This window comes from Xenopus laevis, chromosome 8L, assembly GCF_017654675.1.
Source record: "Xenopus laevis strain J_2021 chromosome 8L, Xenopus_laevis_v10.1, whole genome shotgun sequence".
Taxonomy (NCBI): domain Eukaryota; kingdom Metazoa; phylum Chordata; class Amphibia; order Anura; family Pipidae; genus Xenopus; species Xenopus laevis.
Window position 1 is genome coordinate 118,809,124 of NC_054385.1, and position 131,075 is coordinate 118,940,198.

General features: G+C 40.2%; 3 protein-coding genes across 6 annotated transcripts; 1 reads left to right on the forward strand and 2 right to left on the reverse strand.

The window, feature by feature from the left end:
• Positions 1–4,244: 4,244 nt before the first annotated feature.
• rprd2.L (regulation of nuclear pre-mRNA domain containing 2 L homeolog) lies at positions 4,245–61,535 on the reverse strand. Of its 2 annotated transcripts, XR_001932762.2 has the most exons (14): positions 61,025–61,535; positions 43,643–43,772; positions 40,864–40,964; positions 38,586–38,648; positions 38,410–38,472; positions 35,544–35,599; positions 32,930–33,056; positions 30,084–30,259; positions 28,690–28,978; positions 28,251–28,568; positions 27,568–27,756; positions 24,059–27,078; positions 5,804–5,893; positions 4,245–5,064 (listed from the first exon to the last, which is right to left on the reverse strand). XR_001932762.2 is itself a non-coding variant. In XM_018231353.2 (12 exons), exons 1-12 carry the CDS (start codon positions 61,209–61,211, stop codon positions 24,479–24,481), a joined length of 4,299 nt encoding a protein of 1,432 aa, XP_018086842.1. In that variant the 5' UTR covers positions 61,212–61,535; the 3' UTR covers positions 20,383–24,478. The 2 variants fall into 2 exon arrangements, 1 of the variants encoding a protein (XP_018086842.1); XM_018231353.2 differs by lacking the exons at positions 4,245–5,064; positions 5,804–5,893 and having other exon boundaries at positions 20,383–27,078.
• A 9,244-nt stretch (positions 61,536–70,779) lies between these two features.
• On the reverse strand, positions 70,780–72,393 carry LOC108699352 (protein FAM135A-like). Its single transcript, XM_018231367.2, has 4 exons — positions 72,110–72,393; positions 71,705–71,818; positions 71,055–71,351; positions 70,780–70,946 (listed from the first exon to the last, which is right to left on the reverse strand). The coding sequence occupies exons 1-3, from the start codon at positions 72,240–72,242 to the stop codon at positions 71,146–71,148; spliced, it is 453 nt and encodes a 150-aa protein (XP_018086856.1). The 5' UTR covers positions 72,243–72,393; the 3' UTR covers positions 70,780–70,946; positions 71,055–71,145.
• A 23,346-nt stretch (positions 72,394–95,739) lies between these two features.
• Positions 95,740–107,008, forward strand: LOC121397183. 3 transcript variants are annotated; one of them, XM_041573468.1, is made up of 4 exons: positions 95,740–95,875; positions 103,513–103,842; positions 105,416–105,550; positions 105,666–106,095. In XM_041573468.1, the coding sequence occupies exons 1-4, from the start codon at positions 95,857–95,859 to the stop codon at positions 105,782–105,784; spliced, it is 603 nt and encodes a 200-aa protein (XP_041429402.1). In that variant the 5' UTR covers positions 95,740–95,856; the 3' UTR covers positions 105,785–106,095. The 3 variants fall into 3 exon arrangements, 2 of the variants coding, with proteins under 2 accessions (XP_041429402.1, XP_041429401.1); XR_005963569.1 differs by adding an exon at positions 106,514–107,008 and having other exon boundaries at positions 95,749–95,875; positions 105,416–106,006; XM_041573467.1 differs by having other exon boundaries at positions 95,749–95,875; positions 105,416–106,094.
• The last annotated feature ends 24,067 nt before the right edge of the window (positions 107,009–131,075 follow it).

A 131,075-nucleotide genomic window follows, 5' to 3' on the forward strand; every position in this document is an offset into this window, starting at 1 on the left:
TGAAAACTCAATTCGAGCCATTCGGGGGATTTTTTTTCCAATCAATTTGAGTATTCGAGTTTTTTTGTCTTCTGCCTTTTGTAAAATAAAAAGTAAAAATAAAACTTACATATCTAGATGGAAATTTAGAAAATGGAAAATTGTTTTGTTTCTCTCTGAACTCTATACTCTCTCCTCTCTTGTAAACGGTGATTTGTTCAAATGTTGATAAGCTCTGTATAAACAAACCCCTCCCTTTTATTGTTGCCGTCTTCTAAGGTTTTATATAAGTAGCAGCTGGTTTGTGAACAGGGATAGGTTTTAACCCATGGTGATTATATTCTTGCTTTTTCATTGCTCTACTGGTGAGTGAAAAAAAAAAATAACGAATCACCGATAATTCCTCTCAATAATTCCACTAGAAAACCCTTTGACAGTCATATAGGCTGGGCCACAGTTTGCATTTGTCCTATGGCCTAGAAAGACTTGCTTTGCTTCCCCATGCCCAATGTCAACCTTATAACTGCTCTGCTTGAAGCTGTGAGAATTTCCAACACAGGTCAGGAGGCGAGGTCTGGGTGGAGGAAGGAGGACAGTAACAGCAATTTGCGGTTGTCGTTTTTTATAGACAATTTCATGTTCCTGTTAAAACCTTATTCATGCCTATCCCTTTGATTCTAAGCCACAAATTAGTGTTTATGAGGTTACATTTATATACTGCAATCAGTGGCGTAATTATATGTCACTGGGCCCCACAGCAGATTCAATTTAGGGCCCCAAAATATTGATAAGGTGGCCTGTTCTACCCAGACATTAAAATTGGCCATTAATTAGGGCCTCACTGGGCCCCCTATTCTACTGAGTCTGCTTCCTCTGTAGTTACGCCCCTGACTGAAGTAGAATTAAGGTGGCAATACACAGAGAGATCCACTCGTTTGGCAATGTCGCCAAAAGAGCGGATCTCTCCCCGATATGCCCACCTTGAGGTGGGCAATATCGGGCTGATCCGATCGTGGGCCCTAGGGGGATGCGCCATTCGGAAGCAATAGGACATCGCAGGAAGGAGATGTATTTTGCTGCCGGATGCCCTAAAATGCATTCTGTATTGCGGCCGTGTCTCTCTCTCTCCTCCCCAAGCAAGCCACAGCCACTGAGGAGAGGGTGCGAAGACGTGGGCGGCCCAATTCGCTGACGACATTTTGGCGACATCACGCTGTGGTCCTGCAAGACGTGTCCTTCTCAGTGGCTGCTGTTACGGAACGCATTTAAGGACATCCTGCGGCGAAATACATGTCCTTCATGCAATGTCCTATGTCTTTGGAATGGCGCATCGGTAGCTTTTACCGTCACTCATCGTCCAAATCTGCAGTCACACCTCCGTCCTATACCCTCCCTTCTCAGCCGTCAGTCATACGAACTCCACCCTCTTCCTTTTAGTCCTGGTCCCTCAGCCCTCCTCCCTCTTTCCTCAGCACTCCACCCTCAGATCTCTCTTTTCAGCCGACAGTCTTATACATGAGTTTCTAAAGTGGTGAGCGAGGGCGGAAGGAAGAGGACTGAAGGAAGAGGACTGAGGGCAGAAGGCAGAGGACTGAGGGCAAAAGGCTGAGGGCTGAGTTCGTATGACTGACGGCTGAATAGGGAGGGTAGAGGACAGAGGTGTGACTGCAGATTTGGACGATGGCCGACGCGCCATTCCGAAGGCATAGGCCATCGCAGGAAGGACAGGTATTTTGCTGCAGGATGTCCTAAAATGCGTTACGTATGCTGCACTAATCCCCGCCCATCTTCTCAAGCATGAGCGCAGAGTGCGCACCATTCAAGCTCCTGCCTCCTTTCCCTGCACTAATCTCAGCGATCCTGCACTGTCCACCAATGATATAAGCAAAATCAAACAAATAACGTTTTTAAAACTTAAATGGTTTGTTGCTGATTTTTTTTAGATTGTATTGTGGTTATCAATAACTTTAGCAGCAATACCAATATACCGCTAAACACCATTCATCACAATATTTTATTCAACAACCCCCCCCCAACCAGCAGCATCAAGTAGTCAACTCCCTGCACCCAATCATATTAGTGTTCCTGCACTTCCATATCCTGTTACACAATTCCACAACAGCAGCTGTCGATTTTTTTAATAAATGAGACCAATTGCAATATTTTTAGGTGAGTTTCAGAAAAGTCATAAAACCGCTGCCTTTAGCGTCGCGTTGCACTTGGGTAGTTTGGAGTAGAAAGACATAACCATTTTGGATTCGTGAGAATGTGCACTTAGCAAAATTATTTTTTTAAAAATGAGACCAATTGCAATATTTTTAGGTGATTTACTGAAATGTCACAAAAACCGCTGCCTTAGCGTAGCGTTGCACTAGAGTCGTTTGGAGTAGAAAGACATAACCATTTAGGATTAGTCAGAATGTGTACTTTGCAAAAATATTTTTCTTTTTGTTAAAAATGAGACCAATTGCAATATTTTTAGGTGATTTTCAGAAATGTCATAAAAACCACTGCCTTTAGTGTAGCGTTGCACTTGGGTTGTTTGGAGTAGAAAGACATAACCATTTTGGATTCGTCAGAATGTGCACTTTGCAAAAATATATGTTTTCTAATATGGTTTTTAGGGGTGACCCTAACTCTTTGTAGCTTTTATCCCACTTAAAACTGGCAATGTTTATTAATTATTGTAAATCATCAAATAAGTATGCACAATGTAGATTTGTGGAAGATATTTGCATGGCAAGTGTAATCTGCTATGGATGATATGGTGCAAAAAAACTCCTTTGTACAGTAAGTGATCCACAATCCACAGCTGTGAAAAAGCGAGATTAGGCAGCAGCTAAGACAGCTATGTGCAGCCGCAACAGACACAGGCAGTGTGGGAGGGGAGGGGTTTTTTCTTGATACAGCAGAGTTCAGCCTGTCAATCAGTGTCGGGACCATTTCCTGTGAGAGAATGAACAGACACACCCACACAGCATTTCAGCTTAGACTCTCAGCAGTAAGGATCTCTCTGCTATAGTGACAGTTTTAGCAGGTAAATTGCTTTTTCTGCATCATTACACGTTTTGGAGATGGATGATTACTATATATGAATATGAAGATTATAGGAAATGTCCCCTTTAACCAAAAATGTTATTTGCTCTACTAAACTGTGCAAAGAATTGCATCTATTTTAGATAACAACAGAACAATGGGAAGGTAACCAGATAACAGCTCCCTAACACAAGATAACAGCTGCCTGGTAGATCTAAGAACAACACTCAATAGTAATGGTCAGTTCACACGAGCAGATTCGGGGAGATTTAGTCGCCTGGCCACTAATCGCCTCTTCTTCTGGGCGACAATCTACCCGAACTGCCTTTGCTTGTCTTCCCGTCTGCTCTAAATGAAAAGTCACCTGCGCCAAAGCACACGCGGCGCTTCATTTTCCGAAGTCGCCCAAAGTTGCCTCACAAGGAAACTTCGGGCGACTTCGGAAAACGAAGCGACGCGCGTGCTTTAGAGCAGACTATTTAATTTTAGCTGGCGGAGGGCAGTTCGGGCGATTAATCTCCCCGAATCTGCCTGTGTGGACTGACCCTTAGTAGGAGAAATAACAGTATGCCAGAAAGTAGTTCCATCCTAAAGTGCAGGCACAAGTTACATGACTCGAGGCAGCTGGGAAACTGACAATATGTCTAGCCCCATGTCAGATTTCAAAATTGAATATAAAAAGCTCAAGAGCTCCACTGTCCTCTTTGGATTAAATCCTTTGTAGCCAGAATCTCCCATTCTATCCAGCATGGGCATAACATGTAAGGATCTGCTCAATTGGGGAGATTATCAGATGTACAACAAAGGGATTTTACGTAGACAAAAAAATACATTTTAGATTTCATACACAGACAAGTTAAAGCCAAAAGGTCCCTTCTTCTTTAGAGATAGAGTGTCAACAAGTATTTTCCATTGCATTATACGCTTCTAAAAATGCAAAGCGCACTTAAAATATACCTTATGTGCTATTTAAATAAAATTTCCCCTGAAAACCCTATTAGAACCACCATTCATCCACCTAGATTGGCTGCTTTCCCAGGCTGTTGGCGATAGCCAGGCACACTCATCAATTTGTAGCCCCGCTACTATGTTCCCTAGCTGCCATTGGCATGGCAGGCCTGAAAGAGAACTCTAGTATAACTCTCTTTTGTGACACAGACTCTGACCAAAGAAGATTTTTGGAGAGCTGCATTACAGGTGATCACGGTTTTAAAAGAAATGACACAACGTCTGCATAAAATATTTACTGTGAGTGCATGAAGACCAAGACAATGGCTGCACCTTATGAAATGCTGCTCTGCAAAGTTATTCCCAACTGCGGTTTGCAGAACTCTTCATGGGATTTGGATTACTATTGTTTTAGGTTACTATCTTGCTAGAATATTCATGATCTGTGATGAGATCCAGCTTTCTGACATTTAGGAGTCTCGAGGCACACTGTTCTGAACCCAGAAACACCAGCAGGCCTCATTCATGTTTGACTATAGCGATGGTGTTCTTTTCCATGAAGAATTCTTTGCGTTACAAAAGAACTCTGATTTCCTATTTCCCAGGACATAGTTCCAAAAGGATTCTGGCTTGTTTGAATTTAGCCAAACACAAGTTGGGCTTTCTTATGTTTCTCTGCCAGCAGTTGGGTCTCCCACTGCCATTTGATCAATACTTCTCTGCAATGCTTGATCAATTTTTTCTCAAATCCACATCCAGGGGGACTAGCTACAGAGCCATGGGCCTCAAACTTCTTGATAAAGTTGTGCACGGTGGACAATTAAGGTCTCTATAGATGGACTTGTATCCTTGACATTGTCCGTTCTTTCAATTGTATCTCTCTTCTGCTTTTCCTTTTTCCTCCATGTTCAGTGTGGTGCACGCAGACAATTCAAACTAGTTCAATGTGTTTTCATTACATTGCAGGCACCTGCATATCATGACAGATGAGTTTACTAACAAAATCACCTGCCTGAAATCCAAATATTTCTTTAAATATTTCGAAAAAATAAAAATTCTTTACAATATCCAGTCCATTTTATCTTTTTGGGGGTTGTTCCACTGCAAACAAAAGAAATACACAAGTGAATACCACAGCATTGTTATATTCAAAAGTTTTCTGGCAGCATTATTTGGAAAAGTTGCCATGCACTCTACTTTTCCGCTCCTATCCAGGCTCTCGTTTGTGGTTTTTAAATTCTGCCACCATACAAGCCTTGAGGCCTAAAGGTGGCCATAGACGCAAAGATCCGCTCGTTTGGCGACATCGCGAGCATGGCTATATCGGGGGCAATCTGAACATTCGGCCGTATGGCCGAACATTCCGATTACGATGTGCAATGGGCTCCGGCGGGATCGGCACACACAATCCGAAAATCGTACGAATCCTCGATTCGTACGATAGGATCTGTGCGTCTATGGCCAGCTTAACACTAAACAGCTTTGAGACAAATAATGGACACAATAAAGCATGATAGGACTGCTCTTCTATAAAAGAGAACCTACAGTAGATGAAAACACCAGCATATGCACGTCTTCTAAATCTTCTTTTCCCACCAAAACTTTACTTGTTCATTCCATAATAAACAAAAAATTGTATTAGTTTATTGTATTTATATTTTGACAGTGTTACTAGCAATTTGCTTTGATCACTCCACATAGAATCATTACAACAAATCTCTGATGCATTATTTCATTGGACTGCAAATCCAAGTTTTAATAAATGTAAACAGTAATCTTATTAGTAATTTATAGCATGATAAGACAATCTATTCTAATTTACAATGGGGTTTACACTTACTTCATTTTCTTTTAAAAGTTCAGTAAAACACTGGCATGACAGCAACTGGCAACCAGTCAAAACTGCAGGCCCTTGGCTTCCAGGGCAGACCTTAAATGAAGCACATGCAGGAAATTGTGTTAAGATTCTGAAAATTTGCGGCTGACTGGATTATACTTATATAACATCCTTAGTTGCATCTGTGCTTTGCCACTCCTATTAACTATAAGAATAGACTTGGCGGCAGCTAGAATCACCGCACTTCCTAGTGAACACTGGTCTGTAGAAGAAACAACCTATACTCAATATTTATATTTAAAGCTAATTAATTCAATTCACAAAAAGCACATACATCTGAAATTTACATTATTTTCTTTTAATGGCTGATTTTCCATTAAAATAGAAGTTGCTTAACTAACATAGGGCCCTGGCACAGCTTCCACTACCCAATGGCACAAATCAGACTCCCTAGAATGGTCCTACTCACCTGTAGGGCCAAGCTGAGAAACAGAAATGGAAGCCACTATGTTTGGTTGCATCGTTTCTGGTCCCTGGCTCCCTAAGCACTGGATGTCAATTCATTCCTAGTTTACCGTTTGCATATTTCTAGTGAGACAGAGAGCCATGGAATGGATGTTAAATGGCCAGTTATGGTCGCTTCCAACCCTGCTGCAAAGAAGCAGCACTTCTCTCAGGAGTCTGGTTTGTGAGGTTCAAGTTTGTTGCAATTAAGAAATATCTTTTTTTTATACTGAGAAATATAAAATTTAAAGGTATACTGTCATGGGAAAAAATGTTTTTTTCAAAAGGAATTAATTAATTAATTAATAGTGCTGCTCCAGCAGAATTCTGCACTGGAATCCATTTCTCAAAAGAACAAACAGATTTTTTAAAATTCAATTTTGAAATCTGACATGGGGCTAGACATATTGTCAATTTCCCAGCTGCCCCAAGTCATGTGACTTGTGCTCTGATAAACTTCAATCACTCCTTACTGCTGTACTGCAAGTTGGAGTGATATCACCCCCCTCCCTTTTCCCCCCCAGCAGCCTAATAAAAGAACAATGGGAAGGTAACCAGATAGCAGCTCCCTAACACAAGGTAACAGCTGCCTGGTAGATCTAAGAACAACACTCAATAGTAAAAACCCATATCCCACAGAGACACATTCAGTTACATTGAGAAGGAAAAACAGCAGCCTGCCAGAAAGCATTTCTCTCCTAAAGTGCAGGCACAAGTCACATGACCAGGGGCAGCTGGGAAATTGACAATATGTCTAGCCCCATGTCAGATTTCAAAATTGAATATAAAAAAATCTGTTTGCTCTTTTGAGAAATGGATTTCAGGGCAGAATTCTGCTGGAGTATCACTATTAACTGATGCATTTTGAAAAAAACATGTTTTCCCATGACAGGATCCCTTTAAGGTGCTTTGTTTTTCCAAAACCTTGGTTCTTTAAAGAAATTGAGGAAGAGATTAATCAGAGCACAGATAAACCCATATATACTTAACTCCTGCTTATCAGTAATTCCAGGACAACATATCAAAGGGAGAGGAAGGGGTTGTTTATACAGAGCTCATTATTTCTGTATATTTAGAGAAAACATGCTTTGTTAGTACTTTAGAATAAAAAGTGTATAAAAATAAAATTAAAAAGGTGTCGTTTGTCTGCATATGTTCCTTTGCTGATCTACAGAAAACAGCCAACCCTACACTGTATAATTATATTGTTTACATGGAAAGATTAGTATTGTCCAACACAGAAACAAATTACAACCACCAGAATGTTATGGACTGATCTCCAAGAAATATCAAAGACAGTGCTGCATGGTACTATTACTGCTTTTATCACGTATATAACATTCCAATAGTGGCCAACATAAGGGGGCTAACATATTGGGTTAAAATTATGCAAGAATATCTTTGGCCTTTATGGTAGAAACCCCCCATTATACGTTTTTCAGGGGACCAGAAAAAAATGGTATAAAATCCAGGAAAATGTAAAATCTGGGAAATGTATTATTCATAATTTATAGGTGGGACCACAAAGCAACAATGTAAAATGAGGGAAAACTTAAAATCAGGGGATGTAAAATGGGGGTTTTACTGTATATTTGTCTGATTAATGCGGCAACTCTTCCTATCTACAAGTCTTGTTCATCTTCACAGAAGGCCTAGCTAATACTTTAGGGAGCAATTTCAGCTTAGCTTTGCTGGTCATCTGTCCATGGGGAAGAAATAAATTAAATCATAGGCTTTACAAAAAACATATTGCTCTGGGCCACCAAGTCCTTGCACACCTACACATAAATAATCATATGGCTGTCACCAAAAGGACAGAAGTCAAGATTTTTTTTTTCACTGCAGACACCCAACATTGTAGGCCCCTTTTAGTTCAGCAGATGTCTGTTGTAGCACATTTGAAAAGGAATGTGGGCAGTAACACAACTTACAGCACACCCAAAGTGAAAGTTTTGGCAGTTGTATTTAAAGAAATTGCTGCGTAAGTAAAGAAAGGGAATGATGGTGGTTTCATTAGATACATTACAGTTTCTTAAATTGAAGACCAAATCCTATCAGAGTAAAGGTTGCCATAGATGCAAAGATCCGCTCGTTTGGCAATATGCTATTAACGAGTATAGCTATATCGGGGGTAATCTGAACGTACGGCCGAACGATCGATTACGATGCGCAATGGGCTCCGTCAGGATTGCTTGGGTCGAAATCAAACCTGTCCGATCGGCCAAATGACCGCTCTCCGCCGGACGAAAGATGTCGGTACTCTCCACACACGATCCGAAAATCGTACGAATCCTCGATTCGTACGATAGGATCTGTGCGCCTATGGCCATCTTTATAGTTGGGTTGAAAAATACCAAAGACCATGAAGGTCAACCCCTCCAAATAAAACCCAGAGCACACATATTTATATATATACGCACACATCACAACATCACCCAGCAGTGCATTCCCCAACCTCGTCGTGAAAAACCACTTACACTGCTTCACATGAAGTTCTGTTCCTCTAGTCTAAAGGGATGGCCTCTGGTGCGGTGATCCTCTTTATAGGAAAAAAGATCCCTGCAATCAAATTATAATGCCCTCTAATAATAGTGTAATCACGTCCTCTGGCAAGCATATATTTTTTTTTTCCCAGAGAGAACCCCAACCGTGAGTCTACCCTCAAAATTAAATCTTCCATCCCTCTAACCAGTTGCACATCTGCATGGGGAACTTAGTGGCTTGGACCTACTTTAGATACTTGGGCGGTAATACGAACAAAAATTTGTGTTGAAAAAAAAAATCTCATCCCCAGAAAAATCAGGTCTTGTACTTGGTATTACCGATTCTGTCTCACAATCAGGCGCTGATCCAAGAGAGGAAACTGGTATTAATATCAAAAGCGCTTTATTATAAGCACACAAGTACAGTTACAGCAGTGGGGTGCAAACTAACCCGTTTCATGCCCTTGTCTCTGCACTTCTTCGAGGGCACGAAACGCGTTAGTTTGCACCCCACTGCTGTAACTGTACTTGTTTGCTTATAATAAAGCGCTTTTGATATTACTAGAAGTTTCCTCTCGTGGATCAGCGCCTGATTGCGAGACAGAAGCAGTATAGCATAAGCCGGCTGTGAAGGTGCCGGGATCTTGCGTGAGCTGCGACCAGAGAGGAGCTACGGGTAAGGGCAAGCTCCACCATCAACACGCTAACATTTTATTATCTTGTACTTGGCAAGACAAGGATTCTATGAATGTGTTGGTTTCTTTTTAATACTTTGCTGTGTTGTAGAATATGTAAAAAAAATAAACATTTAAAATGTTGTGTACAAAGCCCAAGAGTTTAGATACACATATTCAGAAAATCCCTTAATATCAAGTGAATCATTTTTATTCACAGAATTCTTTACGGAGATAAGATTTAGGCTTTCATGCCCTCATTAACGTGACAATATTTCCAAAATGGTCTACTTGGAAAAAATATATACATGGAGAAAATACTGTTATCCCCGGACCTGGTTTTCTTCTTCTTCTTTAGCTAAAGCTCCCAGCAGAGAATTTATTTTTATTAGATTTTCAAGATTTGAGATTTTTCAAACTTTTGAAATTTAGACTATTCCCTAGTCAAATTACACTAAAATAAATTTGAAATTCTAATTTTCAATTCAACCCTTAATAAATCTGTGCCATAATGTGTGAAGGATTTGCTACTTGCCAAATCCAGGTTTTGTGCAGTATCTTTTGGCCTTCCAATCATTCAGTTGCACATTTCTACTAAGCAAAAAATGAACGGTTTTCGGAGTTAATACATTTTACAGAAGCAATGTCAAGATGCACATTGGTATCGTACCAATGCCAGGACACTAAATAAACAAACACAACTAAAGAGTACATGAAGTCCACTCTTTGATTAGGAGCATCAAAGCAAACATGTTTAAGGTTTGGTTTTTGGCTATTGATTATTATATAGGGTGGCACTAATCTGTGATATATATATATATAAATAAAAAATAAGCCAGCACCAAGGGTCTTAATGTGGAAAAAAATAGATGTATTAATATGTATTAATTACATGGTATGCATAACCGACGTTTCGTTTTTGGGACCTTTTTCATTTATATTCATATATATATATATATATATAAATGAAAAGGTTTCTTGTTCATATATTGCTTCTACATATACTCCTATGTGTGTGTTTGAGCAAGCATTGTCTTTATGAAAACTTGCATTCCTCCATTGGTAAAAGCATATGGCACAATACTGCCTTTGCATGCTATCTTTAAAGGGATTATGCCACAGGAAAACTTATTTTCACAAATGCATCAGTTAATAGCCCTCTTCCAGCAGAATCCTGCAGTTAAATCCATTTTTGAAAAGAGCAAGCAGATTTTTTCTATATTTAACTGAAATTTGATGAATGGCTAGACATATTGTTAGTTTCGCAGGTGCCCTCAGCCATGTGACTCAGTCACTCTTTACTGCTGCACAGCAAGTTGGAATAACCCCCCCCCCAATCAGGCTTTCAATAGAACATTGGGACGGTAATAATAGCTCTCAGACACCCGCATTGCTAAAAATGCTCCCTAGAGGTAGATTTGATAATAGCCTCAATAGTAAAACGCCCAAGCCTGACTGCAACTACTTCAATTACATTGAGTAGGAGAAACAATTGCTTATCTAAAAGCTGTTCCTTTATTAGTTGCTTGCTCTTCTGGAAGCACAGGACCAAGCACAATGACCTAAGATGTCTGTCCTACACAACTAAATTACAGCTAAAAATACTATTGTTGGTTCAAAAATACAATTTTAAATGGTAGATTGAATTACTCGCCAATGTACATAGTGTAATTTAGTGGTAAACACTACACCATAAAAATCATGACAGAATCCCTTTAAGCATTACAGGAGACCGTCCAGACATCCTGATCTATTTTGGAGTCTACTACACTTGCAGATTATTCTCCAGATACAGTTGAACCTTATAGTAGCATATCAATAGATACTCTAACGTTGACCCCTGCTTGTTAGGGTTTCCTATAGTAAAGTGATGAAGCTTATTAAATCCTCTATATTTCAATGGAGATAAAAGTCAAATCCAAATATCTTGCATTGTGCATGGGAATAGCCTTCTCCAAACTATTGCACATAGTAGAAAGAATAGAATTGACAATAATGTCATTGGACACTGTAGCCTTAGGGTTTGTTTTCACTTTTCCTGGCATCCTGCCAAACTTAAGCTGGCCATACACACGCAGATATAATCATACAAAACAACGTTTCGTACAATCGTCGAACCGCGTGGGCTTTGGATAATCGTCCGGACAATTTTCATACCATCGCGATTGGCCGATCGGAAAGGTGAAAATTTCTGTTGGATAACGATATCTTTGCATGTGTTGTGTATCTGACAATATTCATGGGTGACGGTCATGGAGACATAACTTTAAAAAGATTGTCTTCTATCAATTAAATGGCTATAATATCGTCTGATTTATTTTTCCTACTTTAATCCTGCAGTTTAAATCTGAATGTTAGTTTTAGATCATGGCATTAAAACCTATGAAACATTTGCCGTATGACAAATAAGATCTGGACGTGTATGGTCACCTTTAGATTCTGTCAGACAGATTTATTACTCCAGAGGATGCATTCCCACTGCTCCAAAGTCCAATGGAGGTAACATTTACACTTTTTCACCAACACTTGGGATTGCACATGGTTGGCGTGATTCTGATCAGCCATAAAAATCTCACACTCCCTATGAATAACTCTTGTGAGACCCTGCTTTCAGAGACAATTTCGAACTCAGCAAGAGGCCTTTTACGAATTCGAGGTCAAGAAAAATAAAAAACGCAAAACAAAATTTGTGCAATTATTTATCTGGAACACTAGCTTATTTAAGAAAAATTGTGACGATCAGGGATTTTTGCAGGGAAAAAGTTGCATCCCTGCAAGGATCAATTGCTCCATTCATCTTCAATGAGGCTAAAAATTTGAATGTTTGAATGAACTGGGAAAATAACCTCGCAAGCTTTTACTTGCCAGGTTTTTTCCGACTACTTTTCGTGATTTTATTTTTTAATAAATCCAGACTATTTGTGGTCCCAAACTATATTCATGTTTTTCCAAGAATTGTGAAAAAAAACTAAAACCTGATTTTCTATAAAACAGCCCCTAAGGGGCATATTTATCATAGGTCAAAGTTAAAAAAATGTCGAATTCAATGGTGGTCTGTTTTTTGGGGTCGAAGTGGGCCCACTTCGATTCGAAGTTTTTTAACTTCGACCTTCGATCTCCCAAACTCCCCCAATTGCCTCCATACAGGTTCTAGGAGGTCCCCCATAGGCTAAAACAGCACTTTGGCAGCTTTTAGGTGGCGAATGGTCGAAGTTTTAAAGAGACAGTACTTCAAAAAAATCCAACCTTCTAAGTTTTTTTCAACTTCGAATTGAAGTTGGACTATTCGATGGTCAAAGTACCCAAAAATTACTTCGAAACCTTCACTTCGATCTTTGATAAATCTGCCCCTAAATGTTGCAACTGAAGACTTTTAGATATTTTTGACCATATAGTGCCCTTCATTCAAGATGGCAGTGAGTACTGGTTATCTGTTTACAACACAGCCCTCTTACTGCTGTGGAGGGACAAATTTTCAATAACACAGCATGATCTTTTACGAAGCACTTAAAGGGGACCCGTCACCCAAAAAATATATTCAAAATCCTATATTATTACATTAGCCAAGCAAAATTAAATTTAATTACACTGTATAAATTATTTGAATCTTGCTTCCTTCAGTTTGCAATTTCAAAATTATAACTAGAGGGCAGCAGCCATTTTGTGGACACTGTTATTAAGGCAAGCGTTGCATCATGTCAGAATCTTGTTTGTGCACCAGAATGGGGGACCTGATGTCCATCCCCATGCCCTGGCTACACAATTAAATGGTAAAGAGAACAGGGGAATATGTTGAGAGCAGTGACATCTAGGAAGTGCTGAATGGAAAGTGAAAGTAATTGTCTGCCCCGCCTCTATGCCCATGGCATAGAGGAGTGGCAGACAATATTTGATTGACAGCTGAGATTTTTAAATGAGTTTACAACAGCTATGAATGCTTTAATCAAAAATAGAAATTGGATTTCATGTTTAATTTGAAAAGGACTTTTCTTATACAGATTTGGGTGACAGGTCCACTTTAACCTTGAACCAGTGTTCCCAAAGAAGCAGAACAAGATTCGGATTGGATTCCACTATCTAATCCAAATGTAAATTTTGGACCAATATGAACCTTTGAATGTTCAAGATGTGCTGTAGTAGTAAATACTTGAAAGGGATCCACTTGAAATGAAGCATAGTCAACGCTTGCACAATGGGTAGTGGTGATAAAGACGCAAACAGTGGAAAGGATTCAAGTAATCATGCAGAGATCAAGGGACCTGTGCTAGAAAAAAATTCAGGAACACCTTTTGTCTCCTTTAAGCTCTTACCACAAGAGCAAGAAAACTTCATAAGAAACTGGAAGAAGTTATGTGCAGCACAGATTCTATAAAACCATAGAGAAAAAAGACAAACCTGAACTACATAACTGAAGTTTTAATTTCCCTCAGCCACTGGGTATAGCAGCAACAGAAAGGAAGAGCAAATATGATCACATTGTGTTGATCTGAATTCTTATAACTATATCCAAATGGGAATATGCTCCACAGATATGACCTGTAGCTTTTGCTTGGGTTTAACAAACAGTTAATATCGGAGCAAAATAAAACAAGGTAATATTTGAACCCAATTTATCTAAAGGTAGAACAAAATAAAAGTGGCCAGTTTTTAATGAATACATTAAATTCAGAAAGGAAGCATATTTGAAGTCACACCTGAATTTTCTACCGCTATGCATTACGTTTCCTGAAGAGAGCAATTAAAATTAATTAAATTTAATCAGTGGGGGCCAGTATATGATGACAACCACACTGTGTGTCAGATTAAATAATACAGAATTTCAGTAGGTGCTCTATCAATGGCAGCAAAACGGGCCCAAAGTTGCATATGTCAAAGATGTGCCCTGGAGCTCAACAGTAGTTTTCATATTAAGATTTTTCTTTTCATTTACGGCTGCTGTCTCTCCAGCATTTTTGCTTACATACTTACTTGAATGGGTCTTCGAATATTAAATTGAAAATGTACACACCTAAAGGTTGTAAAAATGTAGCAAAGTATTTTAACACATGGAAGTGTAAATTGTTTGGGGTGGATATAAATGATTTAGTAAGCTGGTGTTTGAAAAACAAGGAAGGTATGTGATGAGGGCCACATATAGACAAAGTTGAGCAGTATTGCCCTCTCCTAGAGCCCTACAATGCCAGATTCATTCTACAACCCTTGTTTAGCATTAGTTCCTTGTTATAATATGACGGTTCTACATAAGTTTATGTTGCTATATAAATTATTTGCATTAAATACATGCACTTGGGAAGAAGTTCTCAAAAGATGCGTCTGGGGCAAAAGATGTTGGCACACAGAATATCTACCAGAAAGGAAATATTGGTTAATTAACCTTAGGGTAAGCAAACAATATGAATAATTTCCATTGCTGTGCTGCCCTTGGTTATTTGACTATGCAACCCTTGGAAAACCAGTGCTTACCATTAACAACTTGGCTTCTAGCTTACAATGCAAGTGTGATGAGAACCTTATTTTTAAATATTTACACTACCCTGTTCCAAAGATTTTGATGGTGGTGGAGGTTGGAGATGCAATTGGTATTATAGATATGCAAGTTTGGAATATGTAGTGATAAAGTTATCAGAGGACTTGTTACAAGATCCCATCTGGTATGGTGTTACTACATTGAATTACTAAACTTTAACCCCAGGTACACGAGCCTCTTCCATAACAATATAAGCAGCCCAGTGCACTTTAAAGGGGAGTGCAATAGTTTCATTTCTCTTCCGTTTAAAAATCTACTAAGAGGGAAATCTGGGAGGAACAATTTTAGTGTTGTGCTTCTCAGTATTTATTTGGGTACTTTTTACATGCATTTACGATTTAACTTTATTTTTAAGAGTAAAAAGTAGCATTTTTACACGTTACACAGGCGCTCGACTTAAATGGAAGTCAGCAATGATAGGGTTAACTGAATCCAGGAAGTGCACAGACAGAGTCACTGACACTCTTGGTCTTCAAAGAGAGCTGTTGTCTAAGCCTTCCTCGCAGTAAAACACATCTAAAACTGCAAATATTTCAGAACCTAAAACTGTAAATTGTAAAATAGCACAGAGGACCAATCTGAATATGTTTGCACCAAGTCATATTTTGGGGTTTAGATCCCCTTTAAGTGTCCATTAAGACAATATAGGGTACTAAATCAAATATCCACAATTAATGTACACAGGCTGCATCCAAAGATAAAATATCAACATTTATCTCTAGCAGGGTCCTCTTCACGCTTATGTTTTTTGACCTTGATAGAACTATAGGTACATAAGGGATAAATATTGGAATTTATTACGGCATCCAGTGATTGCACATTGTGTATATCTGGGGTGGATTTTTGCATCCCTGCCATACACTGGATTACTAAGAACATGTGGCAATGAGTGAATTTTATTTGTGGCTGCATTATTTATAAAGAGATACCTCAGTAAAGCTGCAGTTTCTGAACTTTGGATCTGGCCTCTCCAGTAAGGCCAATAAAGAGAATGGGGAAGGCCTGATAACATATTTGCTAATATGGAGGCAAGGCTCAAAACTAGGCATGCACCGAATTCACTATTGGATTTGGCTGAATCTCCTAATCCTTTGTGAAAGATTCAGACAAAAACCGAACCCCTAATTTGCATATGCAAATCAGAAAGGGGGAGGGAAAATGAGAGCAGCGCATGGCTAAACATTTTTTTACTTTCTTGTTTAGCGACAGTCACGTTTTCAAGGATTCGGCCAGGCACAAGGATTTGGCAGATTCCGAATCATGCTGAAATAGGCCGATTCCTGAACGAATCCCAAACCGAATTTGGTGCATCCATACTTAAAATTACGTCTAGTTAGAAAGCAGGAAATCAGTACAGATTCATCTAGAGTATGCAGAGCAAATTTTGTCTCCAGTAAACATTTATGGTTATGGGAATATGTTTTGTTGAGGTTACATAAAACGGTTGGTCAAAACAGGATTGCTATATATATGTCCTGGTTTCTGAAGGCAGGGCCTAATTTTGGAACTACGTTTGCAATAAAATGTTGTTCCATTTTATTGTTGCATTGAAACTGTACTCTCAAAAAAAAATAACACGTGATGGGGCTTTAATAGAACTCCTCTTTGTATATATACATAAGGGACTTTATTAACAAACAGATAATTATTACAAGACAAGAACATCTTAGAAGGAGGCTTCATCTAAATGTGGGAATATTTTGTAGTTATCCAGTTTTTGATGCCTATTTTTAGTAAATACAGTGTTACAGATAAGAACTGCATTACTGATCCTGGAAAAAAAAAATTCTGGAGGTTTTTTTTTCCAGTCCTGATGTGTTTTGGGCCATCTTCCTTTGCAGCAACTAGCCACTAAACAGGGATTATTTCAGGGAAGGTTTGAAATTAATGAATGTGCCTCAATTAGTTTTAAATTATTGATCTTATTTGTAAACTGCAGCCATGAACACTTCTACTTATCATGTATTGCTGTCAGGCTCCCACAGCCCTCACAAAATTAAATTACACATTTAATGTTTTTAATATCTAAGGGGCCAAGCGGCAGAATGAAAGCAGTGTATATCACTAAACCCCTCCTCTGTGACAACATGCATTGGTAAAACTGAAATTTGACCTTCACGTCAAGGGTTCCTCTAAACACAGGAGTTTCAGCTATGGTGTAGGAACCCTTCTACTCTATTCAAATATTAATCATGATTATTGTGGAATAAAATAAAACATTTCCCTTCCAAAAAGTTCTTGCCCTATCTCATGAAGAAAAGAACTTGATAAATATTTCAGCTGTTTTTTTTTTTTTTAATTTACTCCCACTGTATGAACGTGAATCTGCTACACCAACTACAATAATTTGCCTCATTTTGTGATTCAGACAAGCAAGTATGTTGTATTCACAGTGCATGGTGCACCATTACATCTGCTATTCTTTTTCACTCAATTTATAATCCGTTTTTTATGTGATCCAATGCTCAGTCACAAAATCTTTGACAACTATAATACAGAACTTTATCCTCAATTTGCATATTAAAATTTAAAAAAAAAAATGCCATCATCCTTAATCAAAAGGTGTTTGCCTTTAGTGCAGTGGTTGAAAGGTACATTATGGTTTGGCTGAACGAAACCCTAGAACTGGTGCATCCTTCATGTATGAGCCAAGGTGCATAACAGATGCCATTTTTAAATTTCACCCATGTGACTATAAAAAATATGAAAAGTTTATTAACAGGGTGATTAAAATGAAGAACCATCAGAAAATTATATTTGAGTGAGAGTGGAAACCTGTAGTAGCCTAATCACTAGATTTATAAAGGGTCTCATACTGATTAAATGAGGAAAGCGTGTCAATACACATTACACCACAACGCATTGATATTCCAAGGTGCTATAGCAGATGAATAGAGCTCTGCCGATCTCCCTTCAATAGGGTATATTCATTAGAATATATTAAAAAGTTTATTTTCTCCTAAAAAAAATATATACAGGTGTGGGACCCCGTCTAATAAAAAATCATTTAGATATAAAATGAACCCAGTAGGATTATTTTGCTTCCAGTAATGATTAATTGTATCTTTGTTGGGATCAAGTATAAGTATTATTATTACTACAGAGAAAAATAAGAAATATTTTTAAAATGTGAAGTATGTAAAGAAAATAGTGTCGATGGGAGATGGCTTTCGCATAATTTGAAGCTTTCTTGTAAACAGGTTTCCTTATAATCCAATATGATCATGGAGGATTGGGGAAATTTTTTTATACTGGTCTACTTTTTTTTATATTGGAGTTACAATCTATTTCCTAGCAATCATGTAACTATTTCTTTTGTTTGTTTTTTTTTTTGTTTGTGATTCTAGACTGGGGAATCCCCAATCATTTTTACCTGTAACCAAGATTCAGATTTATATAAAAAAAAAAAAGTTGGCGAGCATGAAAAATGTTCCTGGGTGATGTAAAAAAAGTGCTGTGATCTCTGATTTGGAAGCCCCTAAGTCAACAAGAGGCTGTGTTTGGCAGTACACCTAGTTTTTACGCAACTAAAACTTGCCTCCAGAAATTCAAAAATGAACACCGGCTTGGAGGCCACTGGGAGCAACATCCAAGTAGCTGGGGATCACTGATCTAGCTATACATTCGGGATCTGTCCAACAAGATAGAGCAGGAACGCAATGGTGGAAACCCACTGACGAACAAAATAGATTTGGCCATGTTCATAAAGCATGTTTTTTCTGTCCTGTATGAAGAGTAATCAGCTGATTCACCCTCTTAGCAATGTGCTCACACATCTGGGGGAAAATGGGCTATATCTGCAGTTTTTTCTGTTTAAAAAAAGTGCCATGGAGCTGTAGTGTTCTTAGTATTCTCATAACTCCAATTAGGTTCTACTGCACAGCATCTCCTTGAACAGCTCAAGGTGTTATTTGATATGAAAAGCCATTAGGCAGCTTGTATGAAATTTTAGTTCTCCCAATTACAGGTGAACTTTTTTTATATTGTTTTAGCACTTTTTATGTATCCCGAAAATAATAAATAGATCTGCCTAGCTTTAGGGACGCTGTGCTGACAATGATGCCAGGGCAGAAGGCTGCAGATTAGTAATTTCTGCACACAAAAAAAACTGTGTGTGCCATAGGCCTAGTCTGGTGCGATATTTTCAATCAGACCTGCTTTAAAGAAGCATACTCATCATGCCTCGCCCCATTCGGTTAAATCTTTAAGACCTTGAGATGGAAGGGGGAAAAAAAAAATGCATTTTTTATCCTCAAAATACACCTCATTTGCTGGCAGAATGCAATAAAGAAAGTTCTTATAATTCTATTGTTAACTGCTTTCCATCGCAGCAGTGATGATTAAATACAACGGCACAATTCCACACGGAGGATGCAAGGAAATTATGGACAATAATTGTGCCAGAATATTGGCAATTCTTGAAGAGTATCAAAAACAGCAACGACAACCTATACAGTGTTATATTACCACATAGAACAGCAGCTCCATTGCCTGGATGTTGTCATTTAACAATCGCATATTAAAGGGGTGGTTCACCTTTAAGGTAACTTTTAGTATGTTATAGAGTGGCCAATTCAATTGGTTCTCATTATTTATTTTATATAATTATTTGCCTTTTTCTTCTGACTCTTTGCAGATGTCAAATGGGCAATCGCTCTGTAAGCCAACAAATGTATTGTTATTACTCCTCTTTATATTCAGGCCCACTCCTATTCATATTCCAGTCTCTTATGCAAATCAATGCATAGTTGCTAGGGTAATTTGGACCCTAGCTACTAGATTGCTTAACATGCAAATTAAAGAGCTGCTGAATAAAAAGCTAAATAACTCAAAAACCATCAATAATAAAAAAATGAAAGCTACCGTACATACTCGAGTATAAGCCGAGGTACCTAATTTTACCTCCAAAAACTGGGAAAGCTTATTGACTCGAGTATAAGCCTAGGGTGAGAAATGCAGCAGCTTCTGGTAAGTTTCAATCAAAAAATTGAGGGTTTCTGCTCCCATTGGAGGTGCCGGCGACCATTCTTGGACACTTGCGAATATTCTTGGAGACTATTCTTGGACGCCGGCGACTATTCTTGGATGCATGCGACTATTCTTAGACGCCGGCGACCGTTTTTGCGCTTGACCCGAGTATAAGCAGAGGTAGAGTTTTTCAGCATATTTTGGGGGCTGAAAAACTCGGCTTATACTCGAGTATATACGGTAATTGCAAATAGTCTTAGAATATCACTCTACATAATACTAAGTTATCTGAAGGGTGAAAACCCCCTATAAAATATATTTTATTTTACACCACCTCGCTCACAAAGTTCTACCTGCTCATATAGTTTACGATTAAAATATGTATAGTGGGTGAGATCGTCTAAATTAATTTTTAATACATTAATACACATCAGACGGCCTTATTTTTATTAGTTCTGCCTGCAATGCAAGAATAATTTTTCCCCACATGATCACATGAAAGTTATTAACAGGCACAAGGAAGAAAAAAAAAAAAAGTCAACATTTACAGCATTTTCTTTCAACAAGGCTGTATGTTTGGATATTATAAGTTTAGTGCTACTTTTAGAAATCAGTAACACATAGTGATTTACTAGGATCTAATGGATATAGGACCCGTTTTAAAGCCTGTATGCCACAAAAAAAGGCCTGGAAGATATAACTTTCAAAGTAGCTCTAATTTTAAGAATATCGGCTGTCTTGAGAAAGCAGCACATTGAACATTTAATTATGCAGTTAAAGCCGGTTAAAAATATTGTGCCCAAAATGAGGGTAGCGATATTTTAGAAAATTTCTTGGGAGAGGCGAAGGACGTTCCATTGAATATAATTACGTTTTAGAGTTTCAAAATGTTTCTTCCTTTACTGAATACAAATTTGAACATTAATATCTTAACAGTACAGCCTGGGACCCTAGATCAGAATGTGTGTCGTGACAAAATTACTGAATTCTTTTGTAATATATAATGCACAAAACAACACAAAAATGCTGTTTCAGAAGAACTAAAGCTCAAAGAATTAGGTTAGAAATACCACATTTTTATGTTTTGGGGCTTGAGACCACCATAGCCCTAGCAGTGAATATCTGTGCCTCTGAAGATGCCCCTAGTAGCTCCCCATTAGCTCTGGTCTAACGGCAGTTAGGAACGGACACACAATAACATTCAATTTTAAATTCATGAAATAAGGCCAATTAGTAATTTAGATTGGCATCACATTCTCCAGAATAGAAACTGGTGCGTAATGGATCGGAACAGAATCATCAACCCTGTAGCATCAGCTTTGACAAGAAATGTATAGTTGTAAGTTATTTTCTGCGGTCTAGAAAGTTTCCAACAAGTGCTAAGCTTAGCTTCTGAACAGCAGCCCAGAGCATACTGAGCATGTGCACGGACACGTAACAGATGGTTTAACAAAATCTAATATGGGAAGCTGCTGTGGACAACTTTAAAGGCCTGGCTCATAACTAGATATAGGGTTGTCACACCTCTAAACTGGTAGAGCAAGTTCAGTATATATAACACAGCATAACTAGCTTTTTAGGGTTCTGTTGTCCTTTAATGGCTGGGCTACTTATCCAAAACATTTACTGTACTCTGTTAACAGGTAAAGGAGGATATAGTATGATTAAACGGAATACAATCCATGGAATCTTCATTTATACTTTTCACAGATGGAAAACAAAGGCAATGTTTACATTTAATGTTTCTGCTAGTCCCTTTTGTATGCAATGTGGAGTTAAATATTTGTGTTCAGCTTTGAGCAATGCAATGTGGTCAGTAGCTGCAACTGCCATGAGCAATGGACAAGTTTCCATTTCTCCTTCACTACAACTCCTACATATGCAACCTTTCCACTATTAATATTCATATGGTAGGAAACATTTCATGCATAATTTACATTTTAAGATGCAACATGTGAGTGAACCGCTTTCTGCCTTGGTAGAAGTAAAATGACCATTTAGATATTCTACGGTGTGTTATTGTAAATTGCTTCTAAGCTCAATTTTCTGTCTGTCAAGCAGTTCTAAATAAATTAAGATTGCGGGGGTTATTTATCAAAAGGCGAGTTTTAGAGGTTTGTGAGCTTTTGTAGACCTCAAATTAACTCAACACTTGAATGGTTTCTAATTTAAGAAAAGACTCAAATGGAAATAACTTGAACCAGTGAATTTGTGGTGAGAAACTAGAAAATTGAAATTAATCGATTTGTCTAGCAAAACCCACCGAAAAAAAATCATGAAGGCTACAAGGGATCTCTGCAACTTACTACATGACCTCGAGAGGTTTTAGATGGTGTATTTTTGAATTCAAGCTATTTCCAGGTTCGAGTTAATTTTTTTTTAACCCAAAAAATTCGATTTATGACTAAAAGGATACCCTTGAAAACTCAAATTTTTCATCAACCTTTGATAAATAATCCCCTCTGTGGCATCGTCTCACTAACAAACTTGCAGCTCGTACCAACAGTTGGTTTGGTAGAGGTTCAGCCCCTTACAAAATGTGAATATTTCACATAATAAATGTAAGAGATGCAGTCATTTAAATGCATAGAGAAAATCTAAAATGTCAGTTCCTTAAATCGATACCGACACGTTACTGTAAAAATCATAGGAAAGTCTCCATATCTAGGAGGTGCTCCGCGACTAATAGTTTCGACTAGCCCCCCAGCCTACGAACCTTTGTGAAGCCTTTGTGTAGCACCTGATGAAGGACATGTCTGTCCGAAACATGTTGTGATTAAATAAAATACACTGAATCGAATGTGGTTCTCCAGAGTGCACTTTACTTTTACCTTGGATATATTGTGGCTTGGACGGTGCCACTGACTATGTTGTGCAGAACCTTGATACACTTGGATTGAGGGACCACCCGACAACCAAAAGAATTACCTGTGAACCCGACCCTCCGACACTGCTAAAGGATCTTCTGCATTGCTTCTGTGACACTGGGCTGGGGGCAGAGCGATCCTTTTATAGACTTAAGTTCTGTTTTCATTTGTAATAAGCCTATGGAAGGAATGCTCCACCCCCAGCCCAGCGTTACTGAAACAACACAGATCATTTAGCAGTGTCGAGGGGTTGGCTTAAAAAAGGTTCGCAGGACTGAGGACCGCTTTGGGGGGCTTTTAGACAAAACGATTCGGCACAAAGCACCACATAGATATGGACACGTTCTTATGATTTTTATAGGAACTGGTCGGTATCGATTTAAGTAATGTGAGAATGCCATCAACACCTCCGTGCCCGGGGTCTCCCAATAAATCTGTGCTGCAAAGCAAAGGCATTTTCTTTTTTTTTTTTTTTTTTAAATAAAAGTTTCTCCTGTATGGTCAGAACAATAATAACTCTGACCAACATATATGCTCCCAAACACTAAATAAAAAAAACCATTACATTTGTGTTAGATCTCACCCCGCAAAACTTTTGTAAAGAATGGTTACTAGAAAAGGGCATTAGCAATCAATGGGAACAATGTTGGAGTGCTAAACATTAGCTCAGAACAGATCTCTTGCCTTTTTCTAGGCATGAATAAAATGTAAGCACTTGTGAAAAAGCCATGCTGAGAACATGAAATTAAATTCACTGGTCTTTAGAACACAAGTTTAAAGTGTATACATTTCACATACTGAAGTATGCATGGATAAAGTTATGTTGGTCATTTAGAATTGTGTTGTAGACTGATACATAAAACTGTGTATTCAAACTTGTATCACTCGAAACCTTCGTTTGCTACAAAGAACATCTAACCTCGCAACTGGCAAAAACACAGAAAGCATAATGTACAACTTGGAGTTTTATTAACACCACCAAGTCTTCATACTCTGCTCCTCAAGCTCCGAGAAGTATAGACAGGAACAATTCTTAGCCGGCACAAGTCCTGAGTGGTGGAATAATGCAGGTTAATTGCATCTGAAGACTTTTTTTTTTTTTCGATGCACTGGGGGTGAAGAGAAAGGGGGTTGTGGCAACAATAATAAAGAGGAAATGTTAACACTTAGCAAAACAAACTCATTTATCGGACCTCTGATAAACTAGCGTCCCTATAACTGCCCCTGTGACTCACCTATCTGGATATAACAAAGCAATGGGTTGATTCAGGATAGGCTTCAGAGGCGTTGAGAACTGAGCAGACGAAAAAGTTCACTGGCTCCATTTTGTGGCTCAGGCATGAATATTTAGGCGTCAGATTTCACTTCAGGACAACTGAAATATTCACCCAGCTGCTGACTGGTTGATGGAGTTGACATCAGAATGGTATAGTGGGCAAATGGATGGGAGTTGCATACAAAAAAAAAAAATCCTCCACTAAAAAGTCAACCTTTTTGTAAAGTGACTTTATATCTGTGGCCTTACACCAGGAAAAACAAATACTTGTAGTCTGCTTTCCAGGTTTAAGCTATGTTTAACTAACACACAACTCCCTCACCAGATAACAGCAAATGTGGACCAGTACCAATGCACACTTATGACTTTACATTTTGAATCAGTACCTTGGGGGATAGAAGGGACGTTTTGGGGCGAAAAACTGCGGACCTCGTGCAAAGGGTGGCCTTGGCCTTTTTAAGCTTTGATATTGTTCCCTGGGCCTAAATTGTGGCCTATGCGATCTGAGGCCACCAACATTGTCTCTAAGATGTGGTGCATTAAAATGATGTGGAGGACCACTAAAGTTTCCAAGATGGTCTCTAGAATGGGGAGCTGGTATTTCATTATATCTACCAAGCATTGGGCCATTGTGATCATGAATTAAAGCTCCAAGGTCTCTCTGTAGTCCTGGGCCCAAACCAAAATGATCTTTCATTGTTCCTTGATGAATGTTTCCATGGTCCGGTGAAAAAGGATTCCGCATCTCTAAAGATGGCGGAGGGGAAAATGGCATGCCAATTTGGTCTCGAGGAGGATGATGCCCAGAAAAAGGATTTGCCCCATGTTCTGGAGGAGGGGGTCCAGAAAAAGGATTTGCTCCATGTTCTGAAGGTGGAGGTCCAGAGAAGGGATTGCCTCCATGTTCCGTGGGTGGAGGGTGAGTACCATGAGATAATATAGGCTCTACAGAGGGCATATGTGAAGGAACAGGTACGTCTCTAGTAAAACGATCAGGTGGTAAACCAGGTGGTGGCACAGACGGAGGGCCAGCTGGCTCATTTTGAAATGGTCCTCCTCGATCTAAAGGAGGTACCAGGGATGGTGGTAATGGAGGCGGTGGTAAGCGATGCTCAAACGCCTGCATAGTTTTTGATCTAAAGTCACTGACAGTGTCTTGAAACGGTGGTAAGTGCTCATCATAACGCGTTTCAAACCCCCCTACCCCACTGCTGCCGCCACTAACTGATGGTTCATCATCAGCACTGGATGGGCCGTCATTAAAAGGGCTACCTCTGCTACCCATTTCAAACCAACCCCCTCTACCTCCATCTATACCAAGTCCTCTGTTCCCCTTTACTCCAACTCTTACAGACTCTACAGTTTTTATAGGTTCCCCTGAAATCCTCATTTTACCAGAATTATGATATCCCAGGGTCTCAATTGGAGCACCTTTTTCTTCTGAGCCGTCAGGCAAGTCAACACAAGAGGACACCCTTGTTTCTATGCGATAGTGCTCCTCCTGAAGCTGTCTCTCTTCAGAGGTCATACCAGTATGACCAAGGCCAGAAATGTTTACATCTTCATTAAAATTGCTTTTGCCTGATTGGGTGAATTGGTTCTCATCAGAAGGCCTGCGAGATGCATTTTTAAGCATGTTTTTAAATTCCATAGTTGAAGTAGCGGACACATCAGTGTCCATTTGTTCCATGTTTGACATTGGTGCTCTACAAATTGAAGGTGGAATAGTAGTCTTATTTGTAAAAGCATGGGATCTTTTTTGAAGAGTTAGTGGAGAATCTGTAAATTGAGTTTGTGACATGCCAGAATGCAAATTATTGCCGTCAGAGGAGAAAAATTGGCCATCCTTTGGGGTTGATGGAGATTTAGGAGCCTCAAGTTTACTTAAGCAGTTATATGTTTCATACATTTGTGTAGATGGGGACAATTGGGCATTGCTTTCACTAGTGCTGAAAGTAGATCGTAAAGGAGGAAAGGATTGCCTGCCAAAATCTTGGGACTGACTGAAAATAGGTGTTATTGGCTGGTAATCTATAGAATCTGAGAGCATATTCGATTTTAAAATGGATTTTGAGGGTCTTTTATCAAGATTACCTACTGCAGAAGGCGGAGGACCAGAATATTCAAAGTCGCGATAGTCTTCATCCTCTTGAAAAGAAGCATCAGGATAATTTTTTTTCAGAGAAGAATCCATAAATGGAGGATTACCTCTGCTATCTGGTGGCTGCAAATATGCATTTGGTGAATTTTCTCCAACAACAAAAGATCGATAAGGAGGCATACTGCCAAGCTTTTGAAAGTCTGTATCCTTATTTAGAAGTGGGGATCTCGTGCTACTAGGGGTAGATGAACCTGAACTTATTATTTTTGATAACAAGGAAACAGTATCAACACTGCTTGCAGCTGGTTTATCCATCATCTCATCCTGCGTTGGAGTTCCACATCTTTCATCGCGAACTGGAGTTCCATCTACATTCTCAAGGGTAGTGCTAGAAGGACCACGTTGAAATTCAGAGACTGGTTCAGAAACTGTATTGGGACCTATACCACTAAGAATGGGGATATTCAGATCTAGTCCACTAAAGCCTGGATTACCCTTTAAAAAATTGTGAATTTTCATTTCCAGACTAGACGGTTCAGCCTCGCTAGCAGGCTTGGGTAGTTCTGTTGGCTGACTTGAGCTTTTATCTGTCGATAAAGGGGTTTGAAGTGCAAACCCATGAGTATTAGATGGCTGCTTTAAATTTGAACTATGTCCTGCAGATGTCTTGGACAGAGATGAGGAAGACATTTCTGATTTTTTGAGAGTAGGAGACAAATCAACATTTTTAGACACAAAAGGAGGAGTAACAGATGGAGCATTACGATCTTTCATGGTTGGAACAGTACTGTTGATTGGCGCTGTTGAAGTACTGTGAGATAAGGTTCCACTTGACTGAGCAGTGCTTACAGCAACACTTTGAATCAAAGATGACAAACCTGTAAAATACAGTTTAAGAAGAATAATAAACTTCCCCATGTAGTCATTTTATACTTTTAATAAACTAAAACAAAAGGACATTCTGAAACATTTAAGGTATAGGGACTATAGAATGTCAAATTTGGAGGGTTTTTTTTTTAAACTTTTATTTCTATTTCACTTTCCAATTTTAATCGTGTGGTTGATACTATAAGGAAGATCCTAGCAATTCAATAAATAACTCAAAAGCTGCAAATAATTAAAAAAAACAAACAAGGCTAATTGGAACTTATTTAAAATAGTTCCCACATCATGTCAAGCTGTAGTAAAGTGCACTACCCATTTAAAAGTATATACAATCTTTGCTTTTTTCACTTAATGCTTTAATATTATATAGTTGCGGAATTTCAATACCTAATATGTTGCTCAACTCCCTTGTTCTTTTTTTTAACAGGCCCATCCATACATTTGTTTTTCAAATTAAAACCGGGAGAATTTAACAGATTTACCTTGTAACGATGATGTGGAAGGACCTTGAGATTTGGACAGCACAGAAAGTATACTTTCTGGCGTTATCTCAACTTTAGACAAAATATTAGCCAAAGGATTTTGTGGGATATGCACAGGGTTCTTCAGTCCAGAACTGGAAGTAGGTGTTGTTGGTGTTCCAGGCGATGGTTTGGCTGCTGGGCTCACTCCTGAATAGAAGAAGCTTATTTAATGGTTACAATTAATACAAAGGTACACTTACCATGCTTAAGAGAGGCTCACAATACTAGTAAGATATTTGCAAAATTATTCTATACTGAGTTAAAAAGTGAAAAGCTGTAAACTGTTAAAAAACTTGTATATATGATGTATGATCTTACACTTCTATGTATGATCTGAATAGCATGTTACAACATTGGCAGGTTACGGTACCATTCATTATGCCAAGGTAAAATGAAACACATTCTATCTCTAAAACCCAAATTATCTATAAAAACTGCAGAATGTTACTTGGATTTAATAAGCACTGGCTCTATAGCTACCCAGCTCTTAATGACTGGGCAATACTGGTTTACCTCTGCAAGAAAAAAAACACTGTCATGGCTTCAAATCCACAATAAGTTATATACACAAATGTGAGCACCTGTGTTTCTACTAACAACAAACACCACACCAGATCAACCAAATTAGCAGTGACACTCACCTGTGCTCTTCATAACAGAAGTTAAGCTACTTAAGATGGAACTAATCTTCCCCAGATCTACATTGGCCAGATTTGGCAATGCCAGGGGAACTGGTTGGGCAATGGTGGGAGTGGTTACTATTTTTGCAGATGCTGAAACAACAGGAGCTGGTGCAGAAACAGGTGTGCTAACAGCAGTAGGTGTCGGAAGACTAGCCGGAATAGATGTTGGGGTTGATGCAGCTGCAGTGATGTTGGTCATTTCTGTGGAAGACGTAGTTGCATCATCTGCGACAGAGGCCAAACTAGATGGAGCTTGGACCTCTTTTCTTTCTTCAACTTAACAGAAAAAAATACAAATTACAGATGTAATGTCAATTATATGCTAAAGAGAACAAGCAATGCAAAAGTTGCACTGATTACACTTCCACTACTGGTAACACCATAGTTTTCAACATACCGATAATCTTAGGTACTTCTTCATCTGCATCTACATCAGATAACTCCATGTCCTCTACCATGCGATTATCTTTTGGAGGCTCTGGCGAGATAGGTGGGATGGGTTCTATCTCAGGTGACAAAGGGCTTACATCACCCATGCCTTGGAATGGAGACTCTGAGCCTGTTGGAGATGGAGCATCTATGGTGGGAGATGGCACTGGAGATTCCTCAGGATCTGGTAGTGTAGCTTTCAGCTGATCCAGCTTTTTCTTTAAATTGCTAACTCTGTTAGCAAATGTCTTGTAAGCCTGTAAAATAAATAAAAAGGTTACAGAGGTAGGTGCTTGTGTAAGGTTCAATATTTGGCAAAGGATAGCAAGGTAGACAACATAGGTTGCAAAATTATGGCTGGTATCAGGACATCATCCATTCCATAGTTTCTTAGCATGAAAAATACTTAAAGGAAAACTATACCCCCAAAATGAGCAACAGATAGTTTATATCATATTAAGTGGCATATTAAAGAATCTTACCAAACTGGTCTATATATTTAAGTAAATATTGTCCTTTTACATCTCTTGCCTTGAACCACTATTTCGTGATGTCTGTGTGCTGCCTCAGAGATCACCTGACCAGAAATACTGCAGCTTTAACTGTAACAGGAAGAAATGTGGAAGCAAAAGACACAACTCTGTCTGTTAATTGGCTCATGTGACCTAATATGTATGGTTTGTTTGTGTGCACCGTGAATAGTATGATCCTAGGGGGCTGCCCTTGTTTTTTAAGATGGCAATTTTCTATTTATGATTACCCAATGGCACATACTACTAGAAAAGTATATTATGAAAATGGTTTCTCCACCTTGACATGAATCGCCTCTTTCACGCCTCGTTCAAACCAGCAGTCTTCTTTATCCAATATTAGGACCTTGCTATCTGCAAAGGAGTGTCCCTTGTCTTTTAAGTGTAGAAAGACAGCTGAGTTTTATTGACTGGGCAGCTGACTTTGCAGCTATGGCCAGTTCAGAGGAAACCCTTCATGAATGCAGAGGTCAATACAGATTGCCACTGCAAAGAACTCTGTGCTTACTCACATCAGTTAAGGACATTAAAATATTTTATGCAAAAAGCAAGATAGAAATGCCCCTCCCTCCAACCAAAACAAATGTCACCAGAGAGAAACCACAAAACAGGAAGACCAAATATTCCCATACAATGCAACAATACAACATGGAAAAAGACATTCCCCCCCCCCAAAAACTAAAAACATCACAGAGCTATTTTTAAATAAACATCTTAACATATGAAACCAGTAGTACTGGAGCACTTCTAAAATGAATATACATTTGCTACCACAAGCACCTCACAGCACTTATAAAACTAAAATAGCAGACAAGACTTGAGAAATACTTACATTTACCACCACCTTGACCTCTCTGTACTGTGCTTCGTAGAATATGCCAGCATTTTCCAATGCTTCTGTTAAAGGAGGCCCATTTTTCACCTGCTTTTCCAGAAGACCTACAAACTCTTCCAGCTTTGCACTTGCTTCTTCAAAATCTTTAGAGAACCTTTTCCCTCCAGCTTTATCTAAAATGAATAAAAACAATGCAAGGCAGATGGTTACTGTTGAATTTTTTTTCAGCCACCCAGCAAAAACTACTGTAGTGCATAATGAAGGAACATCACAAAATTAATTAGTTCCATCTCATGACCATCGCTGGTACAGGTATGGGACCAGTTACCCAGAATGCACGAGACCTGGGGTTTTCCGGTTAACAGGCCTTTCTGCATCTCTGCAACATATTAAGTGGGAAATGCTTTTCACAGGGTTAAACACATAACAAAAATGGGAAGTCTTTAAAATGCTGCTTAATAAATATACTTGTCAGTATATTCCACTTGTAAGCAAGGAACGTCGTTGCAAAGCAAAACCTTTTTGGTTCAATAGAAGCGTTGGTGTTGAGGTGGGTAAGAAAAGACGTGCTTTTAAGGCTTTCAAGTTAGCTGGTACAGCCGAAACATTTATAAGGTACAAGGAGGCCAATAAATCATGCAAAGAAGCTATAAGGCAAGCTAAAATTGCTATAGAAAAGGATATTGCAGCAAGCAGTAAAAAAAATCCAAAATTATTTTTTAAATATGTCAATAGTAAAAAAATGAAGCAGGAAGGGGTGGGACCCTTACTATCAGAGGGGGGTCAGCTGGTTGATGAAAACAAAATAAAAGCACAGATTCTGAACTCGTATTTTTCATCTGTGTACACAAATGAAGAACCAGTAAGTGAAGGTTTCCTTCTTAACACTCCCAATTCTAGTAATACAACTAATGATGCATGGTTCACACATGAAGAAATTCAAAAGAGACTTGAACATGTTAAGATTAACAAAGGTCCAGGGCCAGATGGTATTCATCCCAGGGTAATTAGCGAGCTTAGCTCTGTGATTGCCAAACCTCTTTACTTAATTTTTCAGGATTCATTGAGATCTGGCATTGTGCCGAGAGACTGGCGAATTGCTAATGTGGTGCCTCTATTCAAAAAAGGATCCCGTTCTCAGCCTCAAAACTATAGGCCAGTTAGTCTGACGTCAGTATTAGGAAAGCTTTTCGAAGGGTTAATAAAGGATAAGATACTGGACTTCATAGCAAATCATAATACTATGAGTTTGTGCCAGCATGGTTTTATGCGTAATAGATCTTGCCAGACTAACTTAATTTCTTTTTACGAGAATGTAAGTAGAGACCTCGATTCTGGGATGGCAGTGGATGTGATTTACTTAGACTTTGCTAAAGCATTTGATACAGTGCCACACAAAAGGTTACTGGTTAAATTAAGGAATGTTGGCCTGGAACATAGTATTTGTACCTGGATAGAGAACTGGCTAAAAGATAGACTACAAAGAGTGGTGGTAAATGGAACATTTTCTAATTGGACCAGTGTTGTTAGTGGAGTACCGCAGGGCTCTGTACTAGGTCCCTTGCTTTTCAACTTGTTTATTAATGACCTGGAGGTGGGCATTGAAAGTACCGTTTCTATTTTTGCAGATGATACTAAATTGTGCAGAACTATAGGTTCCATGCAGGATGCTGCCACTTTGCAAAGTGATCTGTCTAAACTGGAAAACTGGGCAGCAAACTGGAAAATGAGGTTCAATGTTGATAAATGCAGGTTATGCACTTTGGCAAAAATAATATAAATGCAAGTTATACACTAAATGGCAGTGTGTTGGGAGTTTCCTTAAATGAAAAGGATCTAGGGGTCTTTGTAGATAACACGTTGTCTAATTCTGGGCAGTGTCATTCTGTGACTACTAAAGCAAATAAAGTTCTGTCTTGCATAAAAAAGGGCATTACCTCAAGGGATGAAAACATAATTATGCCTCTTTATAGGTCCTTGGTGAGGCCTCATCTGGAGTATGCAGTTCAGTTTTGGACTCCAGTCCTTAAGAGGGATATAAATGAGCTGGAGAGAGTGCAGAGACGTGCAACTAAATTGGTTAGAGGGACGGAAGACTTAAATTATGAGGGTAGACTGTCAAGGTTGGGGTTGTTTTCTCTGGAAAAAAGGCGCTTGCGAGGGGACATGATTACACTTTACAAGTACATTAGAGGACATTATAGACAAATGGCAGGGGACCTTTTTACCCATAAAGTGGATCACCGTACCAGAGGCCACCCCTTTAGACTAGAAGAAAAGAACTTTCATTTGAAGCAACGTAGAGGGTTCTTCACAGTCAGGACAGTGAGGTTGTGGAATGCACTGCCGGGTGATGTTGTGATGGCTGATTCAGTTAATGCCTTTAAGAATGGCTTGGATGATTTTTTGGACAGACATAATATCCAAGGCTATTGTGATACTAAACTCTATAGTTAGTATAGGTATGGGTATATAGAATTTTAATTAAAAGTAGGGAGGGGTGTGTGTATGGATGATGGGTTTTCATTTGGAGGGGTTGAACTTGATGGACTTTGTCTTTTTTCAACCCAATTTAACTATGTAACTATGTAACTATGTAAACATTAAATAAACCCAATAGGCTGGTTTTGCTTCCAATAAGGATTAATTATATCTTAGTTGGGATCAAGCACAAGCTACTGTCTTATTATTATAGAGAAAAAGGAAACAATTTATAAAAATTTGGATTATTTGAATAAAATTGAGTCTATGGTAGACGGCCTTCCTGTAATTCTAATCTTTCTGGATAACGGGTTTCTGGATTATGAATCCTAGAACAGTATAAATCTGTTAGCAGGCAATACCTTTTAAGCGTTTCAGGGTCTCCGTGCTGCAGACGTCAACTCTCATGTTCGAAAGCTGCTGTTCTTGAAGATCAACATTATCTACTGAACGCTTATATACCTGCAGATCGTCAATCAGTTTCTGGGGCTGTAGAAAATAAATGAAGACATAATTGGTATACGGCACAAATCTTATGTGCCAAGTAAAATTAAAAATCGGAATTGCTTAGGTCCCAACCCAAATATGCTTTGTTAAATTGCCACACATTATTTGTGATAGTGTGCGGATACTACTTGGGCAGTACGGAGCCTGCCCAAGACATCAGCATTCCCGTTGCAGGTGATATTTATTAACATTGACCATATTCCAGTTGCCTAAACACTACTGGAGTGAAGAATGCTCTCCACTAAGGCAAACTTAAATCAGACAGTAGGGGTCATTTACAATAGCAAGTGCAGCGAGCAAAGCGCAATTGTGAGCACAACCGCCATATTTTATTCCAATAATTCAGCATTCTCCTCAAAGTTCCTGTATCGTTGAGCTCACCAGGGACAGTTGCACCTAAAGCAATTGTGACTGATGCTTCAAGATTAGTGCAATTGCACCAGCACTTTTTCACTAATCTTACACAATTAGCGATGCAACCCATGAGTCTCTATTATTTCTGTGTAACTGGTCTGCAGCAATTGACGCAGGCAGCTGTAGGAACCCTAGAGCTAACGCCTTGTTCGGAGGTGGTATTCAGAGCCCTGCACAAACAAACTGGTGCAGCAGGCAGGGACTGTGAGTACAGCTATATAGTATTGAAAGGAGATCCTTCTGACTCTCCTATTCATATTCCAGTCTCTTATTCAAATCAATGCATGGTTGCTAAGGTAATTTGGACTCTAGTTACCAGATTGCTTAAAATGCAAATTGAAGAGCAGCTTAATAAAAAGCTAAATAACTCAAAAACCTTAAATAATAATAAGTTGCAACTTGTCTCAGAATATCACTCTCTACATCATACTTAATGTTATCTCAAAGGTGAACAACCCCTTTAATGAATGGGCTTTTACGTGCATTTGACTGTGGGAAAACCTGCACAACCATAACTGCGGTTAAAGGAACAATAGCACCAAAAAAAGAAAGTGTTTTAAAGGGGACCTTTCACCTGAAAATAATATTCCAAATCCTATTTTTTTTCAAGTTACTTAAGAAAAATAAACTTTAATTACACTATATAAATTATTTGAATCTTGTTTCCTTCGGTCTGGGAATTCATAATTACAGCAAGCAGGCAGGAGCCATGTTGTGGACACTTATTAAGACAAGCCTTGTATCATCTCAGAATCTTGTTTGTGTCTCAGAATGGGGGACCTGATGTCCATCCCCATGCCCTGGCTACACAATTAGGGTTAGTTCACACGAGGAGATTCGGGGAGATTTTGTCACCTGGTGACTAATCGCCTCGACTTCTGGGCGGCAATCTTCACGAACTGCCTCCTCATGTCTTCCCATCCGCTATAATGAAAAGTCGCCTGCGCTAAAGCACATGCAGCGCTGCGTTTTCCGTACGAGGCAACTTCTGAAAACGAAGCGCCACGTGTGCTTTAGCGCAGGCGACTTTTCATTATAGCGGATGGGAAGACACGAGGAGGCAGTTCGGGGAGATTTTCACCCAGAAGACGAGGTGATTAGTCGCCAGGCGACAAAATCTCCCTGAATCTCCTTGTGTGAACTAATCCTTAAATGGTAACAAGAGAGGGGGGGAATGTGGGGAGAAAAGTGACATCTAGTAAGTGCTGAATGGAAAGTGATTACCTGCCCCGCCTCTATGCCTAAAGCATAGAGGAGGGGCAGGCAATATTTGATTGACAGCCGAGATTTTTTAAGTGTGTTAACAATAGCTATGAATTGTTTAATAAAAAAAAGAATTTGGATTTCATGTTTAATTTGAAAAGGACTTTTATTATACAATTTTTTATGTCTGGGTGAGAGGTCCACTTTAAAGGAATGACAATATATTGTAGTGTTGCCCTGCACTGGTACAACTCATGTGTTTGCTTCAGAAACTCTACTATTCATGCAGAGGATATATAATAGATAACAGATAAGTTCTGATGAATCTTATTGTATACTATAGAGCTTATCGGTCATCTGCTGTGTATCCTGTGCTTGAATGGCTGCCCCCATGGCTACACAGCAGCTTGTTTATATAAACTATAGTAGTGCCGGTACTTATCTGTTATCTACTGTGTATCCTGTGCTTGAATGGCTGCCCCCATGGCTACACAGCAGCTTGTTTATATAAACTATAGTAGCATTTCTGAAGCAGTTTTACCAGTGCAGCGCAACAGTACATGATATTTTCATTACTTTAACACTAATTTTCTGGTCTTCCTGTTCCTTTAAATGACCCCTAAAGTCACGCTTGGCACCTTAGTGACCCACAGGACCAAAATTACCACCCGAAAAAGAAAAATTCAAGCATTTTTTTTTTTAATTTGAAAAATTTAAGCCAGGCTTCTGAAGCTTTAAATATTCTAACTCAAAACATTCACTTTTGAGGTGTTAAATGTACGGGATACATCTGCTTCATTTCTACTGGGTTAAAATTCCCTAAAGTACACAGTACATTATAGCCTAACTTACCCTAAATTCAGCCACAATCTTCGATTTTAATTCAGCTTTTGGAGTTACGGGAGGAGCTGGAAAACAGAAAACATTACAATATATGTAAATATTTCTAACATGTTTTCAATAAAAAAAAAAATGTAAACCTCCTTTGAATGGACCCTTCTGTGTCGGGACACAGCAACATAAGAAAATCGCAAGCGTCAATGTCATTAGATCTGCCATTGGAGAAACCCGATGTGTAATGAGAAAAGTTTTATCAATGGTGGCTCCGGGTAATACTTTGATAGAAATGTCTTGTATGAGGCAGCTTTGTAGGAAAAGAACTATTAAACTCAATTACTCAATGACCTAATTTGTTTTTGGCTCCTTTTAGTTCCTAATAGGATTAAGACTCCTAGAAGTTTTCATGAGAACTTCCTTTATTATAGCAGGGGCAGAATATGTACTCAAATACGAATATCCGATAAGATCTCTGCTTTGGGTGTGCTTGTTGGAAGCTCAGCCAGCTCCTGATGAGTGTTTGAGAAGCAATATCTGTGGTTGACCAAGTGGTTTAATGTAGGAACTCATTTCTTATTACAGCATATAAAACTGGGGGTTCCCATTTTGTTGGTTGAGATCTCTCATGCGGAGTAAACGAGAGTACTGTCCAGGGCCCTAGGTTCACGCTTGAGACCTCTCTGCCAAACTAAAAGGGATCTCCCAGTCGCTTGGTGCAGATGATGATGCTGACTCAAACAGTGATGCATTCTTGATTTTTTACTAACTTAATCTGTAATAACATTTTGTCTATATACTTGGCATACTAGGTATGGTGTGAAAATTATTTTCAAGAGACTCATAATCTGGTCTCCTGAATGAGATGTTTCTAATATAGTTAGGCAAAAATATAATGTATAAAGGCTGAAGTGACTGGATGTCTAACATAATAGCCAGAACACTACTTTTCAGCTCTCTAACTCTGAGTTAGTCAGTGACTATAAGGGGGCCCACACGGGACTTAACTGTTCAGTGAGTTTGCAATTGATCCTCAGCATTTAGCTCAGATTCAAAAGCAACAGTTATGCCCCTCCTCAAGTCACTGATTGGTTACAGGCTGGTAACCAGTGGAAACCAAGAGGGCTGCAAAGCAGGAAGTAGTGTTCAGGCTATTATGTTACACATCCAGTCACTCCAGCCTTTATACATTACATTTTTGGCTAACTAACTATATTAGAAACATTGTTTATTTTGCACAGCCTATCTATTTACACAGTTTTTATTTTTTACCCTGAACAATTCCTTTAAGAGTTATGGCCTTCTAGAAAGGACAAGGATAATGGGCAGTGAGCAATAATGTAAGTTATAGTCTACATACAAGAAAACAAGATTGGTAGAACAACATTTAGATTTCGCAGTCAGCACCCTTCACCACCAAATCACTTTAATCTGATGCACGTCCAACGGTTTCCACCGTCAATCTGTTCAATCAGACCACATTAGTTATTGACGGCACCAGTCAATGGTTTCTTTTGTTAAAATGCCTTTATTAGGACATGGGCTCTGACCCCAAACAATTGGCAACGTTTCAGACCATACGGTCTTTTCTCAAGCCACTTGGTTTGGGGTCAGAGCCCATGTCCTAATAAAGGCATTTTAACAAAAGAAACCATTGACTGGTGCCGTCAATAACTAATGAGAACAACATTTAGGGCCCAAAGAAAAAGTAATAAACTCCCTAATGATAACAGCACTCCATGTCATAATAAACTCCTCGATTATAACTCCAATCTGGGTGCCTCCAGCCCGAGTTCAATATACCAGTGAGCAAAGACACCCTTATTCCAGGAATGTGTTAAATATTATAAATTCCTTTCATAAATAAAATCAGCAAAATTGCACAAAGCATTTTGGGACTCCCACACCTATCACACGTTCAAGGTAAATTTGCACAGAGTTTGAACAAAGTATGCATACGCAGACACTCCCCGTCAAGGCAGTGTCCATGCATCAGTCCTAAGTGAAAAGAGATAATATTATCATTGGGGGGGAAAAGACCATAGCTGCTTTTCTCTTTGTTTGCCATTATCACTTCCTAAGAAACCATTACGCGCGGGAGAGCAAGCATTGAGGAGAGAGTCACCTTCCCATAATACAGAAACGTAGGTGTGGCTTGTAATACATACTACACACTAAACCCCAGCACTCCAATATATAGCCCCCTGGAAAACCAATTTTTTTGCACAACTTAAAGGAATTGTTCAATGTAAAAATAAAAACTGGGTAAATAGATAGGCTGTGCAAAATAAAAAATGTTTCTAATATAGTTAGTTAGCCAAAAATGTAATTTACAATGGCTGGAGTGGTTTGATGTATAACATGTCAGTCAGAACACTACTTCCTGCTTTTCAGCTCTCTTGGTTTACACTGACTGGTTACCCTGGCTACCAGGCAGTAACCAATCAGAGACTTGAGGGGGGGCCACATGGGTCATATCTGTTGCTTTTGAATCTGAGCTGAATGCTGAGGATCAATTACAAACTCACTGAACAGAAATGTACCATGTGGCCCCCCTTCAAGTCGCTGACTAACTCAGAGTTAGAGAGCTGAAAAGCAGGAAGTTGGATTCTGGCTGTTTTATTAGACTGTTTATTAGTCTAGCTGTTCACTCCAGCCTTTATATATTACATTTTTGGCTAACTAACTATATTAGAAACATTTTTTATTTTGCACAGCCTATCTATTTACACAGTTTTTATTTTCACACTGAACTGTTCCTTTAAAGGTAACATTTAGTAAAATGTTACCTTCAAGTTGAGCAAAAATATCACACATATAACTTAATATTTATAGCTCAAATACTGCATGTGAAAATGGCAAAGAAATGCATTTTAGTTCTCACCTTCTTGTACTTTTTCTGGTTTAGGACGAGAGCTTCTACTTCGCTTCTCCGAATTTCCATCTCCTATAGAAAACACCCAGCAAAATATGAGGATGTGTGTGTGTGTGTGTCTCAAACCAATTAACAGCTCAAATACTGTATGTGAAAATGACAAAGAAATGCATTTAAGTTCTCACCTTCTTGTACCTTTTCTGGTTTAGGGCGGGAGCTTCTACTTCGCTTCCCTGAATTTCCATCTCCTATAGAAAACACCCAGCAATCTGTTAGTATGCAATCTTTATACAAAGCCAATTTTATTTATTTTCATGAGAAAAAGTAGAAGACCTTTTATGCTAATGTCACACTTGGTGCTTTCTTCACCGGCAGATGCCTAATAATGTGCAGATGTCAGCATGAAACGGCAAATGCTCACATAAGACATGGTGCCGCAATGATCTCTTTGATGCAAGATCCCAAGAACTCTGAGAAATGTCCCTCTGAACATGGCTTATGCTATGACAATCTCTCAAACAAACAAAACAAAACACACACCATACTACCCTTGCACATTCTTCCAGTTTGGCTTATAGTTAATTTGTATTACAAACAACATGTTGTGCCCTTTAAACCTAGGACACTGATTTAGCCTCCAAAAACGTTTTTTTCAGTTCAGTTGGTTTCAGATTGTTCATTAGAAATAAAGACTTTTTCCAATTACTTTCTATTTGCTATTTGTGACCATTTTTCTATTATTGAAGTGTAAATCTTCATTTTTCACTTTCTAAAGCAGCCCTGGGAGGGGGGGGGGGGGGTTGCTGACTCTTTAACTGTTCTAAATTGATAAATTTGTTATCTTTAGCCCTGAGGAGCCAAACCCGAGTTACAAGGCAGCTGTTGGAATTGATGTAATAGTTGCTAATATTCCACAGATACTGCTGAGAAATGTATCAACTAAATGTAGCAAAGTGTAACAGTTCAGATGCTCCTGAATTACGGGGCTGCCAGACTGGAACACTAGGCGGGAACTTTAAACTTAAAGTTTGGGAAACCATTAAAAAAATAAAAGGTGGAAAGCAAATGAAAAAAAGTCTGTTTATGGAGAACAATCTGAACAACTCAACAGAAAAAAAATGTTTGAAATGTTAACAACACCTTTTAAAGGAGAACTAAGCCCTAAACATGAATATGGCTAAAAATGCAATATTTTATAAACCAAATTTATTGCACGAGGCTAAAGTTTCAGCTTGTCAATAGCAGCAATGATCCAGGACTTCAAACTTGTCACAGGGGGTCACCATCTTGGAAAGTGTCTGTGACACTCACATGCTCAGTGGGCTCTGAGCAGCTGTTGAGAAGCTAAGCTTAGGGCTCGTCACTAATTATCCAGCAGAAAATGAGGTTGGTCTGTAATATAAGCTGATGCTACAGGTTTGCTGATTATTCAATTCTGATGCTAATTGCACTGGTTTCTGTGCTGCCATGTAGTAATTATCTGTATTAATTACTAATCAGCCTTATATTGGGACATTTCTATTCTATGTGTACTGTATATTGTGAGTGGGTCCCTAAGCTCAGTAAGTGACAGCAGCACAGAGGATGTGCAGTGAATCAGCAGAAAAGAAGATGCGGAGCTACTGGGGCATCTTTGGAGACAGATCTTTACTGCGAAAGGGCTGTGGTAAACTTGGGCTGGTACAGAAGCACAACACAATGTGCAACATTTCTAGCTACTTCTTTATTTAAGCTTTACTTCTCCTTTAAGGGCAGTGGAGATTTTATGCACGACTGCAAGTGACTAATCTCCCGAAAATGTGTCTCCATTGGTAATAACATATCTGGCAGTAAAACCAACATATCGCGAAGTCATCCGGTCATCATGTCCTCCTGGAGTAAAAGTAACTTTTAGTATGATGCAGATAGTCTTATTCTGAGAATAATAAATTGCAATTGGTCTTCCCTATTTATTGTTTTCCCCCAAATAATATTTTTTTTTTTTTGCGTAGCAGCTTTCAGGCTTAGTATAGTAACTGACTAGTTTATAGGGTTTTATCATCCTTGTCATCAGGCAACTGTTTGGGAACAAAAATGGAAAATAGAAGACATCCACAACATAGCTCCATAAATAATATAACCGATTACATTTTAGTGCACTTGATATACAAGAATGGAAACTGCATTAAGATTCATTCTGCTACTGTTGCAACCCAATAGTGGTGCCCTTCACCTATGCTTATTAAGCAGTTGCCAGTAATTGCTGTTCAGATGTGTAGGTAATACGGGAGATTGGCTGCAGCAACTATTTATTCTATATAAAGGTTTATTTCCTTTACATATATACAATTCAGTTTCTGAAAAGTCCTACTGGCTTGTGTCTTCGAAAGCCAAGCCCTTCCGGTGAAAGGGGAGCAACACTAATTTTATTATGCATCTAAAACAAAGCACCAACACTTAATTTGAAAGGAAACAAAATCTTACTTAAGGCAGATTTGAAAGATGCGATGACATCCTCTTGGTAAACATTTCTTTCTTCCCAGATCTTGAAAATTCTCTCCACAGATTTTGATACAGCTCCATCCCTATAAAGTAATATTAAAAAACAAAGTAGTTAAAGTATTGAAAACAATGTAAATATTTCAAAGCAGGTGCCTGAAATAAAACATAAGTTGGTTTTGCAAGGAATGCATTATAAAATCACCGCCCTAACGTTTTATTTGCCACATACACAGATGAGTGAATTAATACAGGTATAGGATCCGGTATTCGGAAACTCGTCATCCATAAAGATCCGAATTATGGGAAGGCCATCTCCCATAGACTTCATTTTAAGCAAATAAATCGCCTTTTTAAAGGAGAATTCAACCCGTAACATAAAAAAAAACACCTTACACCACGAAGACACCCCTCCTTCCTCCCCCCAGCCTACCTGGTTCCCGGGGCAAATGCCCCTAACTTTTTTTTTTGTTTACTTACCCCTCCATGCAGATTCTGTCCCCGGGAGTTCATGGCCGCCATCTTCTTTTCTTCGTTAAACTTCGGAAGCAGACCATCGTTTTTGGCGCAGTTGGAGTAATCTTCCGGTCCCAAACAACGGAGCATGTGCCATAAGTCACGAAAATTTCCCAAATTTTTTTTGGAAATTTTCGTGACTTTTAGTACATGTGCAGTTGTTCTGGACCGGAAGATTGCGGCAACTGCACATGCGGCAAAAACGATGGTCTGCTTCTGAAGTTTAATGAAGAAAAGAAGATGGCGGCCGTGAACTTCCGAGGACAGAATCGGCACGGAGGGGTAAGTAAAAACAAAAAAATTAAAAAAATAAATAAAAAATTAGGGGCATTTGCCCCTGGTACCAGTTAGGCTGTGGGGGAGGAGGGGGAGGTCTACATAGGGTAGGGGTTTGTTATGTTACGGGTTGAATTCGCCTTTAAAAAATGATTTCCCTTTTTCTCTGTAATAAAACAGTACTTTGTCCTTGATCCCAATTAATTCTTATTGGAGGCAAATCAATGCCATTGGGTTTATTTAATGTTTACGTGATTTTCTAGTAAACATGAGGTATGGAGATCCAAATACGGAAAGACTACTTTTACCGGAAAAACCCCAGCTCTTAAGCATTCCTGATAAAAGGTCCCATATCTGTACTATATGATGGTATAACCAACAGTATATTCAGCTGGTCTCTAGTATTTCAAGGCATATAATGTGTCATTATACTGCTACTTTGTAATTTTGAAAAACGGTCCGCACACACCAATGTTGCAGTCGGGGATTGTGCCCCTTTTATTAATGCCACCAACAATCAATAATCAACGTTTCGTGGGGACACAGCCTCCCTTCTTCAGGATAAATTCACAAAGTGCACAGTGCTATATTTTTATACCCTTAGCTCCTCCCATCTCATCTGTGTAACATCTCATCAGTGTCATTTATGTGATTAACTCATTCAGTTCATTTAAGTCCAATATATCAGTGTAAATCATCTTTTGAATAATGTTGTAAATAAACATATTTCTTCAATTAATGAAAAGCATTCTTTCAATTAATAAAAAACATTTTTTACTCACTGCCCCTGGTTGCGTTTTACTTTAGCTTTAATATTTGGAATATCTTAACACCTCTCGTGTGTAATTGGGCTATCATGATACTTCATCTGTGAAGGAAAAGGGTGATTGTATAAATTATTAAATAGTGTATAAATATCTAAAAACCTACTTTAAAAAATCGTTATTGAGGAGAGAAGCCTATTGGATCTGGCGTCTGAAAACACTTTCGCCTAAAGGCCTCAATGAAGATTTTAATTTGACATGTTTTTTGTAATATATGTGGTTTTGTAGGTTTTTAGATATTTATACACTATTTAATAATTTATACAATCACCCTTTTCCTTCACAGATGAAGTATCATGATAGCCCAATTACACACGAGAGGTGTTAAGATATTCCAAATATTAAAGCTAAAGTAAAACGCAACCAGGGGCAGTGAGTAAAAAATGTTTTTTATTAATTGAAAGAATGCTTTTCATTAATTGAAGAAATATGTTTATTTACAACATTATTCAAAAGATGATTTACACTGATATATTGGACTTAAATGAACTGAATGAGTTAATCACATAAATGACACTGATGAGATGTTACACAGATGAGATGGGAGGAGCTAAGGGTATAAAAATATAGCACTGTGCACTTTGTGAATTTATCCTGAAGAAGGGAGGCTGTGTCCCCCCGAAACGTTGATTATTGATTGTTGGTGGCATTAATAAAAGGGGCACAATCCCCGACTGCAACATTGGTGTGTGCGGACCGTTTTTCAAATTACAAAGCAGTAAGGAGACCTGGCAGGGTCAACGGAAGACCAGCACCACTACGCAGAATAAGTGGAAGGAGGTGTGCGGTAATAGAAAATTTCATTATACTGCTAGGCAGTCATAATACTGTTAGTGTTGGGTTATTTTTAAAAACACAATTTAGATATTCATTATTGCCCTTCAATTCAAAAATTTAATAAAAAATAATAAAAATAGCAAAAAAAAAACCAAAAAAAAAAAAAACAGAATATTAATTATATTTTATATATATTTTCTTGGACGGAAACCCAGGCACAGATTTTAACTACTAAAAAACGTCTAAAAATGTTCAAGTTCTTTCCCAGTAACAAATGAAGCGACATTCCTATCCCGGCCAATAAATATTCCATTGCAGAGAAAGCAATAATTGTTAATCAGCGCAGTCCTTATGAGAAGTAATGTACTTACTTTACTAGGGAAGCAGCCTCAGGTAACACTTCTGCAAATGCCTCCCGATACACAATGGCATTTTTCCTTTTGCAGTTCTGAATGATATCGTTTGCCAGGTAAAAGAGGTTAAGTCTATGACTGAAACCAGCTGTAGAGAAGAAAAAAAAATAGTAATAGATAGCTACATTCCAAACATCGCATATTCTAAATATTTAGACTGAGTGGTTATATATATTCTATAATACACAAAAGCCATGAATATCTTGTAAATTAAATCCTTATAAACGGTGAGTGATTTCTGTCACGACTCACTGAAAATTGTGTATTATAATAAATAAAGTACCCCAGTTGTAAAATATGAGGATATTAGAAGTAACCTCGGAGTTCCATGACCTGTATAAAAACACTCGGCCTTCGGCCTTGTGTTTTTATATGGTCATGAAACTCCTCGGTAACTTATAATATCCTTATATTTTACTTTATTCACTATATAATCTACAGTTATTTCTCTTTGGGACCAAACTGTAAATGGTATCCCTATAAAGAGCCTGCTCCCACTTTATTATAATTGTGCTGTTATAACTTATGATGATCTTTTCTAGAACGTTCTCCTCTTGTACACTGCCTGTCACTTGTCTAAAAGTCTAATATAAGTAATTACCGTATATACTCGAGTATAAGCCGAGTTTTTCAGCATCCAAAATGTGCTGAAAAAGTCTACCTCGGCTTATACTCGAGTCAGTGGGCAGTACCTGAGATTGCAGTCACTTTTAATCATTCCTATACCAACAGTTTACTTGGGGAGAGACACAGCAATATCACACAGCGCCCTCTGTTGGTTATATGAAATAATAACAGTGCGCCCTCTGTTAGTTATATGAAAGATTAACAGTAACTGCAATATCACACAGCGCCCTCTGTTGGTTATATGAAAGAATAACAGTGATGGCAATATCACACAGCACCCTCTGCACATGGTAGTGGGACAGTGGGACAATGCACACTAATCCATTTGGAAATTCTCTGTCACCATCAACTTTGAAAAAGAGTCCGGTTGATCACTGGGGGGGTCGCTTTGACGGAATGTGCGCTGCTGGGAGACAGGGCTGTAGTTGTGTCTAGGCTTATACTCGAGTCAATAAGTTTTCCCAGTTTTCGTAGGTAAAATTAGGTACCTCGGCTTATACTCGAGGCGGCTTATACTCGAGTATATACGGTACATTGTAAAAAAGCCCTGGAAAATCTCCACATTTGCATCAGCCATTTTTCTGCAACAAATTAGCAGCCTTTTCTGTTGGACTCAGCAGCTTAGCCTCTAGTGATGTGCGTGCTGGCCCAAACCCATGGGTTTCAGTTGAGATCTTCTGCCTGCTCTCTCCATTTCCGCGACATTAAACGGCCAGCTTCCAACAGCTGGTTTTATAAATGCACCTGCCACGCCCCTTTTGTGATGTCACTGGTGAGGCGGGCGGGTCTATAAATGGAGGGGGAAGCCGGGTGCGAGTTTAAGTCAAGTTTTTCTCAACCTGCACATCACTATTAGCCTTCTCCTCTTGACCTACATTAGGGGGGTTCTAGAACATACTGCTACAATTAATTTGCTGGACAGAATCCACTATTTTTTATTCAGCCGAACCCTTCGCGAAAGATTGGGGTGAATACCGAACCCTAATTTGCAAATGCAAATTAGGAGTGGGAAAGGGAAAACCGTTTTTACTTCCTTGTTTTGTGACAAAAAGGCACGCAATTTCCCACCCCAACCATAGTTTGCACATGCAAATTAGGATTCTGATTCGGTTCGGCCTGGCAGAAGGATTTGGCTTAATACTGCTGAAAAGGCCGAATCCTGGATTCAGTGCATCCCTAGTTACTGGTCCTTTAACTGCCCAAACACTGCTCAAATACATCAACTCTGTCACAGTACACAATGTTTGAACTTATAGGCATTAATTATCTATCTAAAAAATTAGAGAATACTGCCTTCAAGGACAAAATTCACAGACTGGATCTCTTATGCACTGCAGTCCATCACACCATTTCCAACTACAGGTATGGGACCGGTTATCCAGAATGCTCGTGGCCTACGGTTTTCCAGATTTGGAACTTTATCTGTAATTTGGAACTTTATACCTTAAGTTTGCTAAAAAAAAAAAAAAAAAAAATGTAAACATTAAAATTTCCCCCAATTATTTTGCCTCCAATAAGGATTAATTAATATATTAGTTGGGATCAAGTACAAGATACTTTCTGGATAACAGGTTTCCGGATCCTAATATGTTTTTGGCTACAATTTGTATTCTGTTGTGTTTCTATGTTTATCTGTATAATATACGTTTTTCCCTGTCCTTAGCACACACCGCTTGATTCTGCCAACAATACAAATGTGACGGTCACCCAAAATCATCTTGTTCAGTCATCCACAGGAGCCTGGTCATTAACACCAGTTTACCAGAGGTAGGTAAATACAATATCAGATAGGTACTCATTTGTCAGACTCGTAGAACAAATGCAGTTATGACAGTATACTTTTAAACATCTTATTTCGAAAGCAGTTCAAGGTTTAAAATTGGTAATTTTTACAATTAATTTTTTCTGTACTACATGCCTATGCATGCAAAATACAGTAAGTAGTACAGAAATGCAGTGATGCTGGCAAACAATTCACCAGCAGCTTGAATATTTGCTCAGGGCTTAGGTAAGTCTAACAACACCCCTAGAGGTGAAGACACACACAGCTACTAGTAGCAGCTACTTGTTATAGCTACAAAATACTCAATAGTGATAATTGGATTTGCTAAGACACTACAACCTGTCAAATAACCAGAACATATCCAAGTTAGATGTGCAATCAATAATTACAGTTCATATATTCAATGCATAGTCTGCATTACTCCCTTGTGAACCATTTACAGATTTTCCAATTTTATTTGAAGGCTGCTCTAAATAATAATCAAATCCTCTTATGCAATAAACGGCACAAAGTTTGCCCAGGCGCAGCAACTCACCAGTAAGGGGCAGATTTATCAAGGGTTGAATTTCGAATTCATGTGAGTTTTAAAAAACGCCCATAAAATCTAAATTCGACCAATCGAAATTTATTTTTCCAAAAAAATTGAGTGTGTTAAACTCGGGTGAATAGGATGGACCAAAAAAATCGAAACAAATTCGATTAGAGTTTTAAAAACTCCGAAAAAAACTTGAATGTCAAGAAGGCTGGAAACAACTGTAAATTTATCCCAGGACGTCTCCCATGGACTAAAACAGCAATTCAGAAGGGTTTTAGGTGGCAAATACTCGAATTTCAGTGCTTAAAGAGCCAGAGTATGATAAATATCGAATTCAAAATTTTAAAATAACTCAAATTCAACTAGGGAATTTTTAAAAATTCGATTAGACAGCTCGAAAATTCGATATCCAAATTTTTTAATTCAACCCTTGATAAATCTGCCACAAAATGTTACTATGCCGGTTCCTATGGGGAATTAGACAAATAGCAAACTTTGCACTTATTACTCCCCATGTGTGAAAATGACTAGGACTTGACTAGCATTGAAAAACCATTAGGGTTGCTATTTGGAGAGATTAGTCCCCCAGCGACAAATCACTTCTTCGTCCTAATCACCCCAAATCTCCCGCTTCGGCTTTCAGAAGTCGCCCGAAGTTCCCTTGTGAGGCAACCTCGGGCGACTTCTTAAAATGAAGCATTACAAGTTCCATCCCACCGGCGATTTACATTCTAGCCAATGGGAAGGCAGTCTGGGGAGATTAGTTGCCCGAAGAAGTGATTGGTCGCTGGGCGACTAATCTTCCAACATAGCAGCGTGTGTCTCTGCCCCTAAAGCCTGAGGGAAATGTTTATTGAATATGATGAAGAGCATGAGCCACATCCACACATGTAAAATACAATGATGCATATACTTTAATCAAGAGACATTTCAGCAATTAAAAGTGGGCAGTGGTCTCTCCAGGTCCTTTTGAAGGTCAAAACGAGTGACCCTAACGGACTGCACTAACACTAAAACATTTAAGTGTTTTATAGTAATGAAAATATAATGCAGTGTTGCCCTGCACTGGTAAAACCGATGTTTGCTTCAGAAACCCTGCACAAAACGCATGTGGCATGTCGGATGTTCTAAAGAAACAGGAAGTGCAGGAGAAATCACAGGTAAGAACTACATTTATCCGACTGTCGGCTGAAAACGCAGCACTCCAGACGCGTCGTGGAGTTCTAGCCTTAACCACAGGGTTCCTGAGTCTGACAGAGAGATGATGAATCTGAAACTAACAAAGGAACAGCTAAAAAGTGTGAAATTAATGCAAAGTTCATTAGGTTTAGACCCCCTTTAATATCCGCATTGAGCCATAAACACACAATTGTCCACTGCTTCTAAAAAAGGAGACTATTAGTGCAACTTCGAAGAAGCGACGCAAGTGCCATCCCGCTGACGATTTTTTATTATAGCCGGCGGGAGGGTAGGGGAAGGCAGTTCGGGGAGATTGTCACCCCGAAGAAGAGCCGATTTGTCGCCGGGGTGACTAATCACCCCGAATCTGCCCATGTGCCCTTACCCTTAACATGTTTTACTATTTTAACTTGTCTCTGGATTAAAAAGTAATGAAAGGGAAAAATACAGGTCAGTACAGGCTCTGAATTTAAGGCAATGGTTCCAGTACTGTGCAGCCTGAAGGATTCAGATGGAAGGAAAAATTTGAGGAGAATGTTCTACTAGATACTCCTGGGTGCAGTCTTTAGGCCAGGAGTTAGTGAGAGATACAGGGTTAAATACTTATTTGCTGCCCTAGATATTCTTGGATCTGTGTCGGATATCTCCAGTAAGTTAGGATAGATGTACTAACTAGCTGTAGATTTTAGTATCACAATATCCTTGGTTATTATGTCTGTCCAAGAAATCATCCAAGCTACTCAAAGTTATTAACTGAATCAGCATCACATCACCCGGCAGTGCATTCCCCAACCTCACTACACTTACTACCTATGCTACTCCAAATGAAGCGTCAGTCCTCCTCAAAACCCCCAACTCTCACCAAACTGCATAATCTTGCATTAATCAACACTGAATTTAATTTGCCAATTTGTTGCCCAGTCAAAACCCTCTACAAAGTGGCAGCATCCTGGACGGAACTTATAGTTTTGCACAATTTAGTATCATTAGCAAAAAGACAGTACTTTCAATGTCCACCTTCAGGTCATTAAGACACAGTTTAAAACAAAAAGAAAAGCAGACCACCGTGGTACTCCAATAACACTGGTCCAATTAAAAAATGTTACATTCACATTACTCTAATCTATACTTCAGCCAATTTTCTGTCCAAGTTATGTTCTAGACAATATAACCATTAATCTTCTGTGTGGTACAGTTTTAAAAGCTTTAGCAAAATCCAAGTAGATCATATCCACTGCCATCCCAGAGTCGAGGTTCCTGCTCACTTCCTAATAGAGTTTAGTCTGCCAAAATCTATTATGCAAAAAATATGCTGGCACAAAACTCATAGTACAGGTATGGGACCAGTTATCCAGATTGCTCGGGACCTAGGGGTCTTCCAGATAACGGATCTTTCCATAATTTGGCTCTTCAGATCTTGTAATTTAAACATTATATAACCCCAATAGGCTGGTTTTGCCTCCAATAAGGATTAACTATATCTTAGTTTGGATTAAGTACAAGCTACTGTTTTATTTTTACAGAGAAAAGGGAAATCTTTTTAAATTTTTAAAAATTTGGATTATTAGGATAAAATGAAGTCTATGGGAGAAGGCCTTTCTGTAATCCGGAGCTTTCTGGATACCGGATAGCTTATCTCATACCTGTATCACAAATAAAAAGTGCGTTGAGGAAACCTTTGGCTACTACCACACATGGAGTATGCATTTTGCCACTGAAATTTGCTACGCATGTCTGCACCCACACCAATACATTGTGTCACATCAGAAAGCAGATTGGCATGAAGGAACTGCTGCCATGTATGGCTGTAGACAGAGTAATGGCAAACAAATCTCCTGAAAATGTCTTCCCCTTGCCTAAACTTCAGATCAAATAGCAATGACACAACCACACTACATCAAAATAATAATTTTGTCTTTTCCCAGTTTTGTGCGCCACACACACACACACGCTTGTTAAAGGACCAGTAACACCAAAAAACAAGTTTTTTAAAGGAATGAAAATATAACGTAGTGTTGCGCTACACTAGTAAAACTGGTGTGTTTACTTCAGAAACACTACTATAGTTTATATAAACAAGCTGCTGTATAGCCATGGGGCAGCCATTCAAGCACAGGATGCACAGTAGATAACAGATAAGTACTACTATAGTTTATATAAACAAGCTGCTGTGTAGCCATGGGGGCAGCCATTCAAGCACAGGATACACAGTAGATAACATAAAAGTAATACTATAGTTTATATAAAGAAGCTGCTGTGTAGCCATGGGTGCAGCCATTGAAGCACAGGATACACAGTAGATAACAGATAAGTACTTCTATAGTTTATATAAATAAGCTGTTGTGTAGCCATGGGGGCAGCCATTGAAGCACAGGACACACAGTGATAACAGATAAGTTCTGAAGAATTCCATTGTATACTACAGAGTTTACCAGTTATCTGCTGCATATCCTGTGCCTTTTCTCCCAGCTTCAATGGCTACACAGCAGCTTGTTTATAAAACTATAGTTGTACTTATCTGTTATCTACTGTGTATCCTGTGCTTGAATGGCTGCCCCCATGGCTACACAGCAGCTTGTTTATATAAACTATAGTAGTACTTATCTGTTATCTACTGTGTATCCTGTGCTTGAATGGCTGCCCCCATGGCTACACAGCAGCTTGTTTATATAAACTATAGTAGTACTTATCTGTTATCTGCTGTGTATCCTGTGCTTGAATGGCTGCCCCCATGGCTACACAGCAGCTTGTTTATATAAACTATAGTAGTACTTATCTGTTATCTACTGTGTATCCTGTGCTTGAATGGCTGCCCCCATGGCTACACAGCAGCTTGTTTATAAAACTATAGTTGTACTTATCTGTTATCTACTGTGTATCCGCTTAAGCACACCTGAGACAAGTATAATATCTTTATTTTAAAAAGGTATTCACTAGTGATGGTATAAAATTCGCAACTGCGAAAACTTGTAGAAATGCACTGGTCTATGGCAACTTGACAATTTTTGTTTTCACTCATTGGAGTCTACGGACGTCATTTTCGCAACGAAACGTGGCAAAAATTTTCGCTCATTCGTATTCACCTATTGTCAACATCAACCAAATAAACTAAAAAAGCTTTTTTTTTTTACTCAATTCATCAAGTACAGTACTAAAAGATTGTCTTTAATCTTCAGCACCTCCAATGAACCAGCACCAACAAAATAATCAAGCTAGTTTAAATAGAAATAACCAGGCCCTTCCTATGCCTAGCTGTGTCTCAAGTTTACAGTTGGGAGGGCTGAAGTTGAAAGTGTTCAGAGCTAATGCCTTTTCCCACAATTGCTATAAACAACCGAAAAATGTGGACAGCATACAAACACAGGTTCTATAAAGGGGTGGTTCACCGCTATGGCTAATTCTAAGCAACTTTTCAATTGGCCTTTTTTATTTTATAGTTTTTGAATGATTTGCCTTTTTCTTCTGACTCCTTCCAGCTTAAATGGGGGTCACTGATACCATTTAAAAACCAAATGGTCTGTAAGGCTACACATTTGTTGTTGTTGCTACTTTTTATTACTCATCTTTCTATTCAGACCACTCATTCATATTCCAGTCTCTTGTTCAAATCAATGCATGGTTGCTAGGGTAATTTGGACCCCAGCAACCAGATGGCTAAAATCTTAAACTGGAGAGCTGCTGAATAAAAAAAAAGCTTAATAACTCAAAAACCTCAAATAATAAAAAATGAAAAACAATTGCAAATTGTCTCAGAATATCACTCAACATTATACTAAAAGTTAATTTAAAGGTGAACAACCCCTTTGAATAAACAGAATGGCAGCTACCGTATATTTAAAGTGTCAACTCTCTTCTAGATGACCTCCCTGCCTGGCCCCGGTCTCTGCAGAATGAAGCAATAGTTAAGGGCAAGTTTTTTTAAGTTTCTTGTAATGGTTTGGGAGATTAATATTGAGGGCTTACGATTTAGTAGGATTCACATCCAGACCTGAGAGGTTGGCATATGTTGATAACTAAAAGATGGCAATGAGGTCAACGGTTTGGATAAGGTTAGAACAAAGTCATCCGCGTATAAGGCACATTTGTATTCTTTTTGTCCCACCTTAATACCCGGTATTTTGTCATTATTGCAAAGGGTTTGTGCCAGTGGTTCTATCACTGGTCTTCAAGGAAAAAAACACAGCAAATCCAGTTGATTTGACTTATTTCTACAGATAAACACACTCTGAATCTCAAAATTTTTTTTGAAGTGTATTTATTTTTTTAACACAACAGCATCGGTCTACAGTTATAAGAAAAAAGTGATTGTACAGGTATGGGACCTGTTATCCAGAATGCTCGGGAGCGGGGGTTTTCTGGATAACATATCTTTCCATAATTTAGATCGTCATACCTAGAAAATCATATAAACATTAAATAAACCCAATAGGCTTTTGCTTCCAATAAGGATTAATTATATCTTAGTTGGGATCAAGTACAAGGAACTGTTTTATTATTACAGAGAAAAATGAAATCATTTTTAAACATTTAGATTATTTGAATAAAACGCAGTCTATGGGAGACGGGCATTCTGTAATTCAGAACATTCTGGATAACAGGTTTCCGGATAACCCTATCATATTCTACAGAGTTTATCTGCTATGTCACTTCTGTAATTTACCAATGTTTCAAATACCCCTGTGGCTACACAGAAACCTGTTTATATAGAATATATTAGTGTTTGGGAAGCAAACACACCGGTTTACCAGTGCAGTGCAATGTCACAATATATTCAAATATCAGGTATGGGACCTGTTATCCAGAATGCTCTGGACCTGGGGTTTTCCAGATAACGGATCTTTCAGTAATTTGTATTGTAATGCCCAAGTCTACTAGAAAATCATCTAAACATTAAATAAACCCAATGGGTTTTGCTTCCAACACAAAATAATTATATCTTGGTTTGGATCAAGTAGAAGCTACTGTTTTATTATTAAAGAGAAAAAGGAAATTATTTTTAAAAATTTGAATTATATGGATAAAATTGAGTCTATGGGAGATGACCTATCATATATATATGTATATATATATATATATATATATATATATATATATATATATATATATATATATATATATATATATATATTTTTTTTTTTTTTTATTAAAAATTAAATGTGTCCCTAGTCAATAAAATGATTATGATACATAAATATATGTTTATTAAATGTGTCCCTAGTCAATACTATCTGTATAAAATCCTCCTTGCTATCAGGAGCCTGTTAAGTTGGACAAGTTTGGATAACAAGCCCTGATTGGAGAATTTGAATATGTTAGGCTATTTAAGATTGGTCAACATGTTTTTGTATCATCCTTGAGAAAGGTTCTAACAAGGACCGAAAACGTTGGACATTGGTACAACATAATAAATAATTAAGAATTTTTACATGAGAGTGCCGGTTTCTTGAATACAAGGTTATATATATTTTAACCGTGCACCCCGGCTATATAGGTCGCAACAGTGTTTGTAAAACAATTACGGCCCCCTTTATCAAGGATCTTTGACAAATGCCCTTATGGGAGCCAAAACGTTGGACATACAAGTATATATACCATACACACAGGTATGGGACCTGTTATCCAGAATGCTCAGGACCTGGGGGGGGGGGAGAAGAGAGAGAACTGGGGAAAACCACAAAGACACAGGGAGAACATACATTCTCCATTTCTTCAGCTGTGCCCTGGCCAGATCGGAGGAGCCCAGCTTAGCAACAATTGTACCACTGCCCTTCCAGTGAGTACTACAGACAATTTGTCTCTCAGGGAACACCATGGGGTTAAAGGACCTATTGCCACAGATGGATATCAAACACATTGCAAATGAATGCTATACCAGATGCAACATAGGGCCCCATGCCATTACTAACAGCCATCATACAGTGGTTACAGCCTCTTCTACTCACACATTATTCTTTCCTCTAAACATTGCAGCTCTCCTGCTAAGACTGTGAGCCTATGTCCCCTGACATCCCCACTATAATTGCTGCAATTGCCGGCTCTAATTCTATTTCAGGCAGATTTTGTTTTTAAAGATGACAGTGTGTCTTTAAAGGGATACTGTCATGGGAAAAAAAAATTGTTTTCAAAATGAATCAGTTAATAGTGCTGCTCCAGCAGAATTCTGCACTGAAATCCATTTCTCAAAAGAGCAAACAGATTTTTTTATATTCAATTTTGAAATCTGACATGGGGCTAGACATATTGTCAATTTCCCAGCTGCCCCAAGTCATGTGATCCATTTTGGAAACATTTTTTTACCCCATGACAGTATCCCTTTAACTATTAAGGGTCCTTTAGAAAGTGAATATTTACATTTCAGTGTGAACATGTTTAATAAATTGGGCATTTCACAGATCCTCTAACTGGCAGCAGCATCATCATAAAAAAGTGCCTGTTGTACATGAAATGTTTTCAAAAATGTATCTTTATGGCAAACCTTACGCTCCCTTTTGTTTTGATTTTTTTTTTTTGGATTTTTAGTTCGAATCGTCAGGAAGTAGCCAATTCGATGGTCGAAGTAGCCAAAAAAAACTTTGAAATTCGAAGTTTTTTTCATTCTAATCCTTCACTTGAGCTTAGTAAATGTGCCCCTAAGTCTACGAGAAAATGATCTAAGCCCAATAGTCTGGTTCTGCTTCCAATAAGGATTAATTATATCTTAGTTGGGATCAAGTACAAGCTACTGTTTTATTATGACAGAGAATAAGGAAATCATTTTTAAAATATGCATTATTTGGATAAAATGGAGTTTATGAGAGATGGCCTTTTCATAATTGGAAGCTTTCTGGGTAACTGATTTCCAGATAACGAATCCCACAGCTGTATTACTATGTTCACGGTTACTTATATCAATAGAAAAAAACAATACTAATGATAGTGTTTTTAAGGGATGCACCGAATTCACTACTTTGGATTCGGCAGAAACCCAGAATCCTTCGCAAAAGATTCGTCAGAATACCTAACCCTAATTTGCATTTTCAAATTAGTGGTGGGAAGGGGAAACATTTTTCACTTCCTTATTTTGTGACCAAAAAGTCGTGTGATTATCCTGCCAGCCCTAATTTGCAAATGCAAATTAGAATTCGGATTCGGTTTGGCCAGGCAGAAGGATCGGCTGAATCTGAATCCTGCTGAAAAAAGGCCGAATCCTGGCCAAATCCCGAACCAAATCCTGGATTCTTTGCATCCCTAGTTTTTAATGTTGAAGCTACTTCTCCAGCTCACAGTAGAGGGGTGTACTTTTTCCCCATATGGTAATAAAAATAGTAACCCAATCACAGCATACATAAATAGACAAGAGCCTAACATTATAAGTATGAGATCTTTTCTCATAAAATGTCTTTCCGTAACCCTAACCATAACTTAAATTTAACAGAAACAATACAATAGCTATGAGGATTTCTGCTAGTCTTCCTACCATCAGGCACAGCCTTATTACTTAAAAAAGGAGATTATTAAAACAATAGTGGAAGAGGACCTTCCTGGACAATTGATCTGATATTTGTACAGTATTTCTAGGCAGAACAACTAGTTCAAAGCACACTAAACCAAGTCTATATCTAAACACTGACGGCAATTGTAAATTGCAACAAGACCATCAGGGTTTGTCACTTGTACCTGTATATTCCCAGAAGTTTCCTCTAGTCCAAAACCTATTTAACCAATGGGTAATCAGCAGCATGCACAAGCCTTAAAAGGGTTGTTCACCTCTGAGTTAACTTTTAGTTTGATGTAGAGAGTGATCTTCTGAGAAAATTGGTAATTGGTTTTCATTGTTATTATTTGCGGTTTCTGAGTTATTTAGATTTTTATTAAGCAGCTCTCCATTTTCAGCGGTCCGGTTGCTAGGCTCCAAGTTATCCTAGCAACCATGCATTGATTTGAATAAGAGACTGGAATATGAATAGGAGAGGCCTGAATAAAAAGACAAGTAATGAAAAGTAACAATAACAATTAATGTGTAGCCTTACAGAGCATTTCTTTTTTAGATGGGGTCAGTGACCCCCATTTGAAAGCTGTAAAGTCAAGGCAAATAATTCAAAAACTATAAAAAAATAAATAAATGAAGCCCGATTGAAAAGTTGCTTAGAATTAGCCATTGTATATCATACTAAAAGTTCACGTGGGTAAGTTAAAGGTGGACCATCTGGTTAAAGGGGACATGTTGCCCAGACACTAAAAAAACGGTACTAAAAGTAACGTAATAAAAGCCCTTCAGAATTAAACACGAAATCCAAATTCTGTTTTTCTAATTAAAACATCCGTTGAGACTTCTCTGTACGACTCCAATCCAATCCATTCCAATCACTTTCAATTCTGCACTTTCCTAATAAAACTGCCCTTCATTACATGTACTTGGGCTTGAAGTCCTCTATTTTGGAGAATGCCTATCAACAACTTTCAATTGAAAACACCCTGTACCCCTTAACACCCAATGTGGGGTAGTTTCATCTGGATGGCTGCAGGATTGGGAAAGATCCTTTATCAAGGGTCAAATTTCAACTAAAAGTTAACTTAAAGGTAAACCACCCCTAATAAAAGTCCCCTATCAAGCACTCTGGCCCATTGTTAGCCTACACATCCAGTGTGGAGACAAATCTTAGGTAATAGGTGCCTGACATGCCTGTTGTAACCATACTATCCACATGCCTGAGCTCAAGGGTCAACTTCAACAAAATCGATGCACCTTATCAACATGTGCAGGTTACACGAGCAGATGAAGAAGTGGGAGATTAAGCAGCTTCTCTTCACTTCCGGTCAGATATAATGGGTTGGGCCACAGACATGAACACACGTAACAATAGGCTTCCCAGCGTATGACCAATTGTAATCAGCTGTCTATATGTCCGATACCAGTGCACAGCTACCTGACCACCTGGAGATAGGAGAATGCAAAGTCTCTAAATTCAAATACCCTATTTAGCTTTACAACCAATAATATTCAGGAATAAGGTGCTTAACGCCCTGATGACATGAAATTCGTTTACTTACTCTATTCCAGCTTTTCCCTAAACTATTGATATAGCACAATTTTTTTTTTTTTAGTTGGAGTTTGTCAGGAAACTGGAGGACCCAGAGAAAACCCATGTGACATTGGGTAGATGACACAAACACTTCATTGCAATTTAATCTGGGTCCTCAAGTTTGTAGGACAGCAAATCAATGTACTGATAATTCATGCATATATCCGTTAAAAGAAAATGAAAGGCATTATTATAAGTTACTTTCCCTGGAAAGATCTCACTGCTCCCCAGGCCTGTAATGCTTTATGTCCCCTTCCTGGTCCAGATTGGTGGGGGCAAAAAAAAAAAAAAGTAAATTCCCACAACAGATGCCCTTTAAAGAACTAGTAACAGCTACGACAAAGCGATGCCAACACATATTAAACTTTAAAATCTCTAAGTCTTTATTAAGAAATAACTTACCGAAACTCCGCTTGTGTTCCTATTCAGAAAAGGCAATTGGTGATCCATCGTGCGGTGCTCGATTTCTCCTCACTGGCCATCTCCTATAAGGAAGGCAGGGAAGAGAAATGGAGCCCTGCACAATGGATCGCCGATCGCCTTTTCTGAAGAGGAACGCAAGCGGTTTCTTAATAAAGACTTAGCAAAACTTTTTTCGAAACGAACAAACAAATTTTTTTTTTTTTACTGATCAGGTAAGGAAAATGGGGCAGTACTGGGGTTCGGCACTAGTCAGAAGGCCCATGCAGGGGGTCATAGTTATATAAATGCCTTTCATTCACCTATAAAGAAAATACTACCGTTTCCAACACGGCCCCTTTAAATAATAATCAGTGCCGTTGTGGGAAGATGAAAGCAAAATGCAGCAGCTTTCCAATATACATGAATTGAAAATATTACATGGCTTTTTATGTTATTTATAATTATATATAAGCCGTGTGTGTTTAGCTCTTTCTGGGCTTAGTCACAGAGCATTGGCTCCGTTTCGCTCTGCCTCCATTTTTTGTAGGCAAGGGGAAAATAAGTGGACCCCTCTTAGTTCCATAGAGCTGCATCAACAGGCACTGCTTCCCCTGAGTGCAGGTTCATGGGGTAACGATCAGCCCCAGGGTTGCCAGGTCTAATTTTCAAAAGCAGCCAAAGTCAGCTACAAAACAAACCCAAAACTAGCTAAGAGGCACTGCAAAAGTAGCCCAAAAATAGCACATGTGCAGTGGACAAAAAAAAGTCTAAACAAATAAATGAATATATGTGAAAATAGGTCTTTCAAATTTTGAGTTTCACATATTTTTTCCATATAGCAAAATAGGACAGATATGCCTGTCACCAGGGGCGTAACTACAGAGGGGGGCCCAGGAGGTAATATAAGGCACTAAATCATATACAATTTCAATAAATTTTGGTAAAACAGGCCAACCTCTAGACATTTTGGTGGCCAGCAGTTTTTTGCCCCAAAATTTCTGAAATTGAGTAAAGTTGCAAGGGAATTGTGAGAATGCTTAAAGGGATACTGTCATGGGAAAAAAACATATTTTTCAAAATGAATCAGTTAATAGTGCTGTTCCAGCAGAATTCTGTGCTGAAATCCATTTCTCAAAAGAGCAAACAGATTTTTTTATATTTAATTTTAAAATCTGACATGGGGCTAGACATTTTGTCAATTTCCCAGCTGCCCCACGTCATGTGACGTGTGCCTGCACTTCAGGAGAGAAATGCTTTCTGGCAGGCTGCTGTTTTTCCTTCTCAATGTAATTGAATGTGTCTCAGTGGGACATGGGTTTTTACTATTAAGTGCTGTTCTTAGATCTACCAGGCAGCTGTTATCTTGTGTTAGGGAGCTGCTATCTGATTACCTATCCATTGTTCTTTTGTTTGGCTGCTGGGGGGAAAAAGGGAGGGGGGTGATATCACTCCAACTTGCAGTACAGCAGTAAAGAGTGATTGAAGTTTATCAGAGCACAAGTCACATGACTTGAGGCAGCTGGGAAATTGACAATATGTCTAGCCCCATGTCAGATTCCAAAATTGAAAATAAAAAAATCTGTTTGCTCTTTTGAGAAATGGATTTCAGTGCAGAATTCTGCTGGAGCAGCACTATTAACTGATTCATTTTGGAAAAAATTTTTTTCCCATGACAGTATTCCTTTAAGAGTGATGGGAGATTGGGGTACAGAGCCCAAAATCTGGTAACTGCCAAATTCTACACAAGTCTGTCCTGGGTATTGTAGTCTTACATTAAACTTGGAAGATGGCAAATTGTTAAACAAAACTACATTACCCAACATGCATTGGGAGACACACATTAGGGCAAGTAAAAAATTTTTGATTGGTTGCAAAGTACAAACCAGTCAAAGGCCCAAATCCATACCTTGGCTAGTTTGTACTTTGAAAACCCGCCTGGGCTTTAAATTAGTAGCCCAATTTGACTGGAAAATCGCCAACCTGGCAACCCGAAAATTCCTCCTTTTTTTCTGGTTAATCTCCACTCTGTTTACTGGCACTCAGACAGAAACCGTGCCTGTCAATGGAACTATACACAGTTGCAGAAGAGAACAGATCTGCTACTATCCTTTTCCTTCCTCTACATTGCAGGAGTCAGAACTTTGCAGTGCAGAAAACACACACAACCAGTTGTTTGCAATACCAATTGCATTTTCAAAAAAGGTTTAATGAATATTCGGTGGAAAGTTGCCTAGAATTAGGTTCTCCACATACATCAAAGAGAAAAAAAGCTCTGGCACTTTTATCGGCTTAGACCTCCTTCACAAAATAGGAATGCTTTATGGGTTCTGACACCAGCCATAAATTAGTACAGGTATAGGATCCCTTATCCGGAAACCCGATATCTAGAAAGCTCCGAATTACGGAATGGCTGTATCCCATAGACTCCATTTTATCCAAATAATCTAAATTTTTAAAAATGATTTCCTTTTTCTCTGTAATAATAAAACAGTAGCTTGTACTTGATCCCAACTAAGATATAATTAATCCTTATTGGTAGTAAACCCAGCCTATTGGGTTTATTTAATGTTTAAATTAATTTCTAGTAGACTTAAGGCATGAAGACCCAAATTACAGAAAGATCCGTTATCCAGAAAACCCCAGGTTCCGAGCATTCTGGATAACAGGTCCCATACCTGTATAACATATCTCAATCACCATAGATAAAGGGTGGCCCGGGTGCCCACTGCCCCGGACACTGCTCTTAAATTTTAGTGTTAGATTTCCACATCATTATTCCACTAATCCATTATTCATTAATACGGGGAATAACCTAATTCCCCGCACAGAGCACACTCCTGGGTTTCCAATAAATCGCTCGTCTCCAAGTGGAGACGAGAGATTTATTCGGAAACCCAGGAATGCGCTGCCTCTAGACTACAAAGCTAGAATTAGGTTCTCTCTCAGTTTGGGAGCAGTTCCCCTTTAATGTCTTGGCAGAAAAGGCTGCCATCAGGCACCCCATTGCATTAAGTAACTAAACCCTAAAAATGAATATGGATAAAAATGCCATATTTTATATAGTGAACTTATTGCACGAGGCTAAAGTTTCAGCTTGTCAATAGCAGCAATGACCCAGGACTTCAAACTTGTCACAGGGGGTCACCATCTTGGAAAGTGTCTGTGACACTCACATGCTCAGTGGGCTCTGAGCAGCTGTTGAGAAGCTAAGCTTAGGGCTCGTCACTAATTATCCAGCAGAAAATGAGCTTCCCCTGTAATATAAGCTGATGCTACAGGTTTGCTGATTATTAAATTCTGATGCTAATTGCACTGGTTTCTGTGCTGCCATGTAGTAATTATCTGTATTAATTACTAATCAGCCTTATATTGTGACATTTCTATTCTATGTGTACTGTATATTGTGAGTGGGTCCCTAAGCTCAGTAAGTGACAGCAGCACAGAGCATGTGCAGTGAATCAGCAGAAAAGAAGATGGGGAGCTACTGGGGCATCTTTGGAGACACAGATCTTTACTGCTAAAGGGCTGTGGTTGCCTTGGGCTGGTACAGAAGCACAAAACATAACGTACAACATTTCTAGCTACTTCTTTAGTTAAGCTTTGGTTCTCCTTTAAAGCCATAACCTCCTGTGTTAAAGTTGAGTATAGAGCTGGGCAGGAATCACCTGAGGAAGTTTAGGTTTCAATTGATACAGCAGAAAGTCAGGGAACAGGGGAGAAGAGAGCCCCTCAGCCGCCCCAGTCATACTCACATCTGCGGAACCACTTGAGCCAATGGTGCACGACGGTGTTGTAGTGCTTTTTATTCTCGATGCACCAGGAGCTCAGGCTCTGGATGGATTCCATGGTGTTGGTGACAGACTGCATTTTCCGGTCCAAAGAAGCTTCCAATGCCCCCACAGAGGCCTTGCTGCTACTACTGCTGCCGCCCGCCGCCATGTTTACCCACTATCCCCCGCGGCACGGCGAAGAGGGCGAACAACTGTTGGGGGGTGTGTTCGCGTAGTAAAGCACCAGGCTCGACCCCGATCTCACACCATGAGGATTCGCTGACGGCAACCGAGGCTACGCCAGCCCCTCGCCGCCTTACTCAGCAAAAGAAAAAAAAATTAAGGGTCTCCTATATATTAATAAATATAAAAATGGCGTCACCAAATGCGACTGGAAAGTCGGCGCGCGCGCCCACGAGGCGGAGACCTAGAACTCGCCCGCTTTTCACAGGGGGAGGAGCTTAGCGGGATGTAGAGGGGCTGCTTGAGGTTTCACCGCGTCATGGGACCGTAAAGGAAATCAGCGCGGGAGCGCGCACGAATGGACAGGAGGGGCGGGTGCGAGCAAACCACGCCTTGTTCTATTCTCCCGCCCTAAAGAGGCGGCAAAAGCCATTTGTGACGCAGTTCGTAGTACAACTGTGACATGGAATTGTAGCCTGTGCGGCAACTAAATGGGAGTGACTGATAAAGCCTCTTGCTGACGATGCTGTGTAAATAAACTCTGTACTCTGTACATATGACCATAACATTTAGCAGCTCGACATCCACGTGTTTCTGGGAAGTTCCACTGAAATAAATGGAGGGGCCATTCTGTGCCTGCCATATGCCACAGTGATACATGCTCAAAGTTGCCCTAAGAAATTATTAAGGCTTCAGTTAGGAGGGGGACCTACAACCCTTTACCTTTATGTTTATAGATAACCAGCGCCGATTCTGGGGCTGCCTGATGCCGCCCCTCTCCCGCACCTCGCTCAGCGCCGGATTTCACTTTTGGGCGCCCCTAGGCCACGCGGTCCGACCAGGCGGCCGCGCGGTCCTAGCGCCCGCCTTCCCAGCGCGCCGGCGAAAAAACGCCGACGCAGTTGGTGCAGTTGAACGGCAGCTGGGCGGCATGCCGCCCCTATTTCTTTGCCGCCCTAGGCCCGGGCCTATGCGGCCTTGCCGCAAATCCGAGCCTGACCTCGCTTACAAATTAGCGTCGGAGCAGGTCTAAGGGGGCAGTATCGCTAGTGCAGTAACTAAGCACGATGGCGCTCTCTGCAATAGCTGAGCCGAATTTCCGGGTTAAAACCGGGAAGTTCGGTTCTTAAAGTTCTCGTAACTAGCCACTTGCTGCCGCCTGAGGCAAAGGTCTCACCCTGTCTCATGGCAGAAGGGGCCCTGTATATAACATCAGTTATTTATTGTATACTGAAGTCCAAAGTCTTGTTACTACCATCGATACCTCCTCTCCTCGCAGGTGGTGAAATTAAAGGGTCAGGTCCAGGCCCGGACTGGCAATCTGTGGGTTCTGGCAAATGCCAGAGGGGCTGCTATAAGGTTCCATAGAAAGTCAGTATTTAGTGGGCTGGTGAGAGCTGTTTTTAGCCTCTGTGTGGGCTGATTGGGCCTCTGTGTACCTGAAATGCCAGGGCCTATTCTAATTCTCAGTCCGGACCGGTTTAGGTCCTGTCTGTCATGTTCCGTTTTCAGTCCAGAACTAGAGAGTGGCTACTGATGAGAACCAGCTCCTTTACTTTCCAGAATCCATACTCGGATGAGATTGAGTATATCATCTGTACCAACACTAATGTGAAGTATGTAGGATGAATGTTCTGTTCTACATTCCATATTTTATAGCATTATTAAAGCCACAGAGCGCTTACATATCTGCCCTTTCCCTGCCCTATATGTAGTGGGTTAAATATTCATCCCCTGGAACTGCAAAACAAATACTGCAGTGAAATTGTATTCTTTGATGTTTTTATGTTAAAGCACTGATGCTCTAATTTAGACATTGTTTAATGTTACATACTGCTTGCAAAAGTATATAAATAATAAAAGTAAAATATTTTTAGAGCCGAATTCTGCATCTGTAACAGCTTTTTGTAAATTGGGGTAAATAAGTAAAGGATTGGATCCAGGGCCAGACTGGGGGTTAAAAGCAGCCCGGGCAAAATATAATCAAAGCAGCCCACATGTAAAGACGCAATGGCCTGACTTGTACACATACACTCATATATTGGGGTAAAACTGAAAAAATGTATGCGCATCAAGAGCTGCCTTAGGGGTTGTTCACCTTCAATATAATTTTTAGTATGATGTAGAGAGGGACATTCTGAGACCATTTGCAATTGGTTTTCATTTTTTATTAATTGTGGTTTTTGACTTATTTAGCTTTTTATTCAGCAGCTCTCCAGTTTTTAATTAAAGCCGTCTGGTTCCTAGGGACAGAGTGAATGAGAGTACAGAGAGAAACAGAGAGAGGGACAGAGGGACAGAATGACAGCAAGTGCAGAGAGAGGGGAAGAGAGAGGTACAGAGTGACAGAGAGAGACAGAGTGACAGAGAGAGGAACAGAGAGAGACAGAGAGAGGGGAAGAGTGACAGAGAGAGACAGAGAGGGGGGAAGAGAGAGGGACAGATCGACAGAGAGAGGGACAGATCGACAGAGAGAGGGGAAGAGAGAGGGACAGAGTGACAGAGAGAGACAGAGTGACAGAGAGAGGGGGAGAGAGAGGGACAGAGTGACAGAGAGAGACAGAGTGACAGAGAGAGGGACAGAGTGAGACAGGGAAAGGGGAAGAGAGAGGGACAGAGTGACAGAGAGAGACAGAGTGACAGAGAGAGGGACAGAGTGACAGAGAGAGACAGTGACAGGGAAAGGGGAAGAGAGAGGGACAGAGTAACAGAGAGAGACAGAGTGACAGAGAGAGGGACAGAGAGAGAGACAGAGTGACAGGGAGAGGGGAAGAGAGAGGGACAGAGTGACAGAGAGAGACAGTGACAGAGCGAGGGGAAGAAAGAGGGACAGAGTGACAGAGAGAGACAGAGTGACAGAGAGAGACAGGGAGAGGGGAAGAGAGAGGGACAGAGTGACAGAGAGAGACAGAGTGACAGAGTGACAGAGAGAGACAGAGTGACAGAGAGAGGGACAGAGTGACATAGAGAGACAGAGTGACAGAAAGGGGAATAGAGAGGGACAGAGTGACAGAGAGAGGGGAAAAGAGAGAGGGACAGAGTGACAGAGAGAGACAGAGTGACAGAGAGAGGGGAAGAGAGAGTGACAGAGAGAGACAGAGTGACAGAGAGAGGGGAAGAGAGAGGGACAGAGAGACAGAGTGACAGAGAGAGGGACAGAGAGACAGTGTGACAGAGAGAGGGGAAGAGAGAGGGACAGAGTGACAGAGAGAGACAGTGACAGGGAGAGGGGAAGAGAGAGGGACAGAGTGACACAGAGAGAGGAAGAGAGAGGGACAGAGTGACAGAGAGAGGGACAGAGTGACAGAGAGAGACAGAGTGACAGAGAGAGGGGAAGAGAGAGGGACAGAGTGACAGAGAGAGACAGAGTGACAGGGAGAGGGGAAGAGAGAGGGACAGAGTGACAGAGAGAGGGGAAGAGAGAGGGACAGAGTGACAGAGAGAGACAGAGTGACAGAGAGAGGGGAAGAGAGAGGGGCTGAGTGACAGAGAGAGAGACAGAGAGAGGGACAGAGTGACAGAGAGAGACAGAGAGAGGGGAAGAGAGAGGGACAGAGTGACAGAGAGAGACAGAGTGACAGAGCGAGGGGAAGAGAGAGGGACAGAGTGACAGAGAGACACAGAGTGACAGGGAGAGGGGAAGAGAGAGGGACAGAGTGACAGAGAGAGAGGGGGGAGGGGACAGAGTGACAGAGAGAGAGACAGAGAGAGGGACAGAGTGACAGAGAGAGGGGAAGAGAGAGGGACAGAGTGACAGAGAGAGACAGAGTGACAGAGAGACACAGAGTGACAGGGAGAGGGGAAGAGAGAGGGACAGAGTGACAGAGAGAGACAGAGTGACAGAGAGAGGGACAGAGTGACAGAGAGAGAGACAGAGAGAGGGACAGAGTGACAGAGAGAGACATAGAGAGGGGAAGAGAGAGGGACAGAGTGACAGAGAGAGACAGAGTGACAGGGAGAGGTGAAGAGAGGGACAGAGTGACAGAGAGAAAGACAGAGAGAGGGACAGAGTGACAGAGAGAGGGGAAGAGAGAGGGACAGAGTGACAGAGAGAGACAGAGTGACAGGGAGAGGGGAAGAGAGAGGGACAGAGTGACAGAGAGAGACAGAGTGACAGAGAGAGGGACAGAGTGACATAGAGAGACAGAGTGACAGTGAAAGGGGAAGAGAGGGGGACAGAGTGACAGAGAGAGAGTGACAGACAGTGCAGAAGGAGACAGAGAGAGACAGAGAGGGACAGGGACAGAGAGTGACAAAGACTCACGGAAACGAAGTGCACAGAGAGATCCAGGCTTCAGCGATGTTCACGATTTTAAGGGGGGCCAGCTAATCCTGAAAGAGCAGCACAGCCGGCCCCCCTTTAAATCTAAATCTTGCTGGGCCTGGGACTGTAGCCTCCTGATAGCGCACGGGCCTGCATAGAGCACGGCAGCACCAGAACAGAGGAGTGGGAGGGGCAGAGCAACAGTGGGAGAGAGGATGCAGGAGCGGTCCTAGAGCCCGCCTGATGCATTGAAAGGCAGTGGCACTTTCTAATAAGGTGCAGAGATCAGGATTGGCCCACTTAAAGAAAAAATAGAGCAGCCTTTCGGGCAAATGCCCGAACAGACAGATTGTCAGTCCGGGCCTGATTGGTGGCCAGCTGCAGGTCTGGACTGGGAATCAAAATAGGCCCTTACATCCAAGTACACAGAGGCCCAAATAGTCCTCCACCAGCCCACTAAATAGTGACGGTTTATGGGACCTTACAGCAGCCCATCTGGCATTTGCCAGAATTTACAGATTGCCATTCCAGGCCTGGTGTCCAGGGCAGGGTGGGTGACATTGGTGGCCAGGGCAGGGCCCCTTTACAAATACAAAATTGCCTGCTGGCAAGGGGCAGGGCCCTTTACAAATCACCAAAAAAATCATTCGTGGCCAGGTCAGGGGTTACATTGGTGGCCAGGGCATGGGGGGTTACATTGGTGGCTAGGGCAGTAACATTGGTGGCCAGGGCAGGGGGGTTACATTGGTGGCCAGGGCAGGGGGATAACATTGGTGGCCAGTGGGACTTACCTGTAAAGTTCACCGGGGCCCTGGTTTCTCCTTAGCGAAGTCTTCTTCCTCAGTTCTCTCCTCCTCAGGTGGCGGTGGCTTCTTCTCCTCAGGCGGCGGATCCTCTCTTCAGTCGGTGGCAGCAGGTCCTCTCTTCAAGGAAGTTGTTCCACGATGCAGCACCCTCTTCTTTCTTCCGGAAACAAGCGACGGTACCTTATATAGGGCTGGGCCCGTGCGTACTGACCTCACACGTACACACGGGCTGCAGCCAACCGGATTAGGCCCAATTAGCCGCTGACCACCAATGTAAGGGCCCTATTGAATTGGGTAAAGGGGTCCCGGCTAATCAGAAAAGTGTCACGGCCGGGCCCCCCTTAAACCAAAAACTGCTCCGGGCCCCAGGACGACTGTGCCCCCCTGATGGCGGCCCTGTCTGTGACACCCACTCACTCTTCTGGGTCCACTAGGGGTTCCGGCCCAACAGCTTAGGAATCAGTGGCTAAAAAGAAATATTGGCAGAAAAAGAAAAAGCAATGGAGTCCCTCTACTGGCAAATGAGCTTCTTAGGGCTAGTCCACACGGGGAGATAGCGACGCGTTTGCCAGGCTTTTTCAGGCGACTGTTGAAAAGCGCATCGCCTCGTGTGGTTAGCACAGGCGTTTTTACATAGGCGCCCATACAAAACTGTCGCCTGCGCCGGTCGCGGCGACTGTCGCGGCGCTTTGTCGCCGCGACCGCAAACGCGTCGCTATCTCCCCGTGTGGACTAGCCCTTAAAGGAACAGTAACACCAAAATTAAGTGTGGAAATATAATGTACTGTTGCCCTGCACTGGTAAAAGCTGTGTTTTGCTTCAGAAACTCTACTATAGTTTATATCAGTGATCCCCAATAGTTAATGAGCAACATGTTGCTCACCCACCCCTTGGATGTTGCTCCCAGTGGAATCAAAGCAGGTGATTAATTTTGAATTTCAGGCTTGGAGGCAAGTTTTTTGTATAAAAACCAGGTGTACTGCCACACAGAGTCTCCTGTAGGCTACCAGTCCATATAGGGGCTACCAAACAGCCAGTAACAGCCCTTATTTGACATGAACTTTTTCATGTTTCTGTTACTCTCCAATTCTTTTTTAAATTTAAATGTGAGTCACGAGTAAAAAAAGGTTGGGGACCCCTGGTTTATATAAACAAGTTGCTGTGTAGCAATGGGGCAGCCATTCAAGTACAGGATACACAGTAGATAACAGTTAAGTACTGAAGAATCCCATTGTATATGACAGAGCTTATCTGCTGTGTATCCTGTGCCTTTTTTTCCTTTTAAGCCTTTTAAGCTTTGAATGGCTGCCACCGTGGCTACACAGCAGCTTATTTATATAAACTATAGTAGAGTTTCTGAAGCAAACACACACGTTGTACCAGTGCAGGGAAACACTACATTATATTTCCACACTTAATTTTGGTGTTACTGTTCCTTTACTTTGCATACTTACCCTTTAAATATATTTAAGGGTAAGTATGCATGAGTAGTTTTCTCCCTGCTAAGGGACAGTGTGGGAAATGCAGGCATATTTAACTGAATAGATCCCTCAACCTGTGGATGCAGATTTTTGAAGGCTACATATGTTGTCCACACACAGGAAAACTGAATGTGTGACCCAGTCAGTAACCCAGTAGACTAGTCCAAAGGCACCACAATAAAAATAGAGACATTCTGAGATATTATATATATATATATATATATATATATATATATATATATATATATATATATAATACTAGGGATGCACCGCATTCACTATTTTGAATTCGTCCGAACTCCCAAATCCTTCATGAAAGATTTGGCCGAATACCGAACTGAATCCTAATTTTTTATGGAAATGGGGTGGAAATGGGAAAACTTTTTTACTTCCTTGTTTTGTGACAAAAAGTCACGCGATTTTCTCCCCACCCCTAATTTGCATATGCAAATTAGGATTTGCATTCAGTTCGGCCGAGCAGAAGGATTCGGCCGAATCCGAAACCTGCTGAAAAAGGACGAATCCTGGCTGAATCCCGAACCAATCCTGGATTCGGTGCATCCCTATATAATACACAAAAGCCATGAATATCTTGTAAATGATATCCTTATAAACGGTGAGTTCTGATGTCATCAGTTATAAACGGAGAGTTCTGATGTCATTTCTGTCACATGACTCTCTGAAACTTGTGTATTATAATAAATAAACTACCCCAAGTTGCAAGATATGAGGATATTAGAAGGAGGCCTTCTGCCTCGTGTTTTTATATCGTCAGGAAACTCCTCGGTAACTTATAATATCCTTATATTTTACAAGAGGGGGTACTTTATTCAATATATAATATAGGGGGGGAGTTGCTAACACAGGTCCTGTCTAAATGTTTAAAAATCCAGGTTTTCTTGATACCAGAAAGTTGACTAGGGTCACTCTTGCACCTGTTTGATGTGGATCAGTGTTATTTGCCCATGTGGAAAACTAACTCAGAAATCCTCCCACTCTGCCCAAGGTCCAGTACATCAGATAAAGTAACCCAAATAATAACTCATACACAGGCTCCTGCTGTCACATAAAAGTTTAAGCTTTTCTTACTGCATCAACAATGTGTTTAGTGATGAGCGATATCCCTGCAGTGAGCACCAACCATTAGTTTTATGGTGTTTCTGAGCCTCCCCAGTACTTGCTGTATATCTAGAGCTGGAGTGGGGGGGGGCAGCTTTTGGTGAAAGGGGGGCTTGTATGTGAGAGTAGCACAGGGAGGCAGTGGTTCCCATGTTACACCATTGACCAGAAGGGCATGTGACTACCTCTGGCCAATGAGACATGAGAATTAAACTTTTTTTATCTTTCACCAAAAAACCACACCAGTATCAAGGGTCCAATTCAAAACAGTACATGTAGATAAAAAAGTGAATAGAGGATCCCCCGTCACTCTGACCCCAAATCCTCCCTTCCCCCACTGCCCCGCACACTCACTCACCCGCTTCCAGCAGCAGATTCAGGGAATACATAGCGGGACAGTCACACACATCAGGGTTCGGGGACTTTGTACAGAGCTGTGCAACTACAGGAACTAACGGTTTGTTTATCTCTAGTGCCTGGTGAGGAACGTGGGCGTGTCTCTACACTGGGGCAGCTTGAGGTGACTCCACCTGTCAGGGGCAATTGATGAAATCCCATTGCTCTATAGCTTTATTCATCCCTTTGCCATTATTTCTCTGTGAATGAAATCTTAGCTTAGCTTTTTAATACAATATTTAGGAGTACAAAGACATATTTGCCCATTCTGAATTAGACAATTATGTACTTTCCAAAAATATATGGTATCCTGCTGTAGGCATTTAATAAAATTATGTCTTATTGTAGACAGTCACTATTTAGTGGGCTGGTGGGGCTGTTTGGGCCTCAGTAGAGGTGTAAAGAAGAGTTTTCTGCCCCCACCGAAAAATCTACAGAGAGGCCCATTATACATAGCTGTCACTGCCTGCAACCCCCCTTCCCCTGTCACATGATCACACAGGTGCAAGTACAACACAATTTAAGGAAGAAGAGGTGGGGAGGGGGATTTTAATGTTGTAGAACAATGATCCCCAACAGTAGCTCACGATCAACATGTTGCTCACCAACCCCTTGGATGTTGCTCCCAGTGGTTTCAAAGCAGGTGATTATTTTTGAATTTCAGGCTTGGAGGCAAGTTTTGGTTGTATAAAAACCAGGTGCACTGCCAAACTGAGCCTCCTGTAGGCTGCCACAGTCCACATATGGGCTACCAAAAAGCCAATCACAGCCCTTGTTTGACACCCCCAGGAACTTTTTGTATGTTGCTCTTCAACTTATATTTTTATTTTTGACCATAGCTCATGGGAAAAAAGGTCGGGGATCCCTGCTATAGAGGAAGTTGACCCAGTAGTCCAGGCCCCCCTGATTCCCCAGGCCCCCCTGCAACTGTGGGCTCTGATTCCTCTATAGTTACACCACTTGCCTCACTGTACTTGGAATGCTTGGGCCTATTTTAGGGTTGCCACCTGTCCAGTTTTGAACAGGTCAGGTTTTCAGGGTACAGTTCAAACACCATGAACCGCAGTTTCTGACTTCTGAAAACCAAACAAAAATGATTCCTCTCTGCCTGCATCTTATCTTGTATCTTGTCTGCAATGCCACATGCAAGCTTTCATCCTATAGATGCACAAAGTCATTTCCAAACTTATCCCAAGTAAAATCTGCCTTAGTAACTGAGCAGTGAGCACATCTTTTTGGCCACATCACGTAGCCCTCCCTTATGTGTCACTTGATACTCTGTCTGAAGCAGAGAGAGGGAGAGAGATGCTGCTGAACCTCTCCCTGGTTGTATCCCCTCCCATATTGTTCCCATACCCCTCTGTGCATAGTGTGTCAGAAGAGCTTGCAGTCATCAACTAACAGTGGAGTGACAGGACAGCAGCACCTTTTGCTAATACAGTTAGTACCCAGGAAGAACCCAGAAAAAGCACACACTTTTGAAGCCAACCAATTTGGATACAATTTTATTTTATTTAATAAAGTTAAAACAGGGTATCCTGATGTGTTTCATATCTAGAGATACATAATCATAGGTTTCTCTTCTTCTTCTTTTTCCTTATAGGTCAGGTCTTTAATATTCACATTGCACAGTAGATTTGTCTTTGGTGCAAAATCTGTAGGTAAGAATAAGACTATGTCAGTATATTAAACACAGTTGAATAAAACAGACTCTAAATATTAAACTACATGGAACATTCTACATAGTAAGATATAAGTCTCACCATTAGTTCATTGTGCAACAAGGTAGAAAAGGTTCTGCAACTCGATGTCTCTCGCACTTCAATAGTATTAAATGTCGGGCATCACGTTCCTCTATTCAAAATATTTCAGGCCAGCGTTGTGAAAGAAGTTTTCCAAAAATTGCCAAGATGAAATGAATGCGCAGTGGCCCGTACGCCCAATGAAAGAATTGACTGATTTGGGCAGATCGAAACTGACGTCGTATCTCACAAAGTTGCAGTTCTTGTTGTTTAGAATAGGCTCAAGGATGTTTCGGAGCATCTCACTATAAACAGTTCCTGAAAAGGAAACAGCAGAACATTGTTAATAAGTACACAGTAGCCTTTCCATTACAGCAACAAAGAATGACTGTGGATTTATCCATCAAAGATTTGTGCACTGTCTTAATGTGTAAAAAAAAAAGTTTTTTTAAGAAATGTGCAACTAGAATTATTTAGCACGGGTCAACTCTCCTCCAGCCAAGAGGCCTACTTTCCTTAATCTGTTGCATGTTCTGTGCCAAACAAACCTGTAAAGGATCACAGCAGTGTGCAAGGCATTGTGGTTGTCTTGGCTGGTGGAGAATTGCCTATTGCTTTAGTGGTACATGTTATCCGTTCAGTAGACGTATGTTTAAAAGTCAGGCTCTTACCTATCTTAGTTCCTTTCAGAGCAGCTTGGCACATTTCAATACGAGTGGAGTGATAGGGAACAATGTAATCTTGTAACGAGCTCACTAGAATCACATTCTTGAAGTGCTCCAATCCTGTAATACAATAACATTCACCATGAGATTCCAGAACAATGTAAAGGCATCAATACAGACATATTCCATGAAATCAAATCACTAATTTGCAATAAGTTACTCAAGAGTATTGGGTCCATGTCACTAACATGGTGGCTGCAGATATCTTAAAATACTACTTCACTGGTTATGGTTAAAATATTTAGCAAACGTTTCTAATAAAACTATCAAGTCACAATAGTTTTATTTTGGGGGTTTGTACAATTTAATATACAGAGGAAATTCATACAAAAGACAGGACAAATGTCTTACCTGTTTTCTGGCTCAGTTTGTAGAGGAACGTTTCTCTTGGGTCTTTGTTATCTGTGAATGCCATCTGCGATACGGACACAGAACTATCAAACAGCTGCTCCAACCACAGGCCTATAACAAAAGACATGCACATATTTATTAAATGTATTATATAAAATCATGTTAACGTGAACTGAAATGTAGGTAAAGGTACAGGGTTATATTATCAGGAAACCCACTGCATCTTGACAGTTCCAAAATACAGCCGTGATCTTTCCCATATAAGATATAAAATGTATAATTTTATATTTTTTTACTTTTGACCTGTCATAATTTTATATCCCTTATACTTGATGTAAGCTAAATCCATGTACATATATGTCTTGTTGTTTCTAATCTTTGAATTACTTGTCAATAATAAAACAAAGTAGACAGTAAATCCCTACCAGTTCTAAACAGATTCCTGCTGTGGCACATAAGTCCCATATGTGGTCCACCAAAGGAGAGGAACGTGTGCAGGTTTCCAAGGAAGGCTTCAAATTCAGGTCTCCAAAGAGCTGCGCGAATTACCAGAGCGCCCAGAGAGAAGCCAATAAAGCTGCGGGGAGAAGAAAGTAACATTACTAAAACAAATCATACATATTAATATATAGAGATATAGAGATTATTGCTAATTGCTGTACCTGATTCTGGTAATAATGAGCTTTTTGCCTGTTATATGCTCTAATATTTCAGTTAGGAGAACGCTGGCTAAACAATCAATATCAGCAGAGGTGCATTCCTGTAAAGACATGAAAAAAAACACAATAAATATTGCATCAGGATTAAAGCAAGACATGCACAGAGACCGGCACTAATGAAAACATTATAGTTGCCATAATAACAGCATATAAAATAGCAATAATAAAGGGCCTATCTGCTAACAATCTGCAACAATAATCTTCGAAGACCTATGCACTTCCTGTCTTGTCGCTGCGATATTTTTCATGCAATTTAATCATTTTTCTATATATTTTTGCATAGCAAACCCCCACAGAAGAAAATTTTCTTCCAAAGGATTTGCATTGATCGATCTATAATAGTGTCAATTTGTTACAGATCAGTTGTTACAGCAATATGTCAAAATGATCTTTATGGGCCCCAGTGCAACTGATCATTTGATATTAATCATCAATAAACTCATAAAATGCTGATGATAAAATGATACATATGTAAGGATAGTTACATGTTATCATCAGTGCCTACTAGTTTACATTGAGCTGAGGTGGATATAATGTTTGAACAATTTCATATAGGAATAGAGATGATCCCCTAGAGATGCAAAGACATACGTACCTTGTTGTACATAGACATTAGGAAGTCCATTTTCCCATGTGTTACTCCACACTCAATGTAAGGTCTTACAAATACAAGATCATGTTCGGAACCTAGAGTAGAAAAAAAGCAGTTTTTTAACAGGGCAAGGCAATGGTATATCATGGCTTCAGAATCCAATCTTAAAATATTTTTTTACTTACCAGCTCTGCCATGTACACAGACTATTAGATGTGTTCCATCATCTTCACTACTGGAGTTGTCTTTGGAACCTATAATAAAATAAAATAGAAAAAGTCAATATAATCAAAGTAATGCACTCAGTCATTCAAAATCTAATGAAAAAAATCAAAGTATAACTTGCCAGTAGGATTGTTCTGATTCACTTTGCACGTAGGTATAACTTGCTCCCAAAGGAGTTTCTTTTCTCTGATCTCATGCAATAATCTACACAATAAAAACACACAATGTTGAGTCATGTAAAACTGTCCATTGAAACACAAAATAACAGCAGCAATATTAGAATTTATTTTTGTTCACTGGGGTGTTGTTGCTATTCTGCTCTATGACTTAATATTCTAAGAATATTATATGATCGATTTCTATGAATAAAATATACATCCATAGGATACTGTGGGTAACTTATGTTCTGCCCTTTAAGACTGTTGGGCCTCACATTCCTTGATGTACATTTCTTAACTGTAGCTCACTTATAACCCATTAAAGAAGAAAATTTAATACCGTAATCTTTTTTTACATATAATGATATAATTAAGGATATTTAGAGTAAAAAAAAAGTGTTGGCTGATGTCAGTATTTTCATGATTTGTTGGAAGAGCTATATATATCTATATATATATCTATATATATATATATATCTATATATATATATATATCTATATATATATATATATATCTATATATATATATATATCTATATATACATATACCGTATTTGCATCTAATTTTATGAGATTGCATCAGAGAACATAAACTTTACATAACATTAATGATCTGTACAAACCACCAATGGGGTAAATACTACTGCAAGGCCACAGTAATCTGTAGCAACCAATAAGATTATCCCTTTCCAAAAGGTGACTGGAACATCACATGCTGATTGGTTACTCAAAGTTACTGGTGGAAAATATACAACTTCTATGTAATATTGTGCATAGTAAGTGCCCTGGCTGCTGTCTACCTCTCTTTGTAGAAAGATAGTTAAATAGATAGATAGATAGATAGATAGATAGATAGATAGATAGATTAGATAGATAATAGATAGATTAGATAGGTAATAGATAGACAGACAGACAGAGATAGATTAGATAGATATATAAAATAGATTAGATAGATAGATAGATTTTCTATAAATAAGATTAGATAGATAGATAGATTTTCTATAAGTACAATATCACATCCTTTACCTGATTCTGGATATTATCAGACTGTTCGATTCTATATGTTTCGCAATTTGGCTCAGAAGACGATTTGCCAAAGAATCATATTCAGCCAGAGTTTCTTCCTACAAGCAAAACAAAAAAATATTATAAGTGATTTAAAATAAATGCAGCATTGCCTTAAAAACAGAAGAATCAGAAGAACAGCAGAGACATAATGCCTTGGCCATTGTAATGACTATATTTATAATGCCCCTTTCCTCTAGAAACTTATAGGGTGTGAATTTAATAAAACAATTTGAAACTTTTTCAGAACTCTGACATGATAAAGCTGCAACCAGCTCTCCCCCAGATTAGATTTCCTATGATCATTTGGCTTCTACAATATTGTTTCAATAATCAAGAAATAGCAAGGAGCAAGCAGATAATATATCCCATAATAATTTCTCCCTCAGACATTGATCTTGTGATGGCTTTATACTGTACCTTGTTTCCTACATGTCCGATGACAGCAGTTCTTCCACCAAGACATCCGTATACAAAGGTAATTGTGAGCTGCTGATCTGTATCACAATAAGTAGGTCTCATCCTGATAAGCACAGATATTCCTTCATTTGAGCCATTGTCTAGCATCAAGCTCAGAGTAAACTTCTTGGGACGGTCTGTGGAAAGGAACCGGCATATCCATTCTCTCAGTTCTTTTTTAAACTCAAATAACCTAAAAAGCAAAAGATATATGTTTAGGCTAATACTAACTGACACCACTAGGGGAAATCCAAAATTCTGAATGAAAACACATCAACCTACTTTAACAATAGCGTATTGACTAAGCAAACTATAGTCTTAAGTACACAAATAATTCTGTATTTGCTTTAGCACAGCAGGAGACGTCTGTGTCTCTCGGCTTAAGTTTCTTGGGCTTCACATATGAATCATTTGTAGAAAACAAATGTCCCCAGTGAGGTGTTTGAATTCCATACCCAATGGTTCGGCCTCTGCTAGCCTGGCTTTATGATGAATAAAAAAAATTTTTTTTATATAAAAATCCAGCTGCTCCATTACAAGGAAGTGATCCTTGGAGTCATACTTATTTAGGATTGTTATGGCTCTTGATATAGTTTACTATTTTAACATTTTGTGCATTATATTTCTATTTGGTAGAGATGAGAACTTACCCATTCCTCAAAGGAGATGGCATGTCGTAAAATGAGTCACTTAAATCAGGATGTGCTTTGATACGGAATGACTTCAGTTTCTTGCACGGATCTTTAGTACAAGCAACAGGGGGAGATTTAACATCTTCTGAACAATCTAGAAAATCAAAATTTTAAACGTTAGCAGGAAAATGCCTTTCCAAACACACTCATATATAGAAAAGTGATATTGTCGTTCAGTCAGTACGTAATTGTAATCTCAGCGTCCAGAGATACGTTGGTATTTTAGAAATACGTATTTAAAAGATAATAATGAATGGAAGGAGTTCTGGATGAACAACTATCACACACTGAGGCAGCAGCACTTGTGGATTCTTTCCATACGTACCTTTTGCGTCAGGCTCTAAGTACCGGTCTTCAAAGATCACGGGAGCAGATTTTGATACTATGTCCACGTCCTGGCACTCGAGAGAACAACTGACTTTTGGAGAGTTTTTGACTTCTTTATGAATCTCTTTATGCCTTTGAGCGCTGCAATGAGAAACGGGTTTTTATATTTAGAAATAAATCACATCCAGAGATCAGAAAACTAAAAACTGAGGGATGTAACAAAAAAGCTGTAGTATCCAACAGCAACCAATCCTATGATATTAAACACCTGATAATCAGACCAATAATATCTGCTGTTTGGTTGCTAAGGTTACTAGACTTATAGTAAATGTGTTCCATTTATTACATTAACGTGACATTTTCATATAAACGCATCTCTTAGAGGTAAAACTGTAAAGGACTGTAAGGGGCAAATTTACTTATGGTCAAATATAGAGGGTTAATTAACCCTCGATATTCGACTGTCGAAGTTAAATCCTTCGACTTTGAATATCGAAGTCGAAGGATTTGCTGCAATTTGTTCGATTGAACGATTAAATCCTTCGAATTGTTCGATTCGAAGGATTTTAATCCATCGATCAAACGATTTTTCTTAGACGAAAAAAAGATTGGAAAGCCTATGGGGACCTTCCCCAACTAGGGGGTTGAAGTTTTTTTTTAAAGAGACAGTACTTCGACTATCGAATGGTCGAATAGTCGAACGATTTTTAGTTTGAATCTATGATTCAAAGTCGTAGTCGAAGTTCGAAGTAGCCCATTCGATGGTCGAAGTAGCTAAAAAAAAATGTTTGAAATTCAAAGTTTTTTTATTCTATTCCTTCACTCGTGCTAAGTAAATGGGCCCCTGAATGTCCATAAAAGTGTGTAAATGTAATATTCCCCAATCAGATAACAACTGACTCTCTCTAAACATAAATATTTGAAGAACCATTGTACTCACATCTTCTCATCATATAAAATAGCTTCTTGTCGGGGATGGTCAGTAGAAAAGAACAGTTTCTTGAACTTTTCTTCCTATAAAACAATAAAATAGACACAGATCATAAGCACAACCTTGAGAAAAAACGGCAGTGTAAATCAATAAATACAGTCATTCCGAAGATTGAGCACTAAAGTGTAAGATTGAGTACTAAGGAGTAAGATTGAGCACTAAGGAGTAAGATTGAGCACTAAAGTGTAACATCGAGCACTAAAGTGTAAGATTAAGCACTAAGGTGTAAGATTAAGCACTAAAGTGTAAAATTGAGCACTAAGGAGTAAGATTGAGTACTAACGTGTAAGATTGAGCACTAAGGAGTAAGATTGAGCACTAAAGTGTAAGATTGAGCACTAAGGAGTAAGTTTGAGCACTAAAGTGTAAGATTGAGCACTAAGGAGTAAGTTTGAGCAATAAAGGGTAAGATTGAGCACTAAGGAGTAAGATTGAGCACTAAAGTGTAAGATTGAGCACTAAGGAGTAAGATTGAGCACTAAAGTATAAGATTGAGCACTAAAGTGTAAGATTGAGCACTAAGGAGTAAGATTGAGTATTAAGGAGTAAGAAACACTGTAAAAGGAAATCTGCCTCTGCCCTCAATCCAATTCAATCTGCATCTTACCTTTATTTGTTGCTTTTCTTTACTCTCCAAGGAGGATTGAAGAAATATTCCCCACAGATTCAGAAGTTGCGATGACAGTTCTATTAGGCTGGCATTTATTGCTTCTGCCAGATCATTGGGGTCTTCGATTTCCTATGGTTAAAATATTCAATAATCAACACATTGTGTAAACATAGGGAATAAAGTATGTAAAGTATCCCAATATTATAAGGAAACTAGTTTGGGGTGGCAGTTTAGTATCATATTATAGAATAAGCGGTGAGCAAACTTACCGTCACTTTGTCAGATAACTCACTGAGCCGGGCTTTCATATCAAGTTTTTCTGTGGAGGAAACAAAGACAATACAAATTAGCAGTGAAACAACAGCGTTATATTACAATTGACAATAAAGTTTTGTATAACTAAGAATAGAAGCTGTGTGTGTTACTTTGCTGCTGTGATTTAAAAAATGGAGTGGATCAGACTAGAAAGGAATGAGAGCCCCTAGAATATCGCAATGGTGTCTAAGAACACAACATGCTGTGAGTTCTTGGGAGTTCTCCACATTATTTTTGTAATTCTCCAAGGAAGGGTTAATGTAATAAAACCAGGTCTACTAGGCCATAGTAACCAATGAAGAGGTACAAATTACTGGTCACCATCTTAAAAACAAGCCTGTGATTACTTGGGTTACCAGACATGGTTGAAAAATGAACATCTTTTATTATATTAACCCACGTGTCTTCCTACAAGTAATAATTCTTTACCTTTGCTTTTAAAGGCTGTACGTCATGATCATCACTACTTGTAGCAGCAATGTAACCACCTGTTACCCACCACAGGCAACATCTCAATAAAATGAATAAGAGGTGCCTTGTTAGATTTGTAGGCAATAATTGTAGGTGCCCAGCTACTCGCGGTGCTTCCTAATGCTGGTGAGTGACCTGAGAGGAGTAGGGAGTGTTTTACAACCAAAATGCCCCATTTGCCACTGCCCTAATATTGACTCTATGAAGATACTATCACAGGGCCAGTGTGTAAATTAACAGTCACTTAAATGGGCACTTTATTCGTTAATACCCATAATCGTTCAACTTCCAAGAGTAAAAAGAATGTGTTCATTGACTCATCAATATCTATTATCTGTTTTGGATGTTGGGTGGTCAGAGAAAGATCAATGTTTAAATGAACTTTAAAGTTGAACATAACCTAAAGAACAGGCCAAATACGTGGCACAAAACAGAAGCAATCACATACCGAGCTCCAGCTGGCGTGAGGAAGGCAGCGTTTCTGATACGGAGGTGATATAACTGTACAGTCCATCATAGGAAAGCAGCATGCAGGATCGTAGTGTTGAAAGGAAACGGTAGGCATGCTGCAAGTATTTCTCTTCTATCACAAAGCTTTTACCCTAAAATAGAGAAACAGAGTCATGAAGCAAGAAAGAAAGCAAAGAGGACACAGATCAGTACAAGATGGTGCCCTACTACCCCACAGCACAACTGTGCATTCTTTTGCCAGTTAAAGACATAGGTGCAATGGTGAGACTCGCTGGGGTTCAGGAGGGAGGAAGGCAGTTAGAGGGGACCTGGGGTTGTCTATGAGCTTTTGTTCTCATTTAAAATCCCACTCATAGAATTGTTTTTACCCTCTGGAAGGTTCAAATACAACTTCGTGTTTGTTACTTACATCTGCTGCCAATTTCTTTTTGAAGCTTTTGCCAAAAATGATACTTTCTAACGTCGGTATTGTAGGCTTTGTCCACCGGTTTGGAAGAATTCTTTGGAAAACGGAGCTTTTCTCGGGAAAGCTATAAAAATAACAAATATAGATGTATGTGTTATCTTGAAATTGCTATTATTTCTTAATGGAATAGTAAAAAATGTCTTCATCTATAGCTGACGATAACAATCCGTGTACTTACATCTTCAGTGGGGGTTGTAATATAACCAACAGGCCATGAACCATGATCGATAGCCTCGAAAGTGTCTTAAACACAATAGTCATGTGATCATGAATCCCTCGATGCAGATTAAAGTGCAGTGTCATCTCCTCGCTGCAGATTGGTGCCGAATTCTTACATTCCTTTAATCTGTTCAGATAAAACCAGAAGATCGATGTGTTAAACACAAATCAGATTTCCCTAACCCATCAGTCTTGTTAGCTTTATTGTATTAGAATGAATTATATGCTAATTTATGGAACAATATTGCCACTTTACCAAGGCTATTGGGGTTGTTCACCTTTAAATTAACTTTTTAGTATGATGTAGCAGTGATCCCAAACCAGTAGCTCGTGAGTAACATGTTGCTCTCCAACCCCTTGGATGTTGCTCCCAGTGGCCTCAAAGCAGGAGCTTATTTTTGAATTCCAGGCTTGGAGGCAAATTTTGGTTGTATAAAAACCAGGTGCACTGCCAAACAAAGCCTCAATGTAGGTTGACAATCCTCATAGGGGCTACTAAATGGCCAATCATAGCACTTATTTGGCACCCAAGAACATTTTTCATGCTTGTGTTGCTCCCCAACTCCTTTTACTTCTGAATGTTGCTCACGGGTTCAAAAGGTTGGGGATCCCTGATGTAGAGAGTGATATTCTGAGACAATTCGTAATTGGTTTTCATTTTTTATTATTTGTGATTTTTTAGTTATTTAGCTTTTTCTTCAGCAGCTCTCCAGTTTGCAATGTCAGTAATCTGGTTGCTAGGGTCCAAATTCCCCTAGCAACCATGCATTAATTTAAATAAGAGACTGACATATGAATAGGAGAGACCTGAATAGAAATAGCAGTAATAAAAAGTAGCAAAAACAATACATTTGAAGCCTTAAAGAGCATTTGTTTTTAGATGGGGTCAGTGACCTCCCATTTGAAAGCTGGAAAGTATCAGAAGAAAAGGGCAAACGATTAAGGGGCCCATTTACTCAGCTAGAGTGAAGGAATAGTGGGAAAAAACCTTCGAATTTCGAATGTTTTTTTTGGCTACTTCAACCATCGAATGGGCTACTTCAACCTTCGACTATGACTTCGAATCGAACGATTCAAACTAAAAATCGTTCGACTATTCAACCATTCCATAGTCAAAGTACTGTCTCTTTAAAAAAAACTTCGACCCCCTACTTCGCCACCTAAAACCTACCGAAGTCAATGTTAACCTATGGGGAAGGTCCCCATAGGCTTTGCTATCTTTTTTTGGTTGAAGAAAAATCGTTCAATCGATGGATTCAATTTGGCAGTCGAATATCGAGGGTTAATAAACCCTGGATATTCGACCTTAAGTAAATTTGCCCCAAAGAAAAAACTATTAACAATAAATAATGAAGACTTATTGAAAAGTTGCTCAGAATTAGCTATAATTTAGAGGTGAACTACCCCAGGTAGAAAATCAATTTCTATGTAAGTCTAACTGGCCAATACAAGGGTGGTCCGGTGAAGTCCCCTCATTTTGGCCCCTTAAACATTTTCCAGTAAAGCAAAATCATTAAAGCAATGGGAAAGGAAGCACAAACATAGGGCCATTGTTTCAATATATTCTTCAGTTCTGATCATTTGTGTACTTACTGGTTGTGGCTTTCTGCATAGTAAATGTCGAAGATCATCTTGCTCTCCAGGGTATTCAGAGTCTCTTCAATCTGCCATTGCAAAGAAAATAGAAGAAACATAAGATACGGTATACAGAACACAGAAACACAAAGCTGATATAGAAGGCTTTTTATCACTTACTTTATTCTCATCCAGGAGGAGATTGATGCTGTAGATCACAACGTCGTCAATTGTAACAGCACGTGTGGTTGTAAATACTGCAAATTCACTGCTGGAAAGGACACCGCCGTCGACTGAAGCTGGATATGCCAAATAATCTGAAACAGAATCATTTTACACAATTTACCAAACTATTACACAACAGTGAGAGCAAAGACTATGTCAACAATAATAACGGAATTTAATAAAATGTAATAAAAAAGAATTTAATTGTATTTATAATAACTTTCGATTAGTCGAATTTTGAATTTATAGGAGTTTAGGGGGGTGTATAAAAAAAACTCCCATGAATTCGAAATTCGACCCTTGATGAATGGGTCTGTCGGTAAAGAGGTTTAAGTAACATTTACCTTTAGTATGAAAAATCTTCGCTTCGATTGTGTGAGGGACGCTCGTCGGAATCTCAAAGGAAGTCTTAATTTGCCAACACCTACAAGCAAAAACAAAGTTTTCAATATCAATATTCAAAATGTGACATTAAAATAAAACCCTCTCTGCCCCTCATAAATACGCTCAGTTAAAGGGAGGGGACATTCATTTGCCTGAATGCTTCTATGTACTCCTTTCATTGGTAGACAAGCAGCAACGTAACTAGAGGGGGGCGGGCCCTGGTGCCGGGCCCTGGTGCCGGACACGCAGCTGGGCCCCCCTCCGTATGCCTGGAACTGGCAGAATTTGTGGCACGCGAGCTGCCGAGGTGGCCCTGAGGGGGTGCGGGCCCTGGCCCAATCGCACCCCCTGCTCCCCCGGTAGTTACGCCACTGTAGACAAGATGCCCTTTGCTGCTGTCCATATACAGCAGTGATCCCCAACCTGTAGCTCGTGGGCAACATGTTGCTCTCCAACCCCTTGGATGTTGCTGCCAGTAGGCTTAAAGCAGATGCTTGTTTTTTTAATTCCAGGCTTGGAAGGAAGTTTTACTTGCATAAAAAACATGTGTACTGCCAAACAGATCCTCCTCTAGTCTGCCCAGGCCGGATTTACATAGTGGGCGCCCCTAGGCCCACTACCGTTCGTCTCCCCTGTCCCCTCCAGAGGGACAGGAGCAATGGGGATTGGCGCATGGGAAATTTAAATAGTTATTGTATCTCCAGCGCATCCCCCGTGTTTTTGAACCAACATGGGTGTGGTTGGGCAGCATGCCGCCCCCCTAAAATCCCGCCACCCTAGGCCCTGGCCTAGGTGACCTTTCCACAAATCCAGGCCTGAGTTTGCCAGTCCACATAGGGGCTACCAATAGGGTTGCCACCTTTCAAGAAAATTTGTACTGGCCGGTGCTGGGGGCGGTAAAAAGATGCGGGACATAATGTCAAAGGGGGTGGGGAGTGATTGCAAAGGGGGCGGAGTCATGGCGTGCAATTGGACGTGGCGTCAAAGGGGGCAGCGTGCAATTGGCCAGGTGCCTAAGAAAAGGTAGATTTCGTGCAGATTGGGGCAGGCCAAGGGCTTTAGTTAGGGATATTACAAATTTACCGGCAGCTACATTGCCGGTAAATTTGTAATACCGTTTCCAGCCTTGGCAGGTGTTTTACCGGCAAGGCCGATAAAATACGGGCCAGGTGGCAACCCTAGCTACCAATAGTCAATTACAGTCCATATTTGGCACCCCAAGGAACTTTTCACATGCTTATGTTGCTCTCCAACTTGTTATTAAATTATAATGTGGATCATGGGTTAAAAAGGTTGGGGACCCCTGATATACAGTATAAATGTGATTTCTTTGAAGGGGATGTCAATCCAAAAACAATTTGAATATGTTGCTCAATGTCAAAAGGCCCTAAAATGATTTTGCTGCAGGGCCCAATAACTTCCAGTTTTGCCATTGCCTCAACACTGACCATAGAACATTCTGAGAGCAATGCCTTAGAAGCTGCCATATTGAAATATGCTCAAAATCTAAGATTCAGCTCAGTCATAGGATTTTTTTGGAAGATTTAGATTCAACCAAATTCGGACATTTAACCTAATCGGACTCCTTAAAACCTTTAGAGACACTTACCCATTTCGTAGAGCAATCGGATTCTGAAATTGCTTTAGATGTAAAGAAAATTCAAGAGTAGCTTGGACTTTTTCCATTGATGATATTTGTTGTTTCAGGTTGATAAACTAAAAAAGCAAAAGAACAAACAGTGAGTGAGTCTAAATAGAAAATAATGTTAGTGCTTAAAATAATCTGTCAAAACTTCCTTTTTCTTAATGTCGCCATAAATGGAACAAAATCTCGAAAAAATATTGTACATTTTCCCTGGCGTGTGCAGGTTTGTGTTGCATGTGTGTAATAAACGATCCTACAGGTCAAACCCAAATCTGCAAAGCTGTAGACTAATGAACATTATTATATCGCAAAAATGCACTTTTTCATCAGTCTCATTATTGAAAAATGTTCAAATATGTTAAAATTCAAGATTATATAAGTTTTTTTCACTTACCTTGTTTGTAAAATGAAAAAAAATCGATGAAATTGTTGGAAAGTTTTCCTGCGATGCAACACGATGTGAGGATGCAGGAAAACTGATTTCTTATATGTGTTTACTGACCTAACACAGGATGGTTTGTGATGTCATAATGGCACTGACTTATTTACTGATGACGTTGCCATGGTGTTTATTTGTTTACTGATGATGTCATAGTGGTACTGCTGTAAGGCAACTTTAGTGCCAACTGGAAAAGTAATTCACTGTCTAATGGATTCAATTTAAATTTGCCTTTTTAATAAACTGTGCAATGAATGTTATTACACTGCAAAGCTTACGCTGCTCAATAAAAAGAGAAAAGTAAAAGAAAGACAAATGCAGAGAGAAGCTACAGGGAAACGGATCCCCTAATGTGTGTGTTTTATTTACTCACATCACACGGAGGTTGGTGATGTTATACCGGCGCGTCATGTGACCTGCTGTCCAGTGTCCCAAAGCTACAAACAGCTTTTTAACTGACGCTTCAAATTAGCTCAGATGTTTTTCTCTTATTAAATTTGTATATGTACTGACTGTTACACATACAAAACGGATGATATCAGTAGAAAATAAGTGAGGCTTGAGGGCCGGATCAGTTTAAGCGCGACCATATCAATCAGTATTCCCCATGTTTTATTCTGCCTTTATACAGGAGTTTATCTGTGATTTTAACTTCCATTTTTAATAAATTTCCTGTTTTTTATAGCTTAAAACCATTTTCCATAAATTTGTATTAATGATAAATTCTATTTCAAAGAGTGAAACACCCCTCGGCTATTTATTTCTATTTATACATGTTGGTGGGAGCTGCCTTAGTGTTTCCCTACAGTATAAAGGTGCAGCTTACTATGCACACAAAACTTTCCATCTCTTTATATGTAAAACATATGAGTGGGAGCTGCCATAGTGTCCCTTTAGAAAGTACAGAATGATTCTTCTCCTGCTTAACATTCCCTTGCTTCTTATTTCTATTCACACAGCTCTGCAGCGTCAGAGAAAATCACGCAGACGAGGGTGGGGGCGGGCCCAGCTGCACAGCCCGCACCAGGGCCCATCCCCACCAAGTTCCATTACTGCCTCAGAGCTGTGCCAACCCAGCCGGGCGCCTTAGGCAACCCAGCCGTCCACCAGCAACAGAGACTGAACTAGGTGGGGGCGGGTCGTGCGGCCGGGCCCCGCCCCCACCCTCTTCCGTGCGGCGCTGCAGTGGGCGCGTGACTGCCGGGCGGGCCCTGGCCCAATTGCACCCCCTGCTCCCCCGGTAGTTACGCCACTGACCAGCAAAGATAGTGACGGATTGTACCCTAAAAATGGAAAAGAGACCCGAGTTGTATATGTAATCTGTATAAAAGACAGGCCAAAGCACCAGCTGAGTTTCTACATGCCAGTGAATGTATCTCCTGCACTTACATCAGCAGCCTGCCAGCACCCACATTGATGCATCATCTCACACACATTTTCAGGGCGGTTACAGGGGAACAGAGTTCAGATCAGACCAGGGGAGTAACTACAGAGGAACAGACTCTGCACCTGCAGGTAGACCTGGGAGGTATATGGGACCCCTCAGGGACCTAGTTCATATACAATTATAAATAAATATTAGTAAAGCATTTCAACCTCTAGACATTTTAAAATAATTTGCTATGGGGCCCAGTAATATCTAATTACACCACTGGATCAGACAGAGCAGTTCCAAGAATTCCCCGCCTGACAGAGAATTAACAAGGAGGAATGTGCAAAAATACATAAGCCCAAGTGGGACATTCCCCTGGCATTCACATCACTGGCACAATATAATGATTTATACAGTATACACCATGTGGAATGAGTATTGTATGGGGGCAGAGTTATCTCTCGTGTTCCACTGTAACCTGTTCCCCAGTCAGTCCCCCGTGTGACACTTCCTTTTTTAATGTACCTCATTCTTTTCTTCTTTGGCCTACACAGCTTTCCTTACTCATTGTTTCCTCTTCAGAGTTTAAGTCCAGCTAGAGCCGCATGGGGATTGGATAGACTGGTGGATGAAATGTAAAACTTCTTCCCAGCCTATCCAATCGCCGTGCAGCTTCACCGGGACTTAACGTGTGTGTGAATAAACAATCAGTATATAGAGAACAGGACACAGCAAATAGATGCAGGGACTATGGCTCCACCCTCACATCATGAGTCTGCAGCTCATTGGCAGCAGTGGAGGGCCCGACCCTGGATAAGTGAGTACAGGACAGTGGGGCCCCCCTTTAGACTCAAAACCCACCAGGCCCGAGAGAACAGTCCCTCTCCCCCCCCCCCGATGACGGCCCTGGATGACCATATTGTGTGCAAGTAATAGTATCTTATTGCTACCCAAACATTATTGGGGTTAAAAACTCTGAATGCTAAAAACTCCAAAAAATGTAGTTTATTTACTATAACATTTTCGAATTTTTTTAAAAATGTATTGTACCACGAGGCTCTAAAATGTCCGAATCCGAAAAGCTTGCATCTCAAACCTGCTGTGTATAAGTCAATCAGAGAGGTCCCTATCCTAATTAAAAGTTATTGTGGTCTGCGCTGAAACAAGCCTGAAAATCCGATCTTTTCGGGCAAAAACCTGAAAAAATCATATGCTACAATTTTTCGAATGATTTTTTTCGTTTTCTTCCCCCAACCGATTGATTTGTACTTTTTAAAAAAATAAATAAGATCAAATCGTGGATTCAAGTTTGGTCAGACTTTTTTATTTAAAAAAAAAAACAGAAAAAATAAATAACCCCCTAAGTGTTCAGGCCATTACTGGCTCAAGGTGCCCAATAGATAAGGCTATTTCTAATGGCATGAGAGTCAAAGAGAGTGTTTGCAGCTACTTAGCGTAGTGACACAAGGGAAGATTTTCTCATTTATTATACTGCCTCCATATAGTCACCAACATCACTAGAACTTGATATAAAACAAGAAGCCATTTGTCTCCAGTCATTTCCAATCTCCTCTTCCAGCTCCCCCTCTATCTCTTCATCATCTCTCTTCACCCTCATTGCCAGAGTCCGTTCCAAACTGGAAAAATACAAAACAAAAGATTAAATCATTGGGAAAAAAAAACTACAAATAATAAACAATGAGGACCAATTGCAAGTTGCCTTGAAATCCCAAGTTACCCCTTTGATTTTGCAGAAATATGTAAAATAATATTAGTTGTACCGTTGTGTGAATGTGTGTGTGTAACATGATTATTTCTCACAATTTCTTAGATCCAGCCAGTGAGAGCAACGCTGAGAACAGACTCCCAGGTGATTTGGTACATGATGTTTTGGGGTAGATTGTGTGAATTTCTCAGTAAAAGTGCTGCATCCAAGTCCCCAGCAGCCCCATGTACTGCTGTAGGGCACAAGTAATATTCTACATTACATTCTTATCATTTTCTAATAATAATAATCCTATTTTATTTATATTTACACTGCACACACTACAGGGCTTGGGCCTATGTGTCTCTAAGCAACTGTGTTACAGAACTGCAAGCACAAGGGAGGTGCAATAAAGTGCCATTAAGGGGCAGATTTATCAAGGGTCGAATTTCGAGGGTTTTTTAACCCTCGAATTCTACCCTCGAAGTAAAATCCTTCGAATTCGAATATTGAATTGGAAGGATTTTAGCGCAAAAGGTTCGATCGAATAAAAATCGTTAGATTGAATGATAAAATCGTTTGAATTGAATGATTTTAAGCGATCGATCGAATGATTTTTATTCGATCATAAAAAGTGCCCAAAACCTTTCTACAATGTCCCCATAGGCTAACATTCATAGCTTTTATTTGGCGAAGTATTTTTTTTCGAAGGTTTTTTTTAAAGAGACAGTACTTCGATTATCGAATGGTCGACCGATTTTTACTTTTTACGATTTGACCAATTGGATGGTTGAAGTACCCAAAAAATTACTTTGAAATTCTAATATTTTTGGATTCGAACTATTCACTTGAGCTTAGTAAATCTGCCCCTAAAAGTGCTCCTTTAGTGTTTGTCATTTACCACGGAATGTATCCAAGGAACTAGCAACCAGATTAGAAAGGGACCTTTTAGTAAATGTAATGTCATGCTCAAATTATTCTAAGATGAACATAAAACATGTTGTATCTTCAACAAAAAGGGCAGTGATGGACAAGGTAGGTCCATGACTTTAAGGGATCCAATGTTTTCTATGAGCTTCAAGGGGCCAATAGTACTTTGTATATGGGCACCAGTTATACCCAGATGAGATCCCATTACACACTACAGTGACTCTTCCAACCAGTTAGTATTCTAGAATGGTTCAGGCATACAACGGGCTCTCATCTGGCCTTAAAGGGGCTTGTTCACCTTTGAGTTAACTTTTAGTATGATGTAGAGAGTGATATTTTGAGACAATTTGCAGTTGGTTTTCATTTTTTATTACTTGTGGTTTTTGAGTTATTTAGCTTTTTATTCAGCAGCTCTCCAGTTTGCAATTTCAGCAATGTGGTTGCTAGAGTCCAAATTACCCTAGCAACTATACATTGATTTAAACAAGAGACTGGAATAAAAATGTTTTTAAAAAGTTGCTTAGAACTGGCCATTCTATAACATACTAAAAGTTCCACCCCTTTAATAATGATAAGCGCTGCTTACACATATAATTGGCTAAATGGGACAGAAGTGAGAAGGAAGTGAGAGAGCAAAGGAAAAGTAAATGTGAAACAGGTTCATATGTGAGTATTGATAGATTTTTATCTACAGGATGTAACAGGGTGGAGTAATAGAGATTTTAACCAATAGTATAAATATATATACATGTGTGTGTAAAACATATCTATCCGGACATTACTTTGAGAGGAAACATAGGGAGTTATTTACTAAAATCCAAATTTATTTAATAATTTCAATAAAAAAAAGTTCGAGCAAACTCCCATCCCCAATTTTGCCATAATAAAATAACTCAACTACATCGAATCGGGAAAACCCTGATAAAATCGAGCAAAAACCCAAATCATACGATTTTTTTACACTTTGTTCCCGAAAATCAGATACAGTAGAACCCCCAAGGGACAAGAAAAAAATGGTGTAAAATCCAGGAAAATGTAAAATCAGGGAAATGTATTATGAATAATATATAGGTGGGACCACAAAACAACAAACTTAAAATCAGGGGATATAAAATGGAGGTTCTACTTTAATATCAGATTATCAGGCTAAACCCAGCGCAGACCACAATAACTTCTAATTGGGATAGGGACATCTCCCATTGACTTATACAGGACCTCGACAGGTCTGACATGGAGGATTTACAGATTCAGGCTTTTTGCAGCTTCCGAGTATAATAAATCTCTAAAAATGTGAGTTCCCCTTTCCAACCATTAGCCTTTGCTGTAAGACAGTTATTCGGTGGGTCACAGGCCCGGACTGGCAATCTGTGGGTTCTGGCAAATGCCAGAGGGGCTGCTATAAGGTCCCATAGAAAGTCAGTATTTAGTGGGCTGGTGGGGTCTGTTTGGGCCTCTGTGTGGGCTGATTGGGCCTCTGTGTACCTGAAATGCCAGGGCCTGTTTTGACTCTCAGTCCAGCCCTGGTGGGTCATGTAATGTTCCTGACTGTGGTGGATCTTCCTGGTCAGCTCATTCTTCTTGTGTTCCAGCTCCTGGAGGTAGAGTCCGGCGCGGGTCCATTTTTTGGGACACGTACCCGCAACCTGCAATCCACAACCCGGACCCGCATTCTTACCCGCTTGGACCAGCTATCGTTATTGAGAAGAACTGCGGCCCGACCCGCAGAACAGTCGACCCGCGTCTATACCCACACCCGGAACTTCTATCTGCAACCCGCAGGTTTTTGCGGTTAACCCATGGGTACCCAACCCACTGCAGGACTCTACTTGGAGGAGCTCAGTTAGTGGGAATAGCAGCTCCACTTTCTGCCTGGAGATCTCACTCGCTGCACTAGGGCGTCTGTCTGTCTCCTGATCTGATTAAACAGCTCAGTTACTCGCTCGCTCGCACCGGCCACTTCATCCTCCACTTCTCTCTGGTGCAGCCTCTGGGCTCGTCTCTCAGCCTCCTCTCTCTCTAGGGGAAGCTTCTCCGAATGATTTCTCAGCCCCTAATTGTTCTGCTCAAAGGCCACGTTCAGCCACTCCACGTTGTGCCCACAATGCTCTTTGTTCAGACAGGACAAGGTCAATTGCCATTTAAGCTGCAAATCACAGTTTCCCCAAGAGACCTGTTTATCTTAAATTGTTACAATTGTTTATTTGCTTATCTTAAATTGTTACAAAGGTATCTAAGTGCACCTGCCACGTATTGTTGGCTCTCTGCCAAAAGCCAATTAAAGGACAACATGATTTTCAAACAGTGTTCAAAGCACTCACTGTTTCTCCTACCTTTGTTTCCAATTTCTCTGAACTGTCCAGTCTGCAAAGCCTCTCTGTAGAAGTACAGTGACATCACTGCATTCCTGGGGCAGTATCAAGCTTAGTTCTCACTTGGCACATGCTCTTTCTAGTTGCTTTTTCCCCAGTTCTTGATCAGTGATGTGTGCGGTTAAGAAGAAGGGACAGCGCTATTTAAGGGGTACTGAAACGCAAAAAAAACTAGCGATTGGCTACACTATCAGGAGCACTCACATAACAGCAAACTACATAACTTTGTATCTTTTCTGGCTGTTGAGTGCAGGAGATCAAAGAGAAAATCTGAACATTTCAGTAGCAATCCGGGACTGCGGGCTGAGCTGTCAAAATCGTGACTGTCCCACAAAAAAACGGAAAGTTGGGAGGTATGAAGCAGAACTGTTTAAACAAACCAACTTGAGAAAAAATGTCCCTTTGCGCTAGATACACAACGCTGGAGGCGGAGTCACGTGGCTATCCAGGATTTTATTTAAAAAAAAATTAAAAAACTACTCCTTTATTTAACAAAAATATAGAAGCGTGTACTATTTACATTTAAACTTTTCAAAAACACAATTATGAACTATTAACACTTGCACTCATAGAAAGGATCCGGTACATGAAGAATCGAAAAAGCAAAAGTCAGATTTTAACAGAGAACTAATTGTGTTTACTAAAAAGTTTCTTCTTTGTTTTTCATTTTTTTTTATTATTATTGTTGTGGTTATTTTTTTCACGGTTCTTCTAGTGTTTCTTGACCGAGGTTTAGTCTAGGGAGGAACAAACAAAAACAAAACAAAGACAAAAAGAAAGTCATAAGTAAAATTGCATATATGACATTTACTAATTGGTTTGCTACAGAGATGAATTAACAGTTGACTTGGTTTGATTAAAATAAGATACCATAGTGAGTGATTTTCGTTTTTTATTATATGTGGGTTAGTAATGACTTATTTAGCTTTTTATTCAGCAGCTCTCCAGTTTGAAATTTCAGCAATCTGGTTGCTAGGGTCCATATTAACTTAGCAACCATGCATTGATTTGAATAAGAGACTGGAATATGAATAGGAGGGGTCTGAATAAAAAAGGAGTAATAAAAAGCAGCAATAACAATACATTTGTAGCCTTACAGAGCATTTGTTTTTAGTTGGGGTCAGTGACCCCCCATTTGAAAGCTGGAAAGAGTCAAAAGAAAAAGCAAATTAATAAAAAACTATAAAAAAATAAATAATGAGGACCAATTGAAAAGTATCTTAGAATTGGCCATTCTATAACATACTAAAAGTTAACTTAAAGGTGAACCACCTCTTTAAATTATTTGCCTTATTTTGACTTTCTCCAGTACACAAACTTCTAAAAAAAAACAAATGCTCTGTAAGGCTACAAATATATAGTTATTGCTACTTTTTTATTACAGTCCCTCTCTCATTCATATTCTAGTCTCTTATTCAAATCAATGCATGGTTACTAGGGTAATTTGTCCCCTAGCTACCAGACTGCTGAGATTACAAACTGGAGAGCACCAGAATAAAAAGCTAAATAACTCAAAAACCACAAATAATAAAAAATGAAAACCAATTGCAAATGGTCTAAAATTTAAAAGGTGAACAACCCATTTACATTGTGTGCTAAGCATACAGCAGTGACTACATACTGTGAAACTGCCCCCCCTTCCCTAAATGGTTTCACCAGCACAATTATCATGAGAATTTAATAATGAGCTCTGTAGTATCAGCTTATATGACAGTTTTACAGGTCAAAATAAAATTATCATAACAAGCTATAAGAACATTTTAGTTCCTTTTTCAAGCTGATTACGTAAGTAAATTCTGATGTATTAATTATGTGTATTAATTACTAATCAGCCTTATATTGTGACATTTCTATTCTATATGTACTGTATATTGTGAGTGGGACCCTAAGCTCAGTAAGTGACAGCAGCACAGAGCATGTGCAATGAATCAGCAGAAAAGAAGATGGGGAGCTACTGGGGCATCTTTGGAGATACAGATCTTTACTGCTAAAGGGCTGTGGTTAATATAGTTAAGCTTTAGTTCTCCTTTAACAGGCATGCTCTATGCCTGATCAATACACTCTATACATGACAAAGCTTCCATGATATATGGAGCATAGGAAATGGTTTTGGATGTATTTATATAGTCAAATAGCCCCTGCACATAGGTAATCATCCCATATCTAACGCTATAGCTTTCTGACTATACTTCCAGGAATATTTAGGATGAAAAGTATTAATCCTGAATATAACTGTAATTAGTGCACAATCTGGGTCCTCTGTCACTGCATTCAGCACCACGGGGGGGGTGGAGTAGGACAAATATTTCTGCTTTAAAGGACCAGTAACATTAAAAAATTTTTTTTCAAAATTCGTTAGTATAGAACGAAAAATCAACACCAAGGCAAATAAAACTTTTAAATTGCAAAGCCTTCATTAAGAGATAACTTACCAAAACTCCACTTCCTGTCCTCTTCTAAAACGGCGAAAGGGCGACCATCCATGCAGCGGTGTTCAACTTCTCCTCCCTGGCTATTCTCTCTGCAGCACTTCCCCTATTCCCAGCAGTCGGACTTTGAATCCAGCCTTTCCTCGTCCGGCGAGGAAGAAGAAGAGGAGGAGGGGAGCCTCTGCCTCTCCAGCGGCAAGTGTTGTCTGCAGGCGCACCGATCTGCTGAAGAATATCCCCAGGACTACAGTGCACAAGCGCATGGACAAACCCCTTGTTCCCGTGATGTTCCCACCTGAGTGTGCAATTTCAACATATACAGTGGTGTAAAAAACTATTTGCCCCCTTCCTGATTTCTTATTCTTTTGCATGTTTGTCACACAAAATGTTTCTGATCATCAAACACATTTAACTATTAGTCAAAGGTAACACAAGTAAACACAAAATGCAGTTTTTAAATGAGGGTTTTTATTATTTAGGGAGAAAAGAAATCCAAACCTGTGTGAAAAAGTAATTGCCCCCTGAACCTAATAACTGGTTGGGCCACCCTTAGCAGCAATAACTGCAATCAAGCGTTTGCGATAACTTGCAACGAGTCTTTTACAGCGCTCTGGAGGAATTTTGGCCCACTCATCTTTGCAGAATTGTTGTAATTCAGCTTTATTTGAGGGTTTTCTAGCATGAACCGCCTTTTTAAGGTCATGCCACAACATCTCAATAGGATTCAGCTCAGGACTTTCACTAGGCCACTCCAAAGTCTTCATTTTGTTTTTCTTCAGCCATTCAGAGGTGGATTTGCTGGTGTGTTTTGGGTCATTGTCCTGCTGCAGCACCCAAGATCGCTTCAGCTTGAGTTGACGAACAGATGGCCGGACATTCTCCTTCAGGGTTTTTTGGTAGACAGTAGAATTCATGGTTCCATCTATCACAGCAAGTCTTCCAGGTCCTGAAGCAGCAAAACAACCCCAGACCATCACACTACCACCACCATATTTTACTGTTGGTATGATGTTCTTTTTCTGAAATGCTGTGTTACTTTTACGCCAGATGTAACGGGACGCGCACCTTCCAAAAAGTTCAACTTTTGTCTCGTCAGTCCACAAGGTATTTTCCCAAAAGTCTTGGCAATCATTGAGATGTTTTTTAGCAAAATTGAGACGAGCCTTAATGTTCTTTTTGCTTAAAAGTGGTTTGCGCCTTGGAAATCTGCCATGCAGGCTGTTTTTGCCCAGTCTCTTTCTTATGGTGGAGTCATGAACACTGACCTTAATTGAGGCAAGTGAGGCCTGCAGTTCTTTAGATGTTGTCCTGGGGTCTTTTGTGGCCTCTCGGGGTAATTTTGGTCGGCCGGCCACTCCTGGGAAGGTTCACCACTGTTCCATGTTTTTGCCGTTTGTGGATAATGGCTCTCACTGTGGTTCGCTGGAGTCCCAAAGCTTTAGAAATGGCTTTATAACCTTTGAAATTGAACTCAGGTGTGATAAACCACAGTTAAGTTATTTTTTAACAAGGGGGGCAATTACTTTTTCACACAGGCCCATGTAGATTTGAGGTTTTTTTCTCCCTTAATAACGTAAACCTTCATTTAAAAACTGCATTTTGTGTTCAATTATGTTATCTTTGACTAATAGTTAACGGTTTTTGATGAGCAGAAACATTTAAGTGTGACAAACATGCAAAAGAATAAGAAATCAGGAAGGGGGCAAATAGTTTTTCACACCACCAGGGGCGATCCTGGCCCCACTGCCGCCTGAGGCAGCAGCAGTTGCTGCTGCCCCCCCCCCCCCGGAGATTCGCTCTTAAAGTGCCAGGAGCAGCATTTTTGCTGCCCCTGGTACCTAGTGGGGCGCTGCGGCCTGAGGCGACAGCCTCAACTTGCCTCATTGGCGAAGCATCCCTGCACACCACTGTATCAGTAAAACAGGACAAACACTGGATATGTTGGGGGCCTAAAATTAATTTGCTGTGGGGCCCAGCAACATCTAGTTACGCCACTGCCGACTCTGGGGGCCGGGTAGGGCTGCCACCTGGCCAGTATTTTACCTGCCTGGATCCCAACGTTATTAATAGGGAAAAAGATAAATATATAGGAAGGCCGGTATTTTTTTCCGGAAAAGGTGGCAACCCTAGGGCCGGGGGATGTCACGTTATAAAAGGTCCGGAGCTGGCGGCAGTATAAACTGGGTTGGAAATGAGGAAAGCAACATCGCTGACCCTACAATACGGGGGAGGCCCCGAAAGTGAAAAGCCACAGAATGTTAAAAGCTACACCCGGCAGTACAGGGAGCATGGTGTTAGTGACGTCACGCAGCTGGTACATAAGTGGGAGGCTCCTGCGTTTTTGGTGAAATGTCCCCAAATGCCAATGTCCGTGTCACAAGCTGAAGGTAACGGTGGCAAAAGACTCAGCTGCATTTCTTCATTCCCAGCACTTGTGTCCCCATTTCACTAATGTTAATATTTACCGTCATCTCACTGTCTGCCTCAGCGGCTCTCAGCTTCTCTCCCTACCCACTACTGCTGGAGTCACCACCCACCCTGGATATAGCTCCGCCCAAAACAAAGCATTAAAACCCAGGAGACTGCGTCACCTCCCACCCTGGATATAGCTCCGCCCAACACAAAGCATTAAAACCCAGGAGGCTGAGTCACCGCCCACCCTGGATATAGCTCCGCCCAACACAAAGCATTAAAACCCAGGAGGCTGGAGTCACCACCCACCACAGTCTTTACCAATAGACACTGCCCACAACCACTGCCCACAAGCTGTGGCGGCTGTACCCAAGTTGAGTCAGTGTCTCCCGTGTATAAATGAGCGTGTGAGACAAGTTGTGCTACAGATGGGACAGAAGAGGAGCTGACAGAGAGGTACCAGCGGCAGCAGCAGTGGGATCATGAAGTCAGTGATAGCGGGTGAGTATGAGCTCAATATTGATCTCCTGTGTGTGTCACTATCATCATACACTAATGCAGCTGGGAACTGACATCTGCTGCACACTCACCAATATCACATACTTATATATATAATGGGATAGGAAGGGGCAAACAAACAAGTGTGAGTTCAGCCCATGGACATATTAGTTCTCATATCGCACTCACAGAGCTAATAAAGCCCCGCCCCCATCACGCTGAGTCCCAGTCTCTTCTGAACATAAAGAATTGACAGAAACTGTTGTCCCATGACTTTCTGTGTAGTCCCTATTGAAATAGGAAAACTGCATGAATATAGCTGAACCTGATTGGCTCCTGACACTGACTTCCCCTCCCTGTTTTCTGCAATGGGTTTCCTCTGAGATGGCGGTGCTGAGTTTTCCTCTGAGATGTTACAATTTACAGCTGAGGTTTCCTCTGAGATGTTACAGCTGAGTTTTCCTCTGAGATGTTACAATTTACAGCTGAGGTTTCCTCTGAGATGTTACAGCTGAGGTTTCCTCTGAGATGTTACAATTTACAGCTGAGGTTTCCTCTGAGATGGCGGTGCTGAGTTTTCCTCTGAGATGTTGGTGCTGAAGTTTCCTCTGAGATGTTGCAGTCCGGATTGAGAATTAAAATAAAGTCCAAAATAGCTGTAGCACACAAATCCGTTATGGTAATGCAAAAAGTGACTTTTATTTGCTCATTGCAGACTTCAAAACATGGCAACGTTTCGGGCCACACAGGGCCCTTTCTCAAGCCTGAATTTACATTCAAAGTGTTGTGTTAAATAGACTAGTTGAGGGGAGTGGTGTGATGAAACAGTGGGAGGGATTAGGGAAACATCCAGTTAAAAATAAGTTAAAATATATCACATTTGTTAAACATTTACAGATCATGCGATCCAATGTGCTCCAATTTATCCATTAGTCCAAAAAATGTCCATAATTCAAACACCTTGTGCAAATCCATGTATCTTAAAAAAATATCATATTAGACAGTGTAAATATTTTAAAAGATCAAATTTTTTTTGTTAAAATGAGAAGATACAGCAATCTGAGACTCAAAATTAGTACCCCTACCGCATCAGATACCCGTTCTTTCAAAACATTTCAGGTTATGCAGATCATGTACTGGTACTGGTCTTCAGATTGTTCTTTGTTCAATGGCCTAAAAAAAGAGAATATCTTTAGTGATCATAAATATAGAGACATTCAATAAGATACAATTATGTACAAAGCAAGTCTGCATACCTACTGATAAATAAACATTGCTGGTGTATAGTCCTTATTCAGACCCCTTGGCCATACTGTGTCTAGTCTGTGGATCCATTGCATTTCTAGTTTGTGTAAAGCTACTAATCTGTTACCTCCCCTTCTGGGTATTGGAACTGTGTTGATTACTTGATATTTTAATTGACTCACAGTGTGACCAGATTTTTGAAAATGTGCGGGTACAGGTAGGGCAGTTTGCCCTGTACGAATCGTTGATTTATGTTTAGATATACGATCTTTGATTTTCTGTGTTGTTTCCCCCACATATAATAGGCCACAAGGGCACTTCAATAAATACACCACGAAGGACGATTCACACGTGAAATAATGTTTGATATTGTATTGTTTGCCAGAGTGTGGGTGATGAAATGTACTCCCTTTTATTACTGAATTACACTGGCAGCAAAGAAGGCAGGGAAAAGTGCCAAATTTGGGATTTTGTAAGAAAGGTCCCCTCTGAGGCTTCCGACTGCCCACATCAGCTTTGACTAGCCGATCCTTTAGATTTTTAGCCCATTTGTAGGCCAACATTGGCGGTAAATTAAAGCTTTGAACATCCGGAAGACAGGACTGTAAAATGTGCCAGTGTTTGTGAATAACCGTACCGATCTGCCTACTGGCTGTATTGTAACGGCTAACAAACACAAGTCTCTTATTATCTTCTTGTCTATCCTGTTTCTTAGTTAACAAGGCTTGTCTATTGTATTGCTGGACTTGTTGTAAGCCGTTAGTGAGTGTTTTATAGGGTACCCACGTTTGTCAAATCGTGTCATCATGTCTTTTAAGGAATTAACACAATCCCCTGGATCACTCACTATCCTTTTAACCTGCGTAATTTGTGATATGGGGAGTGAGTCTTTAAGGGAATTTGGATGGAAACTGTCATAATGTAGTAAATTGTTCCTGTCCGTGGCTTTCCTATATAGGAGAGTTTTAAGATGATTAGCATCTTTTGCTATTTTAACATCAAAAAAATTGATGTATGTCAAATCAAAACTGAAAACTGAATTTTAAAGTCTCCTCTATGTTATTCATAAAACGATGGAAGGTCATCAGACTTTCACTGTCCCCATCCCATAGTAATAGTAAATCATCGATGTACCGAATATATAGGATTGATTCCTCAATGTGGGCCATATACAGATTAGCATATGAGGGGGCAACATTACTGCCCATGGCTGTCCCCCTCTGCTGTATATAAAAGTTGTCTTCAAAAAGAAAATAGTTTTGGTGTAATACTATTTCTAACAAAATCCAGGAAAAACTTTTTTTGTGTAGATGAGTAGTCTGTTTTATTCAAATAGTAATTGACTGCTGCAATTCCTGACTCATGATTGATAGAGGTATACAGACTAGATACATCTAAACTAACTAGCAGGATGTTCTCATTGGGTAATGTAATTTGTTCCAATATATTTAAAAGGTGTGTGGTGTCTTTCACATAAGATTTGGTGTCTTGTACCAGGGGTTGTAATATTTTATCCAAAAAGATTGCCAATGGGCATAACACCGAATCTGTACCTGCTACAATTGGGAGTCCTGGTGGATTTTTAAGATCTTTATGAATTTTAGGTAAGATATAGAAGACAGGCGTAATGGGATCGTCTTTGATGAGAAATTTTTTAATTTCTTCATCTATTATGTCTCCTTTGCATCAAGGATTTTGTCCATGATGCACTGTTGTATGGATGTTAATGGGTCAGAATTAACTTCGTTGTAAACGGTAGTACCTGAAAGTTGTGACTTTCCATATACTGTTGTTTATTCATTATCACCAGGGCGCCCCCTTTGTCAGCAGGTTTAAATATAAGCTTATCATTGTTAACAAGTTCCTGCAAACATTTGTTCTCTTGATGAGACAAATTGGGTTTACTGTTTAACATGGGCCTACGTTTGATTTTCTGTTTTATTGTTTCAATATCACTCTGTACTAATTTAATCAGGGCTGGAACTAGGGGTAGGCAGAGTAGGCACGTGCCTAGGGTGCAAAGCTGACGGGCGCCAGGCACATACCTGCTCTGTCGCCTACCCCGTGTCCGGTCCCATCTCTCCCCAACTGCCACTGGTGGCTTGCGCTTCTGCACATGCTTGCGCATGCGCGCTGGAGCGAAATTTCGCGCATGGGCGCTGGCAAAAAAGTTTGCGCATGCACAGTCAAGCGCGCACAGAGCCGGCGCCGTGGCCCGCCAGGTTGCCTAGGGCGCCTGGCCGGGTTGGCCCAGCACTGAATTTAATATATGCCTCCACGATGCTATGTGTGGTAGATGGTGTGAAATAGCTTTTATTGCGTAGCCCCACACTTTTTAAAGACAATTGTCCCACACCCGCATGGCTATAAACAGTATCAGATGTATATGGTACCTTAGAAAAATGACGTTTAAGACGTAAATTACGATAGAATTTCTGCAGGTCAACATCTAGTTCAAATGTATCACATTTGCTAGTGGAACTAAAAGATAAAACTTTTTGTAACACAGATAACTGTTTTGGTGTTAACATTGTATCTGATATGTTGAATACTAACGTTTCTGAGTCTTCTTTGTTGTCCTGGAAGGTTGCTGTCTCCATTCGGTGGCAGTGGTATAGTCCCTGGGATAGCTCTGCCTCATGCTGTTGTCCAGTGCGCTTCCTCTTGCCTCTGCGCGTCTTGGGGGGCTGTAATCTAAAAAAGAAGACGATGTGGAGCTTTCCGTAGCATTCTCTGCAAAGTTGTCAGGGATATTCCAGCGAAGCTTCTTCCCTTGCGGTCGTCTTCTCTGTGTGATGAGAGTGCACTCGGCGCGGTCACGTGATGCGTCGCGACGTCCGCCATGTTGCGTTCCACCGCCTACTGTGTTCCACTGGTACACTTGTCCGGTTCTATAATCCTCCGCGTCTCGATGAAACTTAGTTCTCTTCCGGTCCTCAACAGTCCTCCGATGTCTGGAGATTATTTCATCTGTTCTGGTGAGAATTTCCCTCAATTCATCAGCTTGTAGGGAATGTTTCAATTGGACCTCTATTTCTTTTCTTTCGTGTATCCACTTCCGGAATACTGTTCTGGAAATATTCTATGTTTAACAGTAATATATCAAACGAGCACTTGTTCACTATTTGTTCATAACGTTTAATAAAGTCGGTGTTATCCTGGAAAATAGTGGGTCTCAGGTTTACACATAAGCCACGTGGAATCCGCTTCAGTTTGTAATATTCTTTAAGCGTTATGGAGTGGAGTTCCAAACCTGTAAGACGTCTTTTCTCCTTCTCCAGTTCCCATGCAAGGTTTTGTCCAGTAGGTTCGGTCAGGAAAGAGTTATTGACCCAGAATGCGGATTGCATCTGCTTCCGTGTAAGCAAAGGTTGTTGATTATTGTGAATGTGAGCCGTGTTGAGACATTTGTGGAGAAATATTCAGGGAGCTCCTCTTGGCAGGAAAGGCAATTCCACACAAAAAAACTAGAGCGCACACCTGCTACTCCTTAGACCTTTTCAGGTGTCTGGTGCTAAACAGCATATAAGGCCCCCATGCGAAGAGCCAGCACAGTTAAAACAAAGTCCAAAATAGCTGTAGCACACAAATCCGTTTTGGTAAAGCAAAAAGTGACTTTTATTGGCTCATTGCCGATAAAATTTACACTGTCTAAATTTGATCTTTTAAAATATTTACACTGTCTAATACGATATTTTATTAAGATACATGGATTTATGGACATTTTTTGGACTAATGGATAAATTGGAGCACATTGGATCGCATGATCTGTAAATGTTTAACAAATGTGGATATATTTTAACTAATTTTTAATTGGATGTTTCCCTAATCCCTCCCACTGTTTCATCACACCACTCCCCTCAATTAGTCTATTTAACACAACACTTTGAATGTAAATTCAGGCTTGAGAAAGGGCCCTGTGTGGTCCGAAACGTTGCCATGTTTTGAAGTCTGCAATGAGCCAATAAAAGTCACTTTTTGCATTACCATAACGGATTTGTGTGCTACAGCTATTTTGGACTTTGCTGTAACTGTGCTGGCTCTTCGCAGGGGGCCTTATATGCTGTTAGGCACCAGACACCTGAAAAGGTCTATGGAGTAGCAGGTGAGCGCTCTAATTTTTTTGTGAGAATTAAAACAAGCCCTGGCATTACAGGTACACAGAGGCCCAATCAGCCCACATAGAGGCCCAAACAGCCCCCACCAGCCCACTAAATACTGACTTTCTATGGGACCTTATAGCAGCCCCTCTGGCATTTGCCAGAACCCACAGATTGCCAGTCCGGGCCTGGTTACAGCTGTGGTTTCCTCTGAGATGTAGGTGCTGAGGTTTCCTCTGAGATGTTACAGCTGATGTTTCCTCTGAGATGTCGGTGCTGAGGTTTCTTCTGAGATGTGACAGCTGAGGTTTCTTCTGAGATGTTACAGCTGAGGTTTCTTCTGAGATGTTGCAGCTGAGGTTTCCTCTGAGATGTTACAGCTCATGTTTCCTCTGAGATGTCGGTGCTGAGGTTTCTTCTGAGATGTGACAGCTGAGGTTTCTTCTGAGATGTTGGTGCTGAGGTTTCTTCTGAGATGTTGGTGCTGAGGTTTCTTCTGAGATGTGACAGCTGAGGTTTCCTCTGAGATGTTGCAGCTGAGGTTTCTTCTGAGATGTTGCAGCTGAGGTTTCCTCTAAGATGTTGCAGCTGAGGTTTCTATGCTATTCTAAGCACAATCTAAGCACTTTTGTGATGTTCATTCTTGGATTTAAGTAATAAATAATGAATGTACATTGCAAAAGTGCTTAGAATAGCCCCCTCATTCATTTTACATTCACTTATTTTATAGGTTTACTTATCCTTTAAAGGGTTTTGTCAGTTCAGTTGGTTTCAGATAGTTCACCAGAAATAGACTTTTTTTGATACAATGTAACAAATATTCCATAGATGGTGTGAAAACTGTATCAATTAAATGTAGCGAATGGTAGCCATTCATCATTCATCCGCACCTGAATCACTGAGCTGCCAGACTGAAACGTCAAAAGACAGGAACATTGAACTTTAAACTTCAATTTTTGAAAAAAAAACTTTAATGAAAAAAAAAGGAAATCAACTGAAAAAAGTATTTATTTCTGGTGACCAATCTGAAAACAACTGAACTGGAAAAAAATGTTTTGTAAGGTAAACAAACAAAATACTTAAAAAAAATCCCCCCAAAGTAAAGAATGAAGCCCAATCGCAAATTGTCTCAGAATATCACTGTCTGCATGTTACTAAAGGCAAATCATCGCCTGTAAGGGTGGTGGCAGATGAGGCTACTGGGGGAGATCAAAGTGATCCGAGTGCCATCCCACTGGCGATTTACATTATAGCCGGCGGGAAGGTATAAGGGGATATTAGTCACCCGAAGAAGAGGTAATTAGTTGCTGCCTGTAGCCTCGTCTGCCACCAGCCTAAGGGAAAACTAATGGCAGTCATACAGATACTGATAATATTAGAAAGTGTAGCTCAGTATTGTACCAACCCAGCAATTTGAGTCATTAAGTTATTGCTTTGGACAGACCTTCCTACAGTTCTAGTGCATTACTTTTGTTGTTACCAGACTAAAAATCTGATCTGCCTGTGCCTTTTCTTTGTGCCTGTATGGGACGTCTGTAGATCCAAGCGTATGAGACTTGCACATGGATGCATATTCATAAGAGTTAGTGCTAAACTACACGGGAGATTTTATAGGATGGTGTCGGATCAACAGATCGCAATCTACAAGTCAGATGTAGTTGCATGGGTCAAAATATAATGGGACTGATACAAAAATCTGATGTGTAATCTACATGGAATATATTCAATTCAATGTGATGTGATTGTCAGATGCTGATATTGTGTCTTCATCGTACGAGATAAATATGATGGTATCTGACCGACTTTTGTTTCATTGAAATCAGGGCCGGATTTACATATGGGGCACCCCTAGGCCCACTGACGTTCATCGCCCCATCCCCTCCCTTTTATTCAGGAAAATGGGGACTGGCACACTGAAAATTTAAAAAACTATTGTATCTCCGGTGCATCCCCAGTGTTTCTGAACCAATGTGGGTGTGGTTGGACAGCATGGCACCCCCTAAAATCATGCCACCCTAGGCCCGGGCCTTGGTGGCCTTTCCACAAATCCAGGCCTGATTGAAATACATTGAATGTCGGATGTGATGCATGAACAAACTACACCATCTGACTTTATCTGATCTGACTTTATATTCTTACTAAAGAGGGATCAGTTTTCATAGCATCCTACAAATCTTGTGCTGTTGCATTGTAAGATCAGATAAAGTGTGTCCCACAAAATCTGATCAAAATCTCCTGTGAAGTGTGAGTATCTGCATATACTTGGCTATAATTGTTATTGTCCTGTTCCTGCAGTTCTCCTGTGCATCTTGGGGTCCCAATTGGTCACTGGGAAGTCTCTGCGAGTGGCTGTGGCATCAAACATACAGATCTGTGACTTCCCATGTGAGAAACAAGTGGTTTATTTTCTGGAAAGAGCATCCAAGGAACAGATCATGGACTTCTCTTGCATGGACAGGTATCTGCACATTTATGGCACTTACAGAGAGAGACTTCAGTTGAACCAATCTACTGGCTGCTGCACTATTACCAATGCCCAGAAATCTGACTCCGGTGATTATGTGTTGGAATATCAGGAGCTCAGGAAAGTCACACAGTTCAAATATACAAACTACTTGATCATAGGTAAGTGATCTGCTCGTGTAATACTGAAATGTAAATGGGAATCAGATAAAGCAGCAGTGTAAGTGGGATCTGCTTCATTTAACATTATTTGTCTCATAAAGTAGAAGTATTTGCTGAGGCTCACTAAAAGTTAGTTCCCCCCATACACCGGCCGATATAAACTGCCGACAGATTAAGTCAGCATCTTATTGAGCAGTGTATGGAGACCACCAATGGGGTTTATTTAGTGCAATTATTGTTGCAAGGATTACTTTGCCACCAATATGGATTAATGCATTTTAGTCACCATCAAGTACAGGGCACTGTTTTCTTACTACAGTGAAAAAGAAAAAACATGTAATTATGTTAAATGTGATTCAATGGGAAATTGCCTTCATGTAACTTTTTGGTCCTGTACATATTTTAAGGTAAAATGGCTCCAAAATAACTCTACATGATTTCAAAAACTGTGATACACTGAAGATTAAAGATATAAGCTTCCCACAGTAAGTTGGCACCTTATTGGGCAGTGTATGGGGCCCACCAATGGGCTTCCCCGATCTATATCTGGCCGAAAGTTGGGCAGATATCCAGGGCCGCCATCAGGGGGGGACAGGGGGGAGAGTTGTAGGGGGCCCGAGGGTAATGGGGACTAGCCACGCCACACTTACTTGATTAGCTGGGCCCCCCATCTTTCTGAGAGCTGCTAACTTCGGGAAGGCATGGACGTTTATGGGGCCCTGGCCACCAATTTTCTTATAATGGGGGGGGGCCCTGGCCACCAATTTTTTTTCTCATGTGGGGTCCTAGCCACCAATATTTTTTAATGGGGGGGCCTTGGCCACAAATGTTTTTTTTATGGGGGGCCCTGACCACCAATATCTTTTTATATTTTATTAACATGTGGAAACCCTAGCCACCAATATTTTTTTTGTTTTTTTACTGTGTGGTGGGGGGCGGACCTGTGGCGTGGGGAGGGCGGACCTGTAGGTGGGGCTTGCGGTGGGCGCAGCCCAGGGGGCCCAGGAAATTTTGTCGTATGGGGCCCTGGGATTTCTGATGGCGGTCCTGCAGATGTCAATCGGGCGGGTTTAAAAAAAGATCGAGGACCGCGTCTATTCATTGATGTGGCCCTCCATCCGACCACCTGTATGCTGCTCATAGTGAACCAATTGTTCGATATTGCCCACCTCAAGGTGGGCATATCGGGTTGAGATCTGCTTGTTTGGTGACGTCGCCAAACAAGCAGATCTCCCTGTGTATGGCCAGCTTTACACATACATGGTAAATAAAGAGATACAGCTGCTCTACTCAGTTCTCAGGGTGCTGTATAGTGTATCCCAAACTGCTGGTATTGTGTGAGCTGTCGGCTGTCAGACTCCCACCTCCATGCAGTGAGCAAGCCTGTGTGTAAGGCCTGTAGCACACGGGAAGATTGAGTTTTTCACAATTGCTTTTCAAGTGAGAATTGACTGAAACCCCCCAGTGCTGGTGCTTTCATTGTGTTGCCCCTTTATATTTGCTGAGATTTGTTAAATTATGTTAGTAGTACAGGCATGTGTTTAAAATTATTATTTCTCTCTATTTTTTTCAGACCCAGTCTGTGTGACCAACATAACAACCGACCGCAGTGGAGAAAATGTAAGTCTGAGACTTTCCTACAGTGGGGAAGAGACCACAGTTCTGTGGACATGGAACGGAGGAGCCCTGCCTGAGAGACACCAGCTGAGTGACAGTAACAAGACTCTCACTGTACCCAGTACTGACACTGGCACATTCACTGTCCTTGTCTCCAACCCAGTCAGTCACACCAGCACTCACTATAACCTCACACTCCCAGGTAAGTGACAGTAACAAGACTCTCACTGTACCCAGTACTGACACTGGCACATTCACTGTCCTTGTCTCCAACCCAGTCAGTCACACCAGCACTCACTATAACCTCACACTCCCAGGTAAGTGACAGTAACAAGACTCTCACTGTACCCAGTACTGACACTGGCACATTCACTGTCCTTGTCTCCAACCCAGTCAGTCACACCAGCACTCACTATAACCTCACACTCCCAGGTAAGTGACAGTAACAAGACTCTCACTGTACCCAGTACTGACACTGGCACATTCACTGTCCTTGTCTCCAACCCAGTCAGTCACACCAGCACTCACTATAACCTCACACTCCCAGGTAAGTGACAGTAACAAGACTCTCACTGTACCCAGTACTGACACTGGCACATTCACTGTCCTTGTCTCCAACATTTTCCTGTCAGGTTTATTTACGCAATTCAGTTTTGGTTTTGTGAGCTCTGGTCTAGTTTTCTTCTATAAATATTGCACATCTATCTCCAGCCATCAGTGCAGCAAGGAGTAATAATGCTTAGTGCCTTGTTGTGTGTTTTGGGGGCCAATTAACTGCATTTGTAAAAATGTTACTTAGTGGGGGGAAACAAAGCTGGGGCTGGACTGCTCTTTTGAGAAGAAGTTGTCAGAAGGAAGTTGTTGGTCACACGAGTGCCAGTGAATAGCATCCCCTGTGCAAGTCTGTCTGCAAGTGAGTAAATAAGGTTCCTCTTGCCTGTTTTTGTATGATTTGTCACCCATATTACTTATGATCGCTCTTGTCTGTTACTGTAACCAAAAGTACCAAGTTTTACAGATAACACTCATCATGGGTTCATCCCTTGTATTTCAGATACTGCCTTGCCCTCTCGATCTCGCACTGTGTCAGCTGGGATTATTATTGCTGCTGTCTCTTTGGTTTTTGTCGCTGGTATTTTTATTTGTCTCTTCAAGTGAACCAGACAAACAAATGACAGTTAATAAAAAGTGCCATTTAGGCTGCTGCTCCAGGATAAACCTATGCAAGTTACCAAGGGCTGTATCACAGGAACCTCCAATCTGGTCAGTACGTGAGCCATCAATACATCTTTCTTTCACTGCAACAAATGGGATTGAGGACAATGACGGGCCGGGGTGGCTTCAGGGGGTCCCAAGGCTTCTTGGATGACATTTGTAATATACATGTGGGCACTAACAATTATCAGATACAATAGAACCCCCATTTTGCGTTTTTTTAGGAGAAAAAAGTGAAAAAATTTAAAATTTGAACTTTAATTTGAACACAATGTGAATGCAATTCGAATGTCAGGAAGGCTATTAAAGGAAAACTATACCCCCAAAATGAACACTTAAGCAACAGATTATATCATATTAAGTGACATATTAAAGAATCTTACCAAACTGGTATATATATTTAAGTAAATCTTGCACTTTTACATCTCTTGCCTTGAACCACCATTTTGTGATGGTCTGTGTGCTGCCTCAGAGATCACCTGACCAGAAATACTGCAGCTCTAACTGTAACAGGAAGAAGTGTGGGAGCAAAAGACACAACTCTGTCTGTTAATTGGCTCATGTGACCTAACATGTTTGTTTGTGTGCACCGTGAATCATACAATCCCAGGGGGCGGCCCTAATTTTTTAAAACATCTTCAAATAGGTCAACGGACTGCTGCCATTGACTTCTACATAACTCGTCAGGTTTTCGGTGGCGTATCAAATTCAATCTCAAATTCGAATTTGGATTTTTCCCGACTCGAATTTGTGAGTTTTGATCAAAAATTCAACACGAAAATTCAAATTCGAGTTTACCATTCCAACCTTATTATATCTAGCCCCCAAGTGTTGTTGCACTGAATAATATGAATATAATAGATGATTCAATATATGCTTTTACATAAATCTATAGTTTTTATATTTAGACAGAGCTGTAAACATTGCAGGCCACTTGCAGGATTGATTTCTGTGTATGTTGGATCCTGTCTATGTTTAATAGTATTAACTGATATATAAATAAAGTCTGTAGTGTGCCTAATTAATATGAATTCAAACTTTTCGTTTTGTGTCTTTTATGTCCAATATCTGTCCCTCGAAGCTCATTGTTGACTGTTTATTAAGACATATCTTAAAGGAAAAGGAAAGCTTCAATCACTGGGGGAGCCAAATGTTGATTGGAATCACTTTCCTGATACCCTGGGGTTCTTCTCATGAGCAGTAGCTAAGAAGCCATTTTTTCTTGTTAAAATCGGAAAATTTCAGTCTAATTCTCATGCCCACCTGACACCAAGAAGGAAGAAGTAGGAACAATCACTGCGGGGGAGGTGCCTAACATTTTGAAATGTGCCAGGATTACATTGCATTATAATGTATCTATGTGATGTTTATAAAATACACATTATAATATCTATTTGCACTCATTACAGTTGTCAATGTGGGGGAAGTTGAAGCAAACCCAGGGGACCCGGGGAGAGAAGTCCTTGGGTGGGTGGGTCTGTGCAGATTCAAAATTGTTTTGGTTCTTCTTTGACTAAATTAGTGGCTTCTTGAAAAACTCTATCTCTCAAGTTACCTAGTGATAGAGAGAAGTCACCATATCTCCTAACTGTCCTGTTTTCTGCGGGACAGTCCCAATTTTGAGAACTCAGCCTGCAGTCCCGGGATTCTTACTGAAATGTCCTGACTTTCTCTTTCTCCAGAAAAAGATACAATGTTTCTGAAACTTCATTACAATAACTGGCTTTTTACTTTTGTAACAAGTTAAGATAAGCAAAGGTACAATTGTAACTATTTAAGATAAGCGGGTCTCTTGGGAGAACTGAAGCTTGCCGCTTAAAGGGCAATTTACTTTCATTAGCAAAACTGTAATAACACATAAAACTCCCAGAAATGTGTTCAAATGCTCATAGCCTTCAAAATGGACATGGTAATTAGGGGGTGTGGCCGTGGTAAAAAAAAAGTTTCCGCTCACAGGACGCCACAACTTTTTGTCCCTCTTCCCATTTTTGGAATGTTGGGAGGTGATGAACTTGCTACATAAGTGTCAGCTGATTCACTGCTGTGCTTGATCCATTTTAGAGCCAGCAGGTGGAGCTGGAGGGTTAGAAATGGATTCCTATGCTGCTGATTGTTGTTACCTGTTACCAGGAAGGCTCTCAATCATTGTATTATTATTATTATTATTACTACCATTTAAATAAGAATAAACCCACTGGCATTTTTTTATGGATCATATCCATGTGTATGGCATAACAAATGTATTTTATGTCTCTAAGTTATTTGGGTGGATTTGCATGATTTCTGATCGAGGCACTGACTGTATGAAAAAAAAACGACATAAAGAGAAAATACCAAATTAACTTAATGCATCATCCTACATCCAAAACATAGAATCACACCCAATAATACAGTCTTGCTGTTAAACATTCCCCTGATAACTGAGATGTTGCAGAGTGGGCACAATGTTCCCTCTTCTGGCGCATGGATGGCAAACTGTCATTTCTGGAAGTAGGAGGAGCCTCTGGTTTGAGCCACTGGGCATGTAAAAAGGGACAGTGATTTTAGTGATCTGGAAATAGATATGGAAACATAGCACCCCTGTGCAATTAGAGATGAGTGTTAGTGTTTCTCTTCTGCCTGCTCTCATCACCTATATGGAAAACTTTGATGAAAGGGGGAGACTTAACTATAAATTTTTCCCTAATCTGTGACCAGGGCTGCCATCAGAAATCATGGGGCCCCTCACAACAAAATTTTCTGGGGCCCCCTTGCCACGCCCCCCCCATCCATCAGTACAAAGGCCACACAGACAAGCACTAAAACGGTAAATAAAATCATTTTGGCCAAAGGGTTATTAAGCCTGCCACCACATCAAGGTAGACTCTTTAAGCAGCTACCTAATCTAACCTAAATTGCACTCAGAATTTCAGCATTTCTGTATAAATGAGAGTAATTTGGTTTAACCCCTTGGTCAAAAAAACAACCATTCCTAATAAGGGCAATGAAAGATGGAAATGTGTCTCTTTCTGAAAATATGCACCACTGGTGAGCAAAAAGCTAAAAACAAATTACACAATTGCCAGGTGGCTAGGGCCCCTTTAGGAAGGGGTAACATTGGTGGCAGGCCTGGACTGGGAGTCAAAATAGGCCCTGCCATTCCAAGTACACAGAGGCCCAAACAGCCCCCTACCAGCCCACTATATGGTAACTTTCTATGGAACCATACAGCAGCCCCTCTGCCATTTGCTAGAACCCACAGATTGCCAGTCTGGGCCTGCTTAAGACTAATACAAACCTCAGACTGGTTAGTGCCTGTATTCTATATGTCAGTCTCCCTAGAGATTTCATAGCTGCACCTTACAGTCCTAGACACTTAATCAATATTACATTTTGTTAAGCAGTAAGCATAGAGAGCATTCATGCACATAGATATGTATTATTATGGCCTGGTTTGGCCTATTAAACAGATACTGATATTTTAGTAATCATACAAAGTGAATTTTGTCAGTCAAAGCAAAGCCTCCACATACCCCTGTGCAAGCTCTCTTAGTATTCCCTTGTGCGCTGACCTCTGGTGGCTCTCACCTGAATTGCATTTGAGAAAGGAGACAAACACTAAGGGGCCGATTCACTAACTTCGAGTGAAGGATTCGAAGTTAAAAAACTTCGAATTTCGAAGTTTTTTTTGGGCTACTTCGACCATCGAATGGGCTACTTCGACCTTCGACTACGACTTCGAATCGAAGGATTCGAAGTAAAAATCGTTCGACTATTCGACCATTCGATAGTCGAAGTACTGTCTCTTTAAAAAATACTTCGACCCCATAGTTCGCCATCTAAAAGCTACCGAAGTCAATGTTAGCCTATGGGGAAGGTCCCCATAGGCTTGGCTAACTGTTTTTGATCAAAGGATATTCCTTCGATCGTTGGATTTAAATCAATCGATTCGAAGGATTTAATCGTTCGATCGAAGGAATAATCCTTCGATCGTTCGATCGAACTATCTGCGCTAAATCCTTCGACTTCGATATTCGAAGTCGAAGGATTTTAATTCCTAGTCGAATATCGAGGGTTTATTAACCCTCAATATTCGACCCTTAGTAAATCGGCCCCCAACTAATTTTCAGGTTGAAGTTACATATTAGTTTGGCTTGGTAAGAGACCACCTGGAAATAAGTCCCCCATTCCAACATAACAGATCCAAACCTACTGCAGTACTGCACTACTATTGATGTTTAATTAAAAAACATACTTTAAAGGGATAATGCCATATAATTTAAAAGGAAGATCACCTTTATACTAACTTTTAGTTTAGCGGACATGTTCTAAGCAACTACCTAATTGGGCTTTTTATGTGTTCTGAATTATTCTTACTGTTTTGCCTGTTGATAAAGGCTTCTGGTTGTTGGGTGGTCAGTGACAACCAATAGCTCTTTGTTCCCTTCAAGTCTTCTGTGGATTTTTTATTTGTCTCTTTGAAACTGCTCTCTGGTTGTTAGGGAAACTAAACCCTAGTAACCAGATAGCATTTGAAATTGCAAGTCTTTTCAGTTAGATCCTGAGAGTCTAATTGTATTTGTGCCAGGAGACAGCACATAACTTCTGTCATTTAGCAGGAAGGAGTAGAAATAGTCTCCATGGGGTTAATTTACTAAGCAGCGAAAATTCACCAGCGACGGCTTTGAAGCCATCACAACACTTCACCAGGTGAAAATTGAAGCAAGTTGTGCCTAGGGTGCCGAACGCTGGCAAATTTTTATTAGCGTTACTTTGGCAATCAAAGCAAAGATGCACTAGCGTTCAATTATGGCTGGCGCAACTTTGTTTATGGTCTTCACTCGGGCTAATTATCATATGGTGGGAAATTATAAAGTTGAATGGACGTATATGTTGCAGCAAATACATTACATTACACAAGTTCAGGGAACCTTAATAAAGAAAATAGAGTTGTTATAATGCCCTACACATGAGCCCAGTGTAGGTGGGGAAAACGGTTACCCAAAAAAAAGAGAGGTGCTTCACCTTAAAAGGGGTTGTTTATCTTTAAATTAACTTTTAATATGATGTAGAGAGTGATAATCGAAGAAAATTTGCAATTGGTTTTCATGTTTTATTATTTGTGTTTTTTGAGTTATTTAGATTTTTGTTCAGTAGCTCTCCAGTTTGCAAATTCAGCAATGTGGTTGCTAGGGTCCAAATGACCCTAGCAACCATGCATTGAGGCTGAAATATGCATATTAGAGGGCCAAATAGAAAGATGAGTAATACAAAGTAACAATAACAATACATTTGTTGCCATACAGAGCATTTGTTTTTTTTTAGAAGGGGTCAGTGACCCTTCATTTCAAAGCTGGAAAAAGTCAGAAGTCATAAGTTAAAAACTATAAAAAAAAATAATAATATAGACCAACTGAAAAGTTGCTTAGAATTGGCCATTCTATAATATATTAAAAGTTAACATAAAGGTGAACCACCCCTTTAAGTTTACTTGTAGTATATTATAGAATGGCTAATGCTAAGCAACTTTTCAATTGGCCTTCATTTATAGTTTTTAAATTATTTTCCTTCTTCTTCTGACAGCTTTCACTGACCCCGAAATGATTTGTAAGGCTACAAAAGTATTATTACATTTTATTACTCATCTTTCTATTCAGGCCTCTCCTATTCATACCCCAGTCTCTTATTCTTATGAACAGAGGATAAAGTAATATATATAATTGGTATTTTTTCTTTAACAGACAATAGACTGGGATGCCCCGAGGAGGAAAGACATTAGGCCTCTATTCATCCCTCCTCTGTGTGCCGTTCCTGCTGCTGAAGAAAATGTATCTCTTCAAACGCCAACCGATGTTATATAATACCGACCAACTACCCCCCGAGAGCTTTTTAAAGAATTTTACTTGACACCCCACATTTTGAAGAAGCCTGAATAAACCTTAAAAATTGACATCTGTGAGTGTGTGTGGAACCAAGATGGAGGATCAACTTTCTACTGCTCAGTGTCTGTAGCAAACAGATGAACAAGACAAGGGAACTCGTGTATAAGCCGACCCGTGTATAAGCCGAGGTACCTAATTTTACCTACAAAAACTGGGAAAACTTATTGACTCGCGTATAAGCCTAGACACAACTACAGCCCTGTCTCCCAGCAGCGCACATTCTGCCAAAGCGACCCCCCCAGTGATCAACTGGACTTCTTTGCAAAGCTGATGGTGACAGAGAATTGCCAAACGGATTACTGTGTGCATTGTCCCACTGTCCCACTACCATGTGCAGAGGGTGCTGTTTGATATTGCCATCACTGTTAATCTTTTGTATAACCAACAGAGGGTGCTGTGTGATATTGCAGTCACTGTTATTCTTTCATACAACCAACAGAGGGTGCTGTGTGATATTGCAGTCACTGTTATTCTTTCATACAACCAACAGATGGCGCTGTGTGATATTGCAGTCACTGTTAATCTTTCATATAACCAACAGAGGGCGCACTGTTATTCTTTCATATAACCAACAGAGGGCATTGTGGGATATTGCAGTCTCTCCCCAAGTGAACTGTTGGTATAGGAATGATTAAAAGTGACTGCAATCTCAGCTACTCGGGTCGGGTACCGCTGACCCGCGTATAAGCCGAGGTAGACTTTTTCAGCACATTTTGGATGCTGAAAAACTCGGCTTATACGCGGGTATATACGGTAAGAACTTCTTGGTAAGCGACGTATTTATGACTAAGTATTAGCGTTTAGCCTGTCTGGTCACAATGAAATAATCATACTCAGCACAGACAATTCTCCTGCTCTCACTTTAATCATTATAAAATCATTACAACGGTGCCACTAAGCACTTCATACATGATTTTATTCTATAATGCACTTTGAATAGTGGCGCTTACATTCTCTTCTTCTTAAACAGATTCAACAAGTCAGTAGTTGTGCACGCAGGCAGGGGGTTGGATTGGTGCACAGAGTAGAGTGTAGAAATATTTCTTCAACTGAGCTCCACTATGCCCCCCTTTCCTTGGAGGAGAAAGACCCCGACTGTGGTCACGGAGAAGGAAACCATTTATTAACAGAGGAGAACAACAATTGTTCCTCTCCCAACATCTCTACTGAGGAACTGTATTGAGGAGCTTTCACACTCACGTGGAATTACAGCAGCACAAAGGAGAATGGCATTTCCATCTCTTATCCTTCATGTTCCATATTTTCATTATTTTTTTATGTAATATAAAAAGACCAATAAGAATAACAACAAATAATAATAATTAAAACAAATTTAAATTAATGTTTTGATTCATGAAATATTTATTTTACAAAATGTAAAGTTCTTTCCTATGTATAAGTAGGAGTGATCTCTGGCCTATGTCAGTACTATCTCCCATTCCCCATCTCACCAACTAGTGGGCCCACTCAGGGGCCCCTGGTCATAGTGTTTATAGTATGGGAGCTAGCTGGAGGCTTGTTGGAAAATAGGCAGGCAGGAGTTAAAGGGGTTTGCGTTAACTTTTAGTATGAGTAGAGAGTGATAATCTGAGACAATTTGCAATTGGTTTCCAATTTTTCTTTTTGAAATCTAACATGGGGCTAGACATACTGTCAGTTTCTCAGCTGCCCCCAGTCATGTGACTTGTGCTCTGATAAAATTCAGTCACTCTTTACTGCAAGTTGGAGTGATATCACCCCCTCCCTTTCCCCCCAACAACAGAACAAAGGGAGGGTTACCAGATAGCAGCTGCCTAGTAGATCTAAGAACATCACTCAATAGTAAAATCCAGGTCTCACTGAGACACATTCAGTTACATTGAGTAGGAGAAACAACAGCCTGCCAGAAAGCAGTTCCATCCTAAAGTGCTGGCTCTTTCTGAAAGCACATGACCAGGCAAAATGACCTGAGATGGCTGCCTACACAGCAATATTACAACTAAAAAAATCTCTGGCGTCTAGTGACCATGTGTCAAGTCTCTGAATTTTAACTGTGACATCATAGAGCCGCTCCAACTCAGTGATCTCATCACGAAGCACCAGTCCGGAGTGCACATGAAGGTGCACATGGAGGTACATCTGAAAGTGCACATGTTCCCAGCTGCACTCTCTTGGGATGGGAAGGGCCAGACACCGAGGCCAGTCCACTCTATTAAACTTGCCAACAACAAGTCTATATAAACCCCAACTTACAGAGACAAATTGTATTATATTATTATTAGATCCTATTTTTCTCATGGATTTCTAACATTTGAAGGGACATTAGCATCAAAAAATAAAGTTTGAGTAGTTGAGAAAACCAAACCACTAATGGCAGAGTCTATAGAGTATAACAACCCGATCAGACCACAGTGGGTACAGATTCCCTCCAAAAATCATTTTCATCTCTGCAGGATCTTGAGAAGAGTAATTAGCAGAGTGATATAAGGAAGCTTAGCAAGTGAAATAACTTATTTTTAAACCTAAGTGATACACAGCAGTTGGATTGCTACTAAATAGGGCTAAAATTAAAATATGGTTCCACCCAAGGCATAGTACCCATGCTTTTGGACGAGAAGCACAGTGGGTCACCCTGCACCCAAAATTTCAGGCACAGTCCCATTGCACTTTAGAAAGGGGGTTGTCTCTGAAGGCTTGTGCCTTTGGTTTCTGCTTTGCAATAAGCACTATAGGACAATAACCCACCACGGATTTAATGTATTTAGCTATAAGTGGCCCTAAAAGTTACTCTTAAAGATTTACCTTTAAGTTAAAGGGGTGGTTCACCTTTAAGTTCACTTTTAGTGTGTTATAGAATTCTAAGTAACTTTTCAATTGACTGCTTCTTCTGACTCTTTTTAGCTTTCAAATGGGGGTTACTGACCCCATGTAAAAAGAAATGCTCTTTATGGCTACATTTGCAGACTTACAGAGCATTTGTTTTTAGATGGGGTCAGTGACCCCTGATTGAAAGCTGGAAAGATTCTGAAAAAGGCAAATAATTCAAAAACTATAAAAATGTACATGGGAATTGTAATCAAAATTCAAATGTATTTATTTTGATGACACTATTTTTTTCCTTTTATAACGTAGAAAAGGCTTAGGTCCATCTAAAGATGGGGAGCCACAGTTTGTGGTAGTGCACTGCACTGGATACATCAAAGCCTGGCCTCCAGCAGGTAAGGAATCCACTTGTTTTTCACTCTCCATTGTATTATGTGACTCACTCCAGTGCCCCAGTCTACTCAACTGTGTAACAACTTGAATACAATGTAGTTAAATGTCCACAACATTTCTGTTATCATTATTGCTCCCTCTCAATCTATATGTGCCTAGAACAGTGTAGCTGCTGATTTGTTCTTTTTATTCAGTGAGACAGCTGCATTTTAATGGTTAATAAAGTAACGTTCACTCAAGGTTTCCTATTTACTTAATCAGGCGTCACGTTACCAGAAGATGATCCCGATGTAGGTCAAAGCAGCAAATTCTGTCTTGTGGCCATTGGCAGACTGCAGGTACATTTTCAGTTTTTTTGCATGATCCTGCCCTTTCTCTGTGCTCCACAACTGGTCGCTTCTTCCCATTAAAATGTATTTTTCCTCATATGTACTGGAGGGCTGGAAAGAACGTGGTTACATGGGGATAGGCCTATTCTTATATAACACTGGGGTAGGTAGGAGCAGTGTTATATTCTTATTTTCTGATGCAGGTATCCTCTATTTCTCTGGTGCCACCAATGCAGTCTCTTTAATCCCCTGCTAATTACTCTTGCTCTGCATTATCATCATAATCAAGACACTGCACAACTAGACTGTTACATGTGCAGAACATTGGCCATCAGCACTTAAATAGGCACCATAAACCACTTGTAGGGATGCAACAAATCAGAATCCTGTCTTGATCCCAAACCAAATCCTGTCTTGATCCCAAACCAAATCCTGTTTTAAAACAAAACCAAATACTGTCTTAATCCCACACCTAATCCTGGTTTAATCCCAAAACGAATCCTGTTTTACTCCCAAAACAGATCCTGTCTTAATCCCTAACTGAATACTAATTTGCATTTGCACATGCAAATTAGGGTCTGAAAAGGAAAAAGTGGAAAAACATTTACGTCCTTGTTTTGTGACGAAAAATCCTGTGATTTCCCTTCCTTCCTGTTCATCCAAAAACAAATCCTGTTTTCATCCCAAATCGAATCCTGTCTTGATCCCAAAATAAACCCTGGCTTAATCCCAAACTGAATACCGTTTTAATCCCTAGCCTAGCATATGCAAATTAGGGACCAAAACGGAAAAAGTGGAAAAACATTTTTTACATTTTTGTTTTGTGATGAAAAGTCATGTGATTTCCCTTTCTGCCCGATTTACATATGCAAATTAAGATTCAGTTCCTCAAAACTGAATCCTGGATTCAGTGCATCCTTAGCCGATTGAACCTGTTCTGCCATCCTGATCCTGAATGTAACACTTAGACATGATTACAACAGAAACAACGGCACTTAAAGGGGAAGGAAACCTCCTCGGCGCTAACCCCCCACCCCCCCTCCCGTGTATTGCCCCCCCTCCCGACTCCCCCCTGGCCTACCCCTCCCGCTGGGCAAATGCCCCTAACTTGTTACTTACCCTTCTGCGCAGGTCCAGTCCAGGGAGTTCACAGCCGACATCTTCTTCCACGCGATCTTCTTCCTCCTTTGACCGGCGCATGCGCAGTAGGATCAGTTCACTGGTACGATCTACTGCGCATGCGCGTGACTTTTGGCGCATGCGCAGTAGATCCGTACCGGCGAAATGCTCCTACTGCGCATGCGCCAAAACGCCGGTCAAAGGAGGAAGAAGATCGCGTGGAAGAAGATGTCGGCTGTGAACTCCCTGGACTGGACCTTACTGTACAAGCCCAGATGTTCAGCAGCCCTAATGACTCATAACTTCCAAGTGGTCCCCCCATATATTGATCTTTCTAAGCCATCTTTAGAGTGTCAGTGGCACTGCACATGCTCAGTGTGCTCTAGGCTGCTGTTGAGAAGCTTACAATACACAGAAGATCGAGAGTTATATGCGCCAAACCGGAAGTGAAGACGCTGGAACGCACAAGCTGGAACGCATAAACCGGAAGTGAAAGCGGAAATCAAACGAACACGCTGGAATGGGCTTTAAAAGGAAGGATACAAACAAAGATGGTAGAGACGCCTCTGAGGAAGCTGGTAGCATCCAGCGAAACGCGTTAGGCATAGTTTGGGGGACGCAACAACCTGGACCAAGGCACCTGGAGCGAGCAGAAAAGATTTTTGGAGCGAGCTGGCAGGACTGCCTCTGGGGACCCCAGAAAAACTGTTTGTTGGACTCAATGCGCAAAAACCCGCAAGGGAAATGTGAGTGTAAATTTTAATTGCTTTTAATTATGTTTTAAATAAACGGTGTTACACTATCATCGGTTTGTATTCCTACTTTGGGAACCTGGACGGAGTCGAACACTGGAGGAGAAAACCCGAGAGAGCTTCATATTAAACGCATTATACCACGCCAGTGGTTTGTAAGTAGGCATTTTATATAGAAGGTGGAGGCACCTGCATCCTTGGAACATATTCTATTTTTACAGGAAAAGCACTCTTCCGCCCCTCTGTTCACTTGAATTGCCACTTTCACTCACTAATAGCCACCTGAAGGAAAAGGGGAAAACACATCCACTTAACATCCAGTGCAAGCACGGGGTGATATTCTACATTTCAAACGTATTGCGCTATTTTTGTTGTTTTTTATTTCTGTTGCCACAGGCGCTGATCGCTCCCTATACGTATTCCCTCTTTTGGGGGTTTATATATATTCGATTTTGGATTCATGTACAGTTGAGAGACTGTGAAGGGGTCGGCAAGAAATAATCTAAGAGACTGACATTTTTTCATTGGGCTGCATTTTGTAAGCTTTATTGTTTTTATTGTTTTTATTGTTGAGAAGCTTGTCTTTGGGGTCATTGGAAATCTTCAACCAGAAAATGAGGTTGGTTAGTAGTAGTAGTTAATAATGATGTCACAGCGCTGCAGAATGCACTGGTTTCTGTGCAGTCATGTTATGATGATCTAACTTAATTACTAATTAGTCTTATATCATTACTTCATATATGGTAGATACACATGTACTGTATATTGCAAGTCGCTTCCTAAACTCAGGAAAGTGACAGCAGCCCAGAGCGTGGCGCAGTGAATAAGCACAAAAAATACGCCAGTGGAGTCGCAAATCTTCACTGCTAAAGGGCTGTTCTGGACCTGGCAAAATATGTTACCTACACCTTATGCTTCAGGATGCACTTTAAAGGCATGTAAGGTAAAAAAAAAAAAAATCCCATTTTTACTTTATTTAATAAAAAAGAAACCTATCTCCAGTATACTTTAATTAAAAAATGTGTACCGTTTTTATAAGAAACCTGACCTGTGTGCAGTGAAATTCTCCCTTCATTTACTGCAGTGGATAGGAATTGTCAGACGGTCCCTAACTGCTCTGCAGGGAAACAATCATACTTATGAACAGCAGGGGGAGCCCCCACCTTACTTCCCAGCCATGCAGAACTCAAGCAGCTTTGTTTGTTTCCCTGTATAGCAGTCATCGACTGTGTAGAGATTTGTATTGGATTTTATTATTCCTTTAACATCCCCTTTACTGTTTCCAACTCCAGCTGCAGGGACAAAGATCATGGAGCCAGATTTAAACAGATAAACTGGGATTCTATTTGGAGGATTATTTTGCTGCAGCCACTGGTTCTGCAGAGTTGGAGAAAGTTTGTATTAAACAATACAAAAACTATAAAATCCACATTAGATTACATGACAACACAGGACCCAGTGCAGTCTGTATATTCTGATTATTAATCAGTCTTGCTGTATCGGCTTCAGGCAAATATTATTTGACTTGTGTTTTGATCCCTAAGCAGCCCAGACCACACTGAGCATGTGCATGGTCTAGGTCTTGCAAATCATTTGTTTTATTAGGCTTGTGCTGCATTAAGTTCATGTTTATGTTTAGTATACAAAATACAGCATTTCTAGCATTAGTCTATTTTAGACTTTACTTTCCCTTTAATTCTTTGTTGAACTTTATTTCTCCTTTAACTATATGCACAAGTTTAAAGAATAAACACTAATGTTTCACTAATTTTGGAGTGCGTGTCCTTTTGAAATTATATATATATATATATATATATATTTATTTAGTCTTTTGAAAGCTTAAAATCCACTCTGCAATTTTAGCGGTTGGTTGGAGCTGTGTACAATAAAAATCCATGTTTTCGATTTTTTCCCATTTTTTTTTTCTGTTTGCATGAATGAAACCACCCAACTTATGTAAACAAGGCTTAGTTTTACCAAAATAAAATCATTCTGAAGACAGAATTTCTTTAAAGCTGAAACATAAATCCTTTTTTTATGTGAAAAAAAAAAAAGGGGGGTAAGGGCACACCTGGCGATTCGGGGAGATTTAGCCGCCTGGCAATTAATCGCCCTTTCTTTGGGGCGACTAATCTCCCCATACGGCTTCCCCCCAGTGTTCCACAGGCTATAATGAAAAAAACGCCTGCAGCATGGCACAGGCGGCGCTTCATATTCCGAAGTCGGCCGAAGTTTCCTCATGAGGCAACTTCGGAATACGAAGCGCCGCGTGTGCCATGCCGCATGTGGTTTTTCATTATAGCCTGTGGAACACAGGGGGAAGCCCTTCGGGGAGACGCCCCAATTAAGAGGCGATTAGTCGCCAGGGGACTAAATCACCCGAATCGACAGATGTGCCCTTACCCTAAAGGCTGCAGAGTGACTGTTAATTATGTTACAACCAGTGGGCTGGTCAAGAGCAATTTGCTATGGTTAAACTCATCCGCAGCAGTGTTTGAGGTTACCCAGCATTAGAGTAAGGTGGAAGAGGAGGATAACTTTGCTTGAGCAAGAAACAGAGAGTGTGTTTCAAGTTAGAGTTTGTTGCGAGCGCTGCAAGTTGTTAAGGAGCTCATAGTTCTTGTCCCTTTTTACTTCTCTATAGAGAATTGCAGCAGTGTTGTAAGGCAGAGACTCGCTTTCAGTCTGCTGTCTCCAAAACAGAGCGACTTAGTGCCAGGTCCCAGTAATGCTCCGCTCCATGTTTCTTAAAGTGTTCCCGGGCCATATTCTCTGTGGGGCACTGTTTGAATTTCATGTCTCCGAAGCTGCGTTCCTTAGTCGTACCCTAAAATATAATCAGAAGATTTGTCATTAGTGGATGGGAAATGAGAATATGAGGCACTTTAATGGGATTGTTCACCTTTGAGTTAACTTTTAGTATAATGTAGAGAGGGATATTCTGAGACTATTTACAGTTGGTTTTCATTTTTTATTATTTATGGTTTTTGAGTCATTTAGCTTTATATTCAGCAGCTCTTTAGTTTGCAATTTCAGCCGTCTGGTTTCTAGGGTCCAAATTACCATAGCAATAATGCACTGATTTGAATAAGAGACTGGAATATGAATCGAAGAGGGACTGAACAGAACGAGGAGTAATAAAAAGTAGCAATAACAATAAGAGGCAGATTTATCAAGGGTCGAATCTCAAATTCGTGTGAGTTTTTTAAACTCCCATGAACTCGAAATTCGACCAATCGAAATTAATTATAAAAATCAAATTTTTTAAAACTCAGGAGAATAGGATCGACTGGAAAACTGTAATCAAATTTGATTTGAGGTTTAAAAACTTGATTCCAGTTTTTTCTCAGAAAAAAACTCGAATGTCAAGAAGGCTACAAACATCACTAAATTGATCCCTGGACCTCTTCCATTGACTTATACAGTAATTCAGTAGGTTTTAGGTGGCGAACAGTTGAATTTCTGTATTTCCATGCTTTTTGTTTGAAAAGTTTTATTATATCATATTAAAAACCAGGCTCCATGTGGGTTTTTTTGTGATTATTTTACAAAAAGCATGGACATAGTGACCATCTGTTTGGTCACTAGAGGTCTCTATCATGCTATAGCATTTACTACATATTTACTTTGTTCTCTGATCCAGCTTTTTTGTGTTTAGAGTATGATAAATCTCTAAGATCAAATTTGAATTTTTTGAAAAACTCGAATCAAACGTAATCAACTCCTTAGCCAACTTTGACAGTTTTGGCCATAAATTGAGAATTCGACCCTTGATAAATCTGCCCCTTAATGTGTAGCCTTACAGAGCATTTGTTTTTAGATGGGGTCAGTGACCCCCCATTTGAAAGCTGGAAAGTCAGAGGAAAAAGTCAAAAACTATAAAAAATAAACAATGAAGTCCAGTTGAAAAGTTGCTTAGAATTTGGCCATTTTATAACATACTAAACGTTAACTTAAAGGGATACTGTCATGGATAAACATGATTTTTTCAAAAAACATCAGTTAATAGTGCTGATTCAGCAGAATTCTTCACTGAAATCCATTTTTCAAAAGAGCAAACAGATATTTTTATATTTAATTTTTAAATCTGACTGACATGGGACTAGACAAGCTGTGTAGCCATGGGGACAGCCATTCAAGCACAGGATACACAGTAGATAACAGATAAGTACTAGTATAGTTTATATAAACAAGCTGTTGTGTAGCCATGGGGGCAGCCATTTAAGCACAGGATACACAGTAGATAACAGATAAGTACTACTATAGTTTATATAAACAAGCTGTTGTGTAGCCATGGGGGCAGCCATTCAAGCACAGGATACACAGTAGATAACAGATAAGTACTACTATAGTTTATATAAACAAGCTGTTGTGTAGCCATGGGGGCAGCCATTTAAGCACAGGATACACAGTAGATAACAGATAAGTACTACTAAAGTTTATATAAACAAGCTGCTGTGTAGCCACGGGGGCAGCCATTCAAGCACAGGATACACAGTAGATAACAGATAAGTACTACTATAGTTTATATAAACAAGCTGCTGTGTAGCCATGGGAGCAGCCATTCAAGCACAGGATATACAGTAGATAACAGATAAGTACTACTAAAGTTTATATAAACAAGCTGCTGTGTAGCCATGGGGGCAGCCATTCAAGCACAGGATACACAGTAGATAAATCTGACTTGGTCATGTTCAGTGCTTGTATTTGAAGTTATTAGGAGTCAGTACATTTTCGGTGACTCCAACTACAGATATTCCATAGAAAAATATATATTTAGTAGGATGCTAGATTATACAGGGCCTGTCAAAAAGGGCCCATGATTTTTGGGATAAAGTCCCCAGCTCAAAGGGGTCTAATCATTCAAACCAAAACAAGTTATCCCAAAACTCTATATTACATTAAAAAATTAGTCTTTATTCAAAAATCATGTTAAAAAGATAGGTATACAGACCACATGGTATTCAGCCAAACGTATTTTGTACCCCCTGGTATTAATGACTATGACTAAGTACCAGGGGGTACGAAATGCATAAGGCGGAATACCATGAGGTCTGTATACCTATCTTTTTACAGATACCCAAAATTGCTTCAGAATCCACAGATCTGGCAGTTAAAGGAAAACTATACCCCCCAAACAATGTAGGTCTCTATAAAAAGATATTGCATAAAACAGATCATATGTAAAATCCTGCTTCATGTAAATAAACCATTTTCATAATAATATACTTTTCTAGTAGTATGTGCCATTGGGTAATCATAAATAGAAAATTGCTGTTTTAAAAAATAAGGGCCGCCCCCTGGGATCGTAGGATTCACTGTACTCACAAACATACCAACAAACCATACATGTTAGGTCACATGAGCCAATTAACAGACAGAGTTGTGTCTTTTGCTTCCTCACTTCTTCCTGTTACAGTTAGAGTTGTAGTATTTCTGGTCAGGTGATCTCTGAGGCAGCACAGAGACCATCACGAAATGGGGGTTCAAGCAAGAGATGTAAAAGGGCAATATTTACTTAAATATATATTCCAGTTTGGTAAGATTCTTTAATATGCCACTTGATATGATATGAACTATCTGTTGCTTAAGTGTTCATTTTGGGGGTATAGTTTTCCTTTAAAAGAGAAGTCAACCCCTTCGGCGCTAAAATCCCTCCCACCTCCCCCGCATAGGCTCCCCTCCCTTCCCCCCGGCCTACCGCCCTCCCATGCATAGGCCCCCCTCCCTTCTCCCCCCCCCTGGGCAAATGCCCTTAACTTCTTAGTCACCCCTCCATGTAGGTCCTCTCTTGCTGAGTTCACGGGTGCCATCTTCGTCCGATCGCTCTTCTTCCTGTATTTGGCGGCGCATGCGCAGTAGGAGGCATTTGCCAGTTGGATCTACTGTGCCGAAAATCACGAAGTTTCCAAAATAAGAAATCAGAAACTTTGTGAAATTCGTGCGCATGCGCAGTAGATCCAAACAGCAAATGCCTCCTACTGCGCATGTGCCGCCAAATGCCGATCAGTACAGGAAGAAGTGCGCTCGGACAAAGATGGCGTCCATGAACTCGGCAAGAGAGGACCTGCAAGGAGGGGTGACTAACAAGTTACGGGCATTTGCCCGGGGGGGGAGAAGGGAGGGGGGAGGGCTTTTAGCACCGAAGGGGTTGACTTCTCCTTTAAACAGTTAACCAGTAAATCCCACCTGCTGATTGGTTACTATCAGTTACTGCTCCTGTCCAAACGTTGAGCCTTTTTATTATATAACCTTCTAAATACTTTTTGTATCCAGACATGTTAGCGCAATAAAGTCTACATTTAGTTTGAGGGTCTCTTCAAGTGCCCACTCATATTTTACTATTTACTATTCATCTACTAAAGCCGAGGTATGTGCATCCAGACCTTGTGTTATACAGGATTGGATCCATTATCCGGAAACCAGTTACCCAGAAAGCTCCGAATTATGGAAAGCCTGTCTCCCATAGACTCCATTTTATCCAAATATTTAAAAATTATTTATTTTTTTCTCTGTAATAATAAAACAGCAGCTTGTACATGATCCCAACTAAGATATAATTAATCCTTATTGGAAGCAAAACCAGCCTATTTGGTTTATTTAATGTTTATATGATTTAGGTTTAGATTCTTAAGGTATGAAGATCCAAATTATGGAAAAATCCATTATCCAGAAACCCCCAGGCATCAAGCATTCTGGATAACTGGTCCCATACCTGTACTTAGTGGGTTTCTATTTACTACAGTTTGTTCTTTTGTATCTAGTCAGAATAAAACAAAGATCTGAGAAGAAGCAAAGCTAGCCACTATTGCCACCGTGCTGCCCTAAATGTACATCATTTTGGAATCGCAGTTAAGTCTAATACAGGCTTTGGGGGGGAAGATTTCTTAGAGCTCACTTTTAAAATCATCAGAAATCTTGTTTCTCTACAATTGCAGGGTTTGTTCCAAAGACAGTTATTTAGTTAGATCTTGTTTGGGGTAATACAAGGAAGCACCCCTCTAAAAGATATATTGGATGTAACATTCAATGAAAATCAGACACTCAGCTGCTGCATGAAGACAGAATAAAGAAACAGATGCTGAGAGAGGGATAGTGAAGATAAACTTGTATATTTCAGAAACGGTACAGACTTTTTAATCGATTATATTTAGATAGCTTCTTATTTCAGTATGATGAAGCTTATATTTCATTTCCATTTTCGCGATAGTTCCCCTTTAAATTAACTTTTAGTAAAATGAAGAGAGTGATCCTTAGACAACTTGCAAATGGTTTTCATTTTTTATTATTTGTGGTTTCTGAGTTATTAAGCTTAATATTCGGCATCTCTACAGTTTGCATTTCAGCAATATGGTTGCTAGGGTCCAAATTCCGCTAGCAACCATGCATTGATTTGAATTAGAGACTGGAACATAAATAGGAGAGGCCTGAATAGAAAGAGGAGTAATAAAAAGTAACAATAACAATACATTTGTAGCCTTACAGAGCATTTGTTTTTTTTAGATGGGGTCAGTGAACCCCATTTGAAAGCTGGAAAGAGTCAGTAGAAAACAGAAAATTAAAAAAAAATAATGAGAACCAATTGAAAAGTTGCTTGAAGATGTCCATTCTATGACATACCAAAAAGTAACTTAAGGGTTAACTACCCTACAATATATACTATAATATATTTGCAACTGCAGGTACATTATATTTCACCAAATTATACAGGAACAAAGCAACAGTAACGGTGACATGTGTAAAAGTCCTGGGTGCCCTAGTAAGTTAGTATTTAGTAATTCCCCTTTGGCTCAGATAGAGTCTTTCAATTCAGGTTGTAGAAATTCAGAGATCTTCCTGGGCCAGTGGCTTGCATGTTTCAGATCCATCCACAGTGATGCTTAAAGGGGTTGTTCACCTTTAAATTAACTTATGGTTTGATGTAGAGAGTAATATTCTGAGGCAACTTACAATTGGTTTTCATTTTTTATTATTTGTGGTTTTTGAGCTATTTAGCTTTTTATTCAGCAGTTCTCCAGTTAGCAATTTCAGCAATCTGTTGCTAGGGTCCAAAATACCCTAACAACCATGCAAAGATTTGAATAAGAGACTGGAACATGAATAGGAAGGGGCTGAATAGAAAGATTAGTAAGAAAAAGCAGCAATAACAACAAATTTGTAGCCTTACAAAGCATTTATTTTTAGATGGGGTCAGTGACCCCCATTTGAAAGCTGGAAAGAGTCAGAAGAAAAAGGCAAATAATTCAAAAGCTGTAAAAAAACAATGAAGATCAACTGAAAAGTTGCTTAGAATTAGTCATTCTATAACATATTAAAAGTTAACACAAAGGTGAACCACCCCTTCAAGGGCCATTCCAAAACTTTCAACGTGCTTTTCAAGTAGCTCATGGTGACTTTCGAGGTACATTTGTGATTGTCTTGTTGTAGAAACCAGATCCCTTTTCCAGCTTCTTGGCTGACTGTTTCACATAGGTATTCAGAATCTGTCGCTATTTAGCAGAATCCATTTTTCTAAGTACAGGAATAGCATTGCCTGGGCCAATAGCTGCCACACAACCCCAAAGCACACACAATCTACCAACCCCCATGTTAGACACTGGTAAGGGTCTGGCCACACGAGCAGATTTGGGGAGATTAGTCGCGCCTGCGACAAATCTCCTCTTCTTCAGGGTGATAATCTCCCCACACACGGCGCTTTGTCTTCTAAAGTCGCCCGAAGTTTCCTCGTGAGGTAGGCGGAAGGCAGTTTGAGGAGATTGATGCTCCGAAGAAGAGAAAATTTGTTGTTGGGGCGACTAATCTCCCCGAATCTGCTCGTATGGCCAGACCCTAAGGGTTAGTTCCCACGAGGAGATTCGGGGAGATTGTCGCCTGGCAACTAATCGCCTCGTCTTCTGAGCGACAATCTCCCCGAACTGCCTCAGCGTGTTTTCCCATAGGATATAATGAAAAGTTGGAAATTGGTAGCTGGAATCTTTTTGCAGTATTTTTATAGCCACCATTAGTAGACATTTTCCGATCTTCGCTCAGTTGCTTAGTAGAGCCCATGCTTGCAAACACAGTGTTTGTCACGGGACAAATGGAAACATTTACAAACTTTTGCACATGCAATAATTACTATATACAAAGTGTGTGAATGAAAATGTACCTGCGCATTGACATTTGTGAACTGGTTGGCTTTTTTAGCACACAGATTCTTGCAGAAACTGGGTACTACTTTTCACTGGAAATCAAACATGCACTTTAGGAAGAAATGCCCAAGATTTTGCATTCACCCGCAAGCTTTATCTGTGGGAGATAATCAGTATGTGTTTGCCCAGATAGGCAGTAGTATAATTCTGTATCCACAGTAGGGATGCACTGAATCCAGGATTCGGTCTTTTTCAGCAAGATTTGTCCGAACCGAATCCGAAACCTAATTTGTATATGCAAATTAGGGGTGGGGAGGAAATTGCGTTACTTTTTGTCACAAAAAAAAGGAAGTAAATATTTTCCCCTTCCAATTGCATATGCAAATGAGGATTCGGTTCGGTATTCAGCCGAATCTTTCGCGAAGGATTCGGCCAAATCCAAAATAGTGGATTCAGTGCATCCCTAATCCACAGGAAACATTCAGCAACTTTCTCCAACTCACTTTCAGTATATTTGTAATAATTTAAGGAGATGTCACAAACACCATCCTGGGATATTCTGTGTATTTGTATTAAATCTATTGCAGTGGGTTCCCCACATTTGATGATGGCAGAGGGCAACTTGAAGGCTAATTAGGTGAAGGGCTTTTGAGAATGCCCACTAGCTCACCTCATTAACCCTAAAAACCATCCAGAGAGCAATCAGGGCAAGATTCAGAGTAAATACTTGTTTACTTGCTTAGATATCTGTGAAATGAAAGCTAAATACTAAAGAAAATAGTTTTCGTACATCAGTTAACATGACAGATTAAGGGGCTTCCTGACCTCAAAAAGTTATTTAACTACAAAAAATACCAAATCAATCTATATAAAGGAATTTGGCACAACGTAGATAATATCTAGTATAGGTAAATCTAAAAACAACTGGACTTGCTGAGTAATCAATGAAGACATTTCACTACTCATCCGAGCAGCTTCTTCAGTTCAACTAACTGGTGTGGGAAATTCTCGGCATATAAACTCTTCCACTAATCCATTTACAATGGCACATTGTAACTCTTCAAAGAGGTGACATCTGAAGAAACTCACAGAGGTGTTGATTCTGTGTAGTTGTGATAGGATTATCCAATGTGTCATGCAACTCCTAGATACAGGTGTTACTTGTGAGAGTTGCATGAATGGATGTGTGAAGTGTTCTGAATCAGCCGGGGTACAGATGTTAGAACAGCATTGTATGTAGCAGACAGGTGGTGTCGAAGGCCCCCGCCTCTGTTCAGGGATGGTTTCTCCACCTTGACATGAATCGCCTCATAATCTACATTGCCTCATAGTCAATGTAGATAATATTAAGATAGTAATTCTATCTTGAACAAATTAACAATGCTTCAGTGGCCAGTATATTTGTTGTGCCTGGCGGAAATCTCTGCCATTGATTTGTAGCCATTCCCAATCATGAGATTCAATTACCCTCTCACTTCTCTGTAAGGGTAAGGTCACAAGATAAAATTCGGGGAGATTTAGTCGTCCGGCGACAAATCGCCTCTTCGGGAAACTAATATCCTGTCTAGAATCTAAATCTCCGGCGGTATGGCACTCGGAGCGATTCGTTTTCTTTAGTTGCCTCACGAGGAAACTTCGGGCGACTTCGGAAATCGAAGCACTCCAAGTGCCATACAGCCGGCGATTTCGATTCTAGCCGACGGGGAGGCAGTTCAGGGAGATTAGTCGCCTGAAGAAGAATCGGTTTATTGCTGGGCAACTAATCTCCCCCCCTTGCCCTAAAAGTCAGTAGATCCCAAACTGTGGGTTTAATCGTCCCGGGAAGGTAGTAAAGGGCAGATCCAGGAAAGAATTGGGAAGAAAGTCTGTTTAACAGCTGGAAGTGCACCAGGAAAGCTACTTACATTACTATGACTGACACTAGTGTTTACATGTGGATTTCAACTCGTAATGGCTGAGATGGACCCTATTAGGTCCTTAAGGAGAGCTTGTCCCAACCAAAAAAAAGTCCAAAAACATCTGATGTCTGCGGAGCTTCAATTGCAACTCAAAGTTTTGTATCTTTCTTAAAACTAAACTGCCCTCTCCTCCATGTTTTGCTTCATTCCGTGAATACAAATAGGACTAAAGCCTACGTGGAATCACTGAGATCGTACAGTCTCTTAACCTAGACCAACTAACACCCTCTCTCCCCCCAATCCAGTCCGACCCCAAACGCATGTGGAATAGCTTCACCCACTTTGCGTACTCACCGCGCAGCCTCCACTCGCCCCTCTCCCTCCCTCTCTGATATTCCACTACCCGGGGCTAACGGAGACGCGACGTCAAAGCGGAACCGGAAATCCTATGAGCATGCAGCCTGGCGACCACTCTGACCCGCTGGGAATTCTTTTTCCTATAACATTATTAGCAATGCACAATCTCCACGTATGGACTTTGGCGCTATGTTGTAACATAATGGCTGCCCACACAAACTTTTTTTTTAATGAAGCTATAGCCGTATATACAGCGTTTAGACTTATTCAATACAAATTTTACTCGTGTAGGAATCTAGTAGACAGGCAGCCTTATAGTGGACCTTATAAATGAACAGTAATTGCAGCCATAGAGGCATAAAGGCCCCCTAGTGGCTAAACTAGGTAAATCAACTACTCACACCCCTAAAGCTCTGTAGTGTTCACACCTCAGCTGGTGACCCAGTGGCAACATTGTTCCCCTGTTCCCACTTCAGACAAACTGCTGGAGGGGCACCAGGTCCCTATAAGTTTCCCTGTCTCCTGCTCTATTCTACCTGCCCTTTGCTCCCTGTGTGTGCCATACTCTGCCTGCCCTATGCTCCCTGTGTGTGCCATACTCTGCCTGCCCTATGCTCCCTCTGTGTGCCATACTCTGCCTGCCCTATGCTCCCTGTGTGTGCCATACTCTGTCTGCCCTATGATCCCTGTGTGTCATACTCTGCCTGCCCTATGCTCCCTGTGTGCCATACTCTGCCCTATGCTCCCTGTGTGTGCCATACTCTGCCTGCCCTATGTTCCCTGTGTGTGCCATAGTCTGCCTGCCCTATGCTCCCTGTGTGTGTCATACTCTGCCTGCCCTATGCTCCCTGTGTGTGTCATACTCTGCCTGCCCTTTGCTCCCTGTGTGTGCCATACTCTGTCTGCCCTATGATCCCTGTGTGTGTCATACTTTGCCTGTCCTATGATCCCTGTGTGTGTCATACTTTGCCTGTCCTATGATCCCAGTGTATGCCACACTCTGTCTGCTCTATGCTCCCTGTGTGTGTCATACTTTGCCTGTCCTATGATCCCTGTGTATGCCACACTCTGTCTGCCCTATGTTCCCTGTGGGTGCCATACTCTGCCTGTCCTATGATCCCTGTGTATGCCACACTCTGCCCTATGTACCCTGTGGGTGCCATACTCTGCCTGCCCTATATTCCCTGTGTGTGCCATACTGTCTGTGTATGACATGATCTGCCTGCGAGAAGTGAAGCTGGTGGGGGTTTGTTAGCATTTGGAAATACTTGTAGGGGGGGCCCCAAAGTGTTTAATCATGTGCTGGGGGTTGCTGTGCTATCCACAGGGGAAGAGGAGGCATACGGATTAAAGGGTATGTCTTAATAAACCTGTCTCTTTTATAGACCCATGCCGTACATTGATATGATAATGAAGTTTTGTGCCCTTTCGACGAGCAAATTTTCACTCAGACGAACGATCATTACTCCAACTTAACTAAAGTGTGAATTTTCCATAACATTACCCCTTTCGCCAGAGTTTCCTTCGCCAGCTTAGACCTGGGGAATAGATAAGATGAAGCTTCATCCTCCTCAATGTTATGTCAGTGACATCATATTCAGTATGCCGAAAATTTATAAAAATGATACAAAAAACGGGCATTTTTTCATATTTTAAAGGGATTGTATTCAAAAGTTGTGACTATTAAAACATTTTTGTT

What these genes read in the sequence shown, in the direction of transcription:
- LOC121397183 (XM_041573468.1), top strand. An exon ending in TACAAACTACTTGATCATAG is followed by an intron (nt 103,843 to 105,415) that starts GTAAGTGATCTG and finishes TATTTTTTTCAG; the next exon opens with ACCCAGTCTGTGTGACCAAC. An exon ending in GCCTGAGAGACACCAGCTGA is followed by an intron (nt 105,551 to 105,665) that starts GTGACAGTAACA and finishes ACTCCCAGGTAA; the next exon opens with GTGACAGTAACAAGACTCTC.
- LOC108699352 (XM_018231367.2), bottom strand. Translation starts at nt 72,242, where the DNA reads ATGTGCATGTCTTTTGTTATAGGCCTGTGGTTGGAGCAGCTGTTTGAT. An exon ending in CAAACTGAGCCAGAAAACAG is followed by an intron (nt 71,819 to 72,109) that starts GTAAGACATTTG and finishes ATTGTATTACAG; the next exon opens with GATTGGAGCACTTCAAGAAT. An exon ending in TCTGAAAGGAACTAAGATAG is followed by an intron (nt 71,352 to 71,704) that starts GTAAGAGCCTGA and finishes TTTCCTTTTCAG; the next exon opens with GAACTGTTTATAGTGAGATG.
- rprd2.L (XM_018231353.2), bottom strand. Translation starts at nt 61,211, where the DNA reads ATGGCGGCGGGCGGCAGCAGTAGTAGCAGCAAGGCCTCTGTGGGGGCA. An exon ending in ATCTTTCAAATCTGCCTTAA is followed by an intron (nt 38,649 to 40,863) that starts GTAAGATTTTGT and finishes TGTTTTCTATAG; the next exon opens with GAGATGGAAATTCAGGGAAG. An exon ending in ACCAGAAAAAGTACAAGAAG is followed by an intron (nt 35,600 to 38,409) that starts GTGAGAACTAAA and finishes TCTGTTTTCCAG; the next exon opens with CTCCTCCCGTAACTCCAAAA.